Source organism: Leptonotus elevatus, chromosome 1, assembly GCF_054856555.1.
Source record: "Leptonotus elevatus isolate MCC_2025b chromosome 1, RoL_Lele_1.0, whole genome shotgun sequence".
NCBI lineage: Eukaryota > Metazoa > Chordata > Actinopteri > Syngnathiformes > Syngnathidae > Leptonotus > Leptonotus elevatus.
In genome coordinates, this window is record NC_141239.1 from 31,732,536 (window position 1) to 31,849,074 (window position 116,539).

At 38.8% G+C, this 116,539-nt stretch overlaps 4 protein-coding genes across 10 annotated transcripts; 2 read left to right on the forward strand and 2 right to left on the reverse strand.

Moving 5' to 3' along the window:
* Nucleotides 1-23,403: 23,403 nt before the first annotated feature.
* tecpr1b (tectonin beta-propeller repeat containing 1b) lies at nucleotides 23,404-38,855 on the reverse strand. The gene is made up of 27 exons (XM_086092245.1): nucleotides 38,711-38,855; nucleotides 38,496-38,557; nucleotides 37,448-37,557; nucleotides 37,032-37,268; nucleotides 36,697-36,879; nucleotides 36,413-36,535; nucleotides 36,215-36,337; nucleotides 35,245-35,419; nucleotides 35,047-35,147; nucleotides 34,871-34,972; nucleotides 32,728-32,855; nucleotides 31,292-31,845; nucleotides 30,316-30,419; nucleotides 30,068-30,223; nucleotides 29,680-29,829; nucleotides 29,435-29,592; nucleotides 29,176-29,303; nucleotides 28,695-28,788; nucleotides 28,524-28,620; nucleotides 27,527-27,606; nucleotides 27,158-27,214; nucleotides 26,905-27,079; nucleotides 26,114-26,249; nucleotides 25,287-25,379; nucleotides 25,104-25,210; nucleotides 24,913-25,032; nucleotides 23,404-24,762 (listed from the first exon to the last, which is right to left on the reverse strand). Exons 3-27 carry the CDS (start codon nucleotides 37,454-37,456, stop codon nucleotides 24,631-24,633), a joined length of 3,522 nt encoding a protein of 1,173 aa, XP_085948371.1. The 5' UTR covers nucleotides 37,457-37,557; nucleotides 38,496-38,557; nucleotides 38,711-38,855; the 3' UTR covers nucleotides 23,404-24,630.
* A 2,786-nt stretch (nucleotides 38,856-41,641) lies between these two features.
* bri3 (brain protein I3) lies at nucleotides 41,642-47,786 on the forward strand. The gene is made up of 3 exons (XM_086095545.1): nucleotides 41,642-42,212; nucleotides 43,797-43,905; nucleotides 45,841-47,786. Exons 1-3 carry the CDS (start codon nucleotides 42,026-42,028, stop codon nucleotides 45,971-45,973), a joined length of 429 nt encoding a protein of 142 aa, XP_085951671.1. The 5' UTR covers nucleotides 41,642-42,025; the 3' UTR covers nucleotides 45,974-47,786.
* Nucleotides 47,787-50,265: 2,479 nt separating this feature from the next.
* On the forward strand, nucleotides 50,266-71,328 carry LOC147181704 (structural maintenance of chromosomes protein 6). 3 transcript variants are annotated; one of them, XM_086092261.1, is made up of 27 exons: nucleotides 50,266-50,366; nucleotides 50,679-50,814; nucleotides 53,748-53,883; nucleotides 54,266-54,371; nucleotides 55,559-55,695; nucleotides 59,083-59,144; nucleotides 59,226-59,306; nucleotides 60,011-60,112; nucleotides 60,395-60,514; nucleotides 60,606-60,704; nucleotides 60,769-60,915; nucleotides 60,999-61,087; nucleotides 61,159-61,323; nucleotides 63,011-63,189; nucleotides 63,764-63,965; nucleotides 64,039-64,153; nucleotides 66,261-66,421; nucleotides 66,510-66,645; nucleotides 66,779-66,859; nucleotides 66,922-67,092; nucleotides 68,586-68,723; nucleotides 68,808-68,953; nucleotides 70,036-70,161; nucleotides 70,244-70,349; nucleotides 70,417-70,569; nucleotides 70,644-70,741; nucleotides 71,154-71,328. In XM_086092261.1, exons 2-27 carry the CDS (start codon nucleotides 50,698-50,700, stop codon nucleotides 71,239-71,241), a joined length of 3,261 nt encoding a protein of 1,086 aa, XP_085948387.1. In that variant the 5' UTR covers nucleotides 50,266-50,366; nucleotides 50,679-50,697; the 3' UTR covers nucleotides 71,242-71,328. The 3 variants fall into 3 exon arrangements, with proteins under 3 accessions (XP_085948387.1, XP_085948396.1, XP_085948404.1); XM_086092270.1 differs by having other exon boundaries at nucleotides 50,296-50,405; XM_086092278.1 differs by lacking the exons at nucleotides 50,266-50,366; nucleotides 50,679-50,814; nucleotides 53,748-53,883; nucleotides 54,266-54,371; nucleotides 55,559-55,695 and adding an exon at nucleotides 55,750-55,843.
* A 1,416-nt stretch (nucleotides 71,329-72,744) lies between these two features.
* baiap2l1b (BAR/IMD domain containing adaptor protein 2 like 1b) lies at nucleotides 72,745-108,817 on the reverse strand. Of its 5 annotated transcripts, XM_086092348.1 has the most exons (16): nucleotides 108,675-108,817; nucleotides 107,121-107,165; nucleotides 105,524-105,653; nucleotides 101,741-101,816; nucleotides 101,542-101,628; nucleotides 90,969-91,030; nucleotides 89,979-90,050; nucleotides 88,176-88,310; nucleotides 84,015-84,167; nucleotides 82,204-82,359; nucleotides 81,852-81,966; nucleotides 81,555-81,771; nucleotides 80,143-80,205; nucleotides 78,996-79,221; nucleotides 74,477-74,523; nucleotides 72,745-73,925 (listed from the first exon to the last, which is right to left on the reverse strand). In XM_086092348.1, exons 3-16 carry the CDS (start codon nucleotides 105,572-105,574, stop codon nucleotides 73,853-73,855), a joined length of 1,533 nt encoding a protein of 510 aa, XP_085948474.1. In that variant the 5' UTR covers nucleotides 105,575-105,653; nucleotides 107,121-107,165; nucleotides 108,675-108,817; the 3' UTR covers nucleotides 72,745-73,852. The 5 variants fall into 5 exon arrangements, with proteins under 5 accessions (XP_085948474.1, XP_085948492.1, XP_085948484.1 ...); XM_086092366.1 differs by lacking the exon at nucleotides 107,121-107,165 and having other exon boundaries at nucleotides 108,675-108,813; XM_086092358.1 differs by lacking the exons at nucleotides 107,121-107,165; nucleotides 108,675-108,817 and adding an exon at nucleotides 107,045-107,066.
* Between the last annotated feature and the right edge of the window lie 7,722 nt (nucleotides 108,818-116,539).

Consider the following 116,539-nt stretch of genomic DNA (forward strand, 5'->3'; position numbering starts at 1 on the left):
GAACTAGGGTTTTAAATTAGGATTAGGGTTTCAAACTAGGGTTTTACATTAGGGTTAGGGTTTCAAACTAGGGTTTTAGATTAGGATTAAGGTTTCAAACTAGGGTTTTACATTAGGGTTAGGGTTTCAAACAAGCGTTTTGCATTAGGGATAGGGTTTCAAACTAGGGTTTTAGATTAGGATTAAGGTTTCAAACTAGGGTTTTACATTAGGGTTAGGGTTTCAAACTAGGGTTTTACATTAGGGTTAGGGTTTCAAACTAGGGTTCTCCATTAGGTTTTGGGTTTCAAAATAGGGTTATACATAATGGTTAGGGTTTCAAATTAGGGTTAGGGTTCCAAACTAGGGCTTTTCATTAGGGTTAAGGTTTCAAACTAGTGTTTTACATTAGGGTTAGGGTTTCAATCTAGGGTTTCAAATTAGGGTTAGGGTTTCAAATTAGGGTTAGGGTTTCAAACTAGAGTTTTATATTAGGGTTAAGGTTTCGAACTAGGGTTTTAAATTAGGATTAGGGTTTCAAACTAGGGTTTTACATTGGAGTTGGGGTTTCAAATTAGGGTTAGGGTTTCAAACAAGGGTTTCAAATTAGGGTTAGGGTTTCAAACTAGGGTTTAACATTAGGGTTAGGGTTTCAAAATAGGGGTTCAAATTAGGATTAGGGTTTCAAACTAGGTTTTCAAATTAGGGTTAGGGTTTCAAACTAGGATTTCATATTAGGGTTAGGGTTTCACACTAGGGTTTTACATTAGGCTAAGGGTTTCAAACTAGGGTTTTAAATTAGGGTTAGGGTTTCAAACTAGGGTTTCAAATTAGGGTTAGGGTTTCAAACTAGGGTTTTACATTAGGGTTAGGGTTTCAAACTAGGGTTTTACAATAGGGTTAGGGTTTGAAACTAGCTTTTCAAATTAGGGTTAGGGTTTCTAACTAGGATTTCAAATTAGGGTTAGGGTTTCAAACTAGGGTTTCAAATTAGGGTTAGGGTTTCAAACTAGGGTTTCAAATTAGGGTTAGGGTTTCAAAATAGGGTTTCAAATTAGGGTTAGGGTTTCAAACTAGGGTTTTACATTAGGGTTAGGGTTTCAAACTAAGGTTTCAAATTAGGGTTAGGGTTTCAAACTATGGTTTAACATTAGGGTTAGGGTTTCAAACTAGGGTTTCAAATTAGGGTTAGGGTTTCAAACTAGGGTTCCAAATTAGGGTTAGGGTTTCAAACTAGGGTTTTACATTAGGATTAGGGTTTCAAACTAGGGTTTTACATTAGGGTTAGGGTTTCAAATTAGGGTTTTACATTAGGGTTAGGGTTTGAAACTAGGGTTTCAAATTAGTGTTATTGTTTCTAACTAGGGTTTGAAATTAGGGTGAGGGTTTCAAACTAGGGTTTCAAATTAGGGTTAGGGTTTCAAACTAGGGTTTCAAATTAGGGTTAGGGTTTCAAACTAGGGTTTTACATTAGGATTAGGGTTTCAAAATAATGTTTCAAATTAGGGTTAGGGTTTCAAACTAGGGTTTCAAATTAGGGTTAGGGTTTCAAACTAGCGTTTGAAATTAGGGCTAGGGTTTCAAACTAGGGTTTCAAATTAGGGTTAGGGTTTCTAACTAGGGTTTCAAATTAGGGTTAGGGTTTCAAACTAGGGTTTTACATTCTGGTTAGGGTTTCAAACTAGGGTTTCAAATTAGGGTTAGAGTTTCAAACTAGGGCTTCAAATTAGGGTTAAGGTTTCAAACTAGGGTTTTTTAATTAGGGTTAGGGTTTCAAACTAGGGTTTCAAATTAGGATTAGGGTTTCAAATTAGGATTAGGGTTTCAAACTAGGGTTTTACATTAGGGTTAGGGTTTCAAACAAGGGTTTCAAATTAGGGTTAGGGTTTCAAACTAGGGTTTTACATTGAGGATAGGGTTTCAAACTAGGGTTTCAAATTAGGGTTGGGGTTTTAAACTAGGGTTTTACATTAGGGTTAGGTTTTCAAACTAGGGTTTCAAATTAGGATTGGGTTTTCAAACGAGAATTTAACATTAGGGTTTTAAACTCGGGTTTTACATTAGGGTTAGGGTTATAAACTAGGGTTTTACATTAGGGTTTCAAACTAGGGTTCTACTTTAGGATTAGGGTTTCAAACTAGGGTTTTTTGTTAGGGTTAGGGTTGCAAACTAGGGTTTAAAATTAGGGTTGCGGTTTCAAACTAGGGTTTTACATTAGGGTTAGGGTTTCAAACTCGGGTTTCAAATTAGGGTTAGGGTTTCAAACTAGAGTTTTATATTAGGGTTAGGGGTTTCAAATTAGGTTTAGGGTTCCAAACTAGGGTTTTTCATTAGGGTTAGGATTTCAAACTACGGTTTAAAATTAGGTTTGGGGTTTCAAACTCGGGTTTTACATTAGGGTAAGGGTTTCAAATTAGGGTTTCAAATTAGAGTTAGGGTTTCAAACTATGGTTTTGCATTAGGGTTAGGGTTTCAAACTAGTTTTTCAAATTAGGGTTGGGGTTTCAAACTAGGGTATTACATTAGGGTTAGGGTTTCAAACCAGTGTTTAAAATTAGGGTTAGGGTTTCAAACTAGTTTTTCAAATTAGGATTGGGGTTTCAAACTAGGGTTTTACAAAAGGGTTAGGGTTTCAAACTAGGGTTTTACATTAGGGTTGGTGTTTCAAACTAGGGTTTCAAATTAGGGTAAGGGTTTCAAACTAGGGTTTTAAATTAGGGTTAGGGTTTCAAACTAGGGTTTCAAATTAGGGTTAAAGTTTCAAACTAGGGTTTCAAATTAGGGTTATGGTTTCAAACTAGGGTTTTACATTAGGGTTAGGGTTTCAAACTAGTTTTTAAAATTAGGGTTGGGGTTTCAAACTAGGGTTTTAAATTAGGTTTGGGGTTTCAAACTCGGGTTTTACATTACGGTTAGGGTTTCAAACTAGGGTTTCAAATTAGGTTTAGGGTTTCAAACTATGGTTTTTCATTAGGGTTAGGGTTTCAAACAAGTTTTTTTAAATTAGGGTTGGGGTTTCAAACTAGCGTTTTACATTAGGGTTAGGGTTTCAAACTAGGGTTTTATATTAGGGTTAGGGTTTCAAACTAGGGTTTCAAATTAGGGTTAGTGTTTCAAACTAGGGTTTCAAATTAGGGTAAGGGTTTCAAAATAGGGTTTTTCATTAGGGTTAGGGTTTCAAACTAGGGTTTTACATAAGGGTTAGGGTTACAAACTAGGGTTTTACATTAGGGTTAGGGTTTCAATCTAGGGTTTCAAGTTAGGGTTAGGGTTTCAAACTAGGGTTTCAAATTAGGGTTAGGGTTTCAAACTAGGGTTTTAAATTAGGTTTAGGGTTTCAAACTAGGGTTTAAATTTAGGGTTAGGGTTTCAAACTAGGGTTTTACATTAGGGTTAGGGTTTCAAACTAGGGTTTTACAATAGGGTTAGGGTTTCAAACAAGTTTTTTAAATTAGGGTTGGGGTTTCAAACTAGGATTTTAAATTAGGGTTAGGGTTTCAAACTACGGTTTAAAATTAGGTTTGGGGTTTCAAAATCGGGTTTTACATTAGGGTTAGGGTTTCAAACTAGGGTTTTACATTGAGGATAGGGTTTCAAACTAGGGTTTCAAATTAGGGTTGGGGTTTTAAACTAGGGTTTTACATTAGGGTTAGGTTTTCAAACTAGGGTTTCAAATTAGGATTGGGTTTTCAAACGAGAATTTAACATTAGGGTTTTAAACTCGGGTTTTACATTAGGGTTAGGGTTATAAACTAGGGTTTTACATTAGGGTTTCAAACTAGGGTTCTACTTTAGGATTAGGGTTTCAAACTAGGGTTTTTTGTTAGGGTTAGGGTTGCAAACTAGGGTTTAAAATTAGGGTTGCGGTTTCAAACTAGGGTTTTACATTAGGGTTAGGGTTTCAAACTCGGGTTTCAAATTAGGGTTAGGGTTTCAAACTAGAGTTTTATATTAGGGTTAGGGGTTTCAAATTAGGTTTAGGGTTCCAAACTAGGGTTTTTCATTAGGGTTAGGATTTCAAACTACGGTTTAAAATTAGGTTTGGGGTTTCAAACTCGGGTTTTACATTAGGGTAAGGGTTTCAAATTAGGGTTTCAAATTAGAGTTAGGGTTTCAAACTATGGTTTTGCATTAGGGTTAGGGTTTCAAACTAGTTTTTCAAATTAGGGTTGGGGTTTCAAACTAGGGTATTACATTAGGGTTAGGGTTTCAAACCAGTGTTTAAAATTAGGGTTAGGGTTTCAAACTAGTTTTTCAAATTAGGATTGGGGTTTCAAACTAGGGTTTTACAAAAGGGTTAGGGTTTCAAACTAGGGTTTTACATTAGGGTTGGTGTTTCAAACTAGGGTTTCAAATTAGGGTAAGGGTTTCAAACTAGGGTTTTAAATTAGGGTTAGGGTTTCAAACTAGGGTTTCAAATTAGGGTTAAAGTTTCAAACTAGGGTTTCAAATTAGGGTTATGGTTTCAAACTAGGGTTTTACATTAGGGTTAGGGTTTCAAACTAGTTTTTAAAATTAGGGTTGGGGTTTCAAACTAGGGTTTTAAATTAGGTTTGGGGTTTCAAACTCGGGTTTTACATTACGGTTAGGGTTTCAAACTAGGGTTTCAAATTAGGTTTAGGGTTTCAAACTATGGTTTTTCATTAGGGTTAGGGTTTCAAACAAGTTTTTTTAAATTAGGGTTGGGGTTTCAAACTAGCGTTTTACATTAGGGTTAGGGTTTCAAACTAGGGTTTTATATTAGGGTTAGGGTTTCAAACTAGGGTTTCAAATTAGGGTTAGTGTTTCAAACTAGGGTTTCAAATTAGGGTAAGGGTTTCAAAATAGGGTTTTTCATTAGGGTTAGGGTTTCAAACTAGGGTTTTACATAAGGGTTAGGGTTACAAACTAGGGTTTTACATTAGGGTTAGGGTTTCAATCTAGGGTTTCAAGTTAGGGTTAGGGTTTCAAACTAGGGTTTCAAATTAGGGTTAGGGTTTCAAACTAGGGTTTTAAATTAGGTTTAGGGTTTCAAACTAGGGTTTAAATTTAGGGTTAGGGTTTCAAACTAGGGTTTTACATTAGGGTTAGGGTTTCAAACTAGGGTTTTACAATAGGGTTAGGGTTTCAAACAAGTTTTTTAAATTAGGGTTGGGGTTTCAAACTAGGATTTTAAATTAGGGTTAGGGTTTCAAACTACGGTTTAAAATTAGGTTTGGGGTTTCAAAATCGGGTTTTACATTAGGGTTAGGGTTTCAAACTAGGGTTTCAAATTAGGGTTAGGGTTTCAAACTAGGGTTTCAAATTAGGGTTAGGGTTTCAAACTAGGGTTTTAAATTAGGGTTAGGGTTTCAAACTAGGGTTTAAATTTAGGGTTAGGGTTTCAAACTAGGGTTTTACATTAGGGTTAGGGTTTCAAACTAGGGTTTTACAATAGGGTTAGGGTTTCAAACTAGTTTTTCAGATTAGTGTCAGGGTTTCAAACTCGGGTTTTAAATTAGGGTTAGGGTTTTAAACTAGGGTTTAAAATTAGGTTTGGGGTTTGAAACTCAGGTTTTACATTAGGGTTAGGGTTTCAAACTAGGGTTCAAAATTAGGGTTAGGGTTTCAAACTATGGTTTTTCATTAGGGTTAGGGTTTCAAACTAGTTTTTCAAATTCGGGTTGGGGTTTCAAACTAGGGTATTACATTAGGGTAAGGGTTTCAAACTAGGGTTTTAAATTAGGGTTAGGGTTTCAAACTAGGGTTTCAAATTAGGGTTAGTGTTTCAAACTAGGGTTTCAAATTAGGGTTATGGTTTCAAACTAGGGTTTTACATTAGGGTTAGGGTTTCAAACTAGGGTTTCAAGTTAGTGTTAGGGTTTCAAACTAGGGTTTCAAATTAGGGTTAGGGTTTCAAACTAGGGTTTTACATTAGGGTAAGGGTTTCAAAGTAGGGTTTCAAATTATGGTTAGGGTTTCAAACTAGGGTTTTACAATAGGGTTAGGGTTTCAAATTAATTTTTCAAATAAGGGTTGGGGTTTCAAACTATGGTTTTTCATTAGGGTTAGGGTTTTAAACTAGTTTTTCAAATTAGGGTTGGGGTTTCAAACTAGGGTATTACATTAGGGTTAGGGTTTCAAACCACGGTTTAACATTAGGGTTAGGGTTTCAAATTAGTTTTTCAAATTAGGGTTAGGGTTTCAAACTAGCATTTTACATTAGGGTTAGGGTTTCAAACTAGGGTTTTATATTAGGGTTAGGGTTTCAAACTAGGGTTTCAAATTAGGGTTAGGGTTTCAAACTAGGGTTTTACATTAGCGTTAGTGTTTCAAACTAGCTTTTCAAATTAGGGTTTCAAACTAGGGTTTCAAATTAGGGTTAGGGTTTCAAACTAGGGTTTCAAATTAGGGTGAGGGTTTCAAACTAGGGTTTCAAATTAGGGTTAGGGTTTTAAACTAGGGTTATACATTAGGGTTAGGGTTTCAAACTAGTGTTTCAAATTAGGGTTAGGGTTTCAAACTAGGGTTTAAAGTTAGGGTTAGTGTTTTAAACTAGGGTTTCAAATTAGGGTTAGGGTTTCAAACTAGGGTTTCAAATTAGGGTTAGGGTTTCAAACTAGGGTTTCAAATTTAGGGTTAGGGTTTCAAACTAGGGTTTCAAATTAGGGTTAGGGTTTCAAACTAGGGTTTTACATTAGGGTTAGGGTTTCAAACTAGGGTTTCAAATTAGGGTTAGGGTTTCAAACTAGGGTTTCAAATTAGGGTTAGGGTTTCAAACTAGGGTTTCAAATTAGGGTTAGGGTTTCAAACTAGGGTTTTACATTAGGATTAGGGTTTCAAACTAGGGTTTCAAATTAGTGTTATTGTTTCTAACTAGGGTTTCAAATTAGGGTGAGGGTTTCAAACTAGGGTTTCAAACTAGGGTTTCAAATTAGGGTTAGGGTTTCAAACTAGGGTTTCAAATTAGGGTTAGGGTTTCAGACTAGGGTTTCAAATTAGGGTTAGGGTTTCAAACTAGGGTTTAACATTAGGATTAGGGTTTCAAACTAGGGTTTTACATTAGGGTTTCAAAATAGGGTACATTACATAAGGTAAAACTCTAGTTTGAAACCCTAGTTAGAAACACTAACCCTAATGTAAAACCCTAGTTTAAAACCCTAACCCTAATGTTAAACTCTAGTTTGAAACCCCAATCCTAATTTGAAACCCTAGTTCGAAACCCTAATCCTAATTTGAAACCCTAGTTTGAAACCCTAACCCTAATTTGAAACCCTAGTTTGAAACCCTAATTCTATTTGGAAACCCTAATATAAAACCCTAGTTTAAAACTCTAACCCTAATGTAAAACGCTACTTTGTAACCCTAACCCTAATGTAAAACCCTAGTTTGAAACCCCAACCCTAATTTGAAACCCTAGTTTGAAACCCTAACCCTAATGTAAAACCCTAGTTTGAAACCCTAACACTAAAGTAAAACCCTAGGGTTTTAAACTAGGGTTTTACCCTATGTAATGTACCCTATTTTGAAACCCTAATGTAAAACCCTTGTTTAAAACCCTAACCCTAATGTTAAACTCTAGTTTGAAAACCCAATCCTAATTTGAAACCCTAGTTTGAAACCCTAATCCTCATTTGAAACGCTCGTTTGAAACCCTAACCCTAATGCAAAACCCTAGTTTGAAACCCTAGCCCTAATGTTGAACTCTAGTTTGAAACCTCAATCCTAATTTGAAACCCTATTCCTAATTTGAAACCCTCGTTTGAAACCCTAACCCTAATGCAAAACCCTAGTTTGAAACCCTAGCCCTAATGTTGAACTCTAGTTTGAAACCTCAATCCTAATTTGAAACCCTAGTTTGAAACCCTAATCCTAATTTGAAACCCTAACCCTAATTTGAAACCCTAGTTTGAAACCCTAACCCTAATGTGAAACCCTAGTTTGAAACCCAAAACCTAATTTGAAACCCTAGTTTGAAACCCTAACCCTAATGTAAAACCCTAGTTTGATACCCTAACCCTAATATAAAACCCTAGTTTGAAACCGCAAACCTAATTTGAAACCCTAGTTTGAAACCCTTATCCTAAAGTAGAACCCTAGTTTGAAACCCTCATCCTATTTGGAAACCCTAATGTAAAACCCTAGTTTGAAACCCCAACCCTGATTTCAAACCCTAGTTTGAAACCCCCACCCTATAGTAAAACCCTACTTTGAAACCCTAACCCTATTTTGAAACCCTAATGTAAAACCCTAGTTTAAAACCCTAACCCTAATGTTAAACTCTAGTTTGAAAACCCAATCCTAATTTGAAACCCTAGTTTGAAACCCTAATCCTCATTTGAAACCCTAACCCTAATTTGAAACCCTAGTTTGAAACCCAAAACCTAATTTGAAACCCTAGTTTGAAACCCTAACCCTAATGTAAAACCCTAGTTTGAAACCGCAACCCTAATTTGAAACCCTAGTTTGAAACCCTAACCCTAATTTCAAACCCTAGTTTGAAACCCTCACCCTATAGTAAAACCCTACTTTGAAACCCTAACCCTATTTTGAAACCCTAATGTAAAACCCTAGTTTAAAACCCTAACCCTAATGTTAAACTCTCGTTTGAAACCCCAATCCTAATTTGAAACCCTAGTTTGAAACCCTAACCCTAAGATAAAATGCTAGTTTGAAACCCTAACCCAAATGTAAAACCCTAGTTTAAAACCCCAACCCTAATTTGAAACCCTAGTTTGAAACCCTATCCCTAATGTAAAACCCTAGTTTGAAACCCTAACAGAAAAGTAAAACCCTAGTTTGAACTCCTACCCCTAATTTGAAACCCTAGTTTGAAACCCTAACCCTAATGCAAAACCCTAGTTTGAAACCCTAGCCCTAATGTTGAACTCTAGTTTGAAACCCCAATCCTAATTTGAAACCCTAGTTTGAAACCCTAATCCTAATTTGAAACCCTAACCCTAATTTGAAACCCTAGTTTGAAACCCTAACCCTAATTTGAAACCCTAGTTTGAAACCCTAAACCTAATGTAAAACCCTAGTTTGAAACCCTAACCCTAATGAAAAACCCTAGTTTGAAACCCTAACCCTAATGTAAAACCCTAGTTTGAAACCCTAACCCTAATGTAAAACCCTAGTTTGAAACCCTAACCCAAATTTGAAACCCTAGTTTGAAACCCTAACCCTAATTTGAAACCCTAGTTTGAAACCCAAAACCTAATTTGAAAACGTAGTTTGAAACACGAACCCTATTGTAAAACCCTAGTTTGAAACCCTAACACTAAAGTAAAACCCTAGTTTGAAACCCTAACCCTAATTTGAAACCCTAGTTTGAAACCCTAAGCCTAATGTAAAACCCTAGTTTGAAACCCTAGGGTTTTAAACTAGGGTTTTACCCTATATAATGTACCCTATTTTGAAATCCTAATGTAAAACCCTAGTTTAAAACCCTAACCCTAATGTTAAATTCTAGTTTGAAACCTAAATTCTAAAATGAAACCCTAGTTTGCAACCCTAATTCTATTTGGAAACCCTAATATAAAACCCTAATTTAAAACCCTAACACTAATGTAAAACGCTAGTTTGTAACCCTAAACCTAATGTAAAACCCTAGTTTGAAACCCCAACCCTAATTTGAAACCCTAACCCTAATGTAAAATCCTAGTTTGAAACCCTAACACTAAAGTAAAACCCTAGTTTGAAACCCTAACACTAATTTGAAACCCTAGTTTGAAACGCTAACCCTAATGTAAAACCCTAGTTTGAAACCCTAGGGTTTTAAACTAGGGTTTTACCCTATGTAATGTACCCTATTTTCAATCCCTAATGTAAAACCATAGTTTATAACCCTAACCCTAATGTAAAACCCTACTTTAAAACCCTAACCCTAATGTAAAACTCTAGTTTGAAACCCCAATCCTAATTTGAAACCCTAGTTTGAAACCCTAACCCTAATTTTAAACCCTAATTTTAAACTCTAATTTGAAACCCTAGTTTGAAACCCAAAACCTCATTTGAAACCCTAGTTTGAAACCCTAACCTTATTTTGAAACCCTAATGTAAAACCCTAGTTTATAACCCTAACCCTAATGTTAAACTCTCGTTTGAAACCCCTATCCTAATTTGAAACCCTAGTTTGAAACCCCAACCCTAATTTGAAAACCTAGTTTGAAACCCTATCCCTAATGTAAAACCCTAGTTTGAAACCCTAACACAAAAGTAAAACCCTAGTTTGAACTCCTAACCCTAATTTGAAACCCTAGTTTGAAACCCTAACCCTAATGTAAAACCCTAGTTTGAAACCCGAGCCCTAATGTTAAACTCTAGTTTGAAACCCCAATCCTAATTTGAAACCCTAGTTTGAAACCCTAATGCTAATTTGAAACCCTAACCCTAATTTGAAACCCTAACCCTAATTTGAAACCCTAGTTTGAAACCCTAACCCTAATTTTAAACACTAGTTTGAAACCCTAACCCTAATTTGAAACACTAGTTTGAATCCCTAACCCTAATTTGAAACTCTAGTTTGAAATCCAAAACCTAATTTGAATTCCTAGTTTGAAACCCTAACCTTAATGTAAAACCCTAGTTTGAAACCGCAACCCTTATTTGAAACCTTAGTTTGAAACCCCAACCCTAACGTAAAACCCTAGTTTGAAACTCTAACGTAAAACCCTAGTTTGAAACCCTAACCCTAAAGTAAAACCCTAGTTTGAAACCCTAATCCTATTTGGAAACCCTAATATAAAACCCTAGTTTAAAACCCTAACCCTAATGTAAAACGCTAGTTTGAAACTCTAACCCTAAAGTAAAACCCTAGTTTGAAGCCCTAATCCAATTTGGAAACCGTAATGTAAAACCCTAGTTTGAAACTCTAACCCTAAAGTAAAACCCTAGTTTTAAACCCTAATCCTATTTGGAAACCCTAATATAAAACCCTAGTTTGAAACCCTAACCCTAATGTAAAACCCTAGTTTGAAACCGTAACACTAAAGTAAAACCCTAGTTTGAAACCTTAACCCTAATGTAAAATGCTAGTTTGAAACCCTAATCCTACTTGGAATCTCTAATGTAAAACCCTCGGGTTTCAAACTAGGGTTTCAAATTAGGGTTGGGGTTTCAAACAAGGGTTTTATATTCGGGTTTCCAAATAGGATTAGGGTTTCAAACAAGGGTTTTACATTAGGGTTAGGGTTTCAAACTAGGGTTTTACATTAGGATTAGGGTTTCAAATTAGGGTTGTGATTTCAAACTAGGGTTTCAAATTAGGGTTTCAAACTAGGGTTTTACATTAGGGTTAGGGTTTTAAACTAGGGTTTTATATTAGGGTTTCAAAATAGGATTAGGGTTTCAAACTAGGGTTTTACATTAGGGTTAGGGTTTCAAACTAGGGTTTCAAATTTGGGTTGGGGTTTCAAACTAGGGTTTCAAATTAGGGTTTCAAACTCGGGTTTTACATTAGGGTTAGGGTTTCAAATTAGGGTTGGGGTTTGGGTTAGGGTTTCAAACCAGGGTTTAACATTAGGGTTAGGGTTTCAAACTAGGGTTTTACATTAGGGTTAGGGTTTCAAACTAGGGTTTCAAATTACGGTTAGGGTTTCAAACTAAGGTTTTACATTAGTGTTAGGGTTTCAAACTAGGGTTTTACATAAGGGTTAGGGTTCCAAACTAGGGTTTTACATTAGGGTTAGGGTTTCAAACTAGGGTTATGGTTTCAAACTAGGGTTTCAAATTAGGGTTAGGGCTTCAAACTAGGGTTTTACATTAGGGTTAGGGTTTCATACTAGGGTTTTACATTAGGGTTAGGGTTTTTAACTAGGGTTTTACATTAGGGTTAGGGTTTCAAACTAGCGTTTTACATTAGGGTTAGGGTTTCAAACTAGGGTTTTATATTAGGGTTTCCAAATAGGATTAGGGTTTAAAACTTGGGTTTTACTTTAGGGTTAGGGTTTCAAACTAGCGTTTTACATTAGTGTTAGGGTTTCAAACTAGGGTTTTAAATTAGGGTTAGGGTTTCAAACTACGGTTTAAAATTAGGTTTGGGGTTTCAAACTCGGATTTTACATTAGGGTTAGGGTTTCAAATTATTTTTGGTGTTTCAAACTAGGGTTTTTCATTAGGGTTAGGGTTTCAAAATAGTTTTTAGAATTAGGGTTGGGGTTTCAAACTAGGGTTTTACATTAGGGTTGGTGTTTCAAACAAGGGTTTTACATTAAGAATAGGGTTTCAAACTAGGGTTTTACATTATGGTTAGGATTTTAAACTAGGGTTTCAAATTAGGGTTAGGGTTTCGAATTAGAGTTTTACATTAGGGTTAGGGTTTCAAACTAGCGTTTCAAATTAGGGTTAGGGTTTCAAACTAGGGTTTTACTTTATGGTTAGGGTTTGAAACTAGGGTTTTACATTAAGAATAGGGTTTCAAACTAGGGTTTCAAATTAGGGTTAGGGTTTCAAACTAGGGTTTCAAATTAGGTTTGGTGTTTCAAACTAGGATTTTACATTAGGGTTTCAAACTAGGGTTTTTTATTAGGGTTAGGGTTTCAAACTAGGGTTTCAAACTAGCGTTTCAAACTAGGGTTAGGGTTTCAAACGAAAGTTTTAAATTAGGGTTAAGGTTTTAAACTAGGGTTTTACATTAGGATTAGCGTTTCAAACTAGGGTTATACATTAGGGTTAGGGTTTCAAACTAGGGTTTTACTGTAGGTTTAGGGTTTCAAACTAGGGGTTTTCATTAGGGTTAGGGTTTTAAACTAGTTTTTCAAATTAGGTATTGGGTTTCAAACTAGGGTTTTACATTATGCTTAGGGTTTCAAACTAGCATTTCAAATTAGGGTCAGGGTTTCAAACTAGTGTTTTACTTTATGGTTAGGGTTTGAAACTACGGTTTTACATTAGGGTTGGGGTTTCAAACTAGGGTTTTATATTAGGTTTTCCAAATAGGATTAGGGTTTCAAAGTAGTTTTTCAAATTAGGGTTGGGGTTTCAAAGTAGGGTTTTACATTACGATTAGGGTTTAAAACTAGGGTTTAAAATTAGGGTAAGGGTTTCAAACTAGGGTTTCAAATTAGGGTTAGGGTTTCAAACAAGGGTTTCAAATTAGGGTAAGGGTTTCAAACTAGGGTTTTACATTAGTTAGTGTTTCAAACTAGGGTTTCAAATTAGGGTTAGGGTTTCAAACTAAGGTTTTATATTAGGGTTAGGGTTTTAAACTAGGGTTTTACATTAGGATTAGCGTTTCAAACTAGGGTTCTACATTAGGGTTAAGGTTTCAAACTAGGGTTTTTCATAAGGGTTAGGGTTTCAAATTAGGGTTAGGGTTCCAAACTAGGGTTTTTCATTAGGGTTAGGGTTTCAAACTAGGGTTTTACATTAGGGTTAGGGTTTCAAACTAGGGTTTTACATTACGGTTAGGGTTTCAAACTAGGGTTTCAAATTAGGGTTAAGGTTTCAAACTAGGGTTTCAAATTAGGGTTAGGGTTTCAAACTAGGGTTTAAAATTAGGGTTAGGGTTTCAAACTAAGGTTTTATATTAGGGTTAGGGTTTTAAACTAGGGTTTTACATTAGGATTAGCGTTTCAAACTAGGGTTCTACATTAGGGTTAGAGTTTCAAACTAGGGTTTTTTATAAGGGTTAGGGTTTTAAATTAGGGTTAGGGTTCCAAACTAGGGTTTTTCATTAGGGTTAGGGTTTCAAACTAGCGTTTTACATTAGGGTTAGGGTTTCAAACTAGGGTTTTACATTAGGGTTAGGGTTTCAAACTACGGTTTAAAATTAGGTTTGGGGTTTCAAACTAGGGTTTTACATTAGGGTTAGGGTTTCAAATTAGGGTTTCAAATTAAGGTTAGGGTTTCAAACTAGGGTTTCAAATTAGGGTTAGGGTTTCAAACTAGGGTTTGACATTAGGGTTAGGGTTTCAAACTAGGGTTTCAAACTAGGGTTTTACATTAGTGTTAAGAAATCAAACTAGGGTTTTAAATTAGGGTTAGGGTTTCAAACTAGGGCTTTTTATTAGGGTTATGGTTTCAAATTATGGTTTCAAATTAGCTTTGGGGTTTCAAACAAGGGTTTTACATTAGGGTTAGGGTTTTAAACAAGGGTTTTACATTAGTTTTAGGGTATCAAACTAGGGTTTGCATTAGGGTTAGGGTTTCAAACTAGGGTTTTACATTAGGGTTAGGGTTTCAAACTAGGGTTTTACATTAGGGTTAGGGTATCAAACTAGGATTTTACATTAGGGTTAGGGTTTCAAACTAGGGTTTAAAATAAGGGTTAGAGTTTCAAACGAGGGTTTTTCATTAGGGTTAGGGTTTTAAACAAGGGTTTTACATTAGTTTTAGGGTATCAAACTAGGGTTTGCATTAGGGTTAGGGTTTCAAACTAGGGTTTTACATTAGGGTTAGGGTTTCAAACTAGGGTTTTACATTAGGGTTAGGGTATCAAACTAGGATTTTACATTAGGGTTAGGGTTTCAAACTAGGGTTTAAAATAAGGGTTAGAGTTTCAAACGAGGGTTTTTCATTAGGGTTAGGGTTTCAAACTAGGGTTTGAAATTAGGGTTAGGGTTTCAAACTAGGGTTTTATATTAGGGTTTCCAAATAGGATTAGTGTTTCAAACGAGGGTTTTACTTTAGGGTAAGGGTTTCAAACTAGGGTTTTACATTAGGGTTTCAAACTAAGATTACAAACTAGAGTTTCAAATTAAGGTTGGGGTTTCAAACTACCTAGTTTAAAACCCTAATCCTATTTGGAAACCCTAATATAAAACCTTTGTTTGAAACTACAACCCTAATTTGAAACCTTTGTTTGAAACCCTAACCCTAAAGTAAAACTCTAGTTTGAAACCCCAAACCTAATTTGAAACCCTAACCTAAATGTAAAACCCTAGTTTGAAACCCCAACCCTAATTTGAAAAACTAGTTTGAAGCCCTAACCCTAATGTAAAACCCTAGTTTGAAACCCTAACCCTAATTTGAAACCCTAGTTTGAAACCCCAAACCTAATTTGAAAACGTAGTTTGAAACACGAACCCAATTATAAAACCCTAGTTTGAAACCCTAACACTAAAGTAAAACCCTAGTTTGAAACCCTAACCCTAATTTGAAACCCTAAGCCTAATGTAAAACCGTAGTTTGAAACCCTAGGGTTTTAAACTAGGGTGTACCCTATATAATGTACCCTATTTTGAAACCCTAATGTAAAACCCTAGTTTAAAACCCTAACCCTAATGTTAAACTCTAGTTTGAAACCTAAATCCTAAATTGAAACCCTAGTTTGAAACCCTAATCCTAATTTGAAACCCTAACCCTAGTATGAAACCCTAATTGTATTTGGAAACCCAAATATAAAACCCTCTTTTAAAACCCTAACCCTAATTTGAAACCCTTGTTTGAAACCCTAACCCTAATGTAAAACCCTAGTTTGAAACTCTAACACTAAAGTAAAACCCTAGTTTGAAACCCTAACACTAATTTGAAACCCTAGTTTGAAACCCTAACCCTAATGTAAAATCCTAGTTTGAAACCCCAATCCTAATTTGAAACCCTAGTTTGAAACCCTAACCCTAATGTAAAACTCTAGTTTGAAACCCCAATCCTAATTTGAAACCCTAGTTTGAAACCCTAACCCTAATGTAAAACTCTAGTTTGAAACCCCAATCCTAATTTGAAACCCTAGTTTATAACCCTAACCCTAATGTAAAACCCTAGTTTGAAACCCCAATCCTAATTTGAAACCCTAGTTTGAAACCCTAACCCTAATGTAAAACTCTAGTTTGAAACCCCAATCCTAATTTGAAACCCTAGTTTGAAACCCTAACCCTAATTTGAAACCCTAGTTTTAAACCAAAAACCTAATTTGAAACCCTAGTTTGAAACCCTAACGCTAATGTAAAACCCTAGTTTGAAACCGCAACCCTAATTTGATACCCTAATTTGAAACCCTAACGCGAATGTAAAACCCTAGTTTGAAACCGCAACCCTAATTTGATACCCTAGTTTGAAACCCCAACCCTAATTTCAAACCCTAGTTTAAAAACCCTCACCCTATAGTAAAACCCTTCTTTGAAACCCTAACCCTATTTTGAAACCCTAATATAAAACCCTAGTTTATAACCCTAACCCTAATGTAAAACCCTAATGTAAAACCCTAATGTAAAACCCTAATGTAAAACCCTATTTTAAAACCCTAACCCTAATGTTAAACTCTCGTTTGAAACCCCAATCCTAATTTGAAACCCTAGTTTGAAACCCCAACCCTAATTTGAAACTCTGGTTTGAAACCCTATCCCTAATGTAAAACCCTAGTTTGAAACCCTAACACAAAAGTAAAACCCTAGTTTGAACTCCTAACCCTAATTTGAAACCCTAGTTTGAAACCCTAAAACCAAAGGAAAACCCTAGTTTGAATCCCTAACCCTAAAGTAAAACCCTAGTTTAAACCCCTAATCCTATTTGGAAACCCTAATATAAAACCCTAGTTTGAAACCCTAACCCTAATGTAAAACGCTAGTTTGAAACCCTAACCCTAATGTAAAACCCTAGTTTGAAACCCCAACCCTAATTTGAAACCCTATCCCTAATGTAAAACCCTAGTTTGAAACCCTAACACAAAAGTAAAACCCTAGTTTGAACTCCTAACCCTAATTTGAAACCCTAGTTTGAAACCCTAACCCTAATGTAAAACCCTAGTTTAAAACCCTAGCCCTAATGTTAAACTCTAGTTTGAAACCCCAATCCTAATTTGAAACCCTAGTTTGAAACCCTAATCCTAATTTGAAACCCTACCCCTAATTTGAAACCCTAACCCTAACTTGAAACCCTAGTTTGAAACCCTAACCCTAATTTTAAACACTAGTTTGAAACCCTAACTCTAATTTGAAACACTAGTTTGAATCCCTAACCCTAATGTAAAACGCTAGTTTGAAACCCTAACCCTAATGTAAAACCCTAGTTTGAAACCCTAACACTAAAGTAAAACCCTAGTTTGAAACCCTAACCCTAATTTGAAACCCTTGTTTGAAACCCTAACCCTAATGTAAAACCCTAGTTTGAAACTCTAACACTAAAGTAAAACCCTAGTTTGAAACCCCAACCCTAATTTGAAACCCTAGTTTGAAACCCTAATCCTATTTGGAATCTCTAATGTAAAACCCTCGGGTTTCAAACTAGGGTTTCAAATTAGGGTTGGGGTTTCAAACAAGGGTTTTATATTCGGGTTTCCAAATAGGATTAGTGTTTCAAACTAGGGTTTTACATTAGGGTTAGGGTTTTAAACAAGGGTTTTACATTAGTTTTAGGGTATCAAACTAGGGTTTGCATTAGGGTTAGGGTTTCAAACTAGGGTTTCAAATTAGGGTTTTACTTTTGGGTTAGGGTTTGAAACTAGGGTTGGAGTTTCAAACTAGGGTTTTACATTTGGGTTAGGGTTTCAAACTAGGGTTTAAATTAGGGTTAGAGTTTCAAACGAGGGTTTTTCATAAGGGTTAGGGTTTCAAACTAGGGTTTGAAATTAGGGTTAGGGTTTCAAACTAGGGTTTTATATTAGGGTTTCCAAATAGGATTAGTGTTTCAAACGAGGGTTTTACTTTAGGGTAAGGGTTTCAAACTAGGGTTTTACATTAGGGTTTCAAACTAAGATTACAAACTAGAGTTTCAAATTAAGGTTGGGGTTTCAAACTACCTAGTTTAAAACCCTAATCCTATTTGGAAACCCTAATATAAAACCTTTGTTTGAAACTACAACCCTAATTTGAAACCTTTGTTTGAAACCCTAACCCTAAAGTAAAACCCTAGTTTGAAACCCCAAACCTAATTTGAAACCCTAACCTTAATGTAAAACCCTAGTTTGAAACCCCAACACTAATTTGAAAAACTAGTTTGAAGCCCTAACCCTAATGTAAAACCCTAATTTGAAACCCTAACCCTAATTTGAAACCCTAGTTTGAAACCCCAAACCTAATTTGAAAACGTAGTTTGAAACACGAACCCTATTGTAAAACCCTAGTTTGAAACCCTAACACTAAAGTAAAACCCTAGTTTGAAACCCTAACCCTAATTTGAAACCCTAGTTTGAAACCCTAAGCCTAATGTAAAACCGTAGTTTGAAAACCTAGGGTTTTAAACTAGGGTGTACCCTATATAATGTACCCTATTTTGAAACCCTAATGTAAAACCCTAGTTTAAAACCCTAACCCTAATGTTAAACTCTAGTTTGAAACCTAAATCCTAAATTGAAACCCTAGTTTGAAACCCTAATCCTAATTTGAAACCCTAACCCTAGTTTGAAACCCTAATTCTATTTGGAAATCCTAATATAAAACCCTAGTTTAAAACCCTAACCCTAATTTGAAACCCTTGTTTGGAACCCTAACACTAAAGTAAAACCCTAGTTTGAAACCCTAACACTAATTTGAAACCCTAGTTTGAAACCCTAACCCTAATTTGAAACCCTAGTTTGAAACCCTAACCCTAATGTAAAACCCTAGTTTGAAACCCTAGGGTTTTAAACTAGGGTTTTACCCTATGTAATGTACCCTATTTTGAAACCCTAATGTAAAACCCTAGTTTATAACCCTAACCCTAATGTAAAACCCTAGTTTTAAACCCCAATCCTAATTTGAAACCCTAGTTTGAAACTCTAACCCTAATGTAAAACTCTAGTTTGAAACCCCAATCCTAATTTGAAACCCTAGTTTGAAACCCTAACCCTAATTTGAAACCCTAGTTTGAAACCAAAAACCTAATTTGAAACCCTAGTTTGAAACCCTAACGCGAATGTAAAACCCTAGTTTGAAACCGCAACCCTAATTTGATACCCTAGTTTGAAACCCCAACCCTAATTTCAAACCGTAGTTTGAAACCCTCACCCTATAGTAAAACCCTACTTTGAAACCCTAACCCTATTTTGAAACCCTAATGTAAAACCCTAGTTTATAACCCTAACCCTAATGTTAAACTCTGGTTTGAAACCCCAATCCTAATTTGAAACCCTAGTTTGAAACCCCAACCCTAATTTGAAACTCTGGTTTGAAACCCTATCCCTAATGTAAAACCCTAGTTTGAAACCCTAACACAAAAGTATACCCTAGTTTGAACTCCTAACCCTAATTTGAAACCCTAACCCTAATGTAAAACCCTAGTTTGAATCCCTAACCCTAAAGTAAAACCCTAGTTTAAACCCCTAATCCTATTTGGAAACCCTAATATAAAACCCTAGTTTAAAACCCTAACCCTAATGTAAAACGCTAGTTTGAAACCCTAACCCTAATGTAAAACCCTAGTTTGAAACCCCAACCCTAATTTGAAACCCTATCCCTAATGTAAAACCCTAGTTTGAAACCCTAACACAAAAGTAAAACCCTAGTTTGAACTCCTAACCCTAATTTGAAACCCTAGTTTGAAACCCTAACCCTAATGTAAAACCCTAGTTTGAAACCCTAGCCCTAATGTTAAACTCTAGTTTGAAACCCCAATCCTAATTTGAAACCCTAGTTTGAAACCCTAATCCTAATTTGAAACCCTACCCCTAATTTGAAACCCTAACCCTAACTTGAAACCCTAGTTTGAAACCCTAACCCTAATTTTAAACACTAGTTTGAAACCCTAACTCTAATTTGAAACACTAGTTTGAAACCCTCACCCTAATGTAAAACGCTTGTTTGAAACCCTAACCCTAATGTAAAACCCTAGTTTGAAACCCTAACACTAAAGTAAAACCCTAGTTTGAAACCCTAACCCTAATTTGAAACCTTAGTTTGAAACCCTAACCCTAATATAAAACCCTAGTTTGAAACCTTAACCCTAATGTAAAACGCTAGTTTGAAACCCTAATCCTATTTGGAATCTCCAATGTAAAACCCTCGGGTTTCAAACTAGGGTTTCAAATTAGGGTTGGGGTTTCAAACAAGGGTTTTATATTCGGGTTTCCAAATAGGATTAGTGTTTCAAACTAGGGTTTTACATTAGGGTTAGGGTTTCAAACTAGGGTTTTACATTAGGATTAGGGGTTCCAAACTAGGGTTTTACATTAGGATTAGGGTTTCAAATTAGGGTTGTGATTTCAAACTAGGGTTTCAAATTAGGGTTTCAAACTAGGGTTTTACATTAGGGTTAGGGTTTTAAACTAAGGTTTTATATTAGGGTTTCAAAATAGGATTAGGGTTTCAAACTAGGGTTTTACATTAGGGTTAGGGTTTCAAACTAGGGTTTCAAATTTGGGTTGGGGTTTCAAACTAGGGTTTCAAATTAGGGTTTCAAACTAGGGTTTTACATTAGGGTTAGGGTTTCAAAATAGGGTTTTATATTAGGGTTTCAAACTAGGGTTTTACATTAGGGTTAGGGTTTCAAACTAGGGTTTTACATTAGGGTTAGGGTATCAAACTAGGATTTTACATTAGGGTTATGGTTTCAAACTAGGGTTTAACATAAGGGTTAGGGTTTCAAACGAGTATTTTTCATTTGGGTAGTGTTTCAAACTAGGGTTTCAAATTAGGGTTATGGTTTCCAATTAGGGTTTCAAATTAGGGTTGGGGTTTCAAACTAGGGTTTTACATTAGGTTTAGGGTTTCAAACTAGGGTTTTATATTAGTGTTAGGGTTTCAAACTACGGTTTTACATTAGGGTTAGGGTTTCAAACTAGGATTTCAAATTAGGGTTATGGTTTCAAACTATGGTTTTAAATTAGGGTTAGGGTATCAAAATAGGGTTTTACATTAGATTTAGGGTTTCAAACTAGGGTTTTACATTAGGGTTATGGTTTCAAACTAGGGTTTAACATAAGGGTTAGGGTTTCAAACAAGGGTTTTTCATTAGGGTTAGGCTTTCAAACTAGGGTTTACAATTTGGCTTAGGGTTTCAAACTAGGGTTTCAAATTAGGGTTAGGGTTTCAAACTAGGGTTTTACATTAGTGTTAGTGTTTCAAACTAGAGTTTTACATTAGGGTTAGGGTTTCAAACTAGGGTTTTACATTAGGGTTAGGGTTTCAAACTAGGGTTTTACATTAGGGTTAGGGTTTCAAACTAGGGTTTCAAATTAGGGTTAGGGTTTCAAACTAGGGTTTTACATTAGTGTTAGTGTTTCAAACTAGAGTTTTACATTAGGGTTAGGGTTTCAAACTAGGGTTTTACATTAGGGTTAGGGTTTCAAACTAGGGTTTTACATTAGGGTTAGGGTTTCAAACTAGGGTTTCAAATTAGGGTTATGGTTTCAAACTATGGTTTTAAATTAGGGTTAGGGTATCAAAATAGGGTTTTACATTAGATTTAGGGTTTCAAACTAGGGTTTTACATTAGGGTTATGGTTTCAAACTAGGGTTTAACATAAGGGTTAGGGTTTCAAACAAGGGTTTTTCATTAGGGTTAGGGTTTCAAACTAGGGTTTACAATTTGGCTTAGGGTTTCAAACTAGGGTTTCAAATTAGGGTTAGGGTTTCAAACTAGGGTTTTACATTAGTGTTAGTGTTTCAAACTAGAGTTTTACATTAGGGTTAGGGTTTCAAACTAGGGTTTTACATTAGGGTTAGGGTTTCAAACTAGGGTTTTACATTAGGGTTAGGATTTCAAACTAGGGTTTTACATTAGGGTTAGGGTTTCAAGCTAGGGTTTTATATTAGGGTTAGTGTTAGGGGTTAGGGTTAGGGTTAGGTTAGGGTTAGTCCCTCGTTTAAACCCCTAGTTTGAAACTCTACCTTTTTTTAAAAGCCTTATCTGAAACCTTCACCCTAAGTAAAACCTGCGATTTGAGACACCAACCCTACTTTTAAACCGTGCTTTTAAAACCTACCCCTAATTTAAAATCCTACTTTTAAACCCTACCCCTAGTTTAAAACCCTACTTTTAGATCTCATCCCTAGTACAAACCCCTAGTTTGAAACCGTACCCCTAGTTTAAAACCCTACTTTTAAAACGCATCCCTAGTTCAAACCCCTAGTTTGAAACCCTACCTCTTTTTTAACAGCCTTATTTGAAACCTTAACCCTAATTTAGAGCTGCAATTTGAGAAACCAACCCTACTTTAAAACCCTGCTTTGAAATCCTACCCCTTATTTAAAATCCTACTTTTAAACCCTACCATTAGTTTAAAACCCTACTTTTAGATTTTATCCCTAGTTTAAACCCCTAGTTTGAAACCTTACCTCTTTTTTAAAAGCTTAATTTTAAACCTTAACCCTATACTAATCCCAGTCAATTTAAAACACTTATTTATAACACCAACCCTACTTTAAAACCCTGCTTTGAAACCCTACCCCTAATTTAAAATCCTACTTTTAAACCCTACCATTAGTTTAAAACCCTACGTTTAGAATTTAGCCCTAGTTTAAATCCCTAGTTTGAAACCCTACCTTTAAAAAAATATATAAATAAATTAAAGCTGCAATTTGAGACACCAACACATCTTTAAACCCCTGCTTTAAAATCCTACCCCTATTTTAAAACCCTGCTTTGAAACCCTACCCCAAGTTTAAAACCCTACTTTTAGAATTTAGCCCTAGTTTAAACCCCTAGTTTGAAACCTAACCTCTATTTTAAAAGTTTAATTTGAAACCTTAACCCTATACTAGTCCCAGTAAATTTAAAACCCTAATTGGTAACACCAACACTACTTTAAAATTCTGCTTTGAAATTCTACCTCTAATTTAAAACCCTGCTTTGAAACCCTACCTCTAGTTTAAAACCCTACTTTTAGATCTCATCCCTAGTTTGAAACCTTACCTCTTTTTTAAAAGCCTTATTTGAAACCTTAACCCTAATTTAAAGCTGCAATTTGAGACCCCAAACCTCATTTAAAAACTTAAATTTGAAACCTTTACCCTAGTTTAAAACACTAATTGGGTTGTGGATGCTCCTCTCAGGTTAATGCCCGTGGCCTTCACTCTATTGACAATTTACTGACGGCTCCTTTCCCCACAAATAATGGGAGTCCACTCTTACCTTAAATATATCACCAAATTAGCAAGCAATACAAAATGTATTTCCTGAGTACATTTAATGAAAATAAAGTTTAATATATCTATATATACATAAGGTAGTACAATTTGCTTATAAATGACTCTTTGGGCAAAGAAAAGATTTGAGTTTTGTCAGCAAGTGTATTTTACTTTTTCGTCTGCTTTTTTTGATGCCAATACACAATATTACAGAAGTGATGCCAAAATGAGACCGCCCGGTATAATTTGAACAAAACCATTTTGACCACACTTTCCATTGTTTTACAGTGGTCAACTTATTTATGCTACACTAATAAGAGTGTAAAAGGTTTAAAATGTAGCACTTTGAGATTTCTCTTGAAATGTAAAGTGCATTACAAATACAATTATTATTAAAATGTGACTTGCACCTTGTGTGTACAAAGGTTTAAATAGAAAAATACACAACAGCAATTTTTGCTTAGTCATTTTATTTGTTATTTTTCAATAATGCCTCCACGCAAGTCATGTTGACAACATAGCAGTCATTGATGCTAACAGGAAGACCGTTTCATATTTTTATTAGAACTGTTATTGCAGAATCCAGGAAGATGTCCATCCTATCATTTCTCTGTATATACAGTCTCTTCATATCACATTTTCATTTGGGACGGGGAAAAAGAACACCACTAAGTGTCGCAAACAGGCCCAAAAACCACATACATTAATAATAATAATTATAATAATAATAAAATAAATAAAGACACAAAAACAAACAGAAAATACATTTTGGGATGTTTTGGTACTTTTAGCCCTTAAAGGATCAATCTTGACGGGATTTTTTTGTGTTTGATTTAAAGCCATTGACAAAAATCGCAGAAAAAGATGCAAATATTTTGTATTCTTTTTTATTTATCTTTTGTCAGTTGGTTGTCCAAATGCAAACAAAATCACTGAGGCTGTGTTTGGAATCATTCACTCATTTCCTAACTAGGTCATACAGTATACCCAAGTGTGTCTCACTAGTAAAACATTTTTCCACTAGTACATGAAGCATAAGCTGATATCAAGAACATTGAATGAATGCTCAAACCGTTTTCAAGCAGTTTGAACATTTATTCAATATTTTTGATACACCATACCAATAGTAGTACTAGTGGCACAGTTGGCACACTAGTCCACAATTTCATCTCACTAATGACATGCCAGAGTTGCCTAGTAGCTCTTTGTCTTCACTAGTAGAATGACTATCTTACTAGAAATACATTTTTTTCCCCATTACTTTCCAAAATGTTTGAAGGACAACTTGTACTAGAGCTGGTGAGGTAAAACTACTAGTGATTTTGGTGCTAGTAGCAGTTTCCAGAAGGGTATTTGGGCCTTTAGTGTTACTAATGCAGTAATTGTGCACTAGAAGGGCAAAAGTGACACTTTTTGGAAAAAAGTTGAGTGTAAGTCATAGTTACTCTTCCAGGGCGACTATTGCACTGATGTGTCTTACTAATGAGGAGAAGTAGCATACTAGTACAAGGATGTTAAACTGGATATCATATCCACACAATGCATCATGGGATATACTGTATTGCTTTTGTAGTGACCATCACTGTTCACTAGGTTTCAAGATGCATTGTGGGATACATCGAGTGCCAGAAAATGGCTGGCTAACTACTGGCGAGTGAGTGATTCCCAATACAGCCTGCATGATGATGATGATGATGATGATGATGATTGTGGTACTACGGTTCCAAATTCAGGCACAAACAAGAGGATGAAATGTGAGGAGGGAGCGCGTCTACACACCCACGACAGCCCCGTTGACCCGCGGGGGGAGAGGGCTCCGCGGCGGTGGTCCGGTCGAAAGCGGGTGTTGCGTGCGGGGGGCCTCCACCGAGTTGGCCCGCACGCTGATGTGCTCCCACCCTCCCTGGATGGAGCGGGAATTCACACACACAATTGCTATTAACCATCAGCGCTAATATGGACAAAAGTATTGGGACAAACAGACTTTTTTTCTCCAAATAGTTTCCACAAAGTCACATGGGTATCTTTCACAGCACGTGACGCAATGACTCACCCCGATGCCGTGGTCCCACAGTTGACCCTTAGGCTGCATGGGTCCCACCCCCAGCCTGTGACAAACGGCCCCTGGAGTCTCTGCAGGGAAGCCCGCCATTCCGTCAGCAATCATCCACAACTGAAGCAAAGAAGAATCAAACATTTAAAACATTGCTCTCAGGACTATCGGTGCGGTGCGGTGCTACTGGCCTGGTCCAGCGGTCCCACCGAGACTTTGGTGGCGTTGTTGGAGATGAGCTCCCAAGCGGAACCTTGAGGGTAGCTCGGGGTCAGGCCCTGTCTGTACCAGAGGTTACCTGGGGTCATCCACCAGGAGGGAGGTTTTAGATTTGGAAAGGCTTGAAATGCAAATCCATTCAAGCTCGTACTCACCGTTTTCGTCCACGGCAAACACGGACGTCCGGCCCACAGACAACTGGCGCAACGTCTGCCTGGACGGAGATGGGATGTGGTACCAGCATTCTCCTGTGTGGGCAACACAATTCAAACTTCAATCATAATAACAATAATATTAATAACGAGTTTGGAAAATGTGTGGATGGATGTTAACAACAACATCACAGTAGTTTGGAGGATAAAGTGGTAATTTTTCAACAAAAAATAATGCTATGTTGGGATAGATGGGCCTTTCTTTTTAATTATCTGTCATTGATTTGAAAAGTAATATCGAATGTCCCTATATATATATATATATATTACTACAACATTAATTTCTAAGAATGAAACAATATTACAAGAACAAAAGTATTTTATCTGCATGAAGTTTACTTTATTTAAATAGTCAGAAAAAAACTCATAATATTAGGATAAAAACATCTTACTAGGCCACGCCCCTAAAAGGCACACAGCCAATGCACGAATACTAAAGTATGTACAGTAATTGCAATTTCTTTAAATTTGCTTTTACACGACCATGTTAATTTTGTTTATTTCGACAAAAATTGAAAAAGGTCATTTTTGTCTGGGGGCTGCAACAGACAAATGGCATTTCAATTATTTTCAAGTACAGTATACAAATAAATTCAGTTACAAGCTTGGACACAGAAAAAAAAAAAGAAGCTCTTAAATCAAGGCATCACTCCATTACTATAACTTGACAACTATATTTTTCACTCCCAGTGTTTCTATTAAAACAGAATGACTTGACACTGAAAGTTGGTGCGAGTTGAGTATTATCCAAACCCCTTCAAATGGTTTACCTGCAGGGTTTTGTGGGGACACGGAGCCCCTATAGAAGACGGCTCCATCCTTGGCGATGGCCCACACCTGATTGGCTCCGCCGATGGAGATGGACTTGAAGGGCTGGTCCGTGCCCACATGAAGCCATGAACCGCCCTGGAACAAGGCAAAAGATTCAAGAAATTAAAATATATACATACATATATATATACATACATATATACATATATATATACATACATACATACATACATATATACATACATATACATACATATATATATACACATATACATATACATATATATATATATACACATATACATATACACATATATATATATATATATATATATACATATACATATACATATATATATATATATATACATATACATATACATATATATATATATATATATATATATATACATATACATATACATATACACATATATATATACATATATATATATATATATATATATATATATATATACATATACATATATATATATATATATATATATATATACATATACATATACATATACATATACATATACATATATATATATATATACATATACATATACATATACACATATATATATATATATATACACATACACATGTTGGGGGCGGGGCCATCTTTGTCCTAAGGAACTACATTGAAATGAGGTGAGGAACCTCATTCTGTGCTTTGCTGCCATCCCTAAGCAATTCTAACCCTTTTTTTGGGGGGTGGGGGTGGGACCCTGTCCTTATCTTCCGAGAATAGCGCACAAACACAAACTGGACACGTCCTCACCGCTGGGTTTTGTGGGGTGACGCCCAGTCGACACAACACGTCCCCTTTGTCGCTGAGGGCCCACAAGGGGACCTGCTCCATGCTGCTGTGGGCCAAGCAGGACATCAAGGAGATGTCGCTCAGGGGGATGGGCGGAACCGGCTGCCACGGACCTCTCAGTGTGATCTTACACTTCCTGGACACACAACAAACAAATATTGTCATTGTGCGGAATTTGTAAAGCACCAACATGTGCGTGAAGCTGGGCAGTCACCTTGTCCAACGTCTTCGCCGAACAAAATCCTTCAGTGTTTTGTGTCCATGAAACGTTCTACAAGAAACATTTAAATTCAATCTGTCATTTGTTAAAAAAAATATATATATATAGTGTGACAGTTCCACTCCAATCCTGTAAGTGGTGGTAATTCACATTAGAAAATGGCCGCTGACTGCAAACCAGAACAAGCGTTCCGTCTTCCAGCTCAAATAACTAGATATAGTTGGACCCACTAAGCTGATTCTAAGAGCAAATAAATGCCTGGCTCTACATCTTAATCCACTAACTTTGTTTTGTAAGAAAGCCATCTTATTTACAAACTAATTGAAAGCTATTCCTGAGACTGATACAATAATTGTAACATACACAGGAAAGTCTGCAGCATACTGCCATCCTTCCTTGTCCGTCCCACCAGGGACACTGCTGTCCACAGCCCACTCGGACACCTGAAACGCAGCCAAGAGGTGCAGCACTTAAAAGGCGGATGAGGCACAATTTAAATGGCATCGAGTGATGTTTTTAAATGGAAAAATGTTGGCAGGCTACAGGCTGCCAGTTCGTGGTCACGAGACACTTGTTGCAAGGCAGAGTTAACATACTTCATCATAACTATACAAATCGGCCAATTAAAAAAAAAAAAAAGGCCACTTGTTGCTGGCGAGAGTTTAGGGGCTCAAACATAAATGGCCCATAGGCCAATTAAAAAACTGGTCATAGTGACCAGTGTTTTAATAAATAAATAAATGTTGCTCGGCAGAGATCGTACGGCTCAGTAACGGGCCAATAGTGGAGCAATGTCCATAAATTCCAAAATGCGGTGGCAATTGTTTTGGTATTTTCAGAAGTTGTAGTTGACACGAGTAGAGACGTGCAAGTGAATTTTGGTGATGATTCATAGCATTTTTGTGTCATTAACTTATTTATTACTCAAAACGTATAAGTACGTCTTTTGCACTTTTTCACAGGAGAGTGTACGGAAAGGTCTGATACAACTTCTCACTTGAGGACAAGGCTTGCTGCAATGTTAATTCTTTAAAAAATGGACAGCAGGTGGCAGCAGAGTTTAAGAGTTCAGCCAGCATTTTTGCACAGGAGGTGTGGCATCATGCTCGTCCTCGCAAACATAGTAGTGTTGTGTTAGCGAGCGCATGACACAATCAGGATGGAAACTCCAGCTAAGACTCCAAGAAAACGAAGAGTTTATACGAGCGCATGAACTTGCACGCACACCATGCACGAGCTTGACACAGAGGCTGCAGTTACACTTTGGGCCAGAGGTGGCAGTCGCGAGTAAAGAAAAGTGGCAAACTCCACAATGCACTTTTAGATATAAAGCTGACATCAATAGAAAATCCCCACTTACCCATGTCCACTGAGGGGAGGGCGGTTGTGTACTGCCTTTGGTGCACTCCCTCAGTCCGCCCTCATCACTCCACATGGGGCGGTCCGTGGGGAGTCCTCTGGCAGAAAGACACATAAAAACAACAATCAGGCTGAAGATGTCACATATTCGTTCGGTTCGTCATGGTCCTACTTGTCCGTGTAGCCGGTCACGGGGTTCCATCTTTGATTCTCATACACGTGCACGCTCCTGATGTCAGTCTGCTGGTGCACGTCACCTGCATCTCCTGCCGCCAAAGCAGAAAAAAATTAATCAAATGTCCAATGCTACAAACAAGTTGTTTTTACACAACAAACTTACTAATTGTTAGCATCTACTAGTCTAGTGTGGGCAAAAAAATTGTGGCTAATGGCTACTTTTTCAAGAACATGTTGAATTATTTTATTGTTAGTAGTAATTTGGGGGAGGAGACAGGGGGCAGCTAAATTAATGTAACAAATAGTACAAGACAGTTGATAATGTAAAAAAGACCGTGGCCCAGCTCGTTTGCCCGCCGCTGAGCTAGTCTGTGCACTAGCGCTTTAAAAATATATATATATATATTACGATTGTAATAGAATAATAAGCAGTCATGATGGTTCCTGCAAAATCTAATGAGATAATGCGTTTTTACCCAGGTTGTCCTGCTGCCCAGAGCACCCACTGTACACCCAGGCCGTGCCATCCCACCCGATGCCCCACACCAGCCCCAGACTGTTAGCCTCTACACAGCGCAGGTGGCCCGGGACCTGGCGCCAGAACCTGCGGCGCCAAACATTGGAAGCAGCGAGAGTTAGTGCGTTAGATCAGCGTGACAGCAAGAAAGAAACCTGTTAGTAGTCCGTTAGCATCAATCAACGCAAAATAAAAGACCGCGATGGTGTCAGCCTCACATGAGGTCGCATGACAGCGTGTGCGCAGCAGCCTCCAGGGAAAAGGACGGCTCGTGGACAAAAACGTCCCCTTTGGACGTAGTGGACCACAGGGCCTGTTTGGATGGTGGAGTTGTGATCCCACGGCACTCGCAGCAAACGTCCGACAATAAGCTCAGCTTGATAATACAAACACATCAGCCGATTACACATTTTCATGATTCGGGATGAGCCCCTGCCTATCCCCTTGTAGTTGGAACGCTTACCCAGTCATTCATGTCCTTTTCACTTTGGGCTGCCAGGACCAAGGGACTCCTCAGTCTGGTCCTGTAGCCCGTGTACACGGCAAAAGCATAGTGACAATCCCGTAACACCGGAACCAGCGCTGTCACTTCATTGATGAAGATGTGAAGGTACTGCAAGATTGAGCAAAGGTGGGAGAGTTAACTGTGGAGTGTAGGACTGAAGCCGTGCGACACCAGGTAGTCACTCAATCAGGTCAAGGAGTAATTTCCATTGCAGGCCACATTGTAGCTATCGTTTTCCCTCAGAGGGGTATTACGACTGAAAACCATATACATGTATATAACCACCTCATCATATTATATATACCTGCGCACATGAATTAGCCATACCTACTTCTTTTAAAGCTACCTTTTTCTCATCATATTGCGTGTAGTAAACAAAGAAGATGCTGTCCTTCTTCCCGTCGGACTTGGTGGACTGTTCCAAAGCCACGGCCACGTCCACCCAGCGCTGCGGCTTCCAATCTCTCCACCAACGTAGCGTGCCTTTACGTACCCAGATGGACTGTTGGAGGGACTCACACACACACACACAGTAACAAACAAGTGGACATGCACGCTGAGAAAAAAACAACATCAAAATAATACTAGACGTACCGTGCTTCTTTCCAGAGGTTTCTTGCTGATCTCCTCTCTGTGCTGCTGCTCGCTCCAGGCGGAAGACTGCACCGGGGTCAGTGACAAAGAGCTGACCAGTGGGCCTGACACACACACACACACACGAACAAAGTCAGACAGATGTGGAGACAACCACTGATATGGCACAGTAAATATGAGCACAAGCTACTCAACATACAAAATGGACATATATACACACATACATACAGAATGTGAGTGTTTATGATCAAATGGTTCATACATCACAAGTTTTCAAATCAATTCTGATTATGTTTGATAATTGTACGTACAGAATGTCTGAAAAGTCACTTCAGTGGTTTTTGGTATTTTTGATTGATAATGAGATCATGATTAACAACTGAAATTTATTGATTTCAAAATTTTGTATTAAATTATTTATTTAACTACTGAAACTCAACTTTATTAAATCGTAAGAAAATACCTAATTAACCAGAATGTAAAGAAATTACAGGATTTTTGCTATATGGATATTTGTTTCAATACAGACATACAAATGCAGACACAGAAAGAAAAAAAAAGATAGACCAGACCTCCTTCAGTGTTTTGCTCATTTTCAACACCGGATACAACTAAAGCTACATTTGATTGGACAAACATAATGGTGACAATAATCTAGCTATTTTCCATGGTTTTCTTGATAGTAACCAAAATCCATCAAGTATTATGGGATTAAATCAGATAAATGTTGTTTTGTTGATTGTATTTTAAAGGTAAACTACCTTATGTGGTTCCAGGCATTAAAATTAACAACAAAAAACTGGTCTGCTAGTTTCACTACTCAGTAAGCTGCAGTAAAAATAAAAATAAAAAAACTTTACCCAATACTTGAGTAATGAGCTCTCAATTATTTAAAAAAAGAAGAAAAAAAACATTCATAAATTGGCACACTCAAACATGAAGTCAGTAGTCAGTTGTAAAAAGGTTGTCCTTGTACCTGTAGCGCTGAGCCAGCTGACTTGGGAGGCGGCATCCACATTGCAGCCCCCTCCTGAGATCCAGGCCCACACAGGACCGTCCTCCTCCCCGACACCTTGTGCACCTTCCAGACCCAGTCCGTAGGGTGCGCTGCTATTGCCCAAATGAGGCCTTTCTGCTTGCGTGCTTCGAGCTGCCTCTGCACCTTCCAGATCTACGTTGCTCCAAGGTACACCAGGTCCAGAGGCCTCTGGGCTCATGAGAATTTGTGCTGGGGAGGACTTCCCCTCCTCTTCAAGCAGTGCACTAGACTGTTGCGTTGTGAAGGTCTTGTCGCGGTCCGAAACCAGACTGTTGATGAAGCTGTCGCTTGCAGGGATGAGGGTTTTAGGTGCTGTGGTAGCATTTTGTGTCTCTAGAGGGGCCACTGAAGGTGCTGCCGCTTCTAGGAATGGGGCGTCACTTGTGCTGTTTGACGGCTCTGTCGAGCCCAACTCTGAATCAGAGTCAGTGCAGCTCACCACTGAGCCTTGAGAGGCTTCGGTCAGCTGGCTGCTAAACTCACAGCCGTCCCTTTGAGAACAAAATACAAACTACTTTAAAAAAATAAATATTAAAAAAATAGCCAGGGCACCAACTTGTAGGTAGTGTACACAGAACAGATGTATAATATTTGGAGAGCACCAGAATGTATGTAGTTTTCCCTGCCAACAAATCCACATGGTAAACTGTTAAACGAGATAACAGGCCTAAAATTGGTGCAGACTGTGAAGCCGATGAAAAAAATGGTCAACTGTTGCTTGGCAGAATTTCAAGGCCTCAAGCCTTCATAGCCTGGTAAAAAAAAAAAAAGTTGCTATTTCTTGCTGAGCAGAACTTAATAGAGCCCAACTGCCCTTTATCCAATGGGGGGAAAAATTTCTACTTTTTGCTATAGGCATAGTGGCTTCGTTATGACTGCGCCATACACCAATGAAAAAAAACATGGCCAACTGTTAATAAGACGTGCATAGGGCTCAAGCGGTACTAGCTATCAGGCAAAGGGAATCAATGGCTAATTGTTGCTCGGTAGAGTTTCTAGTGCTCAAGCCTTCATAGGCCAATTAAATATTAGCTACTTGTTGCTGCACAGAACTGATCATGGTCAATAATAACTGCTCCACAAGCTAATGGAAGAAAAATAGCCATCTGTTGCTACGCAGAACTAAAAAGACTGCCTAGCAACAAGTGACTCCCCACCCCATTTTTCTCTGAACCAGAGTTCATAAGGGCTCAGTAATAACTGCTTGCAGGACAATGGAAAAAATGGCCATGTTGCTCGGCGGGGTTCAGAGGACTCAATCACAATTTTATGTTCCATCCATCCATCCATCCTTTCTTCCACTTCTAATTTTGTTAGTCAAATACTCATTATTGTATTGCACTGTGTTCAATGTCTCCATTAAATATACAGACCTGGGCGGGACAGTCTCTTTACTATTGCCCCACTCAGCAGAAACCGGGATCCAGCCGTTTCCACTTGGTTTCGAAGGCGTAACCCCAATTCGGAAATACAAGCCGCGATCCTCACCAACAGCCCAAACCTGACACCAAAACATTACAAAAGCTTGTTTTATTTCAAATTCACACCACAATCTCAATTTTTGTGGACTCATGGTTGCATAACACACTGATGCAAATGCTTTCCCAATAAAGCTTTAACTGGATATTTAAGTTCACTAAAAAGGGAAAAAAATTTTTTATAAAAATGACAATAAAAGCCTTTAAGTATACAACAAATGCACGAGCAAGCAAGACACAAGAACCATCTGTGACTTTATAAGGCCATATATTGTAACACTGGCACAGGACACACACAAGCACCGCCTTTAAATGCAGCCCTGAAATATGAAATACGGGATTTGATGACGAGCTTCTAATTAGGGATCGTCCCATATGTCACACCGGTGGGAATATAGTCCGGTGGATATATATAAGGCTGGCCTAGAGGTGCTGGAGCTGGAGAGGCCGCCGGCGCTCGTGTTACAGGACAGCCCCAGGAGCACAGGGACTCGCGGGGGTGCTGAGTGGTGGTGCGTGTCTGAGATGGGGTGTCTTGTGGCTGAAGGAGGCGGAGTGAGATGTGGCTTTGCAACGCTAGCAAAGTCCTCAGTGTAAAAGCCTCTTGGCAGCAAGCCCAACCTTGACCGAGCTTATAATGTCAACGGATACAAGGAGAGGGCTAACCCAGTCTCATTTCATAGTGTCGAGCAGTGGTTCTCAAAATGTTTACACCAAAAAAATATTTAGCTGGCCAAGTACCAAAATCATTGAGATTTCCCTGAAATAGCTGGCAGATTATTGGAAGAAAAAAAAATCATGATTATTTTGTATTGCTATTGCAATTACGCTTAATAAAAAACTAATATTCATTGATTTAAAAACTTTGCATTTATTCAGTTACCAAAAACTCAACTAGACAAAACTACCATCAAAGCCGCATGCCTATTCATCCCTACACATTGAACAGTTTTTTTCTTGAACACTATTCTTTTTGTCAAGTGCAAAATGCTTGTTTACCTGCCAGTTAAGTAGAAGCACCTGTGGCTAAAGCCAATCTGTGGCAGGGTTTTTACTTTCTGGACTTGGATTCCCCATCCTTGAAAATGACCTCCTGATGATGTGAAATTCAAGCCTCTTGCATTTTAATTCTGGTGCAGCCACACCTTTGCTGCAATGCATCTTTGCATACATTCAAACCGTAAGTGAATAAGCATCTCCGTTATCACTTTATCAAATTTATTTGATCTTATTATGTTGTTCTATTTCTATTTACACAACTCTTGGGGACTTACTGGGCTCAGGTGGGACCTCAGGTATCGTACTTGGAAATTTGTGTTTGTACAACAATGATAATTCATTGATTCCTTGTAAACACATTTTTAAATATAACTTGAAAGAACAACCAGAAAATAAATTAAAATAATAATATATTTAAAAAAAATTAAAAACAAAAATAAATACTGGTTGCTCCTGCTGTTCATGTGTTGGCCACTTAGAGGCACAAAGAATACATACTTAAGTTGAAATAAGAGTAGGAAAAAAAGTTGCAATTAAGCGCTATTAATTTAAGTTGTTTTTTGAAGATTGGTAAGAATATGTGCCTTTGAATATTATGTACGTATGTGTTGCTACAACATTTGTTTGTGAGTATTCGTTATTTGAAGGAATATAAATCGCTTGATGAAGGCAGAATTACATGAGGTTACTAAAACTATATTGTTTATATACTAAGGTGTGCTATGCACATGTAACCTTCTGTGACTTAAAACAAATGTTATAAAAAGAAAACAAGAATATACTGTATGCAGAGCTGTCAACCTGTATGAATTTTTAACGATCCTTGTAACATACAGGGGACAATGTGGGATTTTTTGTGTGTGGATAAAAATCAATTAATCACAGGAAATGATGGTATGTCTCATGTCTGATCACATTGTGTATGTGTGCCTTAACATTGTGACCAGTGAGTGTGGAAATAACTCTGCAAATCGTGATAAACATTGACTTGAATTAAGTGAATGCTGACTCAGCAGCTATGATGACATAAGCATGTAACCTGGTCGTTGAGTCCCACGTCAAGCATCATCATTTCACCGACGATGCTGATCCATCCCGAGCCGCAGGGATTATGGGAATTGATGCCACGCCTGAACCACACCTGCGAATAGATATCCAAACGGACATTGAGAGGTTTTACCACCTTGCACTGGCGACATAATCAACGTGACTGACCTTGTAGTCCTTAGTGATCACCCACACAACACTGACCCCCACAGACACGTGGAGGGTCTCCACCTCCTTTGTGGGCGATTCCACCTCCAGCCATGATGTGCCTGGTTGAGGACCAAAATGAGGCTTTTATTGCCATCATGGAAATTCCTGTCATTCAAAAATCACAAGAAGGCAAGCGGTACAGAGGTAAACACTGACCTGTGGGACTGTCAAGGCTGAGGCCCGTACGGACCAGCAGGTTGCCATCCCACAGAACGGCCCACAGCAGGTCTTTGGGACCCAATGATAACTGGGCCACCTCCTTGGGCGCCTCTACCTCCTCCCAGTTGGTGCCCTCTGGGACCCGAGGGTGGATGCCCTCCCTGAACCACACCTGAAACAAAGCAATCATCACATGACTATTCCAGCTCTTTAAAGGGATACTTGACTCATTGAGCCAGTTTCAGCAGTAACAAGTTAATATTTTGTCCAGAATTAATTTGATAACTTCAGTATTTTTCACATACTATTAATAACTTTAAAATCTCATTTTAAGTAGATAACGACCAATCATGGCTCACCTGTTTTCTGAATTTGGTCCACAAACAGAGCCATGAACGTTACCTACTTACTCAGCACAGGTGATGTCTTCTTCAGTTGACAGCAAGTGGAAAAATCTGTTTTTAAAAAGGTATTAATTGTACATGAAAAATAAAGTTATTAGATTAATTCTGGACAAAATATTAAAATGTTACTGCTGAAAATGGCTCAATGAGTCAAGTATCTCTTTAAATCCCATGTAAAGCACCATACTGTATGTTATTTGAAGTCATGCTGCCCCCTTGTGACCAAACGCCATTAACTTGAGGTTAATGGCTTTTGCTGCATGTGTTGTCTATTTGTAGGATTTTACCTCAATGGCAATTAACTCAAATGTATTTTATATAGAACTATACATACAAAAATAACATTTGAAATTTTGTTTTATCATAAGCAGATTTTCAACTTTGACATACTACATTTACTTTATTGGTGAACAATACTGAACAAATAAAGTTGAAGACTGCTGACAAAACAGAAAACTATAATTATGCACAATACATGTTGAGAAAAAATACACTGTATATAATATTTTACTCAAGTCCTACTTTTACCATGGAAAATAATCGAATTTTGCAACCTTTCTGACCTGTCCTTGTTGGGACACAGCCCAAAGGTAAGGATACCTCCCAGACTCGTCACTCATCTCCCAGCCGCCGCAGCTGATATCACAGAGAGGTAGCGGGGGCTTCCTGGGATGGTCCAAAGGGATCTGCGGACAGTATTTTCTGTCAAATTTCAGTACACCAATGGAGAGTGTTGATTAAAAACAAAGTTAAGTCCAAACCTTCGCCCAGGTGCCTTGTGCTGTATATCTCCTGTAGCGGATCCAGCGCCTACGACGTACGCAAGAGTTCCACTTTTTGTCGGGGGAGAAATTAGCGGGGAAGTCGACGGCATATTCCCAACCCTGCAGGAAAGCATGGTTAAAAGTATTTGCCCACTCACTCATCGTCTTGCTAGTCGTCATACGCTATCAATTCGGATAATCAAGCCAGTTTTAATAGAGCTACAGTAAGTAGGGTGTGTGTGTGTGTGTGTGTGTGTGTGTGTGTGTGTGTGTCTTCTCACCCCGGTCTGGCTGGGCTCTCCCCCACAGCTGTGGTCCACATACCAGTCCCCCTCCCACTCCCAGCTGCGGGACGGCAACTGAAAACTGTGGAGCGGTTGAGGATTCATCCCAGACACATCGCTCCACGGCCAGCGGTCGGTGGGCAGCAGCGTATCCGTGAAGCCGTCCACAGGGTTCCACCTCTGAAATCACACACGGGAGACTTTTTTCATCCACATGATCCATTAATAGAATGAGACATAAATTGATGGGATCCCTTACTCAAAGGCAAATTTCACTTAAGGGAAATTAATAAAGAGAAACCTTGAACATCAGTCTGTCAGCTCATCCCGACCTGGTTTTCATAAGTCTCCTCTTTGAAGCGGATGGCTGTCTCGTGAGGGATCATGTTGAGGTACACGTGGTGATCGCAGCCGATGCCCCAGCAGCGGCCTATCCCGGCGGTGACGCGCTTGAGCTCCAGAAGTGCGTCGTCGCCGCGTACCCAACGTTGGCCAGCGGTGGAGACGCTGTACACCCTCCCGTACACATCCACAGCCCACAGCAGCGTAATCGACATGGTTGTTGGTCCCTGACCCAAACAGAACGGATTGGTATACGTTAACGAGACATGAATATATCGTACATGACCATAAAATTAATGATTATCCCTTCACGGTGAGCTTTTCTGATGTCCAAAAGTACTGTCACGTTTTCTTTGAGTATTCGCCACAATACTGTGGTGCTTTTATTTTAAAGGCCTGACTTTACCAGATACATGCTGTTGCCCGTCGTTTATGCCCGAATGTTGCAGTGTGAGTCCAAGTCCGATCCTGGAGAGCCCCTATCCCGCCTGTTTTCCATGTTTCCCTCCAACACACCTGAATCAAATAATCAGGATCATTGTTAGGCTTCTGAAGATCTTGCTGATGACCTGATCGTTTGATTCAGGAGTGTTGAAGGAGGAAAACGGGCTCTCGAGGGCTGTCATTGAACCGCTTCATAAGACAGGCACCAAACTTCAGCTATACAAAATAGCAGCAGGAAGCACAAGAACAAAAGTTGGTGTCAGGAAGATGACAAACACTTCGTAGGGTGCAATTGCAAGATTAAAATAGCATGATATGAGGTAAACTAATTACTGTATTTTTCAGGGGAAAGCAATGTTTTAAGACATTTTGTAAGCGTGTGAAATGCCATTAAAGTTTTGGAACATAGTTTGCGGTTTAAACAGGTCTCAAATCCAGGTCCAAGAAGTAAAAACCTTGCCACAGTTTGCCTTTTGCCACGGGTGCTTCTACTCAATTGTCAAGTAGGAGCTCGTTTACCTGACAGTTGATTAGAAGCACCTGTGGCTAAAGCCAAAATGTAGCAAGGTTTTTACTTTCTGGACCTGGATTTGACACCTCTGGATCAAACTTTTAATATAAACAAATGAGATGAATGTCTGTCAGTTATTTGCAAAAATGACATTCACGGTTGTTAGGTTCACTGTATAATAATCCCAACTTTATGATTAGGGAGTTGCGCATGATAGTGATTCCTAACACAGCCCTCCTAATTAGTTTTAAACACCAGTTCGTTTTCTTTTACTTTGAAACACCGGACCGGAACTTCGCTTTATAGACGTAATCCGCATTATTGATACCTGATTCCTAACGGGCCTTAATATTCTTTTGTTTCGTATTGTCATTGTTTTTCACATTGCAATTTAAACCACAACTACTTTAAAATATTGTATTAGCCTACGGGAAGCTATGTATACTTCACTGATAACATTGTTAAAGAAGCGTGCAGTGGTAGGTACTAGGTAGCCTACCTGAATGTTGGTATCCGATACGCGGTTGTCAAGGGAATGTGGAAGGAGGAGTCATGGCATACCTGTGGAACATAGTGGTAGATAGAGACCCACGTTAGCAATAATAGGACCTGTGGACCCGTTTACCGCAAAGTAGTCTGTAAGCTGTTTACATATCCACTAGCTTTTAGCCTCTAAACGTTTTCCCCTCTTCTTTTCAAACCCACAGCACTCACTTAGTTACTCATGTGGCTCTGCAGTTCCATTAAACGACTCACTCGGAGTCCCAGACAGTCGAGTCACGCCAACATTTTCCCACAACGGTGTTTTGAATTGGAGAGTAGCGGAATGCTGGTTTACAACTCAGGAAATGGAGGTAGCTGCGCTCCGATTGGTTGAAACGCCGCGAAGGGGGTACGGCCTGTCCTCCTTTCTCATTGGTTCAACCCGGAAGTGCGTGACATTTATTGCTGCTTGATTGACGTGCAATGTTTCAATAATTTATACCAAGGGTTTCGTGTTCTTAATTATTTAAGACTGAGGGTGTGTCCTTTCAACCTGACTTGTCTTACGTTTCCATAATTATTAGCAACGATACTTCAGAAAAAAAAAAAAATTGTATTTAAAAACGCAATATAGCCTGATGCAAACTTGTTTGCTGATCTTAAAACTAAGCAATTAAATACAAACATGAATATATAATTATGAAGAAGAAAAACAGAAACGCAATGGCTGTAGCTCCGCCCATATAATTGCATCACTATCACAATTTGTTGTTGAGAGATTGTTGTACTTTCCCCCCATTGTTCCCTTAATTGGTAAACTCAAATACATATATTTGTTCTTTTTTTTTTATTAATTCATCTTAATAAACAATTACTGTGCTTAGAAATTATTGTAAATAGCTGAATTAAAAAACACAAAGTAAACACTTTGACATATACATTGAATATTTTTCTGTTTATTTCATTAAATAATTATAACTGATTGATTTTTAATAGTGCAGGGCATGAGGGTCCCAGTTCAAGTCACACAACTTATTTGAGGTTAATCAGAGGCACTTTAAATGGTGGCAAGTGTGTGCTGACTCCCATCTAATACGAATTTGAATGTGATTGGTTAATTCTGACCACTCCAGTCATGAGTGTTTGTACGCTTGTATAAACACGTTATCTCAGTTATTTTTCTTTCTTTTTTTTACTTCCCCTGTTGACATCAAGTTATATAGCTAATAGGTCACATCACTGGTGAAAAGTTTTGATTTGTTTTCCCTTTTTTTAATTCCCTGTCTCTTTTCTAAATCACAAAATCCTGGCGCATTTGAACTGGGCTTTGTAGATGTTTATATCCATTGTATGTGCCCGGTGATTGTCTGGTGACCAGTCCAGTGTGTACCCTGCCTCTCGCCCAAAGTCAGTTGGGATAGTATCCAGTTTATCCATGATGCTGGAGCGATAAGCTGTACAGGATGGAAAAAAATGATGAGAACACATTTTAATTCTAGAACTAATGTATTATTTGATCTATCCCTCCATTTTCTATAGTGATTATCCTCATTAGGGTTGCAGTTCGTATATAGGCCTATCCCAGCTGACTTTGAATAACTATAGTCAGTGAATGTGGCCAAAGCAAAAAATATTGCTCTCCTTTATACTCACCTAATTCCTCTCTGTGGCAGCCTACTTTTTCCTTGACAATCGTGCCATGTTTTTGTGGTTTAGTTAGCATAATATATGTGGCACCTCAAAACCCTCCACAGGGTCGTAGTTTTCCATTGAAGCCCGTCGGTAGATGTCCTGGATTCAATCATTCAATGTGCGTGTGAGTCTTAAGTCAAGTTTTTTTTTTGTGATTAGCTATTTCAGTCCGGTTTGGCCGCATCACACAGTGTGAGTACTGGGCCTGAAACATTTTTTGGGTATTTGTTACAGTCAGGGCCGGCCGTGGGCATAGGCGAACTAGATGGTCGCCTAGGGCGCCATCTAGTGGAGGGGATGCCAAATTGCAAGGCAAAAAAAAAGATAATAAAATATTTCCCCCCCTCAGCTTTTCAAAAATAAAATATGTTATACAGCATATATATTTTATATAATAAATTTTGGGGGTTTGTTTTGGTGTGGTTTATTGAACATATAAATGCAATACAAAATAAAAGTGAAAGAAAGAAAATAAAAGTTAAAAAGGAAAATATTTATTAGTAAAGTCATAATTTACATGTTCAAAGAGAGCAGGAAGAAGTACAAGAACTTATCTAATCTTACCCCCACTAACTTATATAATGTACAATAAGTTATTATATTTAATAATAAATCATTAAAATAGAAAATAAAGCAAATGAAGAAGAAAAAAACGAATAATAAAAAATCACAAAAATCACCTAGGGCCTGGTTACAGTTAAAGTATGGCAATGGCCTAGTTTTAAGGATGTTGAATTCCCCTTAAAATATTCTTATGGCCCCAAAAATGACTTTATTTTATTTTATTTTTTGCAAAAGAAGTACAATAAAAGTTCAGTATAAAGTGGCCATTAAATTCATCTTGCAGAGCAAGGTAGGGGCACCGTGCTCCTGTCCATAAACTTAGTGACGTCCTTGCAGCACGCCTACGTCACAGACTGATTACGTGACTGCATGTCCAACATAGCGTTGCACAGGGTATGTCATTATTTTGACACTTAATCAGCTTAGCCCCCATGCCATTGTTATTTGCACTATTAATGTTACAGCCTGATCGAATGAAGGACATTTTCAGTGGAGTGTTGCATTGCAAACATGCCCCGGCCGAAAATGGCTTGCATTCTTTGACTATGCAAACAAGCGAACATTCTGTGTTTTTAAGAAAAGAACAAGAACAACAAAAAACATTCCGTGCTTTTGATTTGCTGACAAGTGATGGTTGCCTACATGTTTTCTTTATTATTTTTTTAAATTGAACAACACTGACCATTCTTTCCGATGATACATAAAATAAAATCTAAATCCAAAATCTAAAATGTATTATATGAATCAATCTTTCATGTTTCACATGCATTTTCTTGCCGAACATATGTATAATATGTAATATAATGTACTGCTCCAAAGGAACTGGAGAAATCGAAGTAGGACGTTTGTTTTGCTGTACTGCCTCTTTAAGCCTGGGCGCTTACAGCTTGCAAGGGGAGTACCGCACATCACATGATTCTTCTCTTGTGACAATCTGGAGAGGGGAAAAAGGAGCCCGTGTGTGAGTTGAGGGGAGTTACAATTCGCTTTGGTGACACATGATTGTTGTTCTTGGCGCCGAAGGAGCAACGATGGAATTCAGTTAATTCTTGTGTCGACGTGCATGTTGTAGACTGGGCTTTGATGCGTCGCGAGGTACAAAGTTGGCGCATGGAGAGCGACCAACTTTCGTTTTTGACGCAGTGTCTTTTTTTGTGAACCAGTGTCGTGTCATTTTTTTGTTTGTTTATTTGTTTTGGGGTCGGAGGGCTGGTAGACTGTTTAAGTCGTGAACGCACCTCGGCGTCCATCCCATAAAGTTACGTAGCGCACCGTACAACTTTGGCCGACATGGTGGACAGCAAACCTATTCTTCAGGACAGACCTCCCGCCTACAACACCGTCCCCGGGGCTTACGAGTATGGCCCATCGCCGCCGCCGCCGCCGCCGCCTCAGCAGCAGCACGGCTACGGGGCCATCCCGGCCGCAGCCCCGCCGCCCTACCCCTACCCCTACCCCTACCCACACAGCGGCCATGGTAAGACGAGCAAGTCTGCTGTGTGTCACTGTCGCATTCGCGTCCGTAGTGTCATTGTGGCGCGGTTAAACGAAACTAGACTTAACATGGAGGAGATGGGGCACTGCCGCGCACTTCCGGATTCGTTTGTGCGCGGTTTGTTTTGCTTTCGAGCGTCACTAAAAAATGATAAAATGTACCGGAAAAGTTTAGCGTTCATCAAGTTTATACATCTTTAGGCAATATATAATACACGATGCACACGTTTTTGCCGTTAATGAGTTGTATGATCGTTTATGTAGCAATGAAAGGTCGGGGCGGAAGTTGTGATTGTATCACGGAAGTTTTTTTTTTAAGGGTGAAATTTTGATCAAATCCTGGATATAGGGCTGTAGAAAAAACACGGTAACGGCTTCCTTCGAAGCACATTCTTTCATCCCTAATTAGCATACAGTAAAGGGATTTATATATTGTGGACTATACACGTCAGATATAAACACCATCGGTTCTTAAACTTTTTTTCAAGCACCACCTTTAAAAACGACTAAAGTCACAATTTGTAATACTTGTATATTAGGCAAGTCTTCAAGTGCCCCAATTATTACCACAATTAAATACTGTAGTAGTAAAATCTGAAAAACAAACAGTTTTTATAGGATCATTGTGCAGTTTGTCACTTTTTTACTCGCGACTGCTACCTCTGGCCCAAAGCATAACTGCAACATCTTTGTCAGGCTCGTTCATGTTGCGCATGCAAGTACGTGCATGATCTTAAAGCGACAGACACAGTTGAGAAACAAAGACATGACTTCAAATTAGGTAAGAAAAACTCCGCCCCTCTCCAAAGAAACTGTGAGTGTGAGGGTCCGCACACTACTATAAAGGGAAGATAAAAGCTGATAGGTGCAGTCAGACTAAAACAGTCAGAGCTCTTCGTACTCATCTGGGCATTAGTGGAGCATGCATGATGTAGAAAAAGCTTTAATATTACCTTTTTAAACGGCACAATGCACCTTTAAAGATTAAATGCAAATGTATGTTCAATACAAAATTTAACTGCACTGAAGCAGTGATTCTTTTACATACCACTACAGCCTGTGTATACCAGTGATTCAAGCACCACACTTAAAGTATCACTGTACCTGTATGACATATTTAAGCAGCACTAACAAAATGCAAAGTCGCTACATACATAGGCCATTATATAGTGCCAACATGGTCTGCATCTAACGTGTTGAAGAAACAAATGCTGGAACAACTTGTTAATGATTACAGCACATTCACCCCCCCCCCCCCCCCGCACGTGTAGCAGTTTTCTCACGTGCAATGTTTATATCAAAGTTCACAAAAGTAGCTCTTGGGACTAATGTCAATATTGCCTGAGAGTTACTCACCCAAATTCAAATTATTGATACATTTACATTGTGAGTATAGTTATGGTAATATTTTAGCATATCAGTTATATACATATGTGTTACAAGAGCCACATTTGAGAGCATTTAATCCAGTTGATAAATTGTTCTGGGAAAACTTCCTGTTGTTTTTTTTCCACCTCTTAAAAGAAGTTCATTGTGTAGTCATGTGCACGTTTGTTTTCTACCGCAGGCTACCCCTCAGGCCAGTTGGGAGCGGCCGTGTCCCACCAGCCCTACTCTGAAACCTACACGGTCATCCAGCCCTCCGTTGTGGTGGTAGGCGGCTGCCCGGCCTGCAGGTCAAGGCACACAAATCACATCAAAACACACGCATAAAGCTGATTACACATTGATGATGTTGCCACTTGTGGGGAAAAAAAAAATCAGCTGTATGAACAAAGTAAGCAATGTGTGTGTCACGTGGTCACCGTGACAAATCCTTTTTACTGAAACAACCACCATCATTGGTTAATGTAAGGTTGAGCAATGGCACACGCACACACTCGCATATTTTGTATCTTGTGAGCGGACGTGGCTTTCACACTTTGTTTTTTTTTTTAACTGAACGTCAGCCAGCATCCTCTTAGTCTCATGTCGAGCCGCACGGGGTGAAAGGTAAATCGCTAATTCACTAGCAGAATGGCGAATCAGTGGTTGAATTTTTAAAATTGGTGCTTTCACTTTTAACTTTATTGTGAAACAATTGTGTAGATGTTGAAACATGACATGACAGGTTTTAGTATGTATGTGTCTTATAATGCACTAATTGAAATAAACCCACAACATTTTTTTGTGTAGAGTAGACCTTTTCAATATTGTAACGTTATGCACAATTTGAACATTAACAATGCGCCTAAATATAATAATAATAATAATGATAAATTGTTTTTGTTATGCACTTTATATTTCCAATGAAATCACAAAGTGCTAATATAAATATAGGAAAACAGTACTTAATTATTCAATTGCAATTAGGTCTGCATGAATCACTGGTGACCTGAATAGAGATGCAAATTCACCGTTAAAAGTGAATGCTGAATCAGAATTTGGTCATGGCATTTTCACTATCAGTTTGTGAGATATTTGTACAGCATGTGGGAATGGCAAATGTGAAAATTGTGCTGCCTTTTTTTGCATACCACTAAAGGGAATGACTGACTTGATGCATGATACATAGCAATTGTCAGTTTGTCACAATTTTTATGGAGCTAAGGCACAAACAGTCATAATAAGTGGATACTTAGCCTAATTGCCATCTACAGGAATAGCATTTAATTGTGCTAGCTGTCATTATACGTGGCTAGCATAGAGAGATGAATAAAAATACATTATTTGTAAATCGGTTAATTTCCCGCGTCACACCTGATGGTCTCTCGCAGCAAATGGATTGGAAATCACTGCCATAGGAAATGCATTGGGTAATATTATTATGTAATGAAAACCACATAGCTCTGTGTTTTTAATTTTTTTATTATAAATCTCTGCAGTTGTGTACATTTGTACAACACAGTCTGCACATTTTCCACAATTATCTTTCAACATGTGAAATTTATTTAGAAACGTAATTTAAAAAATCACTTTACATTGTCTTCAATGTATTTTAAATATCCTCCGGTCCACCAACTGGCATTGGTCGGATGTCATGGAGATGTTATGAGATTGCTTTGTGTTTTTGTGACACAGAGCAGTATTCAAGTTGTGATCCACATCATAAGGAAAGCATTTGTCCATTTGGAATTGTTTGCCGTTTAGGATTCAACAGAATCTGCATGTAATTGCAGTGTTTCAAACGCTCAGTTTTGTTGTTACTGTGTTAGTCAATTACCTCTGCCAGTCATAAAAAGGCAAAATGGATAAGTAGCGTTTAGGGATTGGGCTAAATTTGCATCAACTATGAGGAGGATTAATGATAAACAAATTGTTTTTTTAAGATATGATGGAATTATCTGCTGTTTCGTGGCAGTGTTGGGCAAGCAACATTATACAGTATAACACCCTTGAATGTGCCAGTCCACAAGAGAAAACCCAGACAATCAAAGGCAGAACATGCAAACATCACACACCCGAGATTTGAACCTTGACCCAGAGAACTGAGGCAGCTGTGCCAACCACAAAGTTACCATGCTGACTTGATTGCTGTACAGTATTGGTCTCACAAACCATGCTTGATCAAACTATAGGGTGCTTAATAAGCATTGTTTTCCCTTTCCTTTCCTCCCCATTTAATTTCACAGAGTTGGCGTTCTGGAGGATGACTTCACCTGCCTGGGAATCCTGTGCGCCATCTTCTTCTTCCCACTGGGCATCCTCTTCTGCTTTGCCCTGCGACAGAGGCGATGTCCCAACTGCGGCGCCACCTTTGGATAGACCAATCAAACCAATGTGTCAAAGACACATACACGCCGCACCAAAAGTTCGGGATATTGGACATTAGGATGAAATTTCAGGAGGAACCTTAAATGCTTTACAGGTGAATTTTACATGATCTTCTTGAAACTTGTACTGTTGAGTGTGAAACTTGCAGTGGTAGTTTCTGGCATGTGCGTAATGTCCACTGTTCGATGTATAAGTACTTTTTGCATTACAAGTACTTTCTCTTCTCTAACAAGGAGCTGAATGGCAAAATTCAGAACATGTTAGGTCCATGAAAATTACCAACCAATTGTTTGCCTTTCTGTGACTCTTGCAGTCTCTCTGCTTCAACCTGCTAATGACATCAGTGACACTCTTGAGCTTAGTAGCAGCTTCCTTCTGAGAACATCCTGTTAAAGTACCTATGATCAATTGTTGGTTATTTAGTGACTTACTCGTACCTCTGGTAAAATGTTCAGCCACATGAGACCAGAAGATGATGGTGAATGACAACAGTATCTAAACGAGTTGAAAAGGTTTTCTGATGCATCTTTAAAGAAAATGAGCCAAGGCCAAGGGGGGAAAAAAACGGGTCTACATGCATACCAGACAAGATAATACAAAATATGTGAACCAAGAAATTGATTTGTTAATTCATGGATTCTTTTGACGTCCAGCTCCTTGTTTAAAAACAAACTGTGCAAAAAGTACTCAATCAAACAGTTGGATGAGAGTTCAAAAGTTTAGAGAATGTCAATTTTAAGCCCCCACCGCTTCAAGCTTCCGGTGGCTGGACTATATCCTGCCAGATTGTTGTAGGGCTTTTCCACGCCGTGACATCGAGACCCTCAAAAAAGACCCTGTTCACACGATGGCCGTCAAGATGTTTTGTTTTGTTTTTTTCCCTTATGCGTCTGCCTTTCTCATTGCGGCATGCGCACACTAGCGGCTGACAATGAGGCGCTCTAAAATGGCCACACTCAAAGCCCTTTTCCCCATGGTGATTGTCAACCCCCCCCCCCCCCCCTCACACTCCCTTCCATTCTGGTTCCCTTCACAGTCACACGCTTCCGCCTTTCTAACTGTGATGTGCGCACACTTGCGACTGACAACAAAGTGCCACACCAGCGCCTTCCCTCTGTCCACACTCACATTTTGAGTCCATCCTGAAATTTCAAACCAAAGCCCGTTATCCTGAACTTTTTGTGAATAGTGTGTACAAAATTCCAGTATTTTTTATGCCTTTTTTTTATTTTTATCACACACTGCTGTCGCTGACATGAAACATGCTAAAATGTAGATTCAGATGATATAGTTAAAAGGCAGTATTTTCTTCATCAATCATGAACTGAAGCGATATATATATTTTTTTGAGTTCACGTAGAGGCTCAGTGTTGCTGACCCATCTTATATTTTGGGATGGACAACCAAGGATGTAAACGAAATGAACAGCTGCCGGGGGCCATATTTGCACTGCTCATTGATGATTCTGCTCGCTTTTTTTATTGTCCCTTTTTCCTTCTGCATCATCTCCAGGGCCAAAAAGCCAACCTCAGGTACTTTCACCTCCATCCCTATTTGAAAATTGACTCTTTTTTTTTTTTTTGGGGAGCGCAGAAATGACTCGAAAATTAACCAGCTGGATTTGTCTCCGTGGTCCCTTCCTCTTTCGCAAGACAATCAAAACATGTCGTCTTCCATCCCAGTTGTCATCTTAGATACAAAAAAAGAAGTCTTGACAAAGAGCTTACGTATGCATGCGGCTGTGATTGAGCTTCTTACTTTTTTACAAACTTATACTAGTTTATATTAAAAACATGCTACTCTAGTTGTGGACTGGTTGTTTTCAGAACACTTTGTTTTCAAAGCACCCCCCCCCCCCCCCATAAAAAGCTACAATGATTTTGCTTGTGAGCTGCCTGCTGTTATGCAAAAATAATTTGGAATTTTGGATAGATGAATTTGTGGCCTTGAGATGTTAGCTGAAGAATTTTAGAACTAGTCCCAGTTCAGTTTGAATTGGATGTTTGTTTGTGAGTAGGACAATATAGTTATTTAAGCAAAATAATGTTATTCAACACAGCATTCAATTAAACATTTTCCCCTAAAAGGATTTGTTCCTAATATAACCCTAAATGTTATTGGTGCAACGTTTGGCGCTCTCTTTTTTGCTTTATTACATTATAATAGAGTGCTAGTAAGCGATTTCTGCTATGTAACCGTGAACACTTATTAAAACATTGATCATCTACAGTCAACATTTCTATAATTTTCTAAATTTATTAGAGGGCCACCATGAGTGTGTGAAGGGGCCAAATGTAGCTCACAGGCTGCCAATGGCTCATCCATGTCATGGACTCTTTCCTGCAGCCAGATGGCAAAGAGTAAGGCAAGTGGCTTGAGGATATCAACGTGGGCAGATAAGAGATGGAGAACTTAATATTGGGGAAACCCCCTTAGCAGTCAAGGTCGGTGGGAGAACAAATGTGAAATAAAGCATGTCTGCCCTGAATGCAGTGGAATGTCAAGTATAAATTTGAAAACTTTAGCTATTGACTTCTGAGTTCTAATTTTAAAACAAGTGATTATATAAACCACCTATCAATTTTCCCCGTAATATTTGTTCCCAACAGTCTATTGTTTTCATTCCAGAGCATTTCTCTTGGATGTACTACTTCTAGTATGTGTTTATGAAGTTTTTGTCCAATCAGATTTCAGCCTCCAAGTGTTGCCACATCAATCTAATCGGTCCAGGACCTTCAGAATCGATAGTGCTGGCAGTGGCACATGTAAGTTAAACTGTAGTGCAGTGCGGTTGTTTCTTTAATCAATAAAGTCTCTAATTTGGCCCACAGGGACACAACCATGTCTGCATTTCCCCCCGTCCTCTGATTGGTTGATCAGAGCAAAACTTATTACAGACTTTAACCAGCAAAGCACGTCTGTAGCAAACTGCATATTAATAACAGTACATAATCAGCCAAAGATGTGCTCTGAATGTGAAGGAACAGAACATTATTATGAGTAATAACATGGGGATGTTATCCTGCTTCGTTTAAAAAAAGGTGAATCATTTTACTCAATGGTGAACGCCCCATCAACTTTGACTTCAAACTGTAAAAGTTTATTGCCTGGAGAAAAATCCAGAATGCAAATCAAGTCTGGGATCGTCTGTGTTACAAACTGAAATGTAACCACTGTGGCTGTTTTATTTTCAGTGTCTTCCGCAATTAGCCACAAAGGCTTGATCATTCAATTTGAGTCTTGTGTTTTGTTCGCACTGCAATGGGCTGCAAATTTCACAAAGAAAATGACCACCAAAAATAACTCGAAACATACTCCTTATCTTCTTGTCTCATTTATATACACAGGTATATATTTAGAAATGTGTTTGTGTGTGTTGTTAAGAGAATGGTAATCTTTGCAGGACAGTGTCCATTTCAATGGTTTCATGTCCTGCAAAGATGACCTAAGGCAGTATTATAAGCTTGTGATTACTCCCAGCCAATTACTGTAGGATCGTCATAATGGAAGATCTTATAATTAGATACAAAGAAACACAAATATGCTATATGCAATACTATTTGTGTGGCGATCGAAAAAATTGTTTAAACATTTTTCAAGAGAGTGCAAATAAAAAAATTGACAATAATAATAAATGAGAAAAACGGGAACACATTGATCTTAATAAAAGAAAGAAAGCAACGGTAAAACCTTTATCTTTAATAATAATAATCATAATAATCACAATAATAATAATAATAATAATAACACATTGTTCTTTTCTTTCTACGAGTGACCTGGCCTAGATGGCAGCACAAAGTGAAAAAGACGATCACTTCCGGTTAGGGGTCTCAACAGCCTGTCACCCTCTTCCATCAAAGTCCATCTTCTGCATCCTCCAGTCCATTACATCAGTTGAGGCCTCATGGCTTCCAACACTACATCAAAATATTGGTCACAGACGCACTTCAGAAAAACAACTATGTCAATATCATTAGCTAATATAAAAAATTTTCATATATATATTTTTTAAGTCAGTTGAGAACATTAGCAAAGCAGTGACTCCACGTTTTTTGTGTACATGAGTTTCCGATACTGTTGTTCATTTAAAGCAAAAATTCTTAGTAAATAATAATAATAATATATATATACTATTGCTATAATATTATTTCAATGTACACAAATATATATATTTTTTGTAATATATTTCGACAGTAATTAGGGCTTAGATAAAATATTTGTGTGCATTTTATTTCGTAAAAAATAACGTTGAGAGATTTCGGGGAAGTGGCGTCATTCACTAGAGTGAAAGTAAGCATGACTTGTGTATTCTCGCGAGACGTCCGTTAGAATGCTTGGCGGAATTTCGATTTCCAAGTTCTATGTCGTTCTGCACCGCGCACAGGTACATCGTCATCTGTTACCTCGTTACTTAGAACGCAAGGTACGCTGGTTCCGTATAATTTAAAGTCGTAATAACCTGGTGAATAACCTCAGCGGGTTAAAAAAAAACGACTACTCGCTTTTTGCTGTCACCGGTCGTCTGATAGCTAGCTAATGCTTAGGCTACGCCGCCTCGCAGGATGTTCCCGCGCTGGGTTCGTCGGTCATGTACAGTTAAGAAACTGAGACAATGTCGCTGGTCGTATCATAGCCTGACAATGAGCAGCCAACAACTTGTATTTTTCCTTACTTTCGTTTTTTTAAATGTATTTAGGTAGAATAAAGAGCTGAGAATGTCCAAAAGGAAAAGTACTCCTGTGAACTTCCACCCCCACAAACGGCTGGCATCAGAGCAATCTGACGACAACGTAGATGAAGAGGAAGAGGGAGCGTCTCAACGTTTTTCACAGGTGAACTTCAAAAGCAATAACTTGAGTTTAAGTGCAAGAGTATTAACAGCAACTTTGGTAAATGTTAAAAATGTGCTGCTGGAGATGCGTAACCAGCAGTCAACAACAGGTGCTTCGATCTTAGGAGGCGTGTATTTGTATTGTGTCAGGACAGGCAGGACTATTCTTCAGAGTTACCGTATACATTTTATTTCGTGGTAATGAAGATGGTTAGGGCAAATGTGTCAAATTAAAAGTATGTTTTTTTGGTAGGAAATGTAGTGGCGTTAAATAGAAGGTTGATAGAAGTATAAATAATGATGTTTAAAGTATGGATGCAGTATCTGGGAGGCTTTAGAGATCCGGACGTTGATCACGCATCCCACAATGCACGTTAGCGGCATTCTGGCAGGATAGAAAACACAACCGTTTATGGCAAAATAAAGATTTTCCTAAATCATCACAAACTAACGCTACAACATAGTCTCTGTAGTAACGTTATGCTACTTTTTCTTATGACAAAATGTTATGCCACATTACCACATATTAAAATAGTTCTCAAATGTGTAAAAGACATGTCTGTATTTTTCTTTTTTTCTGCTCCCATGGCCAGTCGTTTTCATTCACAACATCAGCACACGGCTATCATGACCTAAATCACTGCCCCTTCGAGAGAGAGAGAAGGGTATGGCCTGGTGCAGCTATTTACATAAAAGTGACACACCCCTAAAACAGGCTGTTTTGAACAGAACGTTTTTTAGCTGATTTAGGGACAGCAAAAATATTAGCTCCAAAGTCAATTTTGACGAATGCATTTCACAGACATGTCTTTCACACATTTGAGAACTATTTTAGTATGTTGAAAAGTTGAATAATATGAGACCTTTAAAGTGTGGCATTTGCTTAAAGTGGCAGATGCGTTTTCATGCCAAAATGGTTGCGCTAAAGGCCATTTTGGGATGCGTGACGTCAACGTCAGGATCTCTATTGACCATAGCAGCCATTAAAAAGGTGAAAAACAAGATGGAGGGATTGGGATGCTCCTCATTGTGGTAAATATCGCTTGTGTAGCCATCACTTCATATTAGGTGAGTCAATTACTGAATCAGTTAGTCGTGTAGATATAGCTCGATTGTATAGTTATTAAATGAAGGGCACTTTGAATATAGGTGGCGGAACCAGCAGATGCTAACCGGCGTGAAGTTAGCCTCCCATAAATCCCACCACACGCAAAATTGGGAAATAATCTGTTTCGTCCGTTTGTGTTGCTATGGTTTAATAGGTATTACACAGGTGAATTTAGTAACTGACCAACAACATAAAGAAGACTTTTTACGGCATAAATAATAGCAGTTGCTAACTTGCTTGAAGCTAGCTTCCCATGGTCCGACCACACGCAAAATTTGGGGGAATATTCTGTTTCGGTCATTTGTGCTGCTACGGTTTAATAGATAATAAAGGTTCCGATTTATACGCGCTTTTTTAGACACTCAGACGCTTCCCAATGGATACATTATTCATGCGCTCACACATTCACACTCTGGTCGTAGTAAGCTACTTAAGGCTGCCTTGCTGCATAGCTGCCCTGTGGCAGGCTGACGGAAGCGTGGCTGCCAGTGTGTGCCTACGGCTCTTCCGACCGCCACCAAACATTCGCACCTTTCAGAAACCAGTGTGAGTGGCACTGGAGGCAAAATAACTACTGACTAAAAGACACAGTCACACAATTAGGCGGCTGGCAAGCGCTACACCAGGTAGAAAACTAAATGACAATATTACAAGTAGTTCTGTAAGATTATTGTCGTATTTACCTTTGTCTATCCGTGGCGCGCCATAGTAGACTCCATTGCTCCGGTGTCCATCGAGTTAGCCGTCCCCTTTTATTCACTCGGCAGGCATTTCCACTACTGCTGTAGTAATCCATGAGCTTTTTATATTCTTGGTGCAACTTTGCAGCTTATACAGACATTTTTGGGGGTCGTGTGAGCATTTTAGCATTTTTACCCCACCTATCTTGGCAATAATAATGCGGTGGCTTCAGTGACGCAGAAACAAAGTCTTTGTCCTTCAAATGCTCAGAAGAGCCTCTACCTCTGTCCACCTATCCATTCGCTTTTCCTCCATTTTGAAATATTGCGACTAATGAGGACGTCATAACTAGTAATTTTTGTAAATACTGTACGCTCGCAGTAAAAAACAAACAAAAAACAACTATGCTCACAGTTAGGCTATTGGCGGCTGTGCAAGACACCCCCAAATTAAAAAAAAAACAATCATTTGTCAGCACGGCATGCCCTCATGTAATGTTCAGGGTAGATCCCCAAATACCCTCTGATTTAGGAGCTTAGGTAGTTCTGGCCCGGATCTCCCAGAACCAGTTTTGTGCGTGAAGTTGTGAACGCAAACTTTTGACGAACTCCCAGGGTACATAGGGAAGTTCTGTAATTGGCTCCTGCAATGTGAAAGGCCCAAATGTGTGTGAAGTGTCTTGCCCAAGGACATGGCGACACATGACTCGGAGAGAGCGGGAATCGAACAACCAACCTTCCGGTTACTGGACGACCGGCTCTTCCTCCTGAGCCACGGCCGCCACAGATATTACACAATTGAATTTAATAAGTTAATAACTGACAATAGCACACAGACCACTTTTTACGGCATAAATAACGGCGGCGCTGGGAGAATCAGCAGATGTTAAGTAAATTATGACTTATGACTCATTCCAACAAACTATGCTCTTGAAAAAAATTGAACTTTTACTGCCTTTTTTTCTCAAAAAAATGTGGACATGTCATAACAATGACATTTTCTCAAAAGTATGCAAATGGTTTAATTCCTACAGAATTTTAGGGGTAGTAAGTATATTTGGGTCATTAGAAGAAAAAAAAATCCCTTATAATGTTTGCGAATCTCTAAATTCAACTAAAAGTGAATGGCCTAACTCGCTTGTTTAGGACCAATGGGTGGGTGAGGTGGCGAGTGACGCTGGCATAGTGAAGAGCATCACGTTGGAGAACTTCATGTGTCACTCTTACCTGGGCCCCATCACCTTCGGATCCAACATCAACTTTGTCGTCGGCCGCAATGGAAGTGAGTGGAACAAACTGATATGTTGCTTCCTTTGTACCATGGATGGGCGATTAATCAATTCCTACAGTGATTGTCAGGATGATTTTATGTTTTTATTTTTTTGTACTGACTTTTGCTGTCGCGCACTGCTTATGCAAATCCCAGGAAGGCAAAAAAACAAAACAAAAGAAAAGCCAAACGTGTTTCAAACATCATTGCCATTTTCTAAAAGAAATTTGGAAAAAAAAAATCGCTTAAAACAGGAAATGGGTTTTTGTGAAGAACCCCCCACATTTTATTTTAAGTTTCTGTCGCCCGGTCCAAATCTGACCTTTTAGTCCAATGCTCCTTTTTGGCCTTCTCAGTAGTGATTCAGTTTGAAATTTGGCCTTTTTCTGTGCAGGTGGAAAGAGCGCCATCCTAACAGCGCTCATTGTCTCGTTAGGCGGGAACGCGCAGGCCACAAGCAGGGGATCATCCCTCAAGTCTTTTGTGAAGGAAGGCCAAAGGTAAACGTTGTTTGTGTAACTTGTCTTCACGCGCTCCTTGCACTTTGCATATGATTTACGCCCGGTCTTTGTCATCTAGTGTGAATCCAAAACGGTTTCATATTATGGATGATAAATTTCTCTTCGGAACAAACTCGCTTTCAGCCATGCTTCACGCAGTCCGCTTGTTTTGGGGGACAATGCGGGGCGGGGGCGAAGTGTGTGCACCTTACAGTTGACCACTGATTGGCCGTCATAGGTCACACACTCCGGAGACAGTGACTGAGGGGCAGCAGATACATCAGTCAGTGGCAGAAAATGAGCTGACGGTCAAATTGTGCTGAAATGCTTTGCGTCGCAATCAGAAGGTTTCACAGAAATGACAGATCGCCAGCCATGCATTTCGTCACACGATTTAATATAGTCATCAGTGTTTCCCACAGATTCTAAATTGACCGAAATCTACCTGGTAACGGTACTCGCCCGTCCCTAGAGTTACTTTTTCATTTTTGTTATTTATAATTTATTTGTGCTATGTGAAAAAGTGATTGTCTTGTTTCTATTTTTTTCATTTTCTGATTATTAATAATGATTTTATTTAATTAATTATTTCCGTGCGGTTATGTTAACTCATTCACTCCCAGCCATTTTCACTGAAGCAACCCCCTTCACTCCTGGCTGTTTTATTGAATTTTGACTGATTTTGCAAGGCCCACAGAATATTGTGTTGTATTGCTATAAAAACATGGAACCTACCAAAAGAAAGATTAGTCTCTTCTTTAGTCAGGAAAAAAGTATATTTGTATCTGTTTCCGTTTTGCAGCAGTTAGCATTAGAATATAGCTAAGTTTCATCATTATTCACAAATCTGTTTAAAACACTGGGGAAAAGAGCCTTTTTGCAACATGGCCCTGGGTGATCTCTTATACTCTGCTGCCACCTGCTGGACGTTCTTCTAATAACTACCATTGCTTTAAGCGTTCTCTTCAGTTCAGAGGCGGCATAAAAGTATGCTCTAGCATTAAAAAAAACCCACAAAAAATGTATACATACGTTTTTGGGACCATGGCAATATTTATATAAATTTTTAGTATTTAGTATTTTCCTGGGTATAGATATCGAGTTTGAAGTTTTCGTATCGTGACAAGCCTGCTTGGGAGGTTTTTGCCATTGTAATGATGCTCATTTTTGTTCCACTGTTGTCACAGCTCGGCCGACGTGTCCATCACACTACATAACCAAGGGAAGGATGCCTACAAACCTGAGTTGTATGGTCCATCAATCAAAATTGATCTGAGGCTCACCCACGATGGAGTGAGAACCTATAAGCTGAAGAGTGCAAGCGGTAAACTTGACACTCAAACACAGCACTAATGGATCTACCGTGGACAGAACAAACAAGTCTCCTAAACATGGACGCACACAACATTGTGAAGTCATCGTATCATGTCTGAGTCATCGTTAGACACGGTCTTCACCTAACCTAGGATCAGGTTTGACACTGTCAACGCACTTTAATTCATTTGCTAAACCGTTTCGGTGCTTCAGTGCTGCTGTTTAGATTGGCTACTGAATTCATTTATTTTAAGGCTTTAACTGTGAGTTAACTGCGTGTGGCATTGTGAGTGGACAATGTACCTAGCAAGTAATTTGGCCACCGTTGGAGGGGACAGTATTATTTGGTATTTATCTTTTGTGCTATTGGTGAGTAATTCCTCAAATTAAAAGGTCAAACATTAAGTGTACTGTATGTGATGTGTTTTCACAAAATCAGGCGTATCTCGCCGAGATTAGTTTTGCGTAAATTACAAAAATAGATCGTTTGGACAAACACATTTTAAGGTCCCCATGTGCATTTCCCAGTAGTACAAGTTTAAATTGTGGTCTACTATAAGTTTATGAAAATAAGTCATTTTGTAGCCAATGTACATCATAACTAGGACGTGTTTTTAGCCGAGCTCATAGCTTGCGCCGTGTCTCGGGCACCTGTTCCAAAACACTACTTTCTCGCCTCTGTCATTCACAAATGATTTGTATAAATGGACACAACAACCAGTAAAAGTCGCAAACACTCCTCGTGAGAAGTATGACGCGCTAATTAAGGCTCCATTGCATTGGCATTGCCTACGCATGTTTTCAATAAACACATGAAGAACTCACGTGTGGTTTTAAATTTTCAGTTTTAGAAACGTTTTGTAACAAGAGCAAATGTTTTTCGCGGAGAAGCAGAAGAAAAAGCAGCAATCATTCCTACAGTGGACTCCAGGTGCGTTCAATGAACAGGCACACAGTGGTAAACCACAGTATTGCATAGAAAAAGCTCAGACGACTGACAGAGCAACAGACACAGGTTGTGACGCGTTAAAAAAAAAAAGAAGTGGAGTGTGAATTATTTTGTTCCCAGTTTGTAGTATTTGGTTACGCATTTGACTAATTGGGAGTAGAATGGAGAAGAGCAGAGACATGCACGCACACTCAAGCAACGTTACATTGAGTCATTGGAGTGCCACTGTATTGCCAATATTTAAAACGGACGACATCAAATGCAGTCAAATACAGTACTTCAAGAATATGGCATGCAATGTGAAAGCACATACAGTAGGGGTGTTAAAAAAAATCAATTCGGCGATATTACAGCACACAATTCTCGTATCGATTCATATGCAGCCGAATCGATTTTTAAAGATACATTTGTGATGGAAACAAAATGTCTTACTTAAGGTTAGGTTTCACACTTAAAGCATGGAAGAATGTTATATTAATGGAACATTAAGCCTTAATATTTTATTTCAATGCTTTTCAAACATGAAACAGATTCCAACCTGTTTGTTAAATAAAGTGGCTCACAGTTATAAGCCTGAGGTATATTTTCATACAAATCTTACAATGTACATGTACAAGTTTACTGATTAGTATTTTCTAAATTCTAGTTTAAAAAAAATTGCAATAATTGACTTATCGATTTGTATCAAGATTAATCGGTATTGAATCGAATCGTGACCTATGAATCGTGATACAGATCGAATCGCAAGGTACTAGGCAATTCACACCCCTAACATACAATATATACAGTATGTACATAAATTAACATCGCAATATTTTGAATTAATAATAATAATAAAAAAAAAGAGGAAGTTATTTTTCAGTTTTAATTTTGCTGCTTTTGCTGATGTTTTAGAGTTTTGTCGAGGTACCGTTTCAGTACTGGTATCGAGGTATTTTATGCGGGTATAGTATCGAAGTCAAAATGTTGGTGTCGCGACAACACTAATGTGCGCTGAACATTGCAAGGGCGTTGCGCTTGTTCACATGAGATCATGTCCCACCAGTGGAGGTAGCGAGATCATGTACTCTAATAATGTAATGTCAATATTGTAACGTTTTGATCACTTAACGTCGTCATTCACGTGACTTTGACTACTGATGACACACTGATGACATGTACGTCATTGACAAATCAATCTGCATACTACCAGATTTTTCACTGTATGCTCTTTTAAATGGGATGCAATGTAAATATTTGCTATGAAACCTGAAGATGAAAAGATGATGGCGAATCGCACTGGTCCTTAAGAATTTACTTTTCAGGGGATAACATTTTTATCCTAAGCTACCGGTTGCTATGGACCTTTAAAAGGAACCCCGACTGTAATGAAAAGTTTGCTCTATATTATTTCTTTGGTTGTACTAACATGTTCCTAAAGAGACAACATGCGATTGAGTCACCCTGCCACACGCCGTGCTCTCGTCATTCACCAGACACATTCAAGAGTTTTGATCATCCCCTTAGGAACGCTACGGAGGCTTACCTTGCTTTCTCTATAGGCGTTTCACATTGCTTGGACGAGAGCCAGCCGCCATTCTACGTCACTACGCACTGAATGCGTTGCTACGTAAATAACAATGGCGGCGTACGTCCAAATAAAGTTTCTACAAAATGTATTTAACTGGAAATGATTTTTGAAAAATGAATCGTTAGTAGTAGTAAAATATAAATAATATAGAGCAAACTTGTCATGACAGTCGGGGTTCCTTTTCAAAGATGTACGTGCCAAAATCTCAAAACGAGTAATTTCAACCTGCCAACATTGAAATTGCTCTAACTTCGTCAATTTTTTAGGTATATTTGAGGTTTTATACATCATTTGAGAGGGAATTAAGTGTAGCATTTCAATATGTGAATATCTCAATTTAAATTTTTGGAGACACAAGCCTGATTTTGTGAAAATACATCACATCTGAATAGTGAACTTACCGTTCATCAAACCCACTTGTAATAGGTAAAAATGTGACAGACAGACAATATAAAAACGTATTTATTTTAGTTTTACCCCAATCACGTGTTAAACACATTTTATCATATTAAAGCACACATTTTAAATACTTTATCCACATTTTTGAACACACGTCCAAAAATTGCAAGCATAGAATATAAGGAAAATACAGTATTTATTGTTGTATTTGTATGTTAAGTATGTTCCCTTAAAAGGCGGTTCCTGATGGGGTGGCGGGTGATGTCAGCGAGTGCGTTTGAGCTGGGGTTTACAGCAGCTCTCACAGCCTTGCTCTTTATATTTGGTATACTGTGAAGACCCAATAAAAACGATCAAGATTAACCGCAGATTAGCTAACCGATAAGGCTGGGATGTCCGCAACAGTAGATAGATGATGCATTCCACACAGTTAGTTATTTCACTCCTTCTTTGAAACTGTAATTTTTTTTTCTTTGTAGATCAAATAATCTCAACCAAAAAGGAGGATCTTGTGTCTATTTTGGACAATTTTAATATTCAGGTAGCAGTTGCACAAATACAGGATATTGATTATTTGTGTTGTTTATGAGAGTGCTTATCAACCTTACTTTTTCTTCCCAAGGTGAACAATCCGGTGTCAGTTCTCAACCAAGAGATGAGCAAGTACTTCCTGCACTCCAAAGGAGAGGGAGACAAATACAGGGTTTGTTTAGCTGAAGTTTGTTTTGGAGATGCATGATATCATCGGTGGCCGATAATTATCGGCAATTATTGACCAATTTGACATCAAACAGATAAACCAGATAATAAAGAAATCCGACGATAATTATCAGCAATTATCGACCAATTTGACATCATACAGATAAACCAGATGATAAAGAAATCTGCCAATAATAAAAGACTTGCCACATTGGTCCATCTGTTGCGGTTGTGGCTCAAGTTATGCCCAACTCCTCAACCCCTGCCCTCTCCAATGGTACTATTGCATATTTGTGACATCATAATGCGTGCAACCTCGTGTTAACAGAAGATGCAACATGGCAGTCGCCAGTGTGGGTTTTCTTGACTGTCTCCCCAAAATGTTACCCATGTTTAAAACATGACTGTTTAGTTTTGGCAAACTCAAAATGAGTTACTGCCGGTTGTCTTTGAAGGAGAGATATCAATAAAATTCAGCTTCATGGTGCTTTACACAATGTATTTGTACATGTTAGACTTATAGTAGGACTCAAAAGCATATTTGTATTCAAGATAATTTTGCAAACAATTATCGGCTTATCGGTTATCAACATTCGCACTTTCTAAATCATTTGTATATCGGTTGAAAATAGCATTATTGTCCATCCGTAGTTTGTTTTATGTGTTAGAGACAGATTTCCATCACTTTTAGTATTCTATTTGTCTTAGTTTTTCATGAGGGCCACACAGCTGGAACAGATGAGAGAGGACTTTATCCACATCAAAGCCAGCAGACATATGACTGAAGATAAAGTGACGCAACACGGCGAGGTAACAATTAAAGTTAAAGGTGTAGAGTGGCATAAAATACTTGTAACTAAAACAAAATATGTGTGAACAATGTATTTGTTGTTATTAATTTGTTTTCTTCTGAAAGGCAAAATATTACTTTATTTTACTCCTAGAGTGGTTAACTACTTTTACGATGGCAAATTAACATGATTTCTTTCCTATGGGCATTGTTTGGGGGGAAATTACAGTCACCCAGCGTGTCAGAGTGGATTGTGTTCATATTGGAAGTTTTAAATGATATTGGAATCATGTGTGTCACAGTACTTGAAAGAGCTGAAGCGAAAGTACCTGGAGAGAGAGGAGCATTACAAGAACCTGTCGTCGATTGATGAGATGTACACTAAACTGGAGGAGCTACAGAAGCTGATGGCCTGGGCTCTGGTTAGCTCATTTGCTCTCCCCTCTTCAATCATGAAGTACGTCAAGAGACTGTATCTAAAATGATATTTTGGATATTGTGACTTTTTGGCAGGTGACAGAGATGGAGAAGGAGCTCAAGCCAATGAAAGAGAAGCTGCAGGCCAATAAACAATCCACGGAGAAATATGATGAAAAAGTGAACGAATGGAAGGTAATAACACCACAGAAACCTTGAGTGCTTCTGGTCACATGAAGAGCATTGTTCCTGCTTCCAGAACAAGGTCAAGGAAGCTGAGAAAAAGTACAAACAGATTCAGGAACAGCTGGAGGGCGTCAAGCAGCAAGTCCAGGAATTGCAGCCCAAATGTGCCGAGCTCAAGGCCGAGGCACAGAAACATGACACCCTTTTCAAGGCCAGCGAGGTTAGAGTTTGTTGTTTAGCCTATGATTCACTTTCAACACAAAAGTCATTCATGGCGTTTTTATTCATTGTGTATGTTTCCAGGTTGCAGTCCACAGATGCCAGGTTAGCCTGAGGGACCTTGAGAGGAACAAGGCTCAATTGTCCTCCAAGATAAATGATCTCCGGCTGAGGTGCAACATACAAAACGAAACATGCAGCACATTCCCCCTCTCAGTATTTCTCACTTTGAGCGTCCTTCCAGCATCAACCAGGCGACGGGGTCAGCGAGGCAGGCCAAGGCCGAGAACATCCAGCGCATCCAGTGCCACCTGGAAGATCTAAATCACCAGATGTCAACTCTGGGTCAGCAGATTGGTCAGTATCAACACGCCTGCAGTCATGCCAAGGAGGAACATGGAAAGATACAGTAAGTGAATGGATCACTCCAAAGAGTTACACGTCGGAATAATCTCTATTTGTCAGGGAAATAGTATGTAGCTGTTAGGGGTGGGGAAAATGTCCTATTCTTAGATGCATCGCTATTCAGATGTGGATGAATACGAATTGATCCACAAACGTCCAAATTTCAATTATTAAGTAAAATATGTTAATGACGATAATCTGAACATTCAAAAGTGCTGTACCCGTCATCTCCGGGACGAAGAACGTGGCTGACCGCAACCCATCTTGCCGTGAGATCCAAAATGCTGCTTCTAATTTAAATGAATAATAATAATAATGATTAATTCACAGGTATGCCTAAAGGCCTCGTTTATACTCCTGCAGGAGTATAAACTCGTGCGTTTGCCTTTTTAGTTGAGTGCAGTACACATCATAGTACACATCAGGTTGTCAAGTCAAGGTGCTATTGGCTAGGACGCCACGGAGTGGAGATTCCTCTGCATTTTATGGCCAATTCAGAAGTCGTTTTTCATTTACGGAACAAGGAACAAAGCCGGGGGGGGATTGGCTCATCACAATAGCAATTATTTAATGCCAATTTGCAACGGTTACTGTCGGCCGTAACTCGCCAACACACAACAGTTCCATGTTAACGAATACAGTTTTTTTTTTTCTTGTCTCACACACATCCACACAATCACACACAAACGTGGTCTCCTGGGCGGGAAGTGGATACGCGCCCCCTGCGCTTACAAACACAGTTGCCTTCACGGAAGCTATCTGGGGGGAGAGAAAAAAGAAGTATAAACCAGGGTTTAGGCTGACCACAATAAAAGTCCACTTTGAAATGTGCAGTTTTGTTTTATTGTGGAGGGCCTGAGGGGGTCAGAAAACCAGCCAGTATCCAGTGTGACCACCATTCGCCTCACTCCGAGTCACAAAGCAACATTAGCAAACGGCTCACCCTCACGACACTCTTCGGAACACTCTCCGAGGCAAAGGAAAATTCCTAGTTGAATAGAATTGATTATCAATCAATCAACCAAAAAATCTTATTAATACACTGCAACACTAAACGCCTTATATCTGCTACTACAGAGACCATGAACTTTAGACAGCTCTTCGCCCCCAAAATCCCTGTTCCCTCATCATGGATACGTTCTGAAATACGCTCAAGAGCGCACTGCTTCACTCAGAATGTTTGGAAAGTCAGAAAGTTGTTCAAGTTTGGCCTTCAGTTATTTACAGTGCCCCAAAAAAGGGAGCCCAGTGCACACAATACTGCACAAGCAAAGTAAACAGCTGTGTTCCTAAATTAATGTGAGCGGATGTGCGCTCTGAACCCCGGCAGCAGGACGACGACTTCTTCATTTTGGTGGTTGGCAAATTCACCTATTGCGGTGGGGTAAAAGGGAAAGAGGATAGGGTAGGATAGGGGAGAGGAGAGGGAAGGAGAGGGGAGGAGAGAGGGATCCGGCCGACGTGGGTGTGTATTACCCGCAAAAAGTGAGGGAGCACTGTATAGGTAGTTAAAAACTTTTATTCTGGCATGTGTTATTAATTTTAGCTTTTTTATTCTGTGTTATTCGCTGCAGCACTCAAACCTTAGCTCCCATGAACAGCTGTAATTGTGTTTCAGGCCGCTGAAGACGTTACGTTACGTTGCTAAAGTAAAAAAATAAAATAAAAATATGTTCTTCATGTGCCTTCAGACAAGAGCACGATACACTGAAGAGGTCCATGGAAGCCCACAATAGGAACTTGCGGATGATGGAAGGCAGTCGATCCAATCGGTTGCGGCGCTTTGGGGAACACATGCCTGCGCTGCTCTACGCTATCCAGGATGCTCACAAACAGGGTCAATTCAAGCACAAGCCACGAGGACCCCTGGGTATTATTAGACATTATAATTCCATGATTCACCATATACAGGGATATCCAAAGGATATCTACTGCTTTAAGACATATTTGAAACGAGAAGTTTACATACATTATATAAGAAGACACCTGTCTGATATGAAATAAGACTAAACTTCCTGTTTTAGATAATGGTGATTACCAAAATTATTTCTTTTTGCTAAATGCCAGTATAATGAGAGGATTTTTAAAAACAAATGTTCATTACTTTTTTTCACATGCATTTCATTTGTATTTGGTACCATTGCCTTTAAGCTTTCTGACTTGCATATCCTTCCATGAGCTTCTCATAATAGTTAGAAGTATTTTTGGCTTTTTCCTCCTGACAGAACTAGTGTAACTATTCGGATTTGTGGGCCACCTTAACTCGAATGTTGCCAATACTGTACCCCTATCAGAAGCCTCCAAAGACATGGCATCATTGTCTGGGTTTTCCCAAATTGTTACTGTTTGTGAGCTTCTAACTTTGAAGAAGGTAGTCATTAAAAATGTCTGGTTTCAACTGTAAAAGTGGGGGCTTCATGTGCTTGTTAACTTGTGCACTGCAGGTTACCTGTTGAAGCTGAAGGACCCAGAGCAGGCTCTCGCTGTCGAGGTGTGTTTACAAAGTCTGATGCAGACCTTCACCTGTGACAACTACGACGACGAGAAAGTGCTGAAGGGACTCATGGCCAAAGTCCTGCAGTCAGGCCACAGGCCTCCCATCATCACCAGCAAGTTTCTCCCAACTGTCCATAATACACGGAGGAGGTAGGGGAGAGTCCAGCTACAACTGAACATTTTCAAGTCCAGAGTTACGCTTAACTTGGTTGGTCTCATTTAGGGCTGTGAACCACCCAGCATACCCCACTGTGTTTCAAACTCTGGAAATTGAGGACCCGATTGTGGCCAATTGTCTGATCGATCAAAGGGGCATTGAGAGCATTTTGCTCATCAAGGTAATATATGAAAAAACACAATTATTTATATTTGCGAATTGGCAGAATAATGAGAGAAGTGTTTATTTTCAGACAAATTTTCATTACTTTTGTCTATGTCAGAAGTTTACATACAGTTGTGATCAAAAGCTTACATACACTTGTAAAGAACATGTCATGACTCCCGAGCTTCCAGTTGTTTCTGTAACTCTGACAGAGTAACTGGAATGGATGCTTTCTTGTCACAAAAAAGATTCATGAATTTTTGTTCTTTTATTACTTTATTCGGGGTTAAAGGTCCATGTCGCAAGATATAGAGTTTTTGCAGATTTGCAACCCCTCTGGCGAAAAGCGGAATGGAAGCCAGCGATGTACACATGCCCAGAGTGCCGAGATATTAGTTAGTGGTAGTTTTATTGTGCATTGCTTATCATAAATAGACCCTATCGCATTTTCGTGACAAAGTCGTACCTTTTTAGCAAGAAGAAAGCAAGCTGTGAGTCCAGTTACATCCTCTTAGGTTTTTTCCACCTACTCCAATATTAACACTGCACCAATATTGATCCACGTCCTCCTGCGACGCTTGTGCGACTTTAGTTTTGCCCTTTTCATGGGGACAGTGTTATCCTTTCCTGCTCTGTATTCTGACCGTGGTCGGGGGGTTTTGCCCTTGGTCAGAGTCACCTCCGTGGACCACTCTCGTTGCAAAACTGTCGCCAAACTTCCGACCCGATGGTCGAACAAAAGGAGCTACCGGGAGACGGAAGGGTTGCATGCAGTTTTGATTTATTATTATTTTGACACACTTGTGTCTTTCCATGGTCTCGTCCACACACTCCCTAACACATCCGCCTTCCCAGCGCTTCCGTGGAGCGAGAGAGAAAGCGTGCACGCGCCTGAACACCGGATAATTTTTTCACTCTACAGGAAAATAGGGGCAACAGCCATTTGTGCCACAATAGTGCCTCCGGTCTATTATACAATTTTTAAAACATGTGTGGGTGAAAAATATGGTTATCTTAACACTCCAATTTGCGTTAATATTGTGACATGCACCTTTAACAGAAAAAGTGACCAAATCTGTTGGTTCAAAAATATACATACAGCAACATGAATTGGCAATTTTGGTGACTTAGAAAGTTTGTCACTGAAATGAGCTTCATACCATTAAAAACGCAAATCATTGACTTGTACAAGGCTACCAAAGCGCTTAATTGAAGTGAACATGGTCAAAAATTAGTATTGCTGTATGTATATTCAGTTTTTTTTACCCATGTATTGTTTTTTATTTTTTATTTATTTTTATTTATTTTTATGAATGTACTGTGTCAGTTGGAGCAGATGGATAATTCAATTTCCCACTGGGATTATGAAAGTATGTATCTTTCTATATCTATCCAGGATGTTTTATGCGGCCCCCCTGGTCTATACACGGTGTTCTGATTAGGGATGCACGATATTATCGGTGGCCGATAATTATCGGCAATTAGCGACAAATTTGACGTCATACAGATAAACCAAATATAGAAATCTGTTGTGCTTGTGGCTCAAGTTGTGCCCAACTGCTCAACTCCTCCCCTCTCCTACGTTAGTGTCGCATATTTGTGACGTCATAACGCGCACGACCTCGTGTTACCCTCGCAGTTTTTTGTTGCATTTTTAAAACATGACTGGCAACTCAAATTGAGTTACTAGTTGTCTTTGAAGAAGAGATCAATAAAATTCTACTTCATGGTGTTTTACACAATGTTTCAATGTATTTGTACATGTTAGACTTATTGTAGGACTTGAAAGTATATTTGTCTTCAAGTCAATTTTGCAAACAATTATCGGCTTATCGGTGATCGACATCGGCACTTTCTAAATGATTGGTTTATCGTGTCGGTTGATAATAGCATTATGATGCATCTAGTTCTGATTCAAATGCTTTATTTTCCCACATAAAATTTTTTAATCATACCATGGTATTTTACACGGATTAGAAAACCCCAACACATTTTATGGTCATTTCCCAGTACCTAGATATTGTAAAATGCCGAATCATGAATATGCGGGGTTCACTGTATCTAATCTTAATGTTTCTGTCACTTTGGGTTGTTTGAGCATGTGTTTGTACACTCTTTTGTAGAATCGAGCTGAGGCTTGCAACGTGATGATGAACGGACATCCGCCCCCCAACTGCTACCAGGCTTTCTCCAAGGATGGCGACCAGATTTTCAGCAACCGCTGCTACACATCTGAGCAGACTAGAGCCAACTGCCTCTCGGGTGACGTGGAAGAGGAGATCAGGTGGAAATCTCAAGGCCAAACATTGCCACTGTGTTAAGAGCATAATAACCATTGTCGTGTCGTCGTCCTTTTATTTCCCGTTTGGCAGACACCTAAAAAGAGAGCTGGAGACTCAAAAAGCTCAGGCGTCGGTCTTGCAACAACAAATGAAGAATTTGGACGAAGACATCAAACAAAATGAGAAGCTGGAGAAGAGCACTCACGCAGAGTTGAAGATTGCTAATGTATTGCTTTTCTTTTTTTATCCTCATATTCAGTTTGTTGTGAAATTGTATTGAATTTATTTGACCAATTGCGATTACATTTTATCCCATTGATATGAGTGGGGAACTCATCAGATTTCCACATTTATTGCAGGACAAAGCCACAAAGTGTCGACTGGAGTTGACAGACCTTCAGAATTTGGAAGAGCCTCAGCTGGAGGACCTTAAGCCACTGGTATGTAACCGGGTGCACTGTAATAATTGGAGCGGAGTCCCTCCAATCTGTAAATTTCACAGGAGGAGGACCTTCAGGAGATTGTCGCCAATATCTCTACAAAGAGCAGCAAGTGTGAGGAGGCGAGAGCCCGAACGTCAGAGCTCAAGGAGAACTATGAGAAGGCGGAGCAGGTGTACAAGCAGCACAAGGAGCGCATCAATACCATCGCTGAGGAGGCAGACGCAATTAAGGTAATGCTGCGGTCAGACTGAACGCGAGCTGAGCGTTTCTGGCGGCACATTTCTATATGTAGTCTGCAGTTTGCGCGGTGGTGTGCCAGGTGGCGCGGAAGATGCATTTGAAGTGAATTTGCCAATTTCACCGTGGTAGGCTGAAATGAACTTTTGATGGCGGTGCGTCGCTGAAAGCCAATCGGCATTGAGATTGTACTTAATATCAGAGGTGGGCATTGTCATTGATTGGAATTGATGATTGATGGAAGTGCCAACCTTTTGCCGTGTGCTTCAGCACTTTCAGCGAATGCTTGATAATGCGAAGCCTCACAAAAATAAACGGATTGAGAATGACCGGACACGCAGCAACAGCTAAATAAATGAATGGCCACACACAGTGTTGTAATATAAAAACTGAGTAGGACAATATCATTGCGGTCTGTGAGACCTCAAGGTGAATAACACAGCCAGCTTCCAATAGTGGCTGGGGCTGAGCTGAACTTTTTTTTTTTTTTTACAGCTGTTGAACTTTTAGCAGCAATAGTAGTAACACAACCACCCGTCACCAGATCGACTAGCGACGTTTAGACTTTTATTTTTTCTTTTGGAGTAGGATGAGGCTCATCTACTATTCTCTGATCGTAGCAAGCGCCGTATAGTTGCACAACGAACCAAAGCACGTGAGGCACGTGGGGAGACGCAATATTTCATGTCCGGTCTGAATCGAGCATAAGCCTCTGGTGTCACCATTCATTTAGGATTGTCATGTCAATGATTCAATTGGACATGCACAAACAATAACTATTGGACAGATAAATATCGGACCAATATTGGAGGAAAAAAATGTCACATTCTCGGGTCGATATGAACAAAACTGGACACATAACAAAAGCCGCCTCCAATACATCAGCACAGGAGGAATTTCCCCCCAAATGCGACTTATTCTTCTTTATCATGCATTTTTTGACTAGTGGGCCTTATGCTCCGGAGTGACTTATAGTCCATAAAATACGGTAATTAATTAAAAAAAAAAGTAATAGCTGGCTAACGTGAGTCCTTAAATTGATGATGTTCCCAACAATTTTTGTGCGGCAGGCTTTTGGCCATATGTGACTTGTCCATTTTGTGCTTATCACACGTTTAGAGCATCATGACTTCAATTAGATGAGTGCAGACTTTTAACTCGGGATGGAATATCATTGACACTTAGACGAGACAGTTTAATGCCATGGGCTGAAACTCATCCAGCATGTCTACATGGCGACAAAGTGATTCATATAATCAATTTCAACACACCAATTTTCCACACAAACTCATGCTGGTGCAGTCCGAAAAAAACTTTGTTGGATAAAATAAGGCCTTCTGAAATGAGAGGCGAAATGTCTTGTAAGACAAACAGAGCAGTCCAGTTGAGGTCGATTCAATGCCTTGAGAAAGAAATGACCTGGATAAAGGACAATATCCGCCAGCATGTTCAACACCTGTACTTGTGACCACGTGTTGTTGTGCAGGAGGAGTGGATCAAGGTGGACCAGGAGGTGATGAAATGCAAGCATCACAAGAAGTACTACGATGACAAGCGCAACGGCCATCTCAAAAGCATTCAGGAGCTGGAAGCCACTCTGCAGAGCAAGGAGCAGGAAGTTGAAGTAGGAGCGTTCCCTCCTCAAAGGAACTCACGGTGTATGTTTGGGAAGGTTTCACGAGGTTGTCCCTTGGCTGATTCTGTGCAGGAAAACATGTCCAAAGCCAAAGAAATCTGGCCCGAGCGCCTTGAAGTGGAGCGGACTGCCAGGAGCTTGGACACGGAGATCAGCCGCCTCAAGGTGAAGATTGCCACCCAAAAGGAGCAAGAGGGTGACCGCGAGGAGATAATCAGGTGCCTTTATGTGCAACTCTTTTTCTCCCAACTGACTTTGGTCGTCAGCCAATCCCATGGCATAAAATAACCATTTGCGCTCGCATTCACATGTAAAGAATGTTGAAAGTTTTCGGTCCACCTACCGTGCATATTTTTGGAATGTAGGAATGGCAGTGTCGTTGGCAGAGTACTGGGAGAAAATGAGCATTTATTTAATGTATTTTTTCTCACAATGCTTTGCTGAATTTAAGCAACTTCTCTGTCTTTTCATGGACAGAGGTCCTCTGCTTCAAAATTAGTTCAACTCTCTTGGCTGGCATTATAGACTTTATCTAGTAGATACTTCAGTATAGTATACAGTTAAAAGTTGAAACCACGTGTTTACATGCACTATATACATTAAAAAGACATGACATTTGACTCGGCCTTTCCTGTTTAGGTCCGTTTGGATTACCAAAATGTTTTCTATTTGCAAAACACAAGTATGATGAGCAAGAGTTTTTAGTTTTTCTTTTCAGATGTTTTTCCCTTATTTTCTTCAAAGTCAGAAGTTGTCTTGTAACGACTCACAATACCAACATTTCGACACTATACATGCATAAAATACTTCGATACCGGTACTGAAATGGTACCTTGACAAAAAACTAAAACATCAGCAAAAGCAGCAAAATTAAAACTGACAGTAGCACTTCAAATTATTTTTTAATTTTTTTACTAATTCAAAATGTACTGTATATATTTATGTATATACTATATGAGCATTCACATTGCAAGCCATATTCTTGAAGTACTGTATTTGACTGCATTTAATGTAATCCGTTGTAGATATTGGTAATACAGTGGCACTCCAATGACTCAACGCAACGTTGCTTGTGTGTGCGTGCGTGTCTCTGCTCCTCTCCATTCTACTCCCAACTACGGTAGTCAAAATGTAACTTATTTTTTAAGGCAAGTGCCAAAAATGCGTCACAACCTGTCGCTCTTATAACTAGTGGTATAACTGAATGCCGGTAAGTGAGGTGCGAAAACGACTGCCGTAGCCGCAGGGGTTTGATAGTTGCTGGTAGTTGAGTCCTTTTTATCCAACATGGCCGTTGCAGAGAGTACCGTGATGCTCTGGCGAAGTACAAGAAAACCGGGCAGGAGATGAAGAACCTCGCCACGTTCATCAAAAAGCTGGACCGGGTTATGGATCAAAGACTTAAGGTTTTTGGTGACATGAGGAGGTAAGCGAGGAAAAGCAAGCAAGCTTATTTCCTTGAGTACCGCAAATGTGCTGTAAACATCTCCACACCTCCTTGTCTGCAGGTTCCTGTCAGCGCGTTGTAAATATTACTTCAACAGCATGCTGGCGCAGAGAGACTACACAGGAACCATGAACTTTGACCACAAGAAGGAGACCCTCACAATCTCCGTGAGAACACCGCCCCGAACATGATTTTCACCAACTGGGGCCTCAACGGGCTCTGTCATCCCAACAGGTTCAGCCTGGAAGAGGAAGTGAGGGCGACTGGGCCAACATGCGCTCGCTTTCGGGGGGCGAGCGCTCCTTCTCCACCGTGTGCTTCGTTCTCTCACTCTGGGCCATCACAGAGGCGCCCTTCCGCTGCCTGGATGAATTTGATGTTTATATGGTAAGTCAAGTTTTGTTTCAATGTTAAGTAGAGTAAAAAGCGTGTCTTGAAGTCCGGTGTGATGTTGAATTTAGGACATGGTGAATCGGAAGATCTCAATGGAAATGATGCTGGGCGTGGCTGATAGTCAGCGCTACCGGCAGTTTATCTTCCTCACGCCACAGAGCACGAGGTAATACTCATCATTAACAGAGGTGTCAAAATCCAGGTCCAGAAAGTAAAAACCCTTACACAGTCCGGCTTTAGGCACAGATTATTTTACTCAACCTGCAGGTAAACGAGCTCCTGCTCATTTGAGTCCAGTTGAGTAGAACCACTTGTGGACACGTCGCAAACATGTTCAAAATTTATTGGCGGCAAGAACAAGTAGGAAAACTGTTTGGAAATGTCTTTGCAATGTTTTGTGACCTTGAATGAACCTTGACCACCAAAAAAAAACATTCGCTATGTGCGCACACCCTCGTGAGCCTTCTCCACTCAGTGAAATACAGGCTTAATATCTTAAGGCACCACTGTTCTATTTTTTGCCCCCTCATGAACAGTTCATTCTCATGAAAATATTCATCTTCCTTCCCCTTTTCAAGCACTCTTCCAGAAACGGATCTCATCACAATCCTCCGTCTTAAGGATCCGCAAAGAGGCCAAGAAAACCAAGACGAAGAGCAATCGTAATGCACAGTTACAGCGTTAGGCGTTTTTCAGCCCCAAGTATTTCTGTTTTTCTGCACACATAATAAAGGTTTGCACTTTCACATTGCACAGGATAGTTGATGTTTGTCTCATTTGCTAAAATATTAATGTTGTTTGATCAATCAATGAGGTTCAAAAAAGTTTGTTCCAGACAGTAATGTAGTGTGGGTTGACAGTCCAGAGCGAATCAGTTTGGTCCGTTTGAGCAACACTTATTTGGATTTTTGTCTCAGGATACGTCACATGATTCCAGGCCACTTGTTGCCTGGCAAATTTCATAAAGCTCAATGATAAGTGCCCTATAAGCCTACTAAAAAACAACAACAAACATGTACCAGCCATTTCCACTTGTTGCTAGTTTTCAGATTCATAACGCACAACAGATTCATAACGCACAACCATTTACTGCCTCACAGGTCGCTGGGGGAAAAAAGAAATTACATTGGCTACTTGTTAGACGCTGTTAATATAACGCCACAGCCCTTTTTAAAACAACAAATTTACAAGGATGTAATTAACGATACACATACCATAATTGCTTGGTGATTCTCAACGCGCAATTAAGGTTAATCAAGATTGCAAAGTCCTAGGCCATTATTGTAGATTAGGAAGGTGACAATATTTTATGTGGTTGGGGGGGATACACAGGATAATTTGGCACTGCTCCACGGTGATTTGCCCAAAAAAGGCGGGACATTCTGTAAGATTGATAATTGTGATTCACTCAAGGTTCCACAATAGCAATCTGGCACTTCTCCACGGTGATTTGCCCAGGAAAGGCGGGACATTCTGTACAATACTGGGGGCTGACCGGACGATCAGTCATTGTGTACGTTTATTTTGACCAATCATGGTCACGGATAAAACTGTCATTTTAGTGTTCGTCAAAGGGGGTGGGGAAAGCACGAACATATTTACCAGCTAAAAATGCACGGACAGTCTCTCGCTGTTCAACATTCAACAAGGAAATGGTAAGTAATTCTGCAAGAACAATTGCAGCGTCCATTCGTCCATGTTAGGTTTGTTTGTTTGCCCTGCCCCGGCGTCGGCGCTGGCTTCCTGGTTTCGTCACAGATGCATATCACGCCCTGAACTCAATGTCGCTCTGTGATTGGTCGGTTCGGATCGGTTGAAATCAACGGATTCGGTACAATTGTGAGTTCACAAATACCGCGAGAATTCAGCTTGCTAGGAAATTAGGGGCTTAAAACAAGTCCAGTTACCTTGATTCAACTTTTGGCAGAATACCAAGATGACTTCAAATTCCACATCCAGCACGCTGGTTGGAAATGGTTGTTACATTATTTTCAGTTCACTCTGTATTATATATGAAATTCGAAGGCTGACTGATGGGTGGAGGAGATACCTGTATCTTGTAGCAAGTTCCTTTGCCAACAGCAGCCAGTGACACATTTTCTTCATAAAAACCGTTTCTCCTTGTATTGTGACATTTTTATGCTGCCAACTGTTTAAAAAACAGCCCAATTGCAAAACTTGAACTTTATTCGAGGAAATGGACTTTCAAGTGAAATTACAAGTTTTCATACTTATTCCCCATAAAATGTTACTTTTTTGTTTGTTTTGTTTTTTAAATTGTGACTTATAACAAGCGTTAAAAAATGCCAGGAATTTCAAACATCGCATTTATTTCATATCCTTGATATCTACAGGTCCATGTACTAGTACGCCCTTTGACCTTACTACAATTCAGCACACGAGTTGACATCTGCAGCACTACTAGTAGAATTGTATGAGTTCAGTAGTATCCTACTGGTAGTACACAGCTGTCAACAGTTTAGCCTTACTAGTAACAGGTAGTTCTACTAGTATACTAGTTTTGCTACTACGTGTAGTGATGACAAAGAATAGAGACAAAAGGCCATTTGAGTATTCAATAGCCTTGATTTCGAGCTCAAGGTCGATGTACTAGTATATTCTTTGACTTTATAGGACAACTTTGGCATACCATTAGGGCAAGTACATGTTATCAGTGAGGTAAAACAACTTGTGGGCATTTTGGTACTTCTAGTAGCGTTTAGGAGGCTACTATTGTGACACATGCCTACTAGTTGATTTAAATGTTTATTTTGAACATGAAAAGTATTCCAAAAAACAAAAACACGCACATTGGGCCTAGAAGTGATGATAATGCATCACTGCAATTAAGTAGTTAATTAAGTCTAATTGGTCTTAGTCCTGATGACAAAGCATACTGGTACATGGACATTAAACTTCACATCAAGACGATGGAACAAATGCTCAAACGGCTTTCCAGAAAGGCATTTGAGCATTTATTCCATATCCTTGATATGAAGACTACTAGTGCGTAGTTTGGGCCTAAAGGTAACGTGGGCTGCTCCTCCATTCCCAATGGCAACAACAACAAAAGAACACACATCCTAACAACTGTAATTTTGAAAATGCATGTACAGTTTTTTCCCCCTGGCTCTGCGTGTGCATGGTCGGTCTGGATGTGGTTATTTCCAAGTATCGCCATCACAGACAGACATTTCAAGTCTAAATAGAGGAGCATCAGTCCTGTAAAAGGTCCCAAATACTTCCATGTGTGCAGCATGTTAAAGTTGAGCAAAGATCAGATGGCCGGGGCCGAGCGATCGTTGGTGACGGTCGGACGTAGTCGCACGGTGGAAAACGGGTTGCCTCCCCTGGATAACACACAGGAAGGATTAACATGTGAACCGACTAGTCGATAAATCCCCTATTATGTTCTGTAACAGAGAATCAATAGACAATAATACCATCACTTCTGCTTAGATGATGAAACGAGGACAAGTGCCGGTCGAGCGTGAACTTTTTAAGTGGAAAATCAACGGTTAATGTCAATGCTCAGCAGACAATGAGTCGACTTGTGAACAACACTAGACGCCGTTGTCAAGCTGTCATTGATGCTCAAGGGCACATGACGAGTAATTGAGACGTTGAAAGTTTTTGTTGTGGTGTACCCACCATTGTTGTTGTTAACTTTTGTTTCAATAAATTATTTGAGATGAGGAAATCACCAGTGCATGCTTCTACTTAAATGTCTTACTTTCATGATATGATATCACTGTAGCGTGAACTTTTTACATTTTCCACAAATTTCACCTGAAAGTCATTTTTAGTGGAGTTCTTAGTGAACTATCTAGGTCCACTTGTAAAAATTCCCAATATAATTAGGAAATAAGTAAATCCTTTTGAACAACAGTCAATGACTTACGCCAGGTAGGCAGGTGTAGGTCTGGAGATGCCATTGGTCTGGTTTGTCTGTGGAGGGAAACAAAAAAGTCCTTTGAGTCACACGTTACCGAATACTTTTCATGGAACGCCCTTAAAAAGAAAAAGAAAAAAAGTAAGACTTCTTGTGTGGAGAAATACAACATGAGGCAATGAGCGGAATCTTGACTATCTGGAAGTGCAAGTTGCGACCACAAGTCATAATAATAATAATAATAATATGCAACACACAATGTAATCTAAAATACAGCCAGCCACTGTTAAAACTCAGTGACATTTTAAATGGCTTCAAAAGATCTAATGCATCTTAATATAAATATAACAAAACTTTTGAAAATATTCCCATATGCATTATTTTACCATACAAAATGCATATAAAATATGTATAATAATATACCTAAAAAACATGCATCTGTAAATACTATTATACTGAATAAAATAAAACTAATGAAAAGATTCACATTTAAAATAATGTGCCTAACCTTGATTTAGTGTTTTGCTGTTGGGCGGAAGCTTCCCTTTAAATTTGGTCAATTTAATATTTTTTTACAAATTTATAGTTTTTGATTAACCCCCCACCCCTCTCCCTCCCCCAACAAAGTAACTAATATGAAATATTTAAAATATAATTAGGGCTTTAACCAAGCAATGTTTAATTACTCCCCCCCAAAAAACATATTTTTTTAATTTCCTAAAATAATAATGTTTCTGGAAATGTTAAGATTGTGGTACTTGGTAATATAAATACAGTATTTCTGATATGAGAAAAAAAAAAAACACACATACATCAAATGTTGAATTTGGTACTTTTTTGTAGTAGCAGTAGTAGTCGTGGTAGTAGGTTGTTTCAACCAGCAGTCCTCAGTAGTTACCACAAGATGGCAGTCGAGCACAGAGAAACTGCATGCTTGCACAACTTTGGTCCACCGCTATTTACTTCCTAATTTCCTATCTCCATGTATGAATGTTTTCTTTGTACAGTAGACAAAGACAAATATCCTACATTCAGATAGACTTGCATGTCCCACTCCGTTAATTTCAGAATGTCATTCATGTGATTAAAACATAGGAAACGGTACGATTATTCTTTCACATCCAACAATAGAAGGTGATGAACTCTCCAGGGACACACTTTATTGACCTTTGTGGTTATTCTTTCCATTCAGTGCTGATTGTTCTTGATAGCAAACCAGTGAGGTTGCATTGTTTTGGTCCTGGTGACAAGTGCATTCCAGAGAATCCACACGCCTCTCCCAGCCCTCCTTTCTCCTATTCTGACAACGTTCTATTGTGTAATATTCTATTCTGCGTAGATTTTCAATTTTTTTAATTTGTTATTAATGTGTGATGATTGTTGCAGGTGTGTTTTGCTAAACAAAAATAAATAAATAACAGTTCTGGCCAGCATTTGTAATTAACGCACCTAAAACCCACCAAAACAAAACACTTTGTGAAATGGTTTCCTATTGGCAGTATGACACATAAATCATTGCCATTTGTCTGTGTAATTTGCACCCCCTTGCCGAGCTTTCTCCCTCACCTTCAGATGGTCGCTGAGTGGGAATTGAATTCATTAAGAATAAGGGCTTTTGTACAAAACAAAACCTCAGTCAGAGGAAGCGTTATTAAAAGCCCTCAAATATCTAAACCTCAAATGCCCATTGTACGTAATTATATAATTTGTCTGAACCGCTGCAAAATACTTCACTGTACATACTAAATTTAAGAGTTAAGAAAACAAGAAAAGCCCTTGATGAAATAAATGTACGACGGCTTATTAGGGCCACGTAAAAATATGTTTTTTTAGAGGGCGGGGGCAATTTTCCGTGGGAAAAAAATCACAAATTTGCCACTTTATAAACTCGCAAATCTACAAGTTTTTTTCGACAAATTTGCAAGTTTAAAAAGTAGCAAATTTGCCACTTTATAAAGTCGCAAAGTTGCGAGAAACACACGTAGCTTAGCTATAGTCTAATCATGTGAGGATTGGATGGTGGTTAATGGGACACGGTTTATAAAATGAAAAGGCAGGATGGAGACAGATTCATTCTTAAATTAAAATTGTACTCATCATTCACCGCAGCCAGAGCGACAACACTTCCTGATCCCCTATCAGCTGACTAACACTAACCAATCAGATGCTAGCATACTTTAGGTAAATGCAAGTGAATGACGCAGAGCAGCAGATTCGACACATCAACTTAAGATTCTTGTACAAAAAAAACCCCCAAAATGTATGAACGTGTAAATAATAATTCTGGAAACATAATTGTACAAGTAAATATACTTTTTAACAAATTAACTTAAATGCTTGATCGTCCGGGTGTGGACCTTCGCAAAGCGAGGCGTCTTTGTCGCTGGCCAGTGGCCGTACACAACGCTTTAAAGAGCGAATGCTTAACATCATATGGTTAATCTATGCTAAAGCAATTACTATCTCCTTATTTGGAAACCCGGCCAAAAAGTATTGGCACAAATAGTCAAGTAGTACGCTACGTGTATTTCTTGTAAGTTTTTGAGTTTTTTTTCTCGCAAACCTGCCACTTTATAAACGAAAAACAAAAAAACTGCTTTACTGTACATTAAAGCGAGCAATTTCCCACACAGCCAAAGGAGGTTGTGGTTGTGTAAGCTCTGCAGATTGTCACAGTTGGCGTGCATGCATGGAAACATAAAAGCTTAGTCAAGGAGTCGCAGGTGTTCTCAGTAACTGGGCAACAGAGGAAATAACATCGCTGCCTTCGCACATACTACAGTAAACGATGACCGCACCAGCTATAAGAGGGTGTGCACACTTTATCTCAGATGGTTTTCAATTTACTTTTCTTGAAGGCTTTTTTTATTCCAATTGGGTTGTAGTAGTTATTGGTCACATTAATTGTGGATTTTTTTGTGTGGAAATGATCTATATTGCTCTCATTTAAATAAATAAATAAAAATGAGAAAAACCTGGCATTTGAACAGCGGTATGAAGACTTGACAAAGACCCTCTGTGGACGTGACGGATGACAGGCAAAGTGTCAGTTTGCCGATATATTGCACAACAAATGGGAGAGGCGTCCTTTGCTACTGTTGCAAGGGAATTCCCTGTGTACAACTTGCCTGGATTTCTGTTCTAAATGTACAATAAAGTGTACAATAAAATGTTTTTTCTAGGTTTTCGTACTACGTATTTAACATAAAAGTGGATTTTTTAAAAATCGAGTAGAAATATAGCTGCGTCTCTTATACATTAACTTCATAATAATTCATAAAATTGACTTAAAATTAAAAATATGTCCTGTACTGTAAAAAATGAGTGTGATATGGATTTGTGTTGGTAATTTTTCTGCCACTAGATGGCATAATTACATTTATAAGACGTTGGTGACAGCTCAGTGCATTTTTCTTGTCATATGAACTCTTTTACCGCCAAAAACGTTTAATGACGTTTACTAATTTTTTTCTCTCTCAATGGGTAGTGGAAGTTGTTGCGCAGCGCTGCCTAGTCAATGGACTTGTGAAATCACAAACACCCACTAACTATGGCCAGCAGATGGCAGCATTGTATCTCTTTTCAATGTTCTGCCGGTGTATGCAATTGCTGTGAATCACGACTGATATGATGAAATAGAACGTTTTCAAGGATGACGTGAATAATCAAAGCCTTTGTCACATTAAATCAAATTCACATTGCGTCACTAAACACAAAATATTAGTGTCAAAGTCACTGTTGTGCAGAAAATGTATCTTTTCACAAAAAGCTCGTTTTCTCCTTTTCTTTTCAATTTTCGCTCAATGTCACTCAAATTACCTATTTTTAAATGGTGATTACTGAAGAACGGAATAAGGTAGAAACATACTTTTTTTTTCTAATGAAAGAATGGAACGCGATCTTTCATTTGGCATGTTTACGTAGTCAAAGTACACAATATTCTGTTTGCCTTGAAAGATGAGTTCAAATGCTCAAAATCGGCTGGCACTGTCGGGGTTGTTTTTTTTGGACGTGTGGCAGTAAAAGAGTTAAGAGCTATCTAATCTTTAACATGAAGTAACTTGTGAAATTCTGCACATTTTTAAAATGGTAAAATACAACTTCACCCCAGTCTCCTCAAAAATATGCATTATTCTTAAATTTATTACTGCTTAATTTTGACGTGGGCGCGTCGAGACTAGAATTCCCCCACTACAGACTTTACAGGTAAAGGGCGGTCCTTAATCGTGCGTTAAGAAAATGAGTGGCGTTAAAGGAACTTGAAATTAACTCACAATTAACACACTAATTTTGGCACCCCTAGTTTTACCTTTTTTATTTATGGAATTTATTAAAGTGGAATTCTATGCCTCATTTACGTTATGCTGTTATGTTTGTGTTTACAGTATCATTTTCTATTGAACATTGTAGTAAACACATTTTGATATCAATCACGTGTCTATCACAATACATATTGATATTAATTTATGTCCCAGTCCTTGTCTGTCTACCTCAGAAGGCAACAACACAATGTGAGCTAGTGACTGACCGCGTGATGATCAGACGACGACAACGAGGAGACGGAGGAGGGCGTGGGGGAATGCTGCCGGTGATTGTTGACGTTTGTGGACGACGGGTGGTGCGTCTTGACGGCGGCGCGCCTCGAGTTGTTGGCGTAGTCCTCCGGGGGGAGGATCATGGTGGCCTCATCCGTTTCCGTGTCCTGGTGGTGCAGGTTGACCACGCTCCGGCTGCGGTACGGCGCCACCGACACACTGCACACGTAAATTGTACATGTAATCGTCATGAGCAAAATGAAGGTTAATCATTTTGGGGATTTTGTCCATCCATTCCAAGAGTCTCCATCTAGTGCGAGATGATATTTTGTTTTGGGTACGCCAAACTGGGTGAGACAGACACTCTTCCAATGTCGAAAAATAAAAAAATGTATTTGACAAATATTTTTGTCAGTGGCAATAAATGTTTTGATTCCAGTTGAGGAATATAAATGTCAATTGCAATGAATGAGTTACAGTAATTTCTGGACTACAAGCCACTACTTTTTTCACTGCATTAGACCCTGCGGCTAATATAAAGGTGCGGCTTATCCATCAGATCACAAGGGGGCGCACTAGCAAAACAAACCAAGTGAGCCCAAATACAGTAGGAGAGACAGAACGAGAGCGAGACAATTTGCGCCCTCATTATGGAAAAGGAGCGGGAACCCGGTGCGGTAACAATAAAACACCTGCGGCTTACAGTCGGGTGCGCCTTATATGTGTAAAAAAAAAAAAAAAAAAAACTTGAGTATTCCCCAAATTTAGCTAGTGCGGCTTATAGTCAGGTGCGCCTTGTAGTCCAGAAATTACTGTAATTTATTGCCTTTTTGATTCATACTATGAAAGTGTCAGTTTTGTTCTTTTTGGCAATACATGACGTATTTTAATAGCAAGGAACCTTCTAATTTGGACTCTCTGCTGAAAAAGTTTGGGAAAGAAAATGTGGGAGGGGGCTCCAGGAGGAATGCAACTCAGGACGATAAGAATCAAAAGGTTGAATAAGGGGAGAACTCCCGTAAGGGTTCAATAGCTTATCACGCTAATAGGGAAACTAAAGGAAGTTCAGGCAACAATACAGCTTGATTGCAATGTGAAACCTGTTTGTGTGTGTGCGCGCATTAGTTGGAGTCCCCTTACCTGTTGTTGTTCACGAGTGGCTCAGAGAATGCACGGCAGTATGACGAAGGGAACCAGCCCCTCCTGGAAGAAGGGAAAAGATATGACGACATTTCAAGGTCAAAATTTAGTTCACTTATCAAAGTTGTATTGCATTTTAGGTTCGTCCTGAAATTGAACCTGAACGCCCAATATCCCAAAGTTGTACACCACTAAAATAGGTAGTCTGAGGTTACCATGGCAACAACAGATATTGTGTCATATTGTTTTATTGCGGTAAATCAATACTGTATGTATCATTGTTCCTGTTTCACCCGTTAGATTTTTTCCTTATGTGGCGACTGCACCCATCTGTGTGTGTGTGTGTGTGTGTGTGTGTGTGTCAATATTTGCACTAGATGAAATTACACGTTCATGGTAGCCTTTGTTGACTCATAGGGGAGTTTTCCACATGTTCATCATGTCCATCACTATTGTGACCTGATCAGCTTTCCATGGATCAAACTTGCGTGGCCTAGCATCATTCAGTAAAAATGGAAAGGAAAGTCTCCAATTAAATGTTCAGTGTATTTCTACTGCAGTGGGACTGTCAAGATTAGTTTTTCAGTTGTGTTTGCGGGGGTGAGTTGCCCAGTTACATTATCAGAGCTGAAGACAAAGACAAAACCACAATGCCTTAAAGCTAAACCCTGGTCACAAGGTGCACTCTGATCAGCACAATGACACGTCTTTTTCTGTGTTTTTTTTCCTACTGAATTTTTGGCGAATGATTCATGATTCTCAGAGTCAGACCTTGATATATTTTTTTGATATGATATGATGCAATTTTGAAAACCATATAGCTCAGGGAGAAAAAAAAGATAATTTCCTATGATTTGACAATTTTGGAGTAAAATGACTATTTTTGTCTTAATTCTCTAAACTATTGAAAACATATTGTGGTACTGCCTAAATACAAATACTGTGGTGCCTTGAGATATGAGTGACTCAAATTTAAATTATTATTATTATTAATTTATTATTATTATTATTATTTGTGCTTTGACTTGACAGTAAAGACTTGTAGTTTGGATGATAGTGGACAGTTATTCAACAAATAGCCATATGGAGTTTACATTTACAGTTATACTAAACATAAAGACAATTACACGTTTATTTATCCAAACCACATGGGAGTTTTGACAAGCTCCAATTTACATACGCAATCTGTATGTATCATGTATGGGCCAGGTGGTTAAGGTGCAAAACCAGAAGGAGTGGCATAATGTCCACTGGATCGAAGCAAGAATGTGGCAAAAACGGTTTCATTCTTAACACTCTATTTAAGAGTGGTTTGTGAGACACGAGAGAACCAGGACTATTTTTGTGCTTTCGTCCAGTCATTGTGTTCAGCAATCCAAGCAAAGGCTAGAAGTCAATAGCATAAGACTCACTTTCCGTTCTTCTCCATTTCACCATACATCCACCCATCTTTCTCTTCAGGTATGAGCAGGAAGATGACGTCTCCCTCGTCAAAGCTGAGCAGGGTGTTGTTGTTGCCGGCGGTATGAGGGAAGATGGTGCGAACCCGCGGCCTTTTCACCACGTTGTTGAGACCCGTGGCCACAGACACGGACCTGGCCAGATTGTTCTCCCCGTTGCTCTCGGGGTCTGGTGGCAGGAAAGAAATTGAAGGATGTTAAAAGGGATGTGTTTGAAAAAGCAAGCTCTCCACTAGCTTGTTTGTATACCTGTGTTGTTGTTGCTAGTCCTGGGTACGCTAGGAGTTTTGCTGTCTGGAGTGAACATGTTCACTAGTGGGCTGACATGAGCTTTCTGAGATGGAGCTGGTGGAGCTGAGATGTTCTGTCACACACATACACGCAGTGATGCTAATGTTAGCATGCAAATTAGCACTTAGTCGGAATTAGTTGTATTATTAGATGCCCATTCGATGACATCATACTTAATTAATTAATTAATTAATTAACACCATTGTTGAGACATTCACTGAACTTGTTCTGTCCTTCCACAGGGCGCACATCAAAAATATATATTTTTCTTTTCATGGACATCCACATGTGTTGGGTGACCCCAACATACCAAACTGCGTCGCGAGGGTGTGGGAGAGGGCAGCGGTGTTATGGAGATGGGGGTACGTAGTCCCTCGATCATGGTCATGATGCTTTCGGGCATGTCTGTGGCGTCGTTGCACTGGTCCTGCCAGCTGGTCAGCTTCTCCATTAGGATGTCTCTTGCCTGACCAGACCAACAAACAAAATCTTGTAATTGCATAACTCTCATTTCATCAGTATGGTAACTAATTGTTATATACGGAAGAGGATTAGGGCCAGTGAAGAAAAAAAAAGGGGTTGGCAGGATTCTCACTTTATTCTCACTTTAATCACAGAATTCTGACTTTAAAGTGAGGATTCTCACTTTAAAGTCATTTTAACTGACTTTAATCACAAAATTCTGACTTTAAAGTGAGAATTCTGACTTTAATCACAGAATTCTGACTTTAATCACAGAATTCTGACTTTAAAGTGAGAATTCTGACTTTAAGTCAGAATTCTCACTTTAAAGTGAGAATTGACTTTAATCACAAAATAAAATTCTCACTTTAAAGTGAGAATTCTCACTTTAAATCACAGAATTCTCACTTTAATCTCAGAATTCTGATTTAAAAGTGAGAATTCTGACTTTGTGACATAGAGCTTTAAATCTGAGATTAAAGTGAGAATTCTGACTTTAATCACACAATTCTGACTTCAAAGTGAGAATTCTGACTTTAATCACACAATTCTGACTTTAAAGTGAGAATTCTGACTTTAATCACAGAATTCTGACTTTAAAGTGAGAATTCTGACTTTAAGTCAGAATGCTGACTTTAAAGTGAGAATTGACTTTAATCACAAAATAAAATTCTCACTTTAAAGTGAGAATTCTCACTTTAAATCACAGAATTCTCACTTTAATCTCAGAATTCTGATTTAAAAGTGAGAATTCTGACTTTGTGACATAGAGCTTTAATTCTGAGATTAAAGTGAGAATTCTGACTTTAATCACACAATTCTGACTTCAAAGTGAGAATTCTGACTTTAATCACACAATTCTGACTTTAAAGTGAGAATTCTCACTTTGTGACAGAGCTATGAATTGTGAGTGAGAAAGTCAGTATTCTGAGAATAAAGTGAGAATTCTCACTTTAAAATCAGAATTCTGATTTTAAACTCAGAATGCTGCGAAAGTCTGAATCCTGCCAATCTTTTTTTATTTATTTTTTCTTCTTTGGGAGCTTTTCAGAATCACTAATAATCTAATAATGTGACAAAAACATTTAACTAAAAGCATCACATCACCAGAGATGCTGAATATTAAATGTATTAATATGCTGAATGCTACAGATGTTGTTTTGCTATAGTTGAAGGTGGCTGCAAGTAAGCAAGTTATGCTCTGACCAACCAATCAGAGGACGGGAAAATGCTGATGTCATTTGGGCCGGCGCTCTGGCTCTCCCATTAATGATATATCGGTAGTTACATGGGCCACTACTGATTCTCAATGCCCTGGGCAGATTAGAATAACTTGACAACACAGATGCCGATATCTGATTGTACAAAAAAATCTAACATCCATACACAAGTATTGGAAGTAGTATAGCCAAGAGAAACACTACGAAAAAAAGAGAACAGACCACTGAGAAATAATTTTATGTAAGAAAAAGACAAATAATTATAATTTTTGTTGCAATGTAGGTCAGTGGCTCTGTTTTTGTCTTGTCTTTCAAACGTAATGAGTTTGGACTTGTCTGTCATTTAGCATCCACTAAGACAAGCTTCGACAGTGACATACTCAGTCATGCGAAAGCATCCAAACTGTAACCTAAAAAAATGGCAGGTGTGTTGCGCAACCTTGTCATGAAACGATGCGATCTGATAGGAAAACATGCAGTGTTTGTCCACCAGGAAACAGAAGCGTCTCTTCTCCTCCAGTAGAGCCTCTTTGCAGCCGTCCGCAATAAACAGCTGCATGTCCATTTGCCGGTTTGTCAGCGTCTCCACGCACTGAGGACACACACACACACACACGCATTTATAGGTGTGTTTTACACACAAGTGCTTCACAATCATAGGGGTTATCAGTCTTGAGCAAAAGACAGCTTGTGTTATCCACCAGCTTAATGGGAATTGATCCTGACGTTGCCTTATCTTGCTGTCCATATGCTTTACAGCCGTATAGTCGCGGTTGCCGCTCAGCTAACCTCTCATGATGAAGTGATTTGAAATGAGTGAGGTTTCTTTTTCAACTTTCTAATCACACCCAGGCAGTGGATCGCAGAGACAAGAGTGCAGTTTTTGACAAAAAGGTCTCGTGAAAGGACGGACAAAAGGGGCAGACACATCCTGTGTGTTATCTACAAAAGCAGACGACAAAGTCGTGTCGGCGCGTGTGTGTATATATATATATATATATACAACCCCTTTGAAAAGTAACATTTTAAACAATATCTCAATGAACACAAAAACAATTTCCAAAATGTTGGCAAGACTTCTTCCACCTTTCTCATTGGAAGACACAGCTGTCGAGTTGTTAACATCCCTGAACAACCTTGACGTCTCTATCAGATGGTTGCAGTTCCATCTTTAAAATTGTTTTTTACCACTTTTGCTACAGTATTCTGACAAATAAGTAAAGCTTTGCTGATCTTCTTGTAGCCATCACCTTTGTTGTGCAAAGAAATTATTTTCTTTCTCAGGTCCTGTGACATTTCTCTTCCGTGTGGGGGCCATTGCTAACAGCATGAAATGGGAAAGTGTTTTCTTTAAGTAACACCCATTTATAGTCAACAGTCTGCTTGACACCTGTGCAATGAATAATTAGACTCAGCTGTAGACGTTTGTAGTCTAAAATTTGAGCTTTTTGGGCTTTGCTCCAGAGACTTTCAGTGGGGTGTACTCATTTTTGCATCACTCAAATTTGAATGAAATCGAAAATTCTGTTCTCTAATGTATATTATTAACCTTACTTTCATGTTATAAGTTAAACAGATGTTATACAAATTTAGTCTTGTCAATATTTTGAAAATTGTTTTTGATTTCATTGATATATTGTTAAAGTGTTATTTTTCGTAGGGGGTGTACTCATTTATGCTGAGCACTATATATATATATATATATATATATATATATATATATATCTTGGAGCAGCATGTTTGTTTCACCTACTTGTGCATTTTTTTCCCTATGGCATAAACAGAATCAATTACCCCCCACCCACCACCAAAAAAACTGGCCATGCGTACAGATAGCAAAAGTTATTTGGTTGGTGACACAATCAGGTCCATATATTCCATTTAGTGTTGTTTTGATACCGTTTTTTTGGCCCCGGATACCGATTTTGATACCGAGTTTTGCAGTATCGGCCGATGCTGATACGGATACCGTACCGATACCACATCGTTTGAAAAAAAGAAGTTTTATTTTAGTTTATTGTAATTCTAAAGCTGCCCTGCCATTGGTTCAGAGCATTCAAGGGCCAATAGGATATATTGGCTCAGCATGCAGTCACACATCAGTGAATGTTGTGCACGAGCAGGACACATGTTGCCGCATTCAAAGTCCTCTATTAGCATCAGAGATAATGGATTGGGATCTCTCCCAATACCAATATCAGAACAACACTAATTCAAACAGAGTATGTCCTCTTCTACAGCCATTTTCTCCACTTATCATACCATGCACATTTAAAAACAATTCTCATGTGCACGTCAGATAAAAACTCGCTCAGCGGTTTATCATATGCATGAGAACATTTTCGGGTGTTCACGAGATATTTCTCATGCGCACACGAAAAACTTCCTGCTGCTATCCAGAAACACATTTTCATTTTGGTCAATGAATCAATGTGAAACAACAGAAGAGGTGTTGGCTCAAACAATGGTGCCCTGTATGCTATTTTATTACAAGGAAGTCCTTACATGATCCTGTCAATCTAGAGCTGTTACACTCGGAGCATCCATGTTAACAAATGTCAACTGAACTAATAATAAACAATGTACTACTACTGCTAATATGAATAAAAAGCAACAATGCTGGCGACATGACCGGCTGCCCATGAATCTGCCGTTTCCTGTAATCTCACCCAGAGAGACAATTAATGCAGTCAAGTAACACATCAGACATGTCATTTGGTGGGAAGCCTCGTTTTACTATTTGTCAATTAAGATGTCAGGCAATTAAAAAAGCTGACTGGAATTTTACAACTGCCGCTGTACATTACTGTCCAATGTGTTTTTCTAATAATAAAAAGGTGCATTTTTGTTACATAGCAATATCCCATGTGTGTAATGTAATATTTTACACATAACAACCTTATTTTCTCACCAGTTATGTTTTAGGTCCCCTAATTGTTCTAATGAGAGGACCCCTGCCTTATACTTTATACCAGCAAATATAAATTCAAATGAACTGCATAACAACACAGGCAGAGATAACAAATCAACTGGTGGGTGGCATATTTCCCACTAACAAGTGGAAGAGGAAAAAAGAAAAAAGAGGAGTGTGAATTTCTGAAAACCTCTCGATCATACATAAACAACAGAAACAAAACTTTTTCACTTTTCACCCCGTGGGCGCTACAACAAGCCTGTTGCTATGGACGACCTGTGTTTTAAGTGAGGCGAGATCCATCTTTATTCAGACAGAAACTTGGATAAATAATATCCCTAGTCAATGACAAATTAAAGTGCATTTGGATCAAGTTTGTGCAAGTTTGACTTCATTCTATTTGTGTCACTTGGGTTGTTCAACCCATCAGTAGCGCCAAGTGTATTGTCAGAATACATAAAACCCTCAAAGATTCACAAAGACACACGTAGCCTGCCTCGATCGATGCTAAGCGCTGGACTTTTCCAAATATATGGAGCACATCACTCCCACTGCAACTGTACTACGCGCTTATTCTGAAAGACAAAGCACATCACTTCCGGTAGCGGAAGTAGCTAACTGTCGCTAATAAACATCTCGTAAAACACTCAAATCACACACTGCGGTATTACAAGTAATAGCTACTGCAAACAAGGCACTAACAGTACTGTCGTTACTCTCTCAGTAAGGAATACAAATTTCTAATCCGGTATACATCCTACTGACTTAGTTCCAAGGGGTCACTTCGTGAACCCGCACACAAAATACATTTTTTCACCCCGATCCACAATTCCTTCTGGACGGGATTATAGGACACACTCTTTGCATGAGCAATGTTTGTCAGTGTGTAGGCAAGATATTTTTTCGGTACAACATGTATTATGTACCTTTTGTCCCTAAATTTCGCCACACTTGCTGATGTGGTTTATTATATCTTGGCAAATAGGAATAGACCTGTGAGTGTGTGTGTGGCGTGTGCTTTTGTCTTTGCTACATTGTGGGGCCCATATTCGTGTGTTTTTCCAGGTTTAACTACCATTGTGGGGAACGACTTGAAATTGTGGGGACATTTTAGTGGTCCCCACAAGTTCAGTCAAGATTTCGTTTTAGAGTGTAGGTTTGAATTGGGTTATGGTTGAAGTTAGGGTAAGGAATAGGGGTAGGCAATCATTTTGGATGGTTGGGGTTAGGGGCAGGGGCTAGGAAATGCATCATGTCAATGAGATGTCCCCACGATGATACAAAGACAATTGTGTGCGTGTGGTCTTGTTTTTGTTACATCGTGGGGCCAACATTTCGGGATTTCACAGAGTTGTGGGGCCCACCCGTCCATGTGGGGCCATTTTGCTGGGCAACACAAGTTCAGACCTCTTTTTGAGGGTCAAGACTTGGTTTTAGAGTTGAGGTTTGAATTGGGTTATGGTTGAGGTTAGGGTAAGGAATGGAGGTAGGCAATCAGTTTTGATGGTTGGGGTTAGGGGAAGGGGCTAGGAAATGCATCAAGTCAATGAGTCCCCACGATGATACAAAGACAAGTGTGTGTGTGTGTGGGGGGGGGGTGTGTGAGTGTGTGTTTGTGCGTGTCGCGAGTGAGGTCACATTGACAAATGTGTCAGGTTTCTAAAGGTGTGTCTGCATCCGTCTCACCTCGCTCTCTTTGTTTTCATACTTGGTGGCGTTCTTGCCTTGGCTCTTTCTGCGGAGCTTTTTCAGGTCTGCCTGGGATTTCTCCAGTGAGTCCTGCTTCATCTTGTGCTCCATCTGGTACCTTTTAAATGTGGCCTGCAGAGATGACCAAAGATTCACAGTGGCAGAAGCTTGTTAGACAGTAGCAATCATGCACAAGCTTGCCATGTCAAGGGTGTTTTTGCAATTTCTAGGCAGTGTTGTTTGGATAGATTGGTGAGAATTAATCTGCACTAGATTTACTGTTGGGGGTTTTAACGCTAAAACTAAAAGCGATCTGCAGAAATGAACTGTAGCCACTTAAGGGGTACCGCAACATAAACTAAGCAAATTGTTTCATGTTGAAGCAATTACAGCATGCATTAACAACCACAATTAAAGTAAGTAATTAACACAATGACTCAAATGTCTACTGGAGTTGCCAAACACAAACTATTCACTGTCAGGGTTATAGAGTAAATCAAACTGTAATGTCAGTTGTTACGTTTTGTGGAGCTTTTGTGTAGTTATCTTCTCTCCTCACTGTAGACACAAAAATGACTTGAACATAACTTGAATACGTTTTATGAGTAAATATTGCATCTGCCCTACTAATCTTCTTGGGAAGACTTGCTGACATTTTTAGCATTTACCAAGTTTTAGGCACACAAACAGTGTCAAACATCTCTTCAAATTAATCCCCACACAGTTGAGTCAAACGGTGAGATCTATTATGGCCAAAAAACAAACCCCTTTATTTTTTTATTTTATATTCACCCACATCACCAATGTTATGGGATGTCATAATTCTTCATCTTCAAGTCAAGGGACATTGATGTGACTCCATGCAGAATTTATTGCACTTTAGCCTACCTATGCAGGAGGTAAAAACAATTCTAGTTAAGAAATTCAAACACAAAAGGCGTAATTTTTCGTATGTTTTAATACAAATATTTTATTTCTGATAAAAGCTATTTTTTATGGAATGGACTTCTATTTATGTAGCGCTTTTTAATTTTTTTAAAATCTTTTATTAATTTTTTTGCCCTAAAGCACTTTACATAGCCTCGCATTCACCCATTCACACACCAGTGTTGTTGCCACATCCACTGGAAGCAAATCAGGTTTCAGTGTCTTGCACAAGGACACTTTGACATGGTCACCAGGGGTGAGGATCGCACCCACAACCTCACAGATGAGAAATTACGACTACCACTGAGCCACGTCACCCCTATTTTTTATATCTTAAGTATTCTAAGATAATGCAAATTGAGAAATTAGAGGCTAACTTGGGGGGGGGGGGATAAACTGTACTTCAACACTGTCGACTTGAATGGCTGATAACTAACACTAATGTCACAAATAATGTTCATGATATCATCTCTCTTGGACTGTTTCACGCAATTAATCATGCACAACAATCTGGTTCCAAGTTTTAATATTTTATGCTGACTTTCATGCATAATCGAAACAATATTAGCAATGATTTAACGAGAAATCACTGGCACATGCATATTTGTTATCACTGCTAACATAAATATGTGTTGGCCCTTGATTAGCTTTAAAGAACATGATGCTACCTGCAGTATGACACTTGTTGGTTTCGGAAATAAAACCTTTTTTTTCCCCCCCAAACAATTTTAAGTAGGAGTTTTTTGGTGTTGCAGAGTTAAGAAACCACATGGAACAACGGGCTGCTAACATATGTTGATCAATTTTGGGTTACATTTTGGCTACCAACAATTGATGTAATATATTGCATCCACACTCCAAAGTACAACTCACAGTCATGTATTTCACATCCATGTCCGTCTTCCTCTCCAGCTCTGTTATGATCTCCCTGTGGTACCTCTTAAACTTCAGGTTGAGATGAGGGTTGGTGGAAGAGGAGAGAAGAAGACACATGATGGGAAGATGGAGCATTGGTTATTGACTGTTCAATAAGAGAAATACTTTTAGATTCAATTGGTACATGTGTGTGGGGGTGTGCGCTGGGTTCGAGGTTGCCCTTATGAATGAGTCAGAAACAAAGCGTGAGAATGCCCACAGACTTCTCCCGCTTCCTCTTCAGATGCGAATCGCGCTCATTAGTGCGAGGGTGGCGAAGCCTGCAGCGTCCAAGTGGAGCATTTTAGTCCAAGCAGAAACTACCGCCCAGCCGCCATTGATGACCATTGGTTGTCCCCCGTCAAATTCGATAACGTGAATTGATGCTGTGACGCGGAGTCCATTAACAAGTCAGCCCACCCACTCTTGCTTTGAACAACAGTGCCTCAGAGGAAGTCCTGGCAACTTTTGGCCCGTGGTCCATATTTAATGAGCATGAACCAAGTAAGGATTGGATGAGGGAAAACACTGTTAAGATCCTCCTTCTTCTGTTGTTTGTCCACAGCTTGTCCCCAACTCATGCTTTCAATGCATGTTTCTGCGTTTCAATGACAGACAGTCGGCGTCACTTAGGACAAGTAGCAGCTCATGCAGGTCAATGGGACTCACTGTAAAGACCAAGACCTGATTGTCACAGAGAGTCAGTTGCTTCACAGGTACTCATGTATTGTAAATCTTTTCTTTGCCTTCTCCTCCTCACCCTAATAGTCAGCTTCTGCCCTGCAGGGGGGTGGAAGGAGCCCCAACAGGTTGGGGCAATGACTAAGAGACAGTCACTGGTGTTTTAGTGTTGTTTGGAAATAAACGGAACACTTGGCAGAGTTCGATTGCCGGATGAAACATTCTGGGATGAGGTAACGGGGTATGAAAAAAACAACTTGTACTCACATTGTCCTCCCACTCGAAAAAAACTTTCCTGTGGACTTCCGAGATTCCCATTAGCACCATTCCTGCCCAGGATAGACCAAAAATGAATGAAGGAATGAATGCAATGCTTCAAGAATTAGCAGATAAAAAGCAAACACATTCATTTGGTCTTTTTGTTAAGCGAGTCAATCAATGTGAAGGCACAGACCACTGGCATTCGCTCATGCTAAATGATTCTTTGTCCGTGTTGACTCTCAAGCTCATAGCCGACAAATGTCACCGGCTTCAGATTATGTTACAAAGGATTCCCCTCGTAGAAAGAAAAAGGAAATAAATGCGTGCGTCTGAACTGGAAAAACTGGACTGCCAACTGTTCGCCTAATAAAAAAGAGCTTAGAGTGCAGGCCGCCGGCCACATGTTGCCACTCGGTGTCTCTGCATGTGCCTCGCCAAAATAATCAATTCAGGATTATGACGTGTGCACGTTTGAAGCTGTATTTAGAAATCCTTCTGTTTCTCTACTCTAGTTTTCAGGAAGGCACAACTTTAGGTGGTTACTTTTGAAAGGTTCTTAGGACAGATTAAAACATAAACAAATAAACAGACAAGCAAACTGAAACAGAAATAGTTCCTACTGTTTTCAAACATGTTATGTGTTTGTGTATTTACACACTTCCTTGACAGACACTATTTTATAACACTCCACATATGACTGTTAGTCAGTGTGTGTGTGTGTTGTGTGTCCCAGTTGAAACGCAACTGCTCTGTGCTTGTTCGAGTATTCAACTGCATTTTGCTTCCATTTTCAAGAAAAAGTTGCATTTCACATATCGGAAGTTGATGATACATTGTTTAAAAAAAAAAACGTTTGGTTTTTTTAAGTCAAAATCAACCTTCATTTTTTTCTTGAAAATAGTATGTTCTATGCAGCCCCACTGGTCTAAATATGGTATTCTGGTTCATATGAGTTAAGCAGCAAAATCCAGCCATTTTTATCCATCTCAGGGGACGGCCATTTTACTACTTGCTGTCGACTGAAGATGACATCACAGTTGCTCAGGTCTCAGGTAACGAGCAATCACAGCGCAGCTTCAGAAAACAGGTGAGCTGTGATTGGTCCTTGCCTGAGCCTTGAGCAACATTGATGTCATCTGCAGTCAACAGCAAGTGGCAAAATGTCCGCCCCCTGAGATGGATAAAAATGGCTGGATTTTGCTTCATAACTCTTATTCCACAAATGTAATATTAATCAGAATGTCATGTTTAGACTAGTGAGGTCACATCTAACAAATCTTTAAGGTTGACCTTCATTTTAAGGAAAAATAAATACAGTGACGCCTTGAGATACGAGGTTTTCAAAATACAAGCAATTACACGCAAATTAGTGCGTTAAAAAAAAAAACGCAATTGATTGCGAGTGTCAAGTCAATGCGCAATTTGGCCCATCAAGGTTACCCGTAGGCGGCAGAGGCGCACTACTACAGGTTAGCACTACTAGCCACTACGAGCATTAACAACAGCATTCATGGACGTGAGTGCAGCACAGCCAGGAGAGTGAGGCAAACTTATTTGGACCTATATCTCCCAGAGCCATTATTTTGTCAGTTCTATTCTTTTCAATGTACATCTTTCACCTCGCCGGGACCCGCGGAATTGCGCCGTTACTGCCATTCATCACGGAGGCTACAAGCTAGATCCCCATGGTGGAACGCAATGTCGTGGAGCGATGGCACGGACATCGTTGGAAAGCTGTCGTCAAGATCTCCCGGTTCGGGAGATAGGGCTGCCCAAAGACCTCCACGAGACCGATGATTTCAAGGTACAGTAAAGGCTTATAGTAAAAAAAAAAAAGGCTGCTAGATGGGATGGAGTCATGACGTTTTTGTCAGTGCAAGCCCGATAATCGAAATCAATAAAGGTCCACCACCCGTCCGCTTCAGAAAAGCAAGAGATGGATTTTATTAGCTACTTAAAACAGCCTAACTATATTAGGCTCAAAATGACGGCTCTGGGAGATCTAGTAGTCGTAAAATCCTGGTAGTGCTAGTGGTTAAACACAATTTTATTTATAAAAAGAACAACGCTGGGACTATTAACAAGAACACAGTGATTTGTACCTTTTGCAAAAAAGAAAGAAGCAGCTCCAGCTTGGGGTGGGTTTTTGATTTGAGGAATTGATACTGTAGCCCCAGTTCCTCTTTTGGATTTAAGTTGTTATGAACCAGATATTGTAGCTTTAGATTTTTGTTAACCTCTCCTTCTAACCTCTAACTTTTCCTGATTACTAGTTTGTTAGTTAAGCTCAAAAACCACCACAGCTATTTATTATCAGTTCATCTCATGCCATCCATACACCGACCGCAGCTTGTGGAAGTTTAGATTAAAGTTTGTTCAAAATTTTTTCGAACAAAATTAAAGTTTAGATTATCTTTTAAAATAATGTATAGCCTAATTGGTTTGTTGATGTGCTTAAACGTTTTCTTTTTAACTTCATTTATGAAGCACTTATCAAGCACTCTTCTCTTCGTGGTGTATTCAATTGATTAGTCATGCACTGCAATTTTGTAATGTCTTGGAATTAAAATTCTTTATTTGGGGACCTTTATCAGATATGAGATTAAAACAGATTAATTTGATTAATTAATTAAAAATCCTGTAATTAATTAAAATAAAAAACTGCACTAATAATTACACGTGCATTTAAAACAAACATTTATACATGTTTTATTGATGGATACGTTTGTCTGATGATGCCCATTTTCTGAATTAGCTTGTGGTGCAACCTAAAAAAAATAAAAAAAATTGGGATTTTGTTTTGAATTACATTTAAAGACATAAATTAGTATCATTCACAAGACAGCTATCAGGTTTGTGCTGTAAAAAAAATAAAAGTTACACTTTTAGCAATCGGTATGTAGTAGTCATATTTGCACATATTTGCATGTGGTATGATCCCAAAAAAATTTCATATTAATTTTGTCCATCAAATATATATTTTCATACTTGTGTGGCTAGTCTGGTTTGTTAAAAAAAAAAAATCAGTATGAACTGCAACCATGTCAAACTGTCAGGAAAAGTAGGCACTAGCCACTAGACACCAATGCTAGCATCGTACACCGTATGTCAACGTCTGATTTCAGGAATGACCTGTTGATAGTTTTTGACAAACTGGCCCCAACTACAGTCAGGAGGATAGTCAAGACAGCTGCCACGCCATCTGCCAGGAACAACTTCAAAATAAAAGCATACCAAATAATTGATATCTATGTTGTATTCTTTGGTAAACTATAACAAGTGTCGCTGCGGCTGAAATTACTAACGGACCCTCGGATGTTTGTGTGCACTCCAATAAATGAGTACGCTCAAGGTTGGGGAAATCATCGAGCATTTGTTGTGGTTTTTTTAGTCGAGAACTCATTTCACCCTTAGCTTTAAGATTAGCTTAATGATAGCAAATAATGCAAAACACCACAAATGGACTATTGACAATGTTAAAATCCTTTAAAGAACGTATATTTGAACATGAATGGTGCAGTACCATAGTAGACAGATCAGACAAAATTATGCCAAGTGAAGACTTTGCGAGGCAATTTATTTTCCATTTGCGGAGAGGAAATGTCAAACTTGTCAGGATAAATGGAGTGTGTTATGTCTACTGAAGAGTAAACTAAGAACAGGTTCACCTTCCAGTTGAAAGCATGGAACTGTCCAAAAGTGTTGGTAAAATGAAGAATAAATGAAAGACGGACAAAGTTATATGGCTTCAGAGCAACCCGTGATTGGTGAAATGATTTGGAGGTTTGCCACAAGACAAGACACAAGACATTTAGTTCATTTTCTGCCAACAGCCCATTCCATTCAGTTGTCTCAGCAAGCAAGGTCAGAGCAAAAGACCTAAACTGATAAGATAAACCTAAGTTGTTGATCGAGTGAGCAAAGTGGGGTTCTTTGTTGTCCCAGCTGGAGAGATTGTTTTTCCCAAACAATCCATGTGACCATCGCGCCACGAAGTTATCTGTGGAGATTTGGAGTAATTGTCCTAACAAACAAACGGCAATTGTGTGCACACTCGGGAATAGTGTCACCTCTGCCTATTGCTATCCTTACACAGATTTTGCTTCATATGACGTTACATTACAGTACAATCACCACAGAGTTGACGCCATCTACACCTCACAGCTGTGGGATCAAGATCAATATCATGATTAACTCATTCACTGCCATTGACGGCTCTACAGACGACAAAAATTCATTTAAACTATTTCTATTAGCTTAACATTTTTCCCACTTTTGTTAACAAGAGTATAAGAACCGAGACATTTTTGTTATTGTACATTTAGAACAGATATAACATTTGTGATAAATCAAGAGTTGAGTTGACTAGTGAAGTCATGCGATTAATTATTTATTTTCTTTTTTATTCATGCGATTAATTATGATTAAAAAATAATAATCGCCTGACGCTCCTAATTTTTAATAATCTTTTTTTTTTTTTAAGAAAAGATTATTTAAAATGTGGGGCATAATTTTTTTCTCGTAATTAATCGCATGATTTCACTAGTTAACTCACAATTAATCACTAATTTTATATATCTGTTCTGAATGTACAATTGTTTTTTTTCTAGCTTTTCATACTCTTGTTAACAAAAGTGGGGAAAAATGATAAACTAATTGAAATTCATTTTTGACATCTATAGCCGTCAATGGCAGTGAATGATGTCGTATTTCTTGATTGGTTTCGGGAAGTTAAGCAAAATCTACCAAGGTCGTTGGAAGGATGACAAATTTGTAACCCGCACAAGGTGTGAACCAAACATCAGACAGATTAGGCCATACTCACGCAGTGAGTCATTAACACATCACTACGTCAGTAAATAAAATCAAGCCAAATGTGATTGCGTCATGTTAGGATTGGACCGAAAATTACTTCATTGACATCACACATACCAACTGTCTTTTTTTCCAGTCATTCATTTGTGTTGTTCTTGTCAACCTTTGGAGAATGTTGCCAAGCAGCAGGTGTTAAGCCAAATCTGAGAGCTGTGTGTGTCATGATGTCGATACTACGCGAGAGGCGATTGGCTGGATCGCGCTAACAGACCAAACCCAGATAAAGCCTGAGGAAAGGTCCTGCATGCTAGCTCAGGAGCTTAAAAAAAAAATCATGTCTAGACAAAACAAGCATATTGGATAACTGTTACATAAAATATACAGACATGTTGGAAAGCAAGACAACACAAAATTGACATAATCCTGTCAACAATGGGCAGCATTGTTTTCCCAGTTTGTTCAGCTCCGAGGCAGCAGAGCAATAAAAACAACACATTTGAAAAATGCCTGCAAATACTATATGCTGTATTCAAACTCATTGCGAATAGAGAAAAAACTAAACTCCCACCTTTGAAGCTGACTTTGAAAACAGCATTTTGCTGTGAACATGCAAAGCAGCCCACAGTCCTTCCACAGTTTTGTTTTTGTGGGCAAAATAATCCTGGCACGAGCGAGAGCCACCTGACGCACCATGCAAACATGCTGGGATTATGTAAAGGAAGCCATGTGAACAGACTACGACGTTAAAGGACATTGTTGGCTGTGTTGTTCGGATTTTAAAAATGTCAAAAATGAGATGAAATCACCTCAATGTTGGTTCTAGAGTTTTGGGGTCTTTTATTATTAAAAAAAGGGGTAAGACACAGATAATACCGTGGAAAATCAAATACAACTTCAGACGTCCAACTGTAACACTACACTTTAACACTACAATAAATGATTAACTTCACATGCGTGCAGTATTTTGGGATTCCCACGCAGAGTGATACAATTGTACCTTAACTTACAAGTTGAATTCCTTCTGTGGCAAACTCTATTTTCTTGTATTTCTCTAAAAGTAATTAAAAACACCAAAAGAATGTAAAGAAATAGACTAGTTATATAAAGTATAATTACCATACGTGGGACAAGCCAACGTCAGAACAACATTTGTACAGTGGAACCTTGACTTACGAATGCCTGTTTACGAAAATTACCTCTCGTATTTACTAGGGGTGTTAGAAAAAATCGATTCGGCGATATATCGCGATATTACAGCGCGCAATTCTCGAATCGATTCAATATGCGGACGAATCGATTTTTAAACATACATTTTTATGGGAATATTCAACAAAACGTCTTTACGGATTAGGATTCACACATTAAGCATGGAAGAATTAATGGAACATTAAGCGTTAATATTTTATTTCAGTGCTGTTCAAACATGAAACAGACTGCAACCTGTTTGTTAAATGCAGTGGCTCAGTTATAAGCCTGAATTATGAGATAAATAAATACATTTTTATACAAATCTTACAGTGTACATGTACAAGTTTACTGATTAGTATTTTCAAAATTTGAGTTTTAAAATCTATCAATTTATAGATTTGTATCGGGATCAATCGGTATCGAATCAAATCGTGACCTATGAATCGTGATACAAATCGAATCGCCAGGTACTAGGCAATTCACACCCCTAGCATTTACGTACTACTTTTGATGTTTGAACGGTCTTGGCTTTGTCACGTTTATCTCATTATGATTGTTCCTCACACCCTCCGAGCATGGCCGCAGCGAAGCCAGCCCGCTCAGGCAGCAGCCACCGTGGCGGGGGTGTGGGTGGGGGTGGGGAGGTATGTGAGCATGCGGGTGCGCGGGGATGCCCGGCTTGCCAGTCAGTTAAATGGGAGTCCATCAATAAGGGACTGAGAAGGTCCGTCCGTATTGTCTGTTACGTTGGCGGATGAAAAAACACTTCTGTCAATGCTTCGTCCGTCATTTTTCAAAATTTGCCGTCATTCGTCAGCAAAACGGGCATCGGTCACTGATGGATTGACATGCTTTAAAACATCACCAATGCCAAGTCAATGTAAAACTGACATGCTAACAGGAAGTTAGCATCAGCTTTCGGAGTGATAATCCTTCAAATAACAAATATCCACATACAAATACTGTTTGCAAGTTTGTATTCCATAGATGCTGGTAATTACAGTATTTTTATTTATTGTTTTTTTTAATTGCTATCATTTTAGTATATTATTTTACTTTGCTACGAATTTATGTTCTGGTTGTTCTTTCAGGTAATATTTACAGATTCAATTCATTTTTATTGTTATACCAACACACATTTGCATATGATATAACACGAAATACGATTCACGATACGATATTATCACGATATGAAGCTCACAATACAATAATTATCACGATATTGTGGGGAGATTGGCAATATTAAAAAAAGGTCATAATGTTGCAAAAAAAAAGAGCTCATACAAAAAAAAAAGCACAATTGTGCTTTTTTACATAATAGCAATGCATATAAACAACCTACGATCTCTAATAACACTTACTATTGAGGCACTGACTTGCTAATGTACGCACACATTGAGTTCCTCCACATATTGACTCTGTTCACAAGCATATTACGTTCCCCTTCATCTGACCATTAGCGTGGATTTTCAACATAGAAGGGCCAAAACATCCCTTGTGAAAATTAAACTGCACTAAAAACTAGCCACCAGAGGGTGCTTAGGGCTACACAAATGGAAATCAACCTGACTTTTTTAACAGATGTGCTGCTTTTAATATTGTGACGACGACACTATTGTGGCAATTTTAATATCGCGATATCTTGATATTGCCGTTATCGTTACATCCCTAAAAATAACATTCGACAAAATAAATATGATAAAGAGCTAAGGGAGATGCTTATTCACTCACGGTTTGAATGTGTGCAAAGATGCATTGCAGCAGAATGAAAATGCAAGAGGCTTACATTCTACAAGGTCATTTTGTACTTCACACAAACAAAAATAGTGTTCAAGAATAAAGTGTTCAACATTCACGGATGAATGGGCATAGGGTGCGGTAGTTGAAGTTTTTTAATCAATGAATAATTGTTTATATTTATTGTGATTTCAATTTCAATCAAAATATTATCCCCCTAACCCCCCCCCCCCTCCATAATCTCCCAGCCCTACGTTGAATAAATTTATATTCCTGCCCATTTCCTGTCTTTGTGACAATCATACCATGTTTTTGTGGTTGCATAAAAATAATACAGAACAGTATACTGTAAGTGGAGCCTCAAAACATGATACAGGGTCGTAGTTATTCTGTTTCAGTGTGCTGGTAAATGCGTAGCTCAACCCTTAACGGTAACTTTTTCACGATGGTCCGCATTTGGCCGCTGGGCTTGGCCTGATAAAGGTGAATTCCATTTCTATTGTTTAGTATGAGAACTACTGTTTCTGAAATTAGAGGTCAAGCCGTGTCCTGGAATGCATTGTGTTCAACCTCAGGGTTCAACTGTATCTTTGCTTTTGGTATCAGCCAACCTTGCTTCAACCTCAAACCCAATACAAAGATATGAACACTGATAATGGAGTCTGGCTGGGGGAGGAAAGCCAGTCCGAAGTGTCTGAATGAATGAAGTGGTGACATTTGAACTCTCGCAGTAGAGGTGGATGAGAATGAGGAGGAGGGAGGCCAAAGGAATTAAAGGAAGACAGCAACAGGACGAGGCGCGCCGGTCCTCCGATATCTCTCAAGGGTATCCCGTTTCTGGTTGGCTACGCGTCAGTGAAGCTCGGGTTTCTGACCGGGCAGCCTCACTGCGTCCTGGAGAAGGCTTGGAAGCAACAGGACTTTCTATTAACTCCGTTAATCATTCTTTGGTCGAGTCCAAAAGCACTCAAATTTGACGATGCATTTTAGGGGTGGGAATCTTTGAATGTCTTACGATTCGATTCGATTACGATTTTTGAGTCTGCGATTCGATTCAGAATAGTTTTTCCCCGATTAAGACCAATTTTTGATTCAAAATGATTTGATTGACAATGATTTTTGCTTCAATCTATAGATGTGCAAGGAATTGTAATGATCTACTCCAGTCTGACTCGCTAATGCTAATTAGCGCGCTACTCGCGGCACTTTTATCACTTAAAAGAACGGCTCCACACTGCAAAAAAACAACAACTTTTATTGGAATAACTTAATGGTGACTTTTTCCTTCTACTCTCTAATGTGGCTACAACTTACCAGTGTATTAGACCGTGTGGAACCACACTGCCCCTCAGTGGCCAAATCGGGTACAACATGAACAGCGCTCCAAATAAAGGCACACACAGACAAAGGCAAGACAGTATAAAATAATTTAAATAAAATGGGACATTTAAAATCGATTCGTAATCGTACTAAATGAGAAACGCGATTCTTATAAGAATCGATTTTTTGGCACATTTGTGTTTGTTGTATTAGATAATATCACAGTTTGTGATTTCCATTTACTACCCCTCTGTCCTGCACAATCCGACATCATGAGTCACAGAGAGCTTCTCTCTTTCCTTGCTTGTCATACCGGAATTATTGGAGTCTATACATAGTTTAAGTGTCAGCCAGGAAATCATGCATAAGAAAGTGCCTCGATACGGCTATGATTACAATCTGCAATTTACTTGTACCCCGCCCCTCATTTCCTCCACACTTCCCATCACGGGATTCCAACATGTGTTCTCAATTTACAAACAATTGGTCTCTTTGCTTGTACTTTTGCCTCACAGCATCTTTTTACAACCATGTTTGATCTATTCTGAAAGCAGGTGTAGATTGTGTACAATGGAACCTCCAAAGTAGATGCACTAAATGCAACACAATTTGGGAGTAGAGCCGCAATTTAGTTCCCCTATTCGGTAGTCTAACACCCTCCCATTACCATGCACCGCAATCAACAAGAATACAGTCTGAACGCTCCTATTTTATTTTTATTTTTTTATCAAGGTAGGATAAAAAAAAAATCTAAACTATTTCAAAGCGGAGGGTAAATGTTTCATTGTTTGCCTGATGCCTTCCTGCATAGCGTGCCAGGAGGCCGACCGACATCACCCGCCAGCTCCCAATGTGCCGCTCAATTTAATTAGTGGGTTTATTTCTTTAGCCGCAGGGGAGCTGAGAAACATACAGTGGTTAAATCAAAGTGTTCCACAGGTGACGCAGGTATCTTTCCACCTGGAGAGTTGTCCTGGTAAAAAGGTTGTGCCATTAGACAAGCAGCATGATATCCATGCGCAGCCGTATCTTGATATATAAGTACGGCAATGTATGGTATACATTTTTATTTTTTTTGCAGTTACAAGCGGTTACTCAACGTTTGCTTTGTGTTGTGAGCCAAAATTGAAGTAGGAGAGAGCTTGTGTTGTAAAGGCTACAGGACATACTTGAAGGTACTTTTTTCAAGATTCCTAACATTCTTAACTCGGGTCATCCTGATACATACTTCCTAGGTCACGATCCCCATGGAAAGACTTTTTGTGTATTGTTTCCCCATCTTTCTGTAATTTCGAGTGAATATAAAATGGCGAGATAAAAAAAACGATCTGCTCTAACTAAGAGCTTCAAGTAAATGAATCTATTCATGCTTAATCGACATGAACTACAAGTATATTCAAATGTGACCCTGCCGGCAACGAACGCTTCCGACACCCAAATGAGACGAACATCTACCAAAATCACATAAAAGTGGATCCCGTTCACGAATGAAAAGGACTGAAAGAACACGTACACGTACCTAATTCTCTGGATACGGGAGACACCACTGCACTCTCTCCAATTTTTGCCATGGCATCAAAATACAATCTTCCTGCCACGGTCATTGCTGGGGAAATAGACATACAATTAGTATTATCAGTACACAAATAAAGATTTGACTGTATACAGAAAACACAAGTCTTAATCTTACTCGGCCATGTAGGTGTCAAAATGCTTACCTGCTACTGATTTCTCGTAGTTCTTTCCCAGGTTGACCAGGTTTCTCAGACCTGGGTTGAACTGGTCCATCACATTCTGAGTGGCCAGGCATGAAAGAAGAGAGACTTTTATTGCACGCTTCAGGGTTCGTTTGTTCAATTAAGCTGTCCGATTGCTTCATTTGAAAGTTAAAGGAAAAATAATCCTACTGCTTGGACAGCCAGTAAATTTGATTCAGACCATTCAGGATGGATTTGAATGATGATGATTATTATGTTTTAACAAACAGTGATTGATATAGTGCCAGTTGCCACATAACCTGCATCACATATTGTATCGGCGGCCGGTGAATAGAGTGAGTGATGTGCTTATGCTGAGCTCTGCAATGATGTCAATTAGTGAGATTTTCCTCATGTGTGACATAAACGCATATTCATATACGGCTCACAACAACAACCAACCCAAGCACAAGTAGTGAACGAAATGATTCCACTGCCTTAAGATTAGAAACTTGATGACCTTTGTCAATGAATGGCATGTAAAGGGCGACCACTAAAGATTAGCATTCTTTAAACAAACTTTGTGAAGTAACGGGATGGAAATCATTAGGCGGTCTTGCTATGTAGCCTTCCGAAAACAACACCAATAAATATTTAAACCTGGAGTGGAGTTGTTTCTGTGTTCCCACCAAGAAGCTAGAAAAAAAAACACTGGAATTAGTTGGGCTCTTTTCCCAACAGACATGTTAATGCAGCCGTGGAATGAAGCGGAACCAAAGGTGGCAAAAGTACTTATGGTACACTCTGTACTTGAGTAAAAGTATGAAATCTACCTATGGATACTTCTCAAAAGTGGAAGCACTAATTCAATTCCTGTAAATAATGACTGTTATAGTGCTCTGATATCTACCTAAATACAAAAAGTATAAAAGCAAAAAATTAAATGGAATAGTTACTGTCAATGACATACAATCGGCACTTTGATATCTTGGAACACCTAAAAAACTGGACAATATGTTTCCACTTTTATTTAACTTATTCACTGCCATTGACGGCTATAAAAGTCAAAAATTCATTTAAACTATTTCTATTAGTTGAACTTTTTTTCCCCATTTTTAAGAGTATGAAAACCTCGAATTTTTTTGTTGTACATTTAAAGCAGATATAAAATGTGTGATTAATCGTGAGTGAAGTCATGCGATTAGTTACAATACAAAATTGTAATCGCCTGTCGCCCCTAATTTTTAATAATCTTTTTTTTTTATGTATTCATGGCAGTGAATGAGTTAATTTACATAGAAAACATGCTTAACTGGAAAATAAAACCTCACTTATATGTGTGTGTGTTTTTTAAATTCATAAATCATTTTTGAATCTGTTAATATCAAAAAATTGTCTTAGGTCCGCTGCACACTTATTAATGGCAGCCAAATGTGACTGAAGTCGATTGTTCCGAAACAACAAAAATTACAGATGCCAACAATTCACCAAGCGATTGAGCACAGCACACCGACCACCAGAAACTTTCATTTGTAGTAAGTTGTAAGTGTGGATTACTGCCAAAAAGTGAGGAAATGTCGGTCGGGCGAGTGTAAGTGAGAGCGTATGAATATTTTTAAAGGCTGTTCACGATAATCAATTGCCTGCCACATTCATTGACTGCATATTTTGGTAACAGAACCTCCCCACATTTGTATCTCTAAAAACAAGTTAAAAAAACAAAAACTGAATACAGTATATATTAAAGGATGCTCAATAGCACTTTTTTGTTCAGATTAACTCTTTGAGTATTCACTGATACTGTGTAAGGATACCTTTTGTACGTTTGATATATATACAGTAATTTTATATAACATACGGACAAAACATTGTGAACAAGACCTTTCTTTCTTACGCAGATGACGATTCAAGGATGTGACAAACTTACGCATTATAGGGCCAACTACTGTAGGGCTCGCTTAACGGCAGATTTTATTTGCCTTAAGTATCTATGGTTGGCATCGGCAGTCTCTATCAGTACCCGATACATTAAAACAGAGGTTCTCAACCCCCTTCCTGGAGTATCCCAACCCAGCCTGTTTTCCATGTCTCCCTCAGCCATCACAGGCGTTTCAAATGATCAGCTAAACAGTAAGCTCTGCATGTAGCCTGATAACGATCCTCAGCTGTGTTAGCTGAGGGAGACATGGAAAACAGGCTAGATAGGGGTACTCGAGGACCGGGGTTGAGAACCACTGCATTAAAATAAGGCCTGATACTAATATCTGGTATCGGGGCGGGCGCACACGCACACACACACAGCCTTTCCTAGTATAAAGTTATATACTGTATAGGCCTACCAGTATTTTTTATTGATATGATTTGGTTGTGCTGACTGGCTTGGTCTTTGCTTACGCTTAAAACAATTCAACTTTCTTTTTTTCTTTTTTGTGAAACCTCATGCACATTTTTGATTGGCTGTACATCATGTCGTCATTTGCGGAGATTGAACAAAGTAACAGGCCTATTGTGACCAAGTAAAGAGCTGTGTAAAAATGTAGGGATTAAAAGTAACACGTCAGAAAGAAAATTCTGAAGTACAAAGACCTGATAAATCTAAAGAACGACAGTAACTAAGTATTTTGGGTTACTTGGTTACTTCCCACCACTAAACAGCCTTCATCTCTTGTTGGTACACATTCATTTGGTATATGACTATAGTATCTTATTTTATCCGCATTTTTTTTATTCTAATACACTCTAAAAACAGTTGGGTCAAAAATAACCCAACTATGGATCAAAAATGGACCGATCCTCAACTTGGGTCAATTTGACCCAATTTTTAGTCAAGAAATGGGTCTTTTAGTGTAAAAAACAACTCATAAATATTGGTCATATCTTTTACTTGGGTCAAAAAATGGGGCCATTAGATGTAAAACAACCCAGAAAGTTGGGTCAAATTGACCCCTAAAGTGGATCGGCCCATTTTTTATCCATAATTGGGTTACTTTTGACCCAACTGTTTTTAGAGTGTCGAATGATTTGCCTGTTATTTTAATTTTAACTGACTGCCATGATATCAATTCAAAACATCAATGTGCATGGATAGATAGATGTGGCCGAATCGATTTTTAAACATCAATTTTTTATGGGAATATTAAACAAAATGTCTTACTTAGGGTAAGGATTCACACATTAAGCATGGAAGAATGTTATATTAATGGAACATTAAGCCTTAATATTTTAATTCAATGCTGTTCAAACATGTGACAGATTGCAACAGATTATTTGTTAAATAAACTGGCTCAGAGTTATAAGCCTAAAGTTTCAGATAAATAAATACATTTTTGTACAAATCTTACAGTGTACATGTACAAGTTTACGGATTAGTGTTTTCTAAATTTGAGTTTAAAAAAAAATCACAATGATGAACTGACAGGTTTGTATCGGGATTAATCGATATCGAATCGAACCGTGACCTATGAATCGTGATACGAATCAAATCGCCAGGTACGAGGCAATTCACACTCCTAATAGATAGATAGATAGATAGATAGATAGATAGATAGATAGATAGATAGATAGATAACATTGGGAAAAAATGCCTATGAAGATGTCAGTCATCATGGTAAACCACAAAACAAACAAGCCCTTTATGTCAAAAGGTTGAATTGATTCTTCTTTGTTTTTACTTGGACAACAGTGCTAAATGTATAAAGCAAGTGCATGATGAAACAATTGACGCAATACTAGAACGTGCATCATTCATATTATAGAAGACATGAATGGGTTCAAGCCAGTGGGCACACCTGTTGTAGTACCCACCTTGTATGTACTTTCAGTCAGCTTGTTCACCTCCTCCGCGCTCCTCGACATGTTTAAATCCCTTTCGACAAAGATGGAGAAAAAGAAAAGAAAAGAAAACACCAACGCGACGGTTGAAGATGTCCACGCTCTGTCGACAACAAAAAGAGGGAGAGGAGGAGGAGGAGGGGGCGGGGGGAGAAAAGGTGGGCAAACCTACGGTCGCACAGAAGTCCTCATTGCCAACAAGAGAAGCAAAAAGCGCTCGTCATATGAAGCAAAAAAATTATAAAATTATTAAAAAGAGAAAAAGGGAAAAAGATGTCCAGCGGAGGGAAGTACGCCTGTATTGGGTTGTCACGGGGGAAATAAAACTGCTGTCAAACTTGTTGCAGGTTGGTTGGTGAGTTCACGGGAGGGGAGGAGGAATATTGAAGTAGAACATGTCAAGTGTATCCTCTTCCGGATATCGACTTCAAACTAAAATAGATTTCCAAAACAAATCACCTCGAACTCTTGATTTTAGTGACGGAATGTAAATAAGCACAAATACTTAGTTATTGTTTTAAAGTAGATTTTTCTCATATACGGCTGTATTTCTTTTTTCGGAAGACTTTTACTCCCTTGATCATTCCTGGCTATTTGTGCCTTTTTGCTGTTCCAAGTTTTGTATCAGATTTACAAAAATATTTTCTCTCTCTCTCTTTTTCCCCATATTTTGCTCAATTTAAGTAGATTTCAGAATCTGTATTTTTATTTTATTTTATTTTTTACTTTCACTTATTTCAGTGTATTACTTCTATTTTTAACCTGAATATTGTTTATATTGTAAATCATTTAAGTACAGGGTGTAATATTTTGTTCTTTATTCAAGTAAAGTTACACATTCATTAAAAAAAATAGCAATGTAATGGGGCACTGGAGTGTCGCTTTTATTTTGAAGGCAATATTTGTGTTTTGTTTAGCGAATTTTTGTTTGTAACTTGATACGAACAGTAACGCATAAGGTGTACAACCTCGTAAGCGAGGGGGGGAAATGAAAAGGCGCGCTCCCTGGAGGCAACTAATCATAAGCACAGTCAGACTAAAAGGGAAGTTTAAAGTCCAGAAAAACAAGACATTTGCAGAGTTGAATCCGAGTTTTTGCCTGGGGTATAGTACAGTATACAGATGCAATGCAGTTCACAGCAAGTGCATGCGAATAGAAAAATAGTGCACAGTAATTGTTTATGAACTTAATCTTCTTTAATATGATGCCCTTATTTATCAAGTGCTGGTGATTAGGGGTAGTTGTGCCAATAACTACATTCAATTGTGAGTTATTAACATTAATTTCTTCATTGCTCATTCATTGGTTCATTGGTGTTAAATGTTTGAGAAGCGCTGCAATATTGAGCATGATCGACCACTAGATGTCACTAAGAGTCAACTGATTATTCACAGAGATTGACAGGCTCAATCCATTAAAAATAGAAAACAAATTGTTTTATAAAAGTAACTGATGTGTTTCGAATGAGTTTTGAATATTGAATGCAGCCTCACCTGTTTTGAATGTTTACTGTTGAATGTGGATGTGCAAGCTGTTATACAAATATCATTCTGGCGGCTTAGTAAGTACCATTTGATGTTCCACCTCAGGAGTGCTCCCCGCTGAGAAGTGACACTACAAAAGAAAACGAAACCTCACGGGCTTATACATGAATGTATGGAGACGTGAGCAAAGTGTGTCTCATCTCCGAAGACGGCACTAAAGTCATTGCGCGCATATTGATATGAAACTTTGCTTACACATAACGGTACAAACTTGTCAAATTTGCAACTAGAAAAAGCAATTCCCTCAGAATTGGTGTTTGAATGATGAGAAATAAATAAGAAACATTAACTGAGGACTATGATGGTTAATACAAGAGAGCATATTGGCGCCATCCCTAGAGACAGGGCTCATTTTAGGGAGACAAAATATACAAAATATAGGGTGTAATGTGTCCTAATTCTTGGTTATTAAAGTATTTTGACAGAAGACACTGTTTCAAAGTTTTAAAATAGGAAGCTTAGTATGTGTCCTTAGTAGGGGAGACCGGGGCTAGTTGTATCACTTTTTATACTTTCATATATTTCTTGGAATCAATACATCATATATGAACAAAATGTATACCAGATGAAAGACCAAAGTCTTTGGTATATATTTTTTGTATTCATGTCATTTTCATACTTTGTGTCAGTGCAGAGTTAAAAGCCATCAAATAGAGGGAGTGAACATGTGACATATTGTCCCACCAATGGGTAAGTTGTCACACCATATGGGGTAAGATGCCACATTGGATTTTGTAACTAATAAAACAAGGACAAAAATATCTTTATTCTTCTGTTTTTTGTTGTTTGTTTTTACAGCCACAGAAATTGTTTATCATTGATCTTAAAAAATTACCTTATAGTCATTGAGCAAACTTTTACATAAAATATTATGAAATAGATTAAAGTCCATAGGAAGTGCTGGCATGTAGGTCATAGCTCATAGCCTCCAATGCCTGTTTTGCTTCCCTTAAACAGGACATTTGAGATTAAATTGAATAAAAATAATAATAATAAAGCATTTTGGTTTATGGATGGATGGTTCATCAAGAAACTTAAACCAGTCCTGACATGTGGGCATACTGTCGTTCCAACAACTGGAAAATCCGTTTTTAAACAATGAAACAAAACCTGGCAAACTCATTTCCTCACTCTTCAGACTCATCATCTGAAGAACAATTCTGGCATACGTAAACAGAGTTTTTCATTGGCCCATTCTTTGGATATGTGACAACAAACCCCAAAACGACTGAGACAAGTTGCCCCAAACTACCATGTTGGCTAATTCTTGCTCTAGATCAAAGTTAGCTTAAAACAGAGCAGTGACTGAGGCTTAATAAAATGCCTGAATCTCTCTTCTAACAAGTCTACATGATTTGCTGCTAGAATTTGTCTATGTACGACACCTGTACACAACCCCTGACCATTTATACGAAGAAAACTAGTATTCCATTTTTTCATTGCGCCCTCTGATGGAGAAGATAATTGCAATGTGACAACTTACCCGTGATAAAACTAGCCCCGGTCTCCCCTATAATGCTGCTGTTGCAAAAAAGTATAATTTCAGTGTTGATATCAGCGATACCGGCCCAGTATTTACTTGGTCTTGGATGATATCCGCTCTTGCAGTATAGCACATGACGAACAACTACTACACTTTGAAAATCACTGACATAAAACATGCAAATAGAATAGTGAGGTCCTCTTCTGATTCTGAATGCATGTTGTTGCACGTGCTGGAGGAGAAATGATGGACACTTGTGAGTTCAAGCTGTACACAGTATGTTGCAAAACAGATGGTGCCTGATGCAATACAAAGCAGAACATTGCGTGCTGGTACATTTGCAGGGGTTCTGCACGGAGCGACTGCACCTCTCGTCCGCACTGTCCGAGCTATTTATCACTTCTCGTTCATTGTAGGCTCGCCGTTCCGTACGTTACGTCACAACAACCAAGAAACTTTCACACTTTCAAGACAAGAAAAGGCCACTTCATTTTATAGCACATTTTCAGGTCAAAGCTCTCTAGCATGCGCCGGCGTCGACAACAGAGCTCACTCAAGAATATTTCCCTTCAACCTTGAAAGGGATAAAGAAATGGTACTTGGTTTTGTATTGGCAGTTTACAACCAATCACGTCGAGCGAGGCGCAAGGACATCCTGTAAAAGCCTCCAATTCAAAAAGTTTTGCAGTAATTCTCTTTATACAACATTCAGAATGTGTTTTGTAACACCAAAAGTTTGGCGATAAAAAATACAAAATTATACTGAAGTTGTCTTCTATTTGGAGCGAGAGAGGCTGCTGTATGCGTGGGAGCAACTTTTAAGTGAAAGTGCAACACAGCAGATGATTGCTTTACCTAAACTAAACTTATAAACACAATCTGCATCTTGTATTGAATTTATTTTTATTCATTTAAGGCTGTTTGTTCTACTTTAGCCCCTGCGTTTTAAAATATTTTTCTTCCAATTAAATGAGCCACATCTGGTCGTTGCCTCCTGCTGCGTGGACTGCATTCAAACCCGAAGCAGATAAGTTAGGCATTAGGAGATCTAAACATCATTTTCTACCACAAAAAAAAAGATCAGTTTGCTGTTCTGCTCTGAATACATTTGTAGACTACTGCAGACAAAATGACAAAAACTCTTCTTTTTGCAAAAAGACAGGAAATGGAACAAAAGTTATCATTATGTGCTGCGGAACTGCTGACTCGTCTGTTCAGGTGTTCTTCTCGATTGTTCTGAGAGCGGCGCGGCCTGGTTTCATTTATAGCACACTTCTAAAGAGTGGAAATCTATACATATATTTCGTTTTATATTCAGTCACACTTCATCCAGGCATAAAAGCACAATTTGCGTTGACCACTAATGAGTCGAACAGTGATTCTCAAAGTGTGGTGGTATGTGGGTTCCCTCTCGTGGCATGTGAAAAATTACTGAATTACAGGAAATGTCCTCAATGTTACAGCGTCTTAAATTATTTTTTTATTTTTTATCCAGTAGAGTTTTGTTGTATTTAACTTTTAAGTACAATAAAACTACATTTGAATCTTTTAGCAGTGTTTGTTTTCAAACATTTATTTAGGTACATTAAAAATTTTTTTGTTTAATATGCAATACATTTTTTATTTATTTAAATGAGACTGTAGTTAAGTTTGGTTTTATATTTTCCCATTTTGAAGTGTGGTGATGTTCAAACTGTTGAAAACTAAATAATGCTACAGCCAGCATCACAATAATATTGAATATACTTTTTAAAATACATCTACGTAGACGTAATACTATCCAAAGATGGAATTTATTGATTTATTTTTACTTGATGCTCAGAAGTGAAACAATAGACTGTTTCACTTCAACAACTAAAAGCTCACGGGAGAGCCATGTTTTGCTTCTTATAAAATCAGCGCACCTCCGAGGGAAAGAGTGTGTGAAGATTATAATATTTCATGAGTCTCGTTCCAAACACCTTCGAAGGTTTACACAGCACAAGACAGCAATGAACCATGCATGAATAGCTCCTTTGTTTTTATTTCTAATCAGATGGGCTGAATGCGTGTGGTCAAACGTGACTAGGATACTGCTGAGTTGAGCGCAGACCTCCGCCAAGGCGAGCTCCAAATTGTCTGTAAGAGACGTCTGCTGGGCAAAAAATATGGCAAAATGGCAAAAAAGCATTTTTCAAAGTGAGCGCCAACTGCCACCAGAAGGATTTCACTGCCCCAGTTGGCCCCGATGCAAGTGGACTGTAATGTAACTTGTCTACAGTACGTTGATACGTAACTTGCCAAACTGTATCACCGCTGTACCGCCATGTTATTTGCTCGGTCATGTCTACATGTACCATATTTACAGTGAACATGTTCCAGACCTTCCTGTGATTGGTGAATATCTGCAACATGGACACCATTAAAAAAAAATCCTCTTTTAAATAGTTCTACCTTTCCCAGTTCCCACGAACTTTAAAAACATCTAAAAAGGGTTAGACACGGTTACACATTGGGTATTTAAAACAACCACATAGCTTAGCCTTTCAGCCATGCTAATGCTAAATAGCAATACAATGACCATAAACCGTGTAGCAACACAAGTAGACAGACAATACAACAGTAGGTACTCGCCATCATATATTCTTTAACCTCTGCGTAGAACAAATACATGTAATAATAACGAATAATATTAGTTCTGTGCTTATGTGAGTGAGCAGTTCAGACTTTTCTATTACCAATATATCTGTCTGCACCAAAAGGAGCAGCTATTTAGTTGCAGTGTGACAAAAACGGTTTAAATTCTTCTTCATTCACTTAATGTATGTTTTTATACATTAGGATATTATGGAGTGCTATTTGTTCTTTTTCAACTTTCGGCTTAGTCCCTGTCAGTCAAGTGTTGTCACAGTGAGAAACTCACATGCAGTGTTGTACCTGAACGAGTTCAATGAGCGAAAGTTCATTGAACACACAAGAAGAAATACACGTCGTAAATTTAAATACAAAACATGCTTCCTTTATTAAACATCGCTAGCGCTAATGCTGAAGTCGATGGCGGATCCCATTTGAATGCTAACAGGAAATTAGCATCAATTTGGGGTGCTATTCCTACAAATAACGGCTATTCACACACAAACGCTTTGGAAACATCCACACACAGGTAAGATAACAATACTTTCCCAAGCTGTGACAAACGATTTGTATTACAGTTTTTTTCAACTGTTTACCCACAATTTTGAAAATAGGCTCCTTTTTTTCAAAATCTGGTCACAATTATCTAAACACCACACAAAATTTGTAGAACTCCGACACTGTTTGAAAAACGACTCACTTCAGTCACAACATACACACTCATATTAAAAACATACACATATTTGCAAAAATGCTGTTTTGTTGTCATCTCATGAACACAGTCTGAAATGATGAGACACTATTGCAGTCAGTTAAACACTACTGTGACCAATATAAAACACATTTGTAAAAAAGAAAAAATATATATATTTTAGGGACTAGCATGTGCTAGACTTTTTTGACAGGTATTTTTATGTAAGGGTAATTTAGATAACAAGAGATATTGACAAACCCACAAACGTTTTTTGTCTTTCTTGTCACACAGCTGTTGTATTCAGAATGCATACTGTGTTATGACCCTCGTCACTTACCGTAGTCTAGGCGGGAGACGCTAAGGATGTTGGGAATTGTGGTTTTTATAAAATATACTGTATGCCGAGAAGACGTGCATGGGGGCAGAATAAACAGCAACTGAACGGCACAGTCAAGCGTCCTTTTTTATTTTTATTTTTTTAAATACAACATAGAACAATACAACAGCAAGTTTTTTGTATCCATCTTAGATTATGAAGACTTGTTTTATATGAATACTTCAGCTCAATGTCTGACAAAGATTGATTTGGTGTCCGTGCTTCTGAGGCTTATTAGTAAATGTAGGACATTGACCCATCATTGTGAACTGTACTCTTGGGTGAGATGGCCTCCATTGGCTACCAAGAGGTTGGCTTACTGGTACATCTTTATCTACAAGGGACGACTGCCCTTTTACATTTGCAACTTCATCACACAGAGAAGTGTTAGTTCTTACCATTCCATTTGCTCGCACTGAGTTTGGGAAAAAAATAAGCTTTTGTCTTCTCTGACCCTTCGACGTGAAACCTGTTGCAAAAGGACTACAAATTACACAAATTGCAGAATGAAAATGTGTATTTCTTGCCATACTCAGCTCCAGTAACATAACAATAACAATAAAAATCAGAACAAAATAGTTGTTCTTATTACCGTTAGACAAATTAAAAATATGTAGACTAATATAAATGACTGCAGAATGCATTTCCAATTAAGCACATGCGTGCCTCCGCACTTGATGGATGTTTATTGGTGTGGTCATTGATAAGCCAGTGCTTAGTCATGACTAGGAAGTAACCTCACAATCCTTATCCGTGTCCAAGGTATGAAAACGTGTGTAGAGGTGTGTAGTGTGCATGTGCAAATCACGGTGTGTAATGTTTTGCAAAACGTGTGAAGCTGAGTCTGTGCCTATTGTTGTGCAACTCTTGACACCACACTGCCCCTAAGAGGCCAAAATGTGCAGGAACCGTCTGTCTTTGCTTTTTGTCATTTTATTTTAAAATTGTCACATCATGCATTATTTTAGTGTACAATATTATGATAATATTATTATATTACTTTCCTACTAATTTCATTTCTCATTGTCCTTTTAAGTTATATTTAAAGTATAACTTGAAATAGAAAGAACTATGAAAATTAGGGGTGGTAGAAAAAATCGATTCGTCAATATATCGCGATATTACAGCGCGCAATTATCGAATCGATTCAATATGTTGCTGAATCGATTTTTAAACATCTATTTTTTTATGGGAATATTCAACAAAACGTCTTACTTGGGGTTAGGATTCACACATTAAGCATGAAAGAATGTTATATTAATGGAATATTAAACCTTAACATATATATATAATATTTTCAGATACATAAATACATTTTTATGCAAATCTTACGGTGTACATGTAGAAGTTTACGATTAGTATTTTCTAAATTTTAGTAATTTTTTTCTCTCGCAATAAGCAAGTTATAGATTGATATCGGGATTAATCGGTATCGAATCGAATCGTGACCTATGAATTATGATACGAATCGAATCGCCAGGTACTAGGCAATTGACACCCCTAATGAAAATAGTTCATTTTTGGACAAATTAACTTAGTTAAAAAATACATTATGAACTATGAACTGAAGTAGTTCATTTTCAATTTAGTGAGCTGAACTTTTAAGTAGTTCGCGTAGAAAATCAACCTCCCCAACACTGATCACATGATATCTAATCTCAGTAAAATACACCTCACAACAATTTTTGTTATATTTTGGGGCCGGGGAGGAGGCTGGAACAGATTAGTGAGTTTCAATGGAAGAAGGTGAGTTGAGATACACGTCATTTGTTTTGAGTGTGGTCACAGCACCGTAAACTTCCACTGTATACTTTTCAGGAATAATCGGACTACTATATTTTAATGCTGGTCAAGATGGTGGTACTTGGTGTTTAGAGTTTAAAAACCAATCATCTTCATGATAGTCACATGACTGACAGTCCAAAAATCTTGGACTAATGTGTTATCATTTTGCAAATTCCAAAGATCACTCATGACTGATGACATCCTTTCCCGCAGAGTACACACATAGTGAATGTGCGTTTGTGTCACCTTCCAGACTGATTCCAATTCTCTATTTACACTTGGCTTCACCTGAGCTTTAAGTGCTGTTAGCATGAATGTCGATCCCCGCAAACACCGCACGTCCTTTGTGAGATGCGCATTCTTGATCAAACTAAAGCACACGCCCACGGATTTTGCCTGAATAAGACGTGAGCTGTCACTTGTACGCAAAACGCAGCCTGGGGACCTTGATGCAGACGCCTCACAAACAAGCGCGTACAAACTCAATTATTGCGTGTCTTCTCGGCAAAGTGTTTAAATACTCAAGGTGTGTATTTGTGATCGTGATACCTTCCTAATCCTACGCATTCCGCACTGCTCTTCAATTCCGCTGATAGACAGGCAGCTTTGCATCGTTGCTAAATGAGTTGCTGATTTGTTCATTGTGTTTTCTTATTATGCTGTTAAACACAATGATGGAATATATGCTTCGTAATCAGTCATAAAAGAGAGCTAGTTATTTATGTAACACTTTGTTAGTCATGTGTTACTTCATGTGTTTAGAAGATGATACAACACCATAATTGAAGTACCAAATGCAATTTCTCTAGTAATTGAATGAATATTTATTACAAAGGCACCCCCCCGCCGATTACTGTTTATTTAACCAGTGACTGGTGGTTATTTTGTACTTTGTATTTGTATAGTGATTTGATGTTGTGCTATGTTACCGGTTCGTTCATTGTTTTCCAAAGTAAAAAGAGATGTTTGCAAATGTCTTATTTGGATTAAACACAGAAGATAATAATTTTTTCATGAAGACCGACAAAAATTAGTGAACAATTACTGTTGATATGCTGAAATCAGAGGATTTGGACAATCTAAAAAAATAAATAAAATGTGGGCCCCAAACGATTCCTCGATTATTAAAATAGTTGTCGATTAATTTGATAATCAATTACTTGTCGATTAATCAATTAATTTTGACAGCTCTACTGTGCTTTATGCTAGACTTACGCTGGCATGAGAATAGGGTCCTTGATATGCAAAAAATGCTGGAAAGGCTTAATAGTTCAATTGCACAAACCATGACCACAATGGAATGTAAATGTGCTTATTAACCCTATAAAGCCTGAACCATGAAATATATGAGAGATAATTCAGATTATTTGTAAATAGAATATTTATTGGTACTTTTGAACAAACAAACAAACATTTTTCCACAATGCTTTAAATTTGTACATTTATAACTGTCAAAAATATAATAATAACCAGACATATCAAACATATTAGTGGATGGATGGTTGAGGTACAAAAGCTGGATGTCTTGAAAACAATTACCAAATGATTAACATCTTTTACCATGTTCTGAATCTTATACTTGTTTTTCTTGCTGCTCAATTCTCACATCTTAAGCAGTATACGTATATATATAAAAAAAAGAGTTTGTTGCTCAAACAATTCAAGTTCACAACCCACGCTGTCCACTCAAAGAGCTGACAAGGCTGTTTGTAAGCGGAGTCCGCTTGTTGTTCCTCTTCAAGTGAGATACGGCTCCCTCACAGCGCCGGTTCTGCGGCAAGTTGAACACAAATTTACTGCGTCTTATGTGAGCAACCTTGAAAGTCTACTGGAGCTACTTGACTGCTTCAAATGCTGTCTGCGCTCAATCATGACAACTCTAGCTCGGGTGCTTTATGGCAAGGCGTACTGTGCCTTCTATTCATACATTGCAAATGACTTTGCACATTTCGGTTTTTACTATCATGTCATTTACACAGAGTGTAACACCTACTTGTAATGAGTTTTTTTCCCTAATGGGTGAGAGTAGCTGGATCCATGATATGATCAGGGACGAAGTAGAAAGCCCAGGAAGAGGTCGACAGGGCAATCAGCAGATTGAAATGCCGTGAAGTAGTTGGCAGGAAGATCAAGCGGGCCTTGCACAGTCCGAAAACTTCCAGCATTCTTGGAGGTCTGTCTGGAGTATGCCCGGTCTCATTTGTGGCTGTTTCAAATCTGTGGGGAGTAAAAGTCTCCTTCTCATTCCCACTTTCAATAGACCTCTCTGGGATGATGTCGCTACAGATGAGCTGACATGTTAGGACGCGTTCAGAGTACCTGCGTGCGTAAATTTAAAAAAGAAACGGTGACATTAAAGACAGATAAATCACAAACAGCCTTGAACAGGATACTGGTAAGAGCAGGTGACTCCCACATTGGCAAACTATTAAGATGATAACAGAGTTGGGAGGGTTACTTTTAAAATGTAATCCATTACAGTTACAAGTTACC

Excerpts from the sequence above, each read along its gene's own strand:
- tecpr1b (XM_086092245.1), bottom strand. Across the intron at positions 36,536-36,696 it reads GAGAGCCCAGCCAGACCGGG|GGTTGGGAATATGCCGTCGA; the intron begins GTGAGAAGACAC and ends GCTTTCCTGCAG. Across the intron at positions 30,420-31,291 it reads CAGCTGGCTCAGCGCTACAG|GCCCACTGGTCAGCTCTTTG; the intron begins GTACAAGGACAA and ends TGTGTGTGTCAG.
- bri3 (XM_086095545.1), top strand. The coding sequence starts at position 42,026 with ATGGTGGACAGCAAACCTATTCTTCAGGACAGACCTCCCGCCTACAAC. Across the intron at positions 42,213-43,796 it reads CTACCCACACAGCGGCCATG|GCTACCCCTCAGGCCAGTTG; the intron begins GTAAGACGAGCA and ends TTTCTACCGCAG. Across the intron at positions 43,906-45,840 it reads GGCGGCTGCCCGGCCTGCAG|AGTTGGCGTTCTGGAGGATG; the intron begins GTCAAGGCACAC and ends TTAATTTCACAG.
- LOC147181704 (XM_086092261.1), top strand. The coding sequence starts at position 50,698 with ATGTCCAAAAGGAAAAGTACTCCTGTGAACTTCCACCCCCACAAACGG. Across the intron at positions 61,088-61,158 it reads ATAAATGATCTCCGGCTGAG|CATCAACCAGGCGACGGGGT; the intron begins GTGCAACATACA and ends GCGTCCTTCCAG. Across the intron at positions 68,954-70,035 it reads GACCGCGAGGAGATAATCAG|AGAGTACCGTGATGCTCTGG; the intron begins GTGCCTTTATGT and ends TGGCCGTTGCAG.
- baiap2l1b (XM_086092348.1), bottom strand. The coding sequence starts at position 105,574 with ATGTCGAGGAGCGCGGAGGAGGTGAACAAGCTGACTGAAAGTACATAC. Across the intron at positions 82,360-84,014 it reads TCGCATCGTTTCATGACAAG|GCAAGAGACATCCTAATGGA; the intron begins GTTGCGCAACAC and ends TGGTCTGGTCAG. Across the intron at positions 73,926-74,476 it reads CCTACACCTGCCTACCTGGC|GGGAGGCAACCCGTTTTCCA; the intron begins GTAAGTCATTGA and ends TGTGTTATCCAG.